We start from the raw sequence: 144179 nt of genomic DNA, 5'->3' as shown, positions 1-144179 counted from the left end.
GCAAAGATAAGACATAAACACTATTTTCCATGTTCTACTGAAATACAGTAATTTATAGCTGGCTTGGTACATGGTGGTCACATGATAAAAACAAATCTAATAGAAAAAAAAGGTTCATTCTACTTTTCTGCCATTTATCACAACTTAGTAAGTGTACTAGTAAGTACTAGAAGACAGCTGCATAGGAAGATCAGAATCCTAGGGCTGTTAATACACATTATTGTATAGTAAGAATAATATAAAAATAAAACAGATACAGATATACAATTAACATGCAATTTAAGCTATTATTTTGAAGAAACAGGACAGAATTTAGTGAACTCATTGAAAAATGTGTTATTGATAATGTGTTGTTATAAGTAGCATATCATGGTATTTTACATGGCATGGAATTTCTTCCTCCTTATGTAATACTTGGCAAACTGAAACAGGGTAAGTCTACTTCTAGAGCAAATTTAAAATGATGAAGGAAAATGAGTGGATAATTCTATTAGATACTTTTCTAAGTATACTAAATAATTTTTAAAGTACCATAATTTCATGCCTACCTTACCATCTCCCAATTTAAAATAAAGTCACACTTTGTACCCTATGAGTCTGCACTGTCCAATATAGTAGCCCTTAGCCACATGCGGCTATTGGAGCACTTGAAATGTAGCTAGTCAGAACTGAGATGCACTCTTGAGTACAATGCTGAATAAAAAAAAAAAAAAGAGGTAAAATATCTCAATAATTTTGTATGTTGATTACATACTTACATAATAATATGTTTAATATACTGGATTAAATAAAAATATTATTAACATTAATTTCACCTTTTTAAAAAATTAAAAATTACATATGTGGCTCACATTCATTTCTATTGGACAGAGCTGATGTAGGCAATCTCTAATTATGACATTAGCCTTAGAACTTAGCATCATACTTTAAGCACTGTGGAGTACTGACTCCCAGAACACATGAGCACCCTCTGCACACACATTACTGCAGAATTTATTTTTATCCTTCTGCAAAGTATATAGTTCAAGTGTAAAAATAATCCTTAAAAGTGTCAATTATTATATGGTGAAAACTGAAGGAAATTCAATGACTTTTTTAGGGGGTGGAGAAGGACAGATTTTCTTAAACAGCAGTGCAATCAGAATAAAGACAATTATTATCTTCAGGAAAATAAATTAGCCAAACATTTAATGCCCAGGATCTGACCTTGCACCACAGATCCTATATGTAACTTGTCTATTTAACCATAACCTGTAAGAGAATCTTAACACAATATTGACTGCACCTTATTTAAATTACTCCATTTTTTGGGAAAATCTTCAAGTAATGTCAAATTAATACGCATGGTGAATTCTAATAGCAGAATATAGTATCTGAGAACTATCCCTTAAAGTCTCTCAGTGTTTAAGCAACTGCCTAGTGTCCAAGAGACTTGCACTTAAAAAAATTTAAAAGCTACCGAAAAAAAAAAATCATTGACCTTTCATCATTTTCTTCTCCTTTCTTTTTTCAGTTTTTATAATTGAGTGTATAAATATTTGGCATACTTATAATACCTCAACTTTTATTCTGTCCAACTTAAAAACAAGTTAATCTAGTGCACATTCCATTATTCTCCTAGGAACAACACACACCAAAACACAATACTGCCTGTGGTCACCCCAGTCAGAAGCCAGCCTCAAAGTCATGCATCAGGAACCTTTCGGGAGCCAATACCCAATTACAACTATGCTACACACTCTGCTCCTCACAGCGCAGGCTGGAATGTTTAATTGTTTAAATCTGTTTCTAATTCCCATTGGAATTACAGAGCATTCCAAAAATGCTCTGAAAGCCACAAATGAGCAGATTCTGAAACTACTATATCATTCATAAAAATGTCTCCCTTACTTTAAAGATTTTCTGAGAAAAGCAGCAAGAAATTATTTAATATTTTACCATTACCACTTTTAAGATACTGGAAAGCAACCAAGATTTAGGGAGAAATAAACAGAATCTAAACCAGGTAATACTGGATATACCAACATAGAAACTGATTGCAGACTACAGCAGTTCTCTCTCGAGTTTAGCAGCCTACGAAGACAGTTGCATTTATTACTGTGCCTTGCACAAAAAGCTACTTAAACTTTTCACATCCCCTATCTTCAGACCAATCTACATGAACAAGTTTCATTACGTTACTAACATCAACCTAAATAAGCCTGAAAATTCATACCCAATGATGTAATTTTTCAGTTTCAAACATATTACTCTAAAAATATACTCCTCAGTGAAAGATGACAACAGTCTCCTTTCTGAAAGCTGTTATTTTGACAGTAGATCAATAAATGACTATTTATTGAGCACCTACTATGACTGCACTGTTTACTCTCATTCTTTAACCAATAAGAAAAAAATACCTACTTCAAATGCCAGATGGTATTTGTGAGGGAAGATAATTTTTTATAGAATGCTGTATGAGTCAACATCTGGACATGTAAAATTGTTCATCCCTATGACATTAAGAAACCTCAAATTTATTATTGATTACTTTATAAAGACAAAAATAACCATCTGAAGTATGGTGCATAGTACTTTAAGGAAAGTGACTACTATACATAAAATTAAGGCTGATTCCCTAACGATATGGAAGAAAAGCCAGAAAATCATGGTTTGTGAGCAACCAAAGACTTAATAGCGGTTACGTTAATATCTGATTAACTCAGGCAAATGGGTACTTATGTTAGGGTCCCTACTTTGCTTGAGGGAGTTGGTCTAATAAAAAAAGCCTTTAAACAGGAGCACTGTAAGCAAATACGAAAATAAAAATCCTTAGATAAAATTCTTTGTAAAACCACGATATAAATTCAAGTTCCAAATCTGATTTAAATGTACATACATATATATGTATACACACATACACATATGCTTTAAAAGTACCTAAATTTCACTTACAATCTTTGCCTTGCATGTTTGAACTTGATTATGTATCTTATGCACTTTATTTCTCCTAAAACTAAGAATATGGACAATGGTGAGAAGACAGAGATAAGCTAGTTTCAATTTTCTGGCCTTTAACAATTCTGACCTGTTGTATTCCTACAAGGTACAGAGCACTAGGCAATGTATTGAACATGTACAGGGTCTGCACAAAAAAACACACACTCTTTTAGGGAACCTGAAGTTTTAAGAAGCAAAATAGTTGTCAGTTAGTTTGAAAACAGTAATCATTTTCTTCAGTAGGATTTCCAAAAACTGAAAATGTCCACTGAAACACCCCTATCTCTGTCAAACATGAAAAATAATTGTTTCCAGACAAGACACGTGGAGAACATTCATAATAGAGCCATAGGGACTGAAGCAGCACGATGAACAATGAGGCAGTCACGAAGCATCTATGTGCTACTGCACTGGTAGTGGTTCATAAAAAATACTATGTACACTACAATTTTAAGAACTAGTAATATATTTAGTATATTTTTGCCTTTTCTTATTTGCCACTGAATATAAAATTTTTACTAAATCTTCTACACCCTGAGGAATAATAACAGACTAATTTTAAAAATGCCAGGGTTAGTTTTGTGGAACATATTATTGCCCCAAAGCACAAACTATATATATAGCTAATATTCTTGGAAGCACAAGGTTTCATGAGCAGACGAAGCTGCTGCTTTCTCTCTCTCTTTTTTTCCTAGCAAAGAGTTTGGTTTTACAGCATTAACATGCCTGGAAAGTTGGGAGCTGAAGGCTTCCCCAACCCCAGATCCCAACAGATACAATGGTTTTCTGTCTCAACTATGAACATGACATATGTTATTCAACAGTCCTCTGAAAAGCACTTTGGAATCCTTAGCTAGCTATTTTTATAAAATTACAATTAAAAATTATTTGCTATTTTGAAATATGGAATTCCCATCCCTCCCCTTTACATACCCAAAGTACATAAAATGCCACATTTGAAATTTCATCTCAGTATTTGCTTCTTTTCCTCTAATATCTGAAAGGATAAAGTTCCCATTTATTTTCCTTCCAACTATCTTAACATAGGCCTGGATTTGGGAGGTAATTCTTGAAGTCCTTAAAGTGAGGCAAAAGATTCATTTAGGACAATCATACTGCATTTCTTTCAGCGGAGGGAGCCAGTTTCCCTTTGAACACAGGCTACGCGGGTTCCAGGCTGATGTTTCATTACACGCATGCAATACTTTAAATGTGATGCCTTCAACCCCACGGAAGAATGAATTCTTCTTGGTAGGGTGCTTAAACATAACTAATGAAATGCAAACCAAATCATCCCATCTGCTCATATCAGTATCTCATTAGATAAAATACTCCATGGGAACCATGCCTAGCAATGGAATGAGTCACAACCAACAGTTCGATAAAACTTCTGTCCTCTGTTTTCTACCTAAACATTAGACTTATCCCCACAAAAGTAAGAAAGGCACTCGAATTAACACAGTATGTATAGTTATTTTTTAAAAGACACTGTGTGATATTAAGCAGAATTCTCAGGGCTGATTTTTCCTGCTTACTGCCTGCATCACACTGAATTTGCCTAAGATCCCTGGGCCTCAATGTACTTCATTAAACAGGAGCACAGGGCAGAGTTCACCCAAGCACGGGAAGCAGCGGCACATCTGCAAAGTGATAGCATCTGCAGTGGTTCTATTTGAGAAATTTATTCAGAAGACAAAAAGTTCAGTTGTTACAATGCTATTCAAATTTTCTAGCATAATTTAAACATTTAAGTTTTAAAATAAAATTTTCTAGTAACAAAATAACTATAAGCTTACAAAAGCTTTATGGGGGAAAAGATTGTATGTTACTTCCTTTGTTAACTGAATCTTTAGCATCTTCTGTAATTCAGGGAACTGAGGTTGAGACAGATTATTGTACAAGTGGTAGTTGCACTCCCAAATTGTACTCAGCGCCTGTGTCAGATACCATCTGTGCTATATAAAATTACTAGACTGATAACTTGTTCTCAACAATATTAAAAGTTCTCTTTATTCTCTGTGTGTGTGTGTGTGTGTGTGTGTGTGTGTGTGTGTGTATGTGTGTGTGTGTCTCAATAAGCATGAGCTGACATGACCTGAATATATCTACTAAATGACACAAGGTCTACCCCCATATATGCTTTCCTACAAAATGCCACATACAAATCCAAGAACTTCTGTTTCCACATCTTGTTACATAAGCCCTTATCTGAAGATTTAAGTGGCTTTTAGTGACATTCTGTATACATTTAGTCCTATTAATCATGAAGCCTTTAACTTAAAATTAGAACCGTACCATAAGAATAAGAAATATGACTGAAAGTCTGTGTCCATAGTTTCCAAAAAGGTAATAAAATGCTAAAACCTAGAAAAGAAAAAGGGAACACAAAGTATCAAATCCTTAAATTTAAAAAATGACTTACAGAGGTTTAAGAAATATCTAAAAGGTCCACAGTTCAAGTTTGGGAGGGGAAAGGAGAAGTACAAAATGACTATCCATTCACTGGTACAGATCAACAAGTCTAAAATTAGAGAATTTCTTCAGATGCCCCTAAGTGACTCTAGCTATATTGGTAAGATTTTTCTGCAACATCGTAACAGAAAATAGTGTTCTTAATGCAAGCAGGCTTCATTAGTCCTGTGATTTTTTAGTATGTATTAAAGTACAATTAATTGGTAATTACAGAGCTATACTTCTTGGATGAGATTTAACAAGCTTAAACAAAGCAGCTGTATAAAATTAACTTATTCAATAAGCAATAGCTCCACTGAAGAATCATGAAGCTAGAATATATCATTCATTCACAGCCCATTGCTTTAATCCATTAATTTCTCAATCATAACTCACCCCGTCACTCATGATCAATCTCTCCCCTCTTCAGTTAGTCATTCATTAATTGAATACATATTTAACAAACCTTCACAATGTGCAAGTAGAATTTGGAAACACCGTATTATCAAAACAGGTGCACTAACGGGTGGGTTAGTGGTGGTGGTGAAGATATTGACAATCTTACTGCTTCTTGCATGTCAGTGGTATGCATGACCCACAGGGTGTACTATTCTTACAGTAAAAGTTTGATGAAATGTGTGTCAACCTAAACCATCTTTTAACAACGACGTATTTATAGAAAGTAAGTGAAGACTAACATCCCAAAAAATAGACACATCCTTTCCACTGAATGAGCTCATTCAGTCAGAGATATTATGCTACAGCTAGTGAGTTTAGGCGTCAATCATTTAGGAAAAAAAATACAACCATATAGGACAATACTAGGTTTTTCTGAGAATGAACACTTAAAAATAATATTTTTAGAAACAGCACAAAAAAGTCATACAAACAGTACCCTCTGAATATTTGTATTTTCACTCCTCCTTAAAACTTTATTAGGAAGACAAGAGACCAAGATATTAAAGGACTGCATGGCTTCAGAAAGGGGTGAGTTAAGAGACTTAACACAGATGAAGACAGTTAACAAGATGAGCAAGATAGTCTATGAAAGGTATAAAAAATGTGGCCCGGCCAGTGTGGCTCAGTGGTTGAATGCCAACCTTAGAACCAGGAGGTCATGGTTCAGTTCCCGGTCAGGGCACATGCCTAGGTTGCATTGCTCAATCCTTAGTAGGGGATCCTATGCAGGAGGCAGCCAATCAATGATTCTCTCTCACCATTGATGTTTCTATCTCTCTCTTCTCCCTTTCCTCTCTGAAATCAATAAAAAAAAATGTATTTTTTAATGTGGAGCATTATAAATTTTAGCTGATGTTTCACAGGTTTTTTGTCTATATTCATGTCCTGAACACTCTAACATTAAAGCATTAAGAAGCCCTACTAATTGGGCTACTTAAAATGATGCTTAGAAAAAAGGTAATACTGAGTGAAGCCAGAATTTGGCAACATGTATTAGTGGAATGGGCTGAATCTCCCATGTCATCTCTTTTGTAATTTCCCCTCAATCCCTGTAGATGCTGAAGATCACAAATTAATGGTTTTATCCTTGAGGTATTTGATTCAAAATATGCCTTGCACACAAAGGGCCATGGAATTATGTTCATAATGACAATTATTTTCTCACTAAAATACTGTAAAAGCTACAAAAGGATAATTTTGCCCTAAGAGGTAAGAGCACCTTCTGTCTACAGGAACCAGGCTGGACAATTTTTCTAGTGTTCGTAAGTCTCAACATTTTGCCACTCAACAAAATCATGATGCACAAGTAAAGAACTTATTCTTTTCCCTTACAGCAATATGTCTCATCGAATTCCAGAGTTTCCCTAACAGTGATAGGAGAGGTCTGCCTTTCCCTACATCATCTCTTTGCACTATGGGTGACCTAGCTAGTAAAAAAGGATAACAGACAAAACATGGTGGCCACAATTGTTTCTGCCACTATGACTCACATTCTTTGCATACACAGGGCAAGACAGCTTCCATCACCAGAGGAACTTTTAGAGGAGCAGCTCATATTCATATTTCATGTGTGCGTATGTTTAATGGAGTATGGAATTCATTGGAAATAGAGAATATCTTCAGAATATCTCCCTGAAATAACACAGATAAGGAAAAAGACAAAGATGAAAGTGACAAAAAATAAGGAACAGATTGAGAAAATAAAGAGAAAGGTATGTGGAAATAAGGAACAAAGACCTCTTATGAATGAGAAATATAATAACAGAAAATATAATAATGGAAAATAGAGATTACCCGGTACCCCCTAACACCCCCTCGGCCCAACCAACCTGAAAAAAAAAACAGCCCTTGTTATTGAAAAGGTAAGAGATAGCTATAAGGTGGATACTTTGGTACCTCATCCCTGATAAGTTTAGTATCAAAGTTTTTTAATTGTTTTATTTTTTAAAATAAAGATTAAAGAATTAACCTTCAAAATTATTCTGTCTCCCTGGCTTTTGCCAGTAAATTTTTAATAATCATTTCATAAAAATTTTGTAGTTTATCCAGTGTATCCTCAATAACTTAAATTTTTAAAAAGAAAGCTTTTTATGGATACATTTCTATGCATATTTCTCCCATTTTTTATGGGAAATTGGAAGGAAAATAAGTAGTAATAACTAAAAATGGCATTCCAGATTTTTTTTTTAAATTGATTTTTATAAGCATTGATCTAAATGTTTTTGGCATATACCAAATTTGAGGTTAAAAACAATCTATCAAAACTAGTAATAAAAATAATTTTCCAGTACTGCAATTACATAAACTATTAAAATTAATATTATTTTTAAAATAACCATTTTAAAAATGGATTACATTGGAAGCATGTTTTTCATATAAGTTCCAACACTCTGACTTTGGTTATCTTGGTCTATAACTTGTAGAACATGTTAGAGAAAGAAATGGTTTGTATATTCACATAACCATCCATCTGGCCATTTGATTCTCAAAACAACAATTAGATTGGGTAATTTTGCATTTGTATTGCTTCTAAGCTTAACTACAACATACATTTTTAATTTAAAAAAAAATTAGTCTCTCCAGCAATTGCACAGAGATGGGTGGAGGTGTTGAACTAGCTAGGAAAACCAAATAAGAAGCCTAGGAAGAGGCTTCTTTTAGAAATATACAAGTATAGAAATAGAAAGGACGAGAAGTTTCAAAGAAGAAAATTAAGACTCACTGTTTAGCAGGAAGGAAGTACACAATTATTTTGTCCCCAAAGGAATGCCAGTTCTTAACAAAATAAATAAAATGAAAGGTCTTTTTTGGATTTTTAACCTAAAGATGAAGAATATATGGTTAGCTAATAGCAGACAGTTCATGCAGCTATGTAAATAAGAAAGGAAAGCAATATTGCACTAAAAGGGGAACCTTGCAGGAATAGTCCACCTTTTTCATTGACTCAACGTACCCAGCCATTTCCTATATGCATTGGCAAACCTGGCCTGCTCTACATTCCGGCAAGTGGACAATACTTGATCGATGAACCTATGTTCCATTTCCAGGCCTACGGAATGTGGAGCTGGGGTCCGCTTCAAGCGTTTTGTTTCCTGGGAATAGCTTTGCTTGCTTGAGTCACTCAATCCATCCACTTCCATTGCCTGAGCTGTGCGAGGGCCTGTTGGGATGTGGTGCAAGTCACTTGAAGTCCCCACAAGGCTGTCTGCAGCTGACAATTGGGTCACACTGTGAGGAAAACTACCACTTAAGTGATGCTGAAGGTAGAAAACATGCCGCCTGTGAAAAGGGAGGGAGTGGGAGGGAATACGGGGAAAAAAGATCACATCGCAAGGTCAAGCTTTTCAAGGAAACAAAAAACTAAGTTGATAATTTCAAAACATATAGTACTCAGTCACTGCTCCATTCATAACCCAGAGTTATCTGGCAAAAGGAGGAATAATAGTTATGATGAAGTCTCTGGGTATTTTACTAGCCTTACAAGTCCAGATTACCGGTTTGTGAGAGTTTTTTAAATAGCATTAACTGAGATGATGACAATCACTTCAAGTTGTTATTCTTTGTAAACTGTAATACAAAACCAAAATTAGGTCTTAGCCCAATCTCCGCTGTAAATTAAAATACAAACCTTGTTGATATCCCAAAAGACAAGTGATTCCGAAACAAAGGGATAAAATAGCCCCTCTAGAGGCTTAGTCCATGGCCTCTATCCAATACTTTCTTTAATAAGAACAATCTGCTGCAGATTGGTCTTATTATGTAGAAACCATGTGAACTTCCCCTAAATACATCACTCAGTCTCATTAAAAATCCACATGCATTAGGGATGTGCTGGGCTCCAAGTGAAGTATGTTACAAGACACAGTTGCTATTCTTCCCCTAAGCAGAGCAGGTCTCCTGCCCTTAGAATCATGTGGGATTATTTGTTGAAAATGAAGATCCATGTGCCTAATCTCCAAAAATCTGACGCAGTGGGGTGCACATCTACTCTACACAATATGGTAAACTATATAGGTTCCAGGTCATTGTATCTCATCATCATATCAGCAACTCTAAGCCCTTAAAAAGATAATACTATCCATTTTCCCTGCATATCCAGGAGTAAACAGGGGAAATATACCCACCATATAGAGGACACAACTTAAAGGACAGATAAACTGCCTTGGGGCAACGAATCTATAGTAGAACACTGGCTTGTAGATAGATAGGCCATCCCAATTATCTCTTCTCCCCACGCCTACCCCAAACTCCAATTAATCTTTACATGAACAAAGACAGTTTCTGCTCTATTAATCTAGCTCTCTCTCAAACACAAATAGATTTTTAAAATTCTCTGGGCCTTGTTATTAATATGCCTAAATATAAAACAGAAAAAAAAATCTGTAACACCAAAATGACATATAAGTCAAGATCTGTCTTCTCTCTTGAAAATGTGAAATAAGAGTGTCTTGTTTTTAAGAGAAAAAAAAATTCTATATTTATATAAGTGCCAAAGAGGGGAGATTATCTTCCATCTTCTAAACTATATCTAGATGGGAAAAAGGAGACAAATCTCAATTAATTTAAAAAATATAAAAACATTTAAAATCCCTATTTCCTACCTAGTACAATAGTACAAGCAAGTCTTTTGTCTACAAACAGAATCCTATGACCTGAAGTAGAATTTGCATTTGTAAAGATGAAGTTGCCTCCAATTAGATGATCCAAAATAAATCAGGGGTTCCCATATCTGGACTTCATTCCAACATGAAGTTACTTTACTGTAAAATGTGCTCAGAACTCAAATTATGAAGTTCCTAACCCTCTCTCAGAAATTTCTAAAATTGTGTTACATACCCAAAGTATAGTTTATTTAAACACACACACGCACACACGCGCACCACACACACACACACACACACACACACACACACACACACGCACGCACCACGCACACAACGCAAAAGACAGAGTGTCAAAGAGATTATACTTAACTAGAGGCCCGATGCACTACATTTGTGCACTGGGGTGGGGTCCCTCAGCCCGGCCTGCGCCCTCTGGCAGTCTAGAACCCCTCACTCCTTATGCTCGGCTTGCTGCTCCTTAGCGCTGCTGCGAAGGCAGGAGAGGCTCCCGCCACTGCTGCTGTGCTCGCCAGCCGTGAGCCTGGCTTCTGGCTGAGCGGTGCTCCCCCTGTGGGAGTGCACTGACCACCAGGGGGCAGCTCCTGCATTGAGCACCTGCCCCCTGGTGCTCAGTGCGCATCATAGCGACCAGTCGTTCTGGTCGTCCGGCCGTAATGGTCGCTTAGGCATTTATTATATAGATAATGGTCTGAAGAACAATAAAGTTTAGCTAGTCTCAGTGACTAATGAATGGTCTAACTGTATATCCTATTTACCTGTTAGGATTTTTTATTTGTATTTAAAAAAAAAAACAAATGGCAGTGCTTCATTCCTGATATGCTAAATATCAGTACCTCCAAGGAAGGTGTGCAGAAACTTTTATTTTTAGTTTGGAAGTAACATATTATTCTGCTGTACAGTCAAGGGTGAATACCACCATGCTAAGCTGTAGGCAAATATCTACACGAGGAAAACGCTTATTGATGATGATCGTGAGGAGGAGGATATGGTTACACAAACTCCTCCAAATCACTGAGGCAAAGCTCCATAGCAGATCACATGTTCACCCACGCAGGCAGGCCTCAGATTCAAGACCTCTGTAGGTCTCATAAGGACACACAAGCTTCATGAAAGAAATGAATTTTCCCTTTTCTTACCTATGACACCAAAGGGTTTCATGTCCTGGGTAGGAATCAATAAGATCAGTGGTGAATTCAACTTCTTCCTCTAGAAGATGGGGAATATTTATCCTTGGTTCCTCTGTGGAAGCTGTTGCTGCTTCATCTTGTGGAAGAAGTAGGGCTGGCTCACTTCTTAAAGGGTTTTGCTCCAACACAGAACTGTCTTTCACAGTTTGGCTAGTCAAAGACTTTAGCAAAAACTGGCGGTAGTGAAATCCACTGTGGTCTGAAACGTGCATGGATGCCCAATGTTTAGTAGAAGATAGTTCATCCAGAAGAATCTTATAAGAAGAAGAAAGAAAGGTGAGACAAGAAACTTCTCAAATTTTTCTTTCTCCATTAATGCCTTGCTTTAATTATCCTTTGTGTGTGTTTTTTTGACAATGCCATTCCTACCAATATTTTGTATAGAGTGTATACACAGTGCTGTAAATATTTTGTACAGAGTGTATACACAGTGCTGTTGCTGAGTGGAAGCTCAGTAAATGCTAGTTTCGACATTCCCTTATAAAATAATCGGAGATTTTACACACACACACACTATTGAAGGGAAATATAAATTCAGAGGTTACTTTGATGTAAACTTTCTTTGATATTTAATGAACCTCTACTATATCTAACTTACCACAATAGACTCAATGTAATTATTTGTTCTTCACTATAAGTGCCATGAGGGCAAAGACCATGTCTGTTTTGCTCACTACTTAATTCTAAAGGCTTAGTACAAAAACATGACTCTTGAGTAACAGTAAATTTCAAGAGTTCATGACTATTACTATTACTTACTATTCATTTCAACTCACTTAATATCAACGATAGTTTTTTAAAGGTAAATGAGATTAAATTCAGCAGTGAATTGTTTAAATCTGTGTTATCAATCCTGCAAACTAAACAATTTGAAATGGAATGGGAAAAAAAAAGAAAAGTAGCATTTATGAAAAATTAAGTTATTTGGCAGTAACTTGAACAGGTAACAAATGCAAATGGGTACACTAATCTACCATGTTCCATCAGAGGATTTTTCCGACCAGCTAAGGAAAAAAGACATACTTGTCAACAGTGAACAATACAGACAACACAATGTCAAAAGGCTCCTTTACCTGTTTTTTAAAGGTTCCAAGCAAATGCCTTCTCCTGTACCAAGATCCCTCTCCACTTCTCACAGACTCTTTTCTTCCCTAGAAGAAATCTTTTCCTCTTCTGAACCTCCATACTTCTTGTGGGTTTCACCATATATATTATAGAATTTTCTGTGCAACTTTTTTATCCCACCAAACTCTACAAGTTCTTTAAGATACTTATCTGTCTCTATACCCACTGGCCTCAGAGTGGACATGTAAGTATTTTATGACTGACTGAATTAACAATTTAATGAATGAAGTGACTAGTACTGAGGGATAAGCTTATTCCCTGCTGGGATGGTCAAATTATATCAGTGAAATGTTTTAAACATCTCCTTTAAATCCTAAAAGAATTTATTCATAGCCACATAAATTTATTATAGAGGCTACCTCTGGTGAGTCATGAAGAAATAAAAAACAAGACTGTTTATTGGATTTAAAAGGTGAGCAAAATAGAACCAGATAAACTTCTAGTTGGAAAAACAAAACAAGACTAATCTTAAGGTTATTACGGTACATTATTGAAGAATTAAGCAGCAGGACATGAAGGCTATAGTACAACAGATTTTAAATGCCAAACTGTTTTCCACAGTGGGTACACCATTTAACATTTCTACCAACAAAGTATAAGGGTTTCAATTTCTCTACATCCTCGTCAACACCTGTTAATGTCTGTCTTTTAAATTCCATCCATCCTAGTTGGTGTGAAATGGTATCAAACTGTGGTTTTGATTTGCATTTCCTTAATGGCTCAGGATATTGAACATCTTTTCATGTCTTTATTGGACATCTACTTATCATTTTCGGAGCAATGACCTCTGCTCAACTGTCTTTCCTCCCCTCCCACGCTAAAAATGAGACTATTTTAAAATTTACCTAACTATATGTTCACTTAAACACACAAACATCACAGGGAACATGAAATAGAAAATTAAAACCTCTCATAACTCCACTCTATAGCACTGATGAACATTTTTTATTTTCTAACCATTTTTTGAACAGAAAACTAACAAATGCTTATTATAGAAAATACAGCCCTAGCTGGTTTGGCTCAATGGATAAAGCGTCGGCCTGCAGACTGAAGGGTCCCAGGTTCGATTCTGGCTAAGGGCACATGCCTGGGTTGCGGGCTCGGTCCCCAGTAGGGGGCATGGAGGAGGCAGCCAATCAATGATTCTCTCTCATCATTAATGTTTCTGTATCTCTCCCCCTCTCCCTTCCTCTCTAAAATCAATAAAATACATTTTTAAAAAAAAGAAAATACAGAAAACTAACAAATGCTTATTATAGAAAATACAAGAAAATATATCCATAACAGTACTTTGTCTTTGTGTGTGTGTGTGTGTATATATATATATATGTGTGTGTGTGTGTATATATATATATATATATATATATATATATATATATATATAGAACACTTACAATATGCCAGGAACTGTTCTAAACACTTTAAAATCACATTCAATGCTAATAATATATTAAGAAATTATATTAGATACATCTCATATTTAGTTTTATATCCTTAAACTATAATGAACATTTTTCTTATCTTCCAAAATACAATTTTACTAACAAAATATTATAACATGTGATAGATTGGAATGTAACTAAACTCTCATTATTGGTGGATTAGACTAGTTTTTCACAATTATATACAGTATTTTCATCTATCAAATGTCCATACTTAATATAATCAGTGTTTGTTGAATGCTTAGTACAAGCACTTGTGATAGCCACATGATGTGGATTCTCCCATTTAATTTATATCACTCGATACAGTAGGAATTTTCATCTTTCCCATTTTACAGATGAGGAAATTGAAGATTAGAGAGGCTAAGACACTTCCTCAAGGGCACACAGCAAATTGGTGGCAGTCAGGATTCAAATGAGGTCTGCATGACCACTGAGTGGAAACTTTTGCTGCTACACCATATTGCATCTCCCATTATTTCTTTAGCATGAATTCCTAGAGGCAGAACTGCTGGATTAGACATAACATACTTTTTGTCGGGGAATAGGAAGATATAGTCTGCTAAATACTGTCATGGTGACCTTCAGTAAGATTATAGAAATTTCTTCAATGCTTGTTTCCATAACCTCATCAATGCTAAGATACCAACACTTTAAGAAATCACTATGCATTTTCTAGTTTAAAAAAAAAAAAGGACCAGCTCATTTTATATGTATTTTTAAGCTGCTCTAGGCTACTGGTACTTTTATGATTACTTTCTCTGCTTACAAGAGCAGAAAGGGGGTTTTGCAATGTCAGCACTCTTTACTGAGAGTAAGAGACACCACAATGGCAGTGATGACAGGAAAAGCACAGTCTCCCCAAGGGCAAGGCAGGCTGACAGCACGTGAGCCTAGGATTGTGAGCCTAGCAGCTGAGTCAACACACTGTCTTTAACACCAGATGGTCTCAAGTAACCAAGAATTTCACCTTGGCCCCAAGTTCCTGATTTTGTGAGAATGTCACCATGAAAGGATCATATCTAGGCAGGAAAGCTTCCAAAGACTTCGCAGCTCACCTGGACTTGGCCTTCCTCTTTTTCCTTAACTCTCCTCAACCCCCACACATTACCAGGCTGTGGAGCTGAAGTGACTGGCTCTAAGCACTCAATATCCCCCTCAACCCACCAGATAACTTGCAATCATTCCTCCAGACTCCCAATGAGCCCAGCCTGGATGAGGAGTAATTTCTGTGCTCCCATTGAACCTGCAGCTTCCCTGGTTCCTGCAAATGTAACACTGCTTTGTAACTGTTGGTATCTGCTTCCTCAACTAGATTTTCAATTTGTTGAGAGCAAGCTCTGTCTTTACACCACAGTGTACTGGACAGCATGTGGGAATGACTGGGTTTCAGTACTATTTCATGAACAAATTACAGTGAGTTGACCTAGCAATCTGGTAGCCAGTTTCACCTACATTTTCTTTCTATGCGGAACAGAGAAAAGAACTAAAATTTAGTGCGCCTCTACTATTAGGTGCCCAGTACTTTACACACATTAACTTAAGTAATTTTCATAATAATCCACCGAGGCAGAAAGTAAAGCTCCCGTTTTAAGATGAAAACATTAAAGCCTTACTTTCCACAGACAGCTAGTAGGGCCAGAATCTGAGCCCAGATCAACGTAATTCTGTCTTAGCTCTTTCCTCTCCATTAGGCATCTCCCCTCCTGAAGAATAGAGCCATATCACCTAGAGGGGAAGGGCTACTCCTCTAAAATTGTTGGCCTAAAATCCCCCAGAAGTGAAAACTCTCTTGTTTCTCTTGGAGAAATCTCTAGCTTGGAAACAGAGAGGAGAGGGAACCTACGAAAGATGTATAAAGAAGTGAGTGGTGAGTAAAAATTAGAGAATAGTTTCTCCATTAATCTGAAAGCATTTTGACTTCTTTAAATTGTCTCAAGACTGGGAAGCTTTTAGACAAGTACCCTCGATGCTGATGGCACTGATATCATAAAAAGGGAAGAAGAAAATAGAGTAACTATAGTATGTAAGGAGCCCAAGGATACCTGGTTCTCACTCTGATGAATAATAAGTAATGCTGTGGCTAAGTCTAAGCCATTAAAATTCTCTGGTAACTTCCATCTCTTTATTTCTAAACTGAAAGAATTAGGTTGTGACAGTTTCCAACCTGGCTCTGCATCCAAATAACATCCTGAGCTTGTGAAACATACTGATCTCTAAATCCTACCCTCATTTCAATTTAGTAGGCCTGGGGTGGGACTTAGGAATCCTCCGGATTTTTATAGACTCAGCCAAGTTTCGGAATACCTGAGTGAAATCTTGTTTCCTTCCCAAGAGAGACTGAAAAGGCAGCCAGCTGATTCAGAAAGTCATATAATCAAAGGCTATCAAGAAAAAAACAATTTCAGTTTTGCAATGTTCCGCAATCCCTTCTGGTTTCAAAGCAAAATGAGTTATGCTCAGTCTTCCTTACTGCTTAAACCTACCTTTGTTCTGCCAATGCACTAGCCTTAAAAGTGCCAAAATATGCTGGTGAGGAACACAAACTTTTTTTAATTGCCAGGGACCCTTGGAGGTATTAGCTGTCGTGATCCTCTCTAAGCTGCTGGGCTGCTATAAGATCCTCTACTTTCCTCCTTTAAAGCCCCTGAGGAGGAACTACAACCAGGAGATTTAAAGGGCAGACATGGAGAGTGCTAGGGAGATGGAATAACACCCCTACCTTGACATCTAGCTTGGCCAGGTGTTGTAAAACCCAGATGCGATGGGACCAGGCATTATAGTTGCTTGGGTATCTCCCTGCCGCTTCACCACAGACCTCCATCTCTTCTCGTATTAGTCGCTGGGTCCTTTCCGCAGGAATTGTTCCCAAGTTTCCTTTGGTCACAAAGGAAGGCAAGGAGGTTTCCTGAAGTAGCTGCTGTAGCACCCATCGTCTGGTAAGGTAGCATGTGGGAAACAGAATGAGGAAAGAACATAAACCAGACAGAAAAACAATGTTTTCTTGTTCTTAATTTCCATTCACAGATAATGAAAATAATACCTGTCTATAATCCCAATGAGTTTGTGTGTGGGGGTGTGTTTTTAGGGGATGTAGAGGAACTGTTTTTGTTTTTAAAGACATATTTAACTTTAGCAGCATTTAAAAGGAGGAAGGACAAGGAGGAAGAAAAATCTTTCTAAAATGTTAAAATTTGTCAAAAAGAAAATGCCATCAGTTACAAAATGACAACCCTAAACTCCATTTGAAGATATGTAAAGTCAACTGGTGTATGAGTGCGCGTGTGTGTTGTAGTGGTAGTTGGTGGGAGAACAGATATAATTAATGGCTGGTAAATGCTAGAAGAGGAATCATGGTTCATATCTTTAATTACATACGAATGCCTCACCCTTTGTATATTTGTTTGCGAACTAGAAACTGCATTATTACAGCTTTCATTAAGCAAAATTTCCGTAGTACAGTATAAAATCTAGAGGAAACAAATACATTATAATTAGTGAGACCATCAAGGTCCTAAAATGTCTTTATGGATTTTCTCCTTGTCTATTTTTAAGATTTTCATTCGCATACGTTTAAATGAAATTCAATAAGGTGTCTCAACCACTTAATGTTTTAGATTTTAACAAATATTTTCTCATAAGAAAGTATTATTTTAGATTAAAAACTTCTAGCATAAAAGTACAAGAAATTGAGTACGAAAATTTTTTTCATTTTCAAATAACAGTTTTAGTACTTAACAACAAAACCTTGCTTTATAAAATACTAGAGGCCCAGTGCACAAATTCGTGCACCAGTGGGGTCCCTCAGCCTGGCCTGCGGGATCGGGCCCAAACTGGCTCTCCAACATCCCCCGAGGAGTCCCAGACTGTGAGAGGCGCAGGCCAGGCCAAGGGACCCCACCAGTGCACAGGCGGGGCCAGGGAGGGATGTGGGAGGTTGGCCAGCCAGGGAGGGACTGCAGGAGGGCTCCAGGGCATGTCTGGCCCCTCTTGCTGTCCTGATAGGCTGGACCCCAGCAGCAAGCTAACCTACCAGTTGGAGCATCTGACCCCTGGTGGTCAGTGCACGTCACAGTGAGCAGTTGAGCGCCCTTAGCATATAATTAGCATCCTTAGCATATTATGCTTTGATTGGTTTAACAGATGACTGGACAACCGGGCACTTAGCATATTAGGCTTTTATTATATAGGATTAGTCAAGCCAAGAGATTGACTGAGGCATCCTATATAATAAGAGGCTAATATGCAAATCGACTAAATAGCAGAACGACCAGTCGCTATGACACGCACTGACCACCAGGGGGCAGATGCTCAATGCAGGAGCTATCCCCTGGTGGTCAGTATGCTCCCATGGGGGAGCGCCACTCAGCCAGTAGCTGGGCTCATGACTGGCTAGCGCAGCAGCGGTGGTGGGAGCCTCTCCCGCCTCCGCGGCAGCACTAAGGATGTCCGACTGATGGCTTAGGCCTGCTCCCCGTAGGAGCCATCAGTCAGACATTCCCTGAGGGCTCTCAGACTGTGAGAGGGTGCAGTCCGGGCTGAGGGACCCTCCTCTGAGTGCACGAATTTCGTGCACCAGGCCTCTAGTATTTAATAATTCCATTCCCCTGCCACCATCTCTTTCCAGACCTCTACACACACAATCATATACCTCTGAAGTCTGCTATCACAATTTCCACTAAGAAAGAAAATACAACTGGTTAGATGGTTTGTAGGTAGCTGATTGGCAATGCTAGCCAAAGGCAAGATTATAGCTAAGATATTTTCAACTAACTATAAGATCATGAAAAATGCTCAAAATTTAAGTAAAGTTTTAAATGGCTTAATAAACCGAGAACAGATTTCTTCAGAGAATTTTTCCACTGACCCAACCAGCAAGCTCACACCTATCATTTTAGTCATTACAGTGGTTACATGGAGTTCAAAAGAAAGATGCTTCCAGACAGTCAGGATAGTAAAAAGAGTTCTTATCTGCACTTTGGATATCTGCCTCAGGCCTTTAACCTAAAAATATTCTTTGCTTTTATGGTCTTAGCAACCTGTGCTTACCCATATACCATTCATTTCAGCTGCACTTATTTTCCTTATTTGGTTATTTTTAATAATCACAACCATCACCACCACCATTTTTACCAAGAACACAATTAAATTAATTATAAAACTTAAGTTGCTCGTTATATTTGAATATCAAAATGCAATTTCCATGACTCCATAAGAATGTTAATAATAATGGTTAAAATTTATTGAGTATTTAATATGCGCCAGGCACTGTGGTAGTATTTACATGTATTACTCATATAAACTCAGCTATTAACTCTGAAATAGGTGTAATTATTATTTCCATTTTACAAAAGAGAAAACTGAGGCTTGAAGAGGTTAAATAATTTCCAAAAATCACACAGGTAGCAAGTGCTGGCATCAAGATTTAAACATAACTTGACTTTAAAATTCACCCTCTGAACCAGTATGTGACCTGGTTTCACACACTGTGTTTTCTCCAGCCATTCTGAATCCTAAGGTATAAATTAACCACACCTGTGAATCCATGTTTCTGGACTCTTTGGAAACTTAGTTAAGGCCAGTTTTCCCAGATGTAAATCCTTAATTGGATTTAAAGTGCCAGAGAGGATCAGCTCTTTTCTGTAAAAGAAAAATAAAAAGAACCATTACTTTATCTTTCTATCCAAACATATTGTATGGGTATTAATATAATCTCATTGAGAAGTGAATTTCCAAGAATTTTTGAAAAAAGAAAGAAAACAAAACTCATACACGTCACACAGTAATCAAGAATGCATTCTCATAATCTTAAAATAACAAAAGCTTTAAATCAGTGGTGGACCTTTTAGTTATCTGTTTGGAAGAAGGCCAAGGAGTTTGCAAAACCTTACAAGGCCTGACATCAGTATCTGTAGGGCAGCTCCAAAATGAGGCAAGAATTGCTCTAGCTTCCTAAGTAGGACGTGATATGGCCTGGTTAATTACCAAAAAAATACACATACAACTAACACAGTATGATTGAGATGGAATCTCAATTAGTATTTTTATTTTTGAATTTTCCCTCTACCTTTCCTCATATGCATCTACCTTTCATATATATAATTTTAAAAATTGATTTCAGAGAGGAAGGAAGAGGGAGAGAGAAACATCAATGATGAAAGAGAACCATTGATCAGCTGCCTCCTACATGTGCTCTGACCGGAAATCCAACCGTGACCTCCTGGTTCACAGGTTGACACTCAACCACTGAGCCATGCAGGCCAGGCTGCATCTACCTTTTAACATATAATTTTATATTCTGATATTACATGTTTGGTCCTATATGAACATTTTATTTATTTAATCCTCACCCGAGGATACTTTTTAATGTTTTGTTTTTAATATGTTTTTATTGATTTTAGAGAGAGGAAGGGAGAGGGAAAGAGAGATAGAAACACCCATGAGAGAGAAACATCTATGGGCTTTTTCCTGCACGCCCCTACTGGAGATGGAGCCTGCAACCAGGCATGTGCCCTAACTACCTGGAATTGAACCAGTAACCTTCTGGTACATGAGCAAACTGAGCCATACCAGCCAGACGAGGATATGTTTTTATTGATTTACTTACTTACTTACTTACTTACTTACTTACTTACTTATTTATTTTAGAGAATGGAAGAGAGGGGGAGAGATAGGGAGAGAGAAACATCGATGTAAAAGAGACATCGATTGGTTGCCTCCCATACGCAACCTGACCAGGGATCAAACCCACAACCCCTTGGTGTGCTGGCCGACGCTCCCAACCAACTGAACCATATGAACATTTAAGTGGTCAAATAGTATTCATTCAGTAGCTATGCTGTTTAATTATGGTCTTCCCTATGGTTAGACATTTAGGTTGCGTCTAAGTTTTTGCTATTCTAAAATAATTCTGAAACAAAGAGCTTTGTGCTTATGAATTCTTTTGTTGTACTATCATTTAGGGTTAAGTTTCCAAAAGGTGTATTACCAGGTAAAATACCTACCTGCATGGGTCTTATTACACTAGACAACTTTTGAAATATAAACAGAAGAGCTATGTGAAATTTTTATTTTTAAAAAGTGTTCCAAGCTTCAATGTAGTATAAAGAATGTCATGCAAAAGTGCTCCCCATACTTCTCAGGTAAAAACGATTTAGGTTTAGGTTTAATTTCTCAGATAAGTTTTTATAAGTTCTGATATTAATTTTTAATGTATTATTATTTTATAATGAAACTAGGTCATTTGCTAATATTTAATCTTGAAACATCCTTTCTGTGGTAGGGATGATTACATATATTTTAGGGAAGTGTAATCCCAACAAAACCAAAGCCCAGCATATATACCTCACCTACTTAGGTGGATTAGTTCCTAAATACCACAAAACCTTTTCTTTCCAACAGCAACGTCCTATTTCTAACCTTTTATTTGAAAAGAAAAAAACTTCCTTTTTAATGAAAATACTAAATAAGTATAGTACTTGCATTTTACAATAATTTCACTCTATAAAATAATTTGAAGGTATATATGGCTGCTTTAATAGATGAAATTATTGACTATTTTTCTTCCAATGTACAGGAAACCTGTATCATCTTAAAATAATATTTAATGCAAAAGCCAATTACTTTTGCAGTCCTAGATCCTTTTTCTTCTGAAATCGGTAAATGTTTTGTTCATACAATACGTCAGATTACTTATATAAAAGAAGGCACAATACTGCTCTATGTAATTTTAAGTACTTTGTAGAACAGATTCTCAAATTAGGGTCCCTGACTACATCATCATTTGAAACTGTTGAGAAATAAAATCTCAGGCCTCATCCTAGACCCAATGAATCAAAAACTCCAGTGGGCAAAGCAATGTGTTTTAGCAAGCCCTTGGGTGGTGCACAGTAAAGATTAAAAACCATTTTCATAGATAACTTATTGTATTAAGTATAATTTCCATTTACTAATTTTGAAACCTCTCCTGATTTGCAATTGCTCAACTATATTCCCTTGGATGTCTATAAACAAAGGGAAATTTTCTTCAGTAAATAGGAAGTTACCTTACAACTAAATCTTTACAAAGTTTCTTAAATTAGGGGTTGTCTCTCAATTTCTTTATTTGAACAACAAAGTAGTATTTGGGAAGACAGCTTAAAACAACCTCAATCAATGGTATATATATATGGATGCTTAAAAAGATCACCTAATAGAATCATAAAAAAGGGAGCAAAATTTTAATATCAATTTAATAAACATTCCTGGGGACAGGACTGAAAAAACATTTTAGGTGTTGGATATTGTCATAAACTAGTTTTTAAAGATTACCTGAAAATGGAATACGGAAAGTAGTTAAGTTATGGCTACCATATAACCTAGAGATACAATAAAAAATCAACTGCTCTTTAAGTAGGAATCTAACTTGAGATAAAATTTCCAGTCACACATGAATTGTAAGCAAAGTTTTAAATAAAACGTAAGTTGCTAATTATATTTGAATATCTAAATATTCAATATAATTAATATTGAATTATTATTATATTTATAATATTTATTATTTATAATCATTATAATTATTATCATTAATTTACCACAGAGGTAAATTATGCTCCACTCCTTGGATTCAAAAAGTGCTGTATCTCAAACAACTTAGATATAAGTACACTGCTAGATAACTCAAAAAAATTAGTGATCACAAAAAAATTAGTGATGACCAAGTTACTGATGTCAGTAGCCATCAGTTTGAATTAAATTGTTTAATGAAATGTGAGTAGGAAATTAAATTTATATGTTAAAATATTTCACGTTATTTTCTAGGTATATAACTAAATTGAAAAATTAAATATCATAAGACATTTACTTATTATTTCATGCACATATTGGTATTAGCCTAAAACAATCTTTTTTGGACTTTTTAATAAATTGAGGAAATGGAGTACTGCCTTAATTGAGGTGGCTTTATTTTCAGGCATACTGAATAAGCTGTGCTTCTCTATCTATCCTACAAGCATTGGGTGGTAAGCTGCTAACACGGGAAGAAGGAATAAAGTGAGGGTCATTAAATAAATGTGAAGGGAACTAACTAGGAAAGCAAAAGGCACCTGTGCTGTTACGGGTGGTAAGGAACAGTGCCATGCTACATGGGCAAACATGTTGTGGGATAAAATTATGTGAGGATTTTTTTTTAACAAGGTGGGAGAATGGAATAAACTAAGGAATTTTAAGAAACAATACAAGGTAGAATTATACGTAAAAGGAATGAAGTTATTCACACAGATTTTTCAAGCAATAAAAGTTACTCCTTTAAAATTTTGGCTGCATATTTTACTTACCGATTAAAGAGAATATGGAAAAATCTCATCACTTTTCCATGAAAACTGTAATTTTTTTGTGATCGCTAATTGTTACGAAGACTAGCTAGTGTTGAAGCATCCAGGGTTTACTAAGGTGAGTGGTATGCTTTATTCCTCTATATGTTACTGTATTTTTATACTTCTGCAAAGTTTATCTTAAAATTTTTTACATTTTTCTCTCTATTGCAAACTATTAGTTACTGCTTCTCTCTGCTGTCATTCTAGTCAAGATTTGTAGGAGACCAGGGGCCTTGTCTATGACTAACCTCCACTGGTTAACTCAGTAATTGGCACATAGTAGATACTGAATATACAAATGCTACCTTTCCCCTCAATCTTCAGTTATTCTGTCTGAAATGACAGTAAATGATAATAAAAGTCATCCTCATAAAAATTACCATTTATTGAACTTCTCCTGAGTCAGGCACTATGTTAAGTGATTTGCATATATTATTTAATTTAATTCTCACAACAATCCTATAAGTATTATGTTGAAACATGTGAAATTGCCAATATTCAACTGTTTTCTGAAATAAACTTTTTATTTTAGAATTCTTTTAAATTGACAAAATTTGTAAGAATAGTATGGAGAATTCCTGCATGCCATTTACCGAGTTTCTTTTATTATTAACATACTAGTGGCCCGGTGCACAAAATTTGTGCATGGAAGGGGGGTTCCCTCAGCCCAGCCTGCACCATCTCTAATCAGACATCCCTCTTGCAATATGGGACCGCTGGCTCCTAACCGCTCACCTGCCTGATCACCCCTACTGCCTCTGCTTGCCTGCCTGATTGCCCCTAACCCCTCTGCCTGCCTGCCTGATCGCCCCTAACCTCTCTGGCTGCCTGCCTGATTGCCCATAACTGCCCTCCCCAGCCAACCTGATCTCGCCCCCAACTGCCCTCCCCTGCCAGCCTGATCTTGCCCCCAACTGCCCTCCCCTGCCAGCCAATTTGGTTCTGATTGGTCGGTTTCTATGCCAGTCAGCATCTCTGGGCCTATCTCCGGGCCTGATCAGAGAGGCAGGGCTGATCAGCAGCCCCTGCGGAGGCCTGGAGAGAAACAGAGGCTCGGCTGCTGGTGAAGCCCAGAGAGAAAGAGAGAGACAACGGCTGATCAACAGCTGCCATGGAGGCTGCGGATCAGACACTGCCTCTCTCTCCAGGCCTGGTCCACAGCCCCCTTGGCAGTCAGTGCTGGGTCACCACGGCAACTCAGCACTGACTGCAGGACTGACTTCTGGTGTTCAGTCGACCCTTCGGTTGGTCATTACAGGCCCTGGGTTTTTATATATTAGGATTATGGTACATTTGTAATAACTGATGAACCCATTATTATAGGTAACTATTGGAACCATGCTTTTTTTCAGAATTCCTTAGCTTTTACCAAATGCCCTTTTTTGATTTCAGGGTCCTATCCAGGATAGCATATTACATTTGACTATTATGTCTCCTTAGGCTCCTCTTGATCTCTCAAGTATACTCAGGTATACCTTATTTTTAATGGCCTTGACAGAGTACTGATGAGGTATTTTGTATGTTTTTCTCATGGTAATACTAGGATTATTGAGTTTTGAAGAGGAAGAGACCACAGAGGTAAAGTGCCATTTTCATCACATCGTATCAGGGGCACATAATAGCATGGCTTGTCATTGTTGATGTTGACCTGGATTACTTGGCTGAGGTAGTGTATACCAGGTTTTCTTCAATGTACTTTTTGGAAGTCACACTTGAGTAGGGACTTATGCTCCACTCCTTGAGGGGGATTATCTAGACAAATTATTCGGAAATCTTCTATATAGCAGATTTGTCTATTGTGTTCTATTTATTTACTTGTTTATTTATTCCATCATTTATTGACGTCAGTATGAACTTACAGGTATCCATTTTATACTCTGGGGTATAAGCCAATAGTATTTTATTATTCAAGTTATTCCAGCTTTGGCTCATATTATTTTTGAGCACTTCCTGACTACTTCCTTACTTCCTGGCCCTGTAAAATATTCCAGGCTCATCTTGTATGTTCCCTGCCCTGGTCTTAAAATCAGCCATTTCTCCAAGAAGCCCAGTTCTTTCTATTAGAGAATGGTGTTAGAAACCAGGATCTGAATGCTTGGACTTCATCATCTTTGATCTACAAAAACAACAATTTCATATGGTGCAATCTAATATGAACTCAATTTTACAGATGGGGAAACTGAATTAGGGAGAGATTCAATAACATGATCAAGGTCTCCAAGCTCAAAGTGTCAGAACCAAAAATTAGATCCATAAAGTTACCAATTTAAATCAATAGGCCACAAGTAAAGGACCCGAATCACTGGAGCTTGTTGTCAGCTACTCAGCTACTCTAGTGTCTCAAAGATGTTCTGCTTACTCTATGTGCAGAGACTGTTGGAAAAATAGGACATTGTTATAAAGTCAACCTCTTTCATCAAGTAATTCACCAATTTTCAAAGAAAACAAAAAAGGAGAAAAAAAGAGAAGCATTTGTCACTTTTTTCTATAACCAGATGGATTTTTGAACTACATGCATCACTCACTCTAATCTCAGGATATAGGTTCAAAACTTATTCTTGCCTGTATTTTTTTCCCTAAGACTGAAACACCTATAAATTGAAGTACCAATGTGTTATACCAGCTTTTAGCAGTTTATAAAATGCAGTCAAAATCACTCAATTCTTCTCAGAGTTCCTGCAGAAGAAATACACCAACAATTAAACATAAAACGTTAAGTCTTTGGTTTGCAAAAGAACTTACAGGGTTAGATCAGTTTACTTCCAAAGCTGGTTGTTTTTTCTTCACTATGTATTCATGATTCCATGTCTTCATATGTCAACCAACCTTACTAATACAAATTAAAATTTACTACAACAGCCCGAACTGGTTGGGCTCAGTGGATAGAGCGTTGGCCCGTGGACTGAAGGGTCCCGAGTTCAATTCTAGTCAAGGGCATGTACCTTGGTTGAGGGCTCGATCCCCAGTGGGGGGCATGCAGGAGGCAGCTGATCGATGTTTCTCTATCATCGATGTTTCTAACTCTCTATCCCTCTCCCTTCCTCTCTGTAAAATCAATAAAATATATATTTTTTAAAATTTACCAGAACACTTATCTACAATGTTTTTTAAAAAAGTCAAAATTTCCTTTCTACTTATCTAGCAAAAAACTTTCCCAATAATCTTCCTAGAATAAGTTCAAGATTAACTGCTATTAACATCACTGAAATTATTTCATAGAACAATTTCACTTCATAAGTCCCAACCACATATAATAAAAAAACATCCATTTCAAAAGAATCATAAAAATAATCACCTAATTCAAATCTTTTATTCATAGGTATGGGAACTAAATCTCTTGAGAAGTTAATAGGTTTTGTCCAAAGTCGTCTGCTAGTTAATTAATGAAATAAGACTAAGGTTCATATATCTTTTTTTTTAAAAAAATATATTTTATTGATTTTTTACAGAGAGGAAGAGAGAGGGATAGAGTTAGAAACATCAATGAGAGCGAAACATCGATCAGCTGCCTCTTGCACACCCCCTACTGGGGATGTGCACGCAACCAAGGTACATGCCCTTGACAGGAATCGAACCTGGGACCCTTGAGTCCGCAGGCCGACGCTCTATCCACTGAGCCAAACCGGTTTCGGCAGGTTCATATATCTTAAGACTAGGTTCTTTCTCCTCCACTGAATTATATATATGTGTGTATGTATATGTATGTATATACATTATGCTAGTAGGAATTTTTTTTTTGTTTGAGGATTTTCAATTTCTGTCTAATGAGGAATATGAGAACATGAATAAAAATGGTACTCCCACTTCTCTATTAACTTCCTTTCTTTTTCACTGCATTTAATTATTTTCAGTGCCCTGACTACCAACAGTATTTTGTGCCAGGCACTAGAGTGTTAGATACTAGGAAAACAAAGGAAAAAAAAAAAAAGACAAGATGTAGACATCGCCTGGGAAGGCACATGGGCATTTCTTTAATTATTGTCAGCTGAACCCAAGGCGACAGGCAAGGCCACACCCTGGGAACATGCTTTGCCAAAAAGGCAAGAGTGTTATCAGCACTGACTCTTACCTTTGCCCAGGTGTCAGGTAGTGTGACTTTGATATGTAAATCCAGTCAAGCACCAGGAATGCTCGGGCCTACTCAAGAATGCAAATAATCTCCTTTGATCCTAACTTTTGGTGAAACTTCCTGGTATTTGGGGGTATAAAATAAACTTGCTGTATTGGCTCAGGGTCCCTGTCCCTCCATCAGAGAGGATGGTGGTCCCACCCGGCTCCCAGCTTTTTTTCCTTCTGTTTTGTGTCTCGTCTCTTTCTTTTTTTTTATTTCTCCATACCCAGCTCCTCTACTCAGGAACTGGACCCGCTCTCTTTCCGTGTTGGACGCAGAAAGAGAGAAACACCTACAACAAGATATCGGTCCCTATCCTTATGAAAACTCTTAGTTATAAGTTTATAGTACCTTCCTAAAAGTCTTTTGGTGATTCTTCCTCATCTTGTAAACACTAGAACAGCACTGCCCAATAGAAATATGTGAGTCACAAGCATGAACTATATATATAATTTTAGATGTTCTAAGTTACATTAATAACAAGTATGAAGTAATATATTTTACTTAATTCAGTACCTCCAAAATATTATAATTTCAACACACAATCAATATAAAAATAGTAATAAGACAGTTTACGTTAGGGGCACTAATTCTTTAGAATCTGCTGTAGTTTACACTTATAGCACATTTCAACTGAGAACTAGTCACATTTCAAGGGCTCAATAGCCACATGTGGCTAGTGGCTACGATATTGGCTGTGCAACTCTAGAAAACTGTAGTGTAGCAGTGCTCAGTCTTTGGACTGGGTCTCTTTTCTATCTGTACCCACTTCTTTGGCTATCTCAAAAGATCTCATGGCTTTAAATACTATTTTCCAGTGATTCCCAAATTAACATCTGGCCTAGAACTCTAATCTGAATTTTAGATTCATATACAACAAGCTAGACACAAACCTAACATCCCCAAATGACTTGCCCACCAGCAGCCCCACCTAAATCTGCTCCTCCTCTAGATGTCCCCTTTTCAGTAAATGGCAACTCCGTCCTTTTAGTTGCTCAGGCCCAGAACCAGAGTCAAACTTCACCCTCTTGATTCTCTCACATCCAATTCATCATCTGTGTCTTCAAACCAGATTATTAAATACAGAATAAGCTTATACAGTTTATAAAATACGGTGAGAATCTTATGACTTATGACTTCCCTGCCGAGCTTGTCTTCAAGTCACCAGTATCTCTTACCTAAATTATATTTTCCCTCTTTCATACTACTCCAGTTACACTGGACTCCTTGCTGTCCCAGAATACCCAGGGACAATTTAGAGATGACTGGGGGCTTTTTCACTTGCTGTTCCATCCACTTGGAATGCTCCTACCCCAGAATCCACAAATACTGATCCCTGATTTCATGCCAGTCTTTGCTCTAATGTCTCCTATTTAGCACTGCAATACCACTCTTTCTTTTCTCTTTCTGGCCTTCCCTATTCTTTTCCCAGCTTCTCCCCATAGGATTTGCCAACACATGATCTATTATATATTTTAATTGTGAACGTCATTGCTTTTCTTCTTCTATTAGAATAAAAATTTCACAAGGACAGGGATTTTTGTTTCTTTTATTCTTGGTTTTATTCCCAGTGCCTAGAACCTAGCACACAATAGTTATCAATAAATATTTGATGAATAAAAAAATGTTGCCAAGAATTGTGTGGATTAAATAAAATAATGTATAAAGTTGCAGTATGGTCCTTGGAATATAGTAGCCACTCATAAATATAAGTCTATTCCCTACTGCTGTGGTGCTTTCCAGAAAGAAAATGAGAATTATAAAATTACATATATTTTGAAGCCATATAACTCACTCTTTATATCTGATCATTAATTATTCAAAAGACAATTTTAAAAAGACATATTATAGAAGTTACCTAAAATTTCAAAAATCAGTTAAATACAAAATTCAGTAGGTATTAAAAAATACTAACTCATTAGAATGTAACATTGCTTAAAATTCACAGAAAATTAAATGAAGACGCTGGCCGGTTTGGCTCAATGGGTAGAGCATCAGCCTTCGGACCAAAGGGTCCCAGGTTCGATTCTGGTCAAGGACACATACCTCGGTTGCAGGCTCCTCCCCAGCCTGGGCCTTGTGCAAGAGGCAACCAATCGATGTGTTTTGCTCACATCGATGTTTCTCTCTGTCTTTCCCTCTCTCTTCCACTCTCCCTAAAAAAAAAAAAAAATCAATGGAAGAATATCCTTGGGTGAGGATTAACAAAAAAAATAAAAATCCTATCCTATATAATAAAAGGCTAATATGCAAACTGACTGAACAGCTTAACGACCAGTTGCTATGATGTGCACTGACCACCATGGGACGCACCGCTCAGCCAGAAGCTGGACTCACAGCTGGCAAGTGCTAAGGATGTCCAACTGATGGCCATCAGCCGGACATCTCCCAAGGGCTCCCAGACTGCGAGAGGGCACAGGCCAGGCTGAAGGAACCCCCAAGTGCACAAATTTCATGCACTGGGCCTCTAGTAAATAAATTAAATGAAGTATTATTTAAGTTTCCTTTAAAGATAAAAAGTTGTAATCCATGGCTTTTCTCTATAGAAAAATTAAAATGTATTCACAATGTTCACTGAAACTTCACTTTTATTTATCTACTAGAGGCCCAATACAAGAAATTCGTGCAAGGGGCTTGGCCCCCGCCCGCCATGGCGGCCGCCTCTGCCTTGGCCCTCACAGCCCCAGCTTCATCCAGAAGGTCGTCTGGAAGGACGTCCAGTCTAATTAGCATACTATGCTTTTATTATATAGGATAATTTGTATCCTGCCTTCCTCTTAAGAGAATTTGTGTTAGTCTAAGGAACCACCAGTTTTTAAACACCATATATATATATTGAAAAACATGAACCTGGTCTGAGAATTGTAATAGTTCGATAAAGTATTTTTGTGTTTAAAGCTACAATAATTAGAATTAAAGATATCAATAAAATATGACCTCTCTCTAAAACATTGAGTGCCAGAGTCTGCAGTGATTTGCCCACAGATGTCCCAATGTTAGTGACTCAACTGAGATTACAAGATTGTGGCCTTGAATGCTCACCCCACACACTATAATGCTTCTCAAATATACTAAGCAGGGTCTTACTCGTCAACCAATTATGCTGATTACCCCTACCTCTATTAAACGAAAGGAAAATAAAAGCAGGCATCAAATGGTATACCATGATTCAACATGATGATTTATATTTCAGGAAAGTAGTTTACAGAGAACAGACATAAATATGCAAAAAGGGGCAAAGTGTTCATGGGCCTATTATAAAGAATGAGTAGAAGATGCCATGGACATATGGTTTATATCTCATGTTTCAAAAAGCTAACAACTCATGGGGCTTGTATGTCTTCAGAAATTTGGACAATTTCATTTTATCACTGATGAAAATGACGTACCTCACGTTCCATGCCGTGGTAAAGTCTGGGTTTAGAAGCAGCAGGGTGCGTGTGACATCTATCAATTCTAAAATAAAGAGAAGTCATATTAAAAACAAATAGTCCTATCCTTTAAAGCTCAGCTTCTCTTTAAGGTCTTTATTTCATTTTATATAGATATATAGGCTCACATTATAGTGACATATAGATCTCATGTCACAGTAATTTTAATGATAGCTATACCTTGTTCGAAGCCAATGGTTCTCAACCTTTCTAATGCCGCTACCCTTTAATACAGTTCCTCATGTTGTGGTGACCCCCAACCATAAAATTATTTTCGTTGCTACTTCATAACTATAATTTTGCTACTGTTACGAATCATAACATAAATATCTGTGTTTTCCCATGGTCTTGGGCTCTTGACCCACAGGTTGAGAACTGCTGCTGTAGAGCCTAAGACCATCAGAAAACACAGATATTTACATTACGATTCATAACAGTAGCAAAATTACAGTTATGAAGTAGCAACGAAAATAATTTTATGGTTGGGGGTCACCACAACATGAGGAACTGTATTAAAGGGTCGCGGCATTAGAAAGGTTGAGAACCACTGTTCTAAGCAGTCAGGAGTAAGGAGATTATCCTCAAGATTTTCTTCTACTTATGATAAGTATAACTCTTCCTTAAAAGTTGACATTGAACTAACTTTATAATACAATATGCCTATAAAGAATAATCAAATCAACCTCTTCATCCTTATAGTAGTTTTTGGTAATAATTTAATATTTTCTAAAGAAAAGAAACACAATTTCTATATCACTATTCATTTAATTCCACAAATACTTTGAGAATTGACTGCAAATTTTTAAAAGGAAAAAAAGTCACTCATTATCAACTAATTTAACACAATTCATTCCCATTCCCCTTTGAAGACTATCCTTTCTTACACACATTTTTACATAATTATAGCAATGACAAATATACAGTTTTGTTATATATTTTTCATTCAACATTATTACATATGCATTCTCCTACCTTGCTACAGTATGCATTTTTAACGCTGTGAAAAATCCCATGGTTTAATATACTATTATTTATCTTATTCTTTAGGGTGTTTCCTGTTTGTTTTTACTGTTATAGATAATATTGTTACCAATATTTTAATACACATTTTTGTCTGATACATTATTTTCTGTGGATATTCTTCTAGGAGTAGAACTACTGTCAAACAATATAAATATCAGTAAGGCTCCTACTAAACATTATCAAATTGTCTTCCAATTACACTGTATCTATTTATATAACACTAGAGGCCTGGTGCACGAAATTCGTGCACGGGGGAGGAGGGTGTCCCTCAGCCTAGCCTGCACCCTCTCCAATCTGGGACCCCTCAAGGGATGTCCGACTGCCTGTTTAGACCCGATCCTGGTGGGATCGGGCCTAAACGGGCAGTCGGATATCCCTCTCACAATCCAGGACTGCTGGCTCCCAATTGATCACCTGCCTGCCTTCCTGATTGCCCCTAATCGCTTCTGCCTGCCAGCCTGATCACCCCCTAACCACTCCCATTCCAGCCTGATTGATGTCTAACTGCTCCCCTGCCAGCCTATTTGCCCCCAACTTCCCTCCTCTGCCGGCCTGGTCACCCCTAACTGCCCTCCCCTGCAGGGATGATCGCCCCCAACTGCCCTCCCTTGCAGGCCTGGTCCCTCCCAACTGCCCTCCCTTGTAGGCCTGGTCCCTCCCAACTGCCCTCCCCTGCTGGCCATCTTGTGGGTTGGAGTGATGGTCAATCTGCATATTACTCTTTTATTAGATAGGATAGAGGTCTGGTGCACAGGTGGGGGCCAGCTGGTTTGCCCTGAAGGGTGTCCTGGATCAGGGTGGGGGTTCCCTTGGGGCATGGGGCGGCCTGGGTGAGGGGCCTGTGGTGGTTTTCAGGCTGGCCATGCCCCCCAGCGACCCAAGTGGAGGCTCTGGTATCTGGAATTTATTTATCTTCTACAATTGAAACTTTGTAGCCTGGAGCGGAGCCAAACCTCCTGCTCACTCTGTGGCGGCAGCCATTTCTGTTGGAATTTATTTATCTTCTATAATTGAAACTTCGTAGCCTGGAGTGAAGGCCTGAGCCGGCCAGGGCTGCAGAAGCTAGGCTTCCTCCATCGCCCAGGGCAACCCTAGCTTCCTGCTCTTCCAGCTCAGTGGCTGCCGCCATTTCTGTTGAAATTTATTTTCCTTCTATAATTGAAACTTTGTACCCTTGAGTGGAGGCCTGGGCCCGCCAGGGTGTGTGGAAAGCTTGGCTTCCTCCATTGCCTGGGAAACCCAAGCCTCCCTCCTGCTCTCTGTGGCCGCAGCCATCTTGGTTGGGGTTAATTTGCATACTCGCTCTGATTGGCTGGTGGGCATGACTGGTGGGCGTGGCTTCTGGGTGTAGTGGAGTGGTTAATTTGCATATTACTCTTTTATTAGATAGGATGAATGTACTTAAGTCCCTGTAACTCCAATCTATATAATTATACTAAAAAAATGAATGTGGTAAATAAAAAATTACACTTTGATTCTGTTTTAATTTATATATTTAATTTCCAATAACTAATAAGAACTTTTTTCATTTTGTTTACTATTTTCATCTTATGAACAGCCTATTCATATTTATTAAATTTTTATCTATCATGGTCTTGACATAATTCCTATATATTCAAATAAGCTCCATAAGCCTATATTTAATAGAATGAAATTAATAATATTTAGATACATGTCTTCATTTTACTAAAACTGAAAGGAGAATTTTAGGATTAAGTTGATCAAGGTAGGGCATAATACTAAATTAATGAAACATATACCAAGCTCATATTAAGTAAGTAAAATAAGGAAACTGTTATAATTATTTAGCATTATTGTGTACCAGGCGTAAGTACTTTATTTACATTATTTCAAATTCTTACAATCACGATCCAAGATATTCTTGTTTCACTTTACAGACAGGAAAAGTGGTATTTAGAGAATTTAAACATTTTGCCTATAGTCTCTCAATTAATGTGTGGCAAGGTCAGCATCTAACAGCTTTAAATAACTCAATTATACTGCAATTGAAATATCTGTCTATAATAAATAATTGGGACATTCACAGTATTTAAGGAAAATAAATTTTTTAAATCTAAAAAACAAGCACACATATATGCATCCCTACAGTCATTTTAAAATATTCTAGCAAAAAACAATCATTCCATTCTCAACCACCTCAATAAAAGAGATTAACATTTATTGTGAGCTTATGATTTCATTACTAATTAATATAACACTTGATAAATGAGAAACAAAAGGTAGTACGGGCACACATTTATTTTCTACCATTATCTTTATTACAAGCATTACATGTATAAACACAATCCTATATAATAAAAGGCTAATATGCAAATCGACTGAACGGCAGAACAACTGGTTGCTATGATGTGCACTGACCACCAGGGGGCAGATGCTCAGCATAGGAGCTGTCTCCTGGTGGTCAGTGCGCTCCCACAGGGGGTGTGCTGCTCATCTGGCTCATGGCTGGCGAGCGCAGCGGCGGTAAGGAGCGAGAGGTTCCAGACTGTGAAAGGGATGTCTGACTGCCAGCTTAAGCCTGACTACATGGGAATCGGGCCTAAGCTGGCAGCAGACATCCCCCAAAGGGTCACGGAATGCGAGAGGGCATAGGCCAGGCTGAGGGACACCCCCTCCCCCAGTGCATGAATGTCATGCACTGGGCCTCTAGTATATCTATAAAGAATAATTTAACTAACCTCTTCCTTCTTTTACTTTTAGTAGTTTTTGGCACTAATTTAATATTTATCAGGGAAAATAAATATAAATTTCTACACTATTATTTATTTAATTCCACAAATATTCTAAGTATTAAGTATGTACAAAGATTAAACTGGGCCCTTAGAACTGAAAGAATGGATATAATGATAAATAAGACCTCATCTTGCTCTCTTGATTACCCTTTAGTTGGAGAGAAATGTAAACAATTACTAATATGTAAGGCAAAATGAAATAAAGGTGAACTAGAAATATATGCTATATTTTAGGGACCACCAAAGCAGCTGCAATTAATTCTTACTGGAGTACCCAGGGAAGCTATCAATGAATCAGATGAATACGGTAGTAAATGGCATTACAGACCATGGGGGAAATATGTTTGGCTTCAGTGAATAGAGCGTCAGCCTGCAGACTGAAGGGTCCTGGTTCAATTCTGGTCAAGGGCACATGCCCAGGTTGTGGGCTCGATCCCCAATGTGAGGTGTGCAGGAGGAGTCGATCAATGATTCTCTCTCATCACTGATGTTTCTCTCTCTCCCTCTATCTCTTCCTCTCTGAAATCAATAAAAATATATTTTTAAAAAATGTGAGCCAAGTTTGCAAAGAGGCATGAAACTCCACATACAGTGTACTCTCAAATGGTTATGGTACCAGAGCATGACTAGAGAGGGCATGGGGTGTTGAGAAAATGTAACAAGAATCTAGAACCTGGTCCCAATCTCCTTGTCAGCCTGGCCTTCTACTACTTGCCCCTCAAGAGCTACACTCCTCCTGGACCAAACCCCACCATTCACTAAACACCTCCTACCTGCCTACCTTCTCCTCTCTGGATATAACTCAGAGTTACCTACTTGCTATTCTGCCAGAAATGTCCTCCTACCTCTGAAAAAATATTTTTAAAAGCATCTTTCTTCCTAAAGACTTTCCTGACCTACCTGGCTAGAAGCAATCTTTCATCTCTATGTTCTGTGTGCATCTTACTTTGTTACTGATCTTGATAAATATTATCCTTTTAATGAGACTGTAAGTTTTTTGGAGGCAGGTCCCCTCTAATACATCTTCAAATTACTCATTTACTCAACATAAATGAGAAAAATATGGTCTCTGTCAGGGTTCAAATCTCAGTTTTTCCACTTACTGTCTACATAACACCTTTGAACATCAGTTTCCTTATCTGTAAAATGGTGATAACATCAACCTCAGTGTTGTGAACAATTAGATTCATTCCCTATCGCCACAGCTGTTTGACAGTGGGTACTCGATAAATGTTTGTTCATCTAAATACCATTACTCCTTATAAAAAAATGAAAATTTTCACCCTAGCTGGTTTAGGTCAGTGGATAGAGCATTGGCCAGCAGACCAAGGGATCCCAGTCAAGGGCACGTACCTTGGTTGCAAATTCCTCCCCAGCCCAGGCCCTGATCAGGGCTCATGCAGAAGGCAACCAATCAATGTATTTCTCTCACATTGATGTTTCTCTCTCTGTCATTCCCTCTCTCTTCCACTCTCCCTAAAAATCAATGGAAAAATATCCTCAGGTGAGGATTAACAACAAAAAAAGAAAATTTTCAACACTAATTTTTCAAAGAAGTAATCATGAGGCAGATGTTCCTATAGTGAAACTGTCTAAATTTCTAAACTTGTAAAATAAGCAACAAAAAACACACCTGGTTGTTAAGTAGCTATATAAAAACATTTGTATATGATGGGAAGTCCTCTAGTATTTCTTTTGAAGTCTATAATTTTTCAATCCATTATACTATCCATATAAACTGTTATTTTGTTTCTTGGACTTTCCCTTTCTGTATTAAAAAAAAGAAGTGTGACCCAGGATTGTGACTGTTTGTTTGTACTTCTAATGCAACTCTTCTACCCAACCCATAAATGAGGACAAGTTCATCCTCCATGAGAGACTCTGTACAGCAGTACAAGACAAACACACAGAAAAATACCTAAGTCCCCACTTTTCATTCTGTGGCTGTGTGAAGAGAGAGGAAGACTAATCAAAGTAACACTTCCTTTACTACAGGGTCTCCCCCTAGCAGGGCAACAGCAGCTGTTGGGTTCAGAGCCCAGCCAGCTCTACTACTTACTGGGAAGTTCTGGACATATCACTTTATCTTTCTGTGCTAGTGTCCTCCTCATGTAAAATAAAGCTAATAAAAGTACTACTCATGGGGATATTAAATGATTCAAACCCACGAAGCATTAGAACAGTACCTGACAGTAAGCACCCAATGGTAATTCCTGTTACAAAGCTTGTATTTTCTAGCCCAATTCCATAAACCCGTGGTCGGCAAACTGCGGCTCTTTGGCCCCTTGAGTGTGGCTCTTCCACAAAATATCACAGCCTGGGTGAGTCTATTTTGAAGAAGTGGCGTTAGAAGTTTAAGTTTAAAAAATTTGGCTCTCAAAAGAAATTTCAATCATTGTACTGTTGATATTTGGCTCTGTTGACTAATGAGTTTGCCGAACACTGCCATAAACCATACTGGGGCTGGGGCCCCCAGAGGGAGGAAAAGAATCTCCTGAACTATCTGAGCAGTGACTGCAGAGCAGAGGGGATACTTCTCAACTTCTAAGAATCTCCAGTTTTAGAGCATATCAACAGCCTCCATCAACCATCAGTGTAACATTCAGTCACAGGCCCTCTCCCCTCCTCTTTGACAAATCACTAACTCTTCCTGATTCGGCTCTCAAGTTCAGACGGGACTTCCTTCAGGAAGTATTCAGTCTGATCCAAGAGGTGGGGATGAAGTAGAATGTATTTTTCTGCTCCTCTTCCCCACTGGCTCTGGCTAAATGAGAGAAAGGAGACCAGTGTCTCTACATGCCAGGCACTGTACTGAGTGCTTTACATATACCACTTCCTGTGATCCTCACAACAACCCTCTGAGACCCACTAGTGTGAAAATAGGAAGAGGTTAAATAAAGTGACTTTAGTGTACTGATGAACTGATTCTAAATCCAGGTCTCTTTTCCTGCAAAGCAGATGCTATTTCCACCCCAGCCACACTGTCTACAATTACTCTGCCCTCTTCAAGTGAGACCTGAACCAAAGATCTAAAGATAAACCAAGGATCTCTAGATAAAGATTAATGTATCTTTATTTGTCTGCAATTATTTTACTCTCTCTACATTTCATCTATATACTATTTTCCTTTGCAGTTTTACTAAGATGTGAGCTACTGAAATCCCTACCATTTCTTGATATTAAACAAATCTCTCGCCAAATAACAGGATATATTCCAGCAAATAACTTCATTACACACACTTCAATATGTAACTAACTCATCATTCCATCACAAGGAGAAAATGAATCGGGATACATCATACACAAGAAAATAGCTAAATCCAGCTGTAACAAGGAGGGGATACAAGGATGCTGCAGAAAAGTCAGAGAAAAATCAATAAGCTTTCTTTGCCACCCAAGGCCGGCAGTTATGTGGCAATGGTCACTGGGTTTGATAACTGTCTGTGACAGATAGGTTTTCTTGCATTTAGAAATAAACCCAAGGTCAGCTTGGATTGGTTAATCTCTTCTTCCAAAATACATTTAGGTTAATATGAGAGGCTTGAGGTAAAGCTATATGGTAAACACCAAAAGGTCACTTATTATAGAACAGAATCACTGAACCGATAGCCAGACTAAGCTAAAGTCTTTTGCTTACCAAACTCTTGTTATTTTTTTGATAAATGTCTGTTGAACACATAAGGTGCTGGGTAAAGAAAGACAAGACATAATCCCCTTTTCTAACAAACTCACAATCAAGCTGGGGAAAATGTTATTTAAATAATTAACTACAAAAAACGATAGTAGGTGTTACTGTGCAAGCATTCTGAATAAAGGACTCCCACAGGCCTGCAGAGAAGTAATTACTTTCTCCTGGAGCAGTCAAAGAGGCTTTATGAGTGTGTGGGTGTGTTTATGCTGGCAACCATAACAATAGTGACAACGTAAGACATATTATAAAAGCCTAACATGCTAAGTGCCCAGTCGTCCATTCAACCAATCAAAGCGTAATATGCTAATGATATGCTAAGGCTGCTCAACCGCTTGCTATGACGTGCACTTACCACCAGGGGGCAGACACTCAACCGGTAGGTTAGCTTGCTACTGGGGTCCAGCCGATCAGGACTGAGTGAGAGGGACTAGAAACGCCCTGGAGCCCTCCCACGGTCCCTCCCCGACTGGTCAACCAACCTCCCATGTCCATCTCCGGCCCGATTGTGCACCAATGGGATCCCTTGGCCTGGCCTGAGCCCTCTTGCAATTCGGGACCCCTCAGGGGATGTTGGAGAGCCCGTTTTGGCCTGATACAACAGGCCAGGCTGAGGGACCCCACTGGTGCACGAATCCGTGCACTGGGCCTCTAGTAAGACATAAACCTGGCCTCAGAAAAAACAGAAATAAGGCAGTAGTACACAGCAAAGTACAAGAATGGAACAGTGTATGATGTAGCTGAAATGTATATCAAAGAACTGCAAAACTCAAATGCTTTCAAGGTTCAAATGATTGTCGAAGTGTATGAAAGCAAACCTACCAAGTAGCAACTGACACTCTCCCTCAGTGTCTGAAGAACATGAGGAGGTTGTAGTAAAGCTTGGAACAAGCTTCCCTAGTCAAGAAAAGCAGAGGCTGTGAGCCCCAGCCAATTGGCACCATGGAGAAATGTATTCACCGAAGGCTTCTGATTTTCCAAGTAAAGATAGAAATGCAGATTTCCATGCTAATTTTAAAAGTTCATCCTGATTTTAAATGTTTACCTAATTTAAAATAACTTTAAAAAGCCCTAGCCAGTTTGGCTCAGTGGATAGAACATCGGTCTACGGACAGAAGAGTCCCAGGTTCAATTGTGGTCAAGGGCACATGCCCAGGTTGCAGGCTCAATCCCCAGTACAGGGCGTGCAGGAGGCAGCCAATCAATGATTCTCTCTCTCCCTCTCCCTTCCTCTATGAAATCAATAAAAATGTATATTAACCTTTTGCACTCAGATGTCGAGTGCAAATTACTCTTTGAATGTATCAATAATTTGAAATATAAAAAAATCCAAATAAATAAGTTTGTATGAAAAGAAACTCCAGCTTTTTATTCTACTGCCGTGCTTTGTAAAATCTGGGGTATTTAAAAAATTAAATCCCAAGTAGAATAAAGGAATCGAGAAAAAAGCAAGCGAGTGCAAAGGGTTAAAAAATAATTTTAAAAGCATTATACAAACCAAAACAAAATATATCTGTGGGCTGGCTTTAGTTCGAGGGCTGAGAATCTACAACCTCTGACACTGAATTTGAAGTAGAAGAAAAGCTATAAAAAAGTCTGACGTTTGCTCAAAAAATTTAAAAAGAAACTGCTATTTGACTCAGTGATCCCATATTTAGGAATATGCCCTAATAAGCCAGAAATACCAATCACCAAGAATATATGCACCCCTATCTTCACAGCAGCGTTATTTACAATACCTAAGATTTGGAAACAGCCCAAGTGCCCATTAATAGACAAATAGATTAAAAAATTATGGTACATTTACATAATGGAATACTATGCAGCTGTGAAAAAGAAGGATCTCTTACCCTTGGAGACAGCATGGAGAGACCTGGACTGTATTAAGCTAAGCGAAATAAGCCAGTCAGATAAAGACATGTATCACATAATCTCACTTATATGCGGAATCTAATGAACAAAAAAAACTGATGAACAAAAATAGATCCAGTGACATTGAAGCATGCAACAGGCTGATGTACTTCAGAGAGAAAGAGGGTGGGGGCAGGAAGAGATTAACCAATGAACTTATATGCATATATGCACAGCTCATGAACAGACAATAATACGGGGAAGACCTGGAGAGGGGATGGGAGCACTGTGAAGGGGGTCAATGGGAGGGAAAAAGGGGGATATATGTAATACTTTCAACAATAAAGATATATATATTGGGAGAGAGAAAGAGAGATAGAAACATCATTTTCTTAGAGGAAAGGTTGGTAATATAGGCTGGGGACAGATTGTGAAGGCCCTTGAATACCAAGCCAACTCAATTGACAATGTAGATAGCATGAACATGAAATGAGATAGATGTTTGAGACGACTGGCTAATGGTATGGACATGGATTACAAAATAGAGATTGAAAATGGGGTAGACCAGCTATGAGGTAATAACGTTTGTCCAGATGAGGAGTAAGAATTGAAGAAATAGCACAATAATGGAGCAGAGATGATGAGAAAGAGGGGAGAGCAAAAGCTGATGATGGAATGGCACACATGGAGATGGTCAAAGAGTGGGGCAGAGTTCTGCTCAGTCAAGACTCCAATGCTGTGGACTTCCCTTTTGCTTTTTGTTTTTGTCATGGATTTCTCAAAAATTAGAATTACAGTATCATTTCTCTCCCAAACCAAATATGGCTATTACTGCATCAGATTTAAAAAAAAAAAAAAATCAGTCTCCAAGCAATTTCACAGAAATGCTGTGATGGTTATTTTAGCTAAACCATGGTTAAACTTGCCAGGCTACGGGTGCCCAGATTAAATGTTACTTCTAAGTGTGTCTGTGAGGGTGTTCCCAGAAAAGATTAGCATTGGTAGATCCAGTAGATTGCCCTCCACAATTTAGGTAAGCATTATCCCATCTGTTGAAGGCCCAACTAGGACATGAGAAAAAAAGAGGAGGAATTCATCCCTGTTTTTTGCTTCCTGTCTGCCTGCTTGAGTTAGGACTTCTCATCTTTTCCGGCCTCTGGACTGGGACTGAAACACTGGCACACTGGTTCTCAGGCCTTCAGACTCAAACTAAGTTACATCGCCAGCTTTCCTGGGTCCCCACCTTGCAGAAAGTAGATGGTGGGACTTCTTAGCCTCCATAAGCATGCAAGCCAATTTGTCATAATAAATCTCCTTGTATACATATAATTTTCAGCTGGTTGTTTCTCTGGAGAACCCTAAAACAGATACTAGATGCTTTCCAACGATCTAAGGAATTCAGCACATTAATGAGAGCATGAATTCAGTTTGATTAAAAAGAAGAAAAAAAAGGTATCCCAAGAATAAAGGTAACCTTCATTTACAGAACACATTCTTAGGGGATGCCTACCTAGGGTTTTGGCATGATCAATCACATAGACACTGACATTTCTGAAATGGTTCTGAAATTGTCAGGTTTCTTTACTTTGCTCTTCTTATTTGTATATTTTCTAAAAAAGCAGCTTTCACAGCATTTTCATGAAATAACTTTTTCCAAACATTTTTTGCTTTCTTACTTAACAAGATTTACCTCTGTATTCTAATTGTTTCAGTTCATAAGTATGGCAAAAGACTCTTATGTTAGTCAGGATTTTCACATATTTTTTTCTGCCAAATCAGAAATTCGCTTCCATATTTTTACTGATAATATCACACAACCTGAGTTGTATGTACCACGACACTAAATTATGCTGTCGCTACACACCAAAACAGTGAAACTGAGAACTGCTTCCATGAGGATGCAGGTTAGATGGAATCAAGCTCTATAAACATGTGAAGCGGCATCAGCACTCAGAGCGTAGATGCCAGCTATTCTTGTGAGTGCATTTAACCACATCATCTTTTGCCCGGGTCCTCCTGGGCCTAGCAAGACTAAAAGTACATGATGAAGAGATTTAGCAAAGCCAATTGTGCAGTGTCCATAAAAACAAGAAACAGAGACAGGAAAGGACTTGGAAGGGCTACAAGGAGAAGGCAGGTTGGGCTAGCACACATGAATAGGCAAAAAACAATGATCTGAAACAAAAATAGCCTTTGACATTTTAAAATGTACAGTGTCTTTTCTACAAGAGTATCATTCTGCCACCCCGCCCCAAGTTAGTTATGTATTGATTTAATTATGCATTTCTGTGCCAGAAAACACATACAGCTCTGTTTGGCAAAAAAATAACTTAATGGATTCATAGGTTGTTACTCTGTACCTTAATGATATTAAAACCTACTAAAGAGTGATGAAATGGAGAAGGAAAGAGGATCTAACAATACAAAAATCCTTACCTTTAAGTTTATGCCTAAACTTATACTTTTAAGTTGATGCCACAAACATAAGCTATGCCATAAACTTAGGCATAGCCTTTTAATTAAGATTTTTATATACATATATTCTATACTAGAGGCCCATTACACGAAGATTCGTGCAATAGGCCTCCCTTCACCTGGCTGCAGACACACCGGTTTTCCTCTGGCACCCGGGACCCAGGCCTTCACTCTGGCCACTGCCTTCTGCCTACGCTCCGGCCAGAGTCTTTGCTGACTCCGGCCGGAGTCTACAGGCTTTTTGCTGACTCCAGCCAGCGTCTGCAGTCTTAGCTTCGCTCTGGCCAGAGGGCTGCTCCTGTAGCTCCCTCCACCCCCTTTCCCCCACATACCAGGTGTCCTGCCCCTCCCAGCCGCTCCACCATCTTTGTCCTACTAATTTGCATATTCCGATTGGCTGGTGGGCGTCACAGAGGTATGGTCAATTTACATATTTCTCTTCTATTAGTGTAGATAATAAAAGCCTAATATGCTAAGTGTCCGGTGGTCCGTTCAACCAATCAAAGCGTAATATGCTAATGATATGCTAAGGCGGTTCAACCACTTGCTATGATGTGCATTGACCTCCAGGAGGCAGACATTTGACCGGTCGACCAGTTGCTATGACGTGCCCTGACCACCACAGAGCAGACTGGTAGTTTAGCTTGCTGCTGGGGTATGGTCAATCGGGACTAAGCGAGACAGGCCAGACATGCCCTGGAGCCCTACCACGGTCTCTCCCCGACCCCGATCCATCGTGCATCAGTGGGGTCCCTCAGCTTGGCCTGTGCCCTCTAGCCATCCGGGACCCCTTGAGGGATGTTGGAGAGCTGGTTTCGGCCTGATCCTGCAGGCCAAATTTATGCACCGGGCCTCTAGTATATATATACAAATAAATAAATATATATATATAAATAAAATAAGAGGACTAAAGTGAAACACACAAAATAGAACTATTTCACACATTAAATAATCTTCAAATCAAACTCCTTTTCTATTGGTCTAAACAGAGAAAAGTGCTATTAATCTCTTATGACAGTATGTTAAGGACAATGCTGAAAGGAATATAAGTAAATTGCTGTCATATCTTTGGTAATACTCCACGAAGAGATTGTTTTTCACTCACTGTAAGCTTCTTGAGTAAAAGAGAACATATATTATTCATCTTTTTGTCTCCTACAGTACTTAGAACAGCTTCTGCTATGAGTAGGCCCTTGGTAATGGCTACCAAGCTGATAATGAAAATTCTCTATGAGACAAAGTTCTTATTCAGTATTAGCCACCAGGCATATTGAGTACTTTTAAAGGTACTGCTATAATGTGGGAAGGGGCAGGAGCTTTACATAAACAGTCTTGGTTTAGTACTCTCCAAAAAAGGTAGGCCTTTGGTCTTACTTTTACTGAAAAGTAAACAGAATTTGTGTACATGGAGGCTTAATATCACCTATAGCGGGAAACTAAGAAAATAAACCAGGTGGAATGAATAGGGATTGTCTGATGCAGCAAAGGGGAGCAGAAGAAGTGAATGCTGGTATGGTTTGTGTTTTTTTGCTTCTATCAGCATAGGAACAGGACACAGAGGGCTTGAGCTCAACTGGGTTTCACAGTGTGACAAATCACAATACAACTACCACCATCATGTCTCCATTATCTCATTTGGATTGCTACTAAAATGAGTTCTATTGTTTATATAGCACTAAAGTATTAGAAACCAGAGAATCTGAGCTTGTAACAACCGCAGTCCTCTTAAGTAATTTTTAAACTTTTTTTTTGGTCACAAGCTATCTTCTTCAAATACAATTTAATAAATGACCCCTCTATATTAAAAAAGATAAATCAGAATTGCTCGATTTACTGCTCGGTTTTCAGTAGGTGGCCTGGCACCCTGCTTGAGGCACCTCCCATAGAATCACTATGGATGTAAAATTTGAAAACTGATGAGTTCAAACTCCTCTCTTGTCCCGAGGTTACACACCTGCCCAGGCAATGAATGAAAGAGCTAGAACTAGAATCCAGCAATGCCAGCACCCAGAGAGGGTTCTTCCCACTATATTCCATGCTGCTTCCAAAAAACAAAGGAAGACGACAGAGTTGATACTTACCATCTTTGTTCAGCCATTGCTTTCTTGTTCTGTACAAAATGAGCTTGTTGTGGACATACGGTAAAAGGAACTTGACACACCAGCTCTCCACACCAAGTTTGTTTTCAACCAGGACTATGGGGCTCCGGTTATACCTAGCTTCAGGACATGGGATCAGGCCAATTTCATCTCTTAATATGTAAAACATAAAAAAACAATTAAAAATAAGAATACTAACTTTTCAATCCTGCAGAGTATTTTTAAAAATCCACTAATTTCTATTTCTTAAAAATATTATTTAGCTCACCTACTGAATTGGTAGAAAATTTTAAAAACCACCAGTTTTTTAATACTGGCGACAGTACAGGAAAATTAGTATGCTGTACTCCCTGTTGATGGAAGTAAAAATAAGTCTAATCTTTGAATGGAAATCTGAAAATCTTTCAAAATTTTAAGTACACATACTCTTTGACCCATGATTCCACTGCTCAGAAATTATACTGTACCAAATTTTTTAAACAGGATGTTGACTGCAACAACACTGGAAATAATCTAAATGTGTCTGAATATAAGACTAGTAAAATATATATGGTTTATCCATGTAGCAAGAGGTGTAAAAAAATGAGATAGATATGCATATATTGGTATGAAAAAGGTGCCAAGATCTATGAAAAAGCAAAATGACAAATATAGTGTATCCCACAAAGCCTTTTGTGTAATTAAAAAAAAAAAAAAAAAGCTATATATGCATTAAAATTTGTCTTGGAAATATACCAAGAAACTTTTGGGATGATAAAGGATTTTATTTTTGTACAATTTAAATTTTCTAATCACTTGTACATATTATTTCTATCTTTTTAAAAATGTGAACAAATGTATCTATGCTTACCTGCTAACAAATGTATGTGGAATGGAAACAAATTATCAGTAAAAGTTATTTTGTCAATTGAAATTGTGGGCCATATTTTATTTTCTTCTTTATAATCCTTTAAACTTAAAAAAAAACCACACACTAGTAACTGTTAAAACACAAAATACATTTCAGAATTTGATCATTTTCATCAAAGGCATCTATATTCCTCAATCCACTTCAACTCAAGTTGAAAATCTATGTTACAGGCTAAGATTTAGTAAACAATAGTAAGGCAGTTGATTTACACAGTAAAGGAACCAGCAGTGTTTTTGCAAAGCTTGTACACATGCTTTTCAAATATAAGGAAATTACATTCTTGCTTACATGAAACATTCCTTCTCAAAGAGAATGTCCTTCCCTTAATTAATGAATAGCTAGTAAAAAATTTTTAATAAAAGCAGCTAACAAATAACATTTTTAGACTGTCTAAATAGACTTTTAAGATGTTCTTTAAAAACAAAATAACTGGTTTTCAGAGCTTGTGTATGACATTATCTATTCTGTCCCTGGGGTTCTCCTGCCAAGAAGACAGTAGTTTCATAGATGAAAGAGGAGGAAACATGTCCAATTAAAGGTTATAAGAAAAGCCCTTTTTTTTTTGTTAGGCCATCAACACAAATTGGTGAGAGGCTGTGGAACTTAAAATCCCTCCTAGAAACTCTAAACAGGATAGTTCAAAGGTGGCCTGCTTTCTACTGATCACTTCATTAGTGACACAGGAATCTACACTAATAATCTACCATACCTTCGTGACGCCCACCAGCCAATCAGGAGTTACTATGCAAATTAACCCAACAAAGAGGGTGGGTTAATTTGCGTACTCAGGCGCCGAGTGGCCGGGGGTGGGACGGGAAGCTTGCGTCGTCATCTTGGCAACGACGCAGGCGTGCCACACCACCCCCGCCGCTCCAGGCCTCTGGGCAGTGTGGGAAATTGGAAAGGCAGCTCCGGGCCAGAGCGGAAAGGCAGTGCCGGCAGCCAGGGGAAGGCCCATTCTTGCATGAATCTTCATGCATCAGGCTTCTAGTATGTATTATTAAACAAGGGTACTCTAAGAGTTGCAAGTCTCTAACCATTCTTTCAAGCTAACTTAATTTGTAAGTAGATTTTAAGACCTAAGGCTTTTGTTCTGACAACTGGCTCTGTTAATTCAGAGGTGTTCAATACACCATGTCAATACTATCTAAACATTTTATGAGTACTACTCTAATGTACTGGCTACTGTGCTAGATTCTGAAAAATGCAAAAATGAACAAGGTGGTCCCAGGTTTCAGAGAGCTGATGGTTGTGATGGGGAGTTGTGTCAGTATCTATAATAAAATGTTACCACTTTGGCCCTAACTGGTTTGGCTCAGTGGATAGACCGTTGGCCTGCGGACTGAAAGGTCCCAGGTTTGATTCCGGTCAAAGGCATGTACCTTGGTTGCGGGCACACGCCCAGTGGGAGGTGTGCAGGAGGCAGCTGATTGATGTTTCTCTCCCATCGATGTTTCTAACTCTCTGTCCCGCTCCCTTCCTCTGTAAAAAATCAATAAAATGTGTGTGTTTTTAAATGTTACCACTTTGTCATTCTAGTAATATAAATAAAATTCTGTAGGAAGAATTTACCAATGCTGAGAGAGCATCCGAGGGAGGTTAATGTCCAGTACCTTGTTTTTGCATTTGTATTTGGTGACAGGACAACCAGCCACATCTAATCTACACCTGATTAATATATATCTGAATTTCTGGTATTTTCTGGTGTTCAGGTTTTACTATATAAAGTAGATCATTTAATAACTAGAATAATAGTAAAAAACAAAAACAACCTCAGTTCAATTATTTCAAGAAAGTTTGTTCTCAGAGGTCTAATAACCACTTACAATACTGCAAAGAATTGCAAAAGTCAACAATATGAATGTTGGAGTAACAAGAATAAAAGAATCCCAGTTTCTGGGTACAGTCTGGTGGAGTTGTTGTTTTTTTTTTGGGGGGGGGGAGGGAAATAGATTTTTATAACTTAAATTCACAATATAAAAACCCTGCATTGCTCACTATTTATACCCAAAATAAAATGCCCAACTTCATGTACCTAAATGACAGAACAGAGCCATCTGCACACACACACACAAAAATCTGCACATTGTTTTAGTTGGTTACTGCACTTCCAAGCAATAATTAAAAAACTAAAAATACCTTGGATACAGTAGGTACTCAATAACTGCTACTGAAAGGTTGATTATCCTTGCACTTTGTTGATAATATTCAAAATAAATAAAGTTCAAAGAGCATCACTTCTCGATTCTGCAAAAAAACCTAACCCCTAATTTTCTTCTAATGCAGTGGGTCCAAGTCTTGGCTCTGTCAATGTGATATATAGAGCATGTCACTTGGTCTCTATAGATCTCATTTTCCTCACTTTTAAAATGTGGAATTACATTATATGTCTACATAAAGGCAATGGGCTGCTCTGTCTCCTCTTATCCAACTTTCAAATTTTAAGACTGAGAAACCTGGCAGCTTTTCTCATCCTATCTAATAAAAGAGTAATATGCAAATTGACTGTCACTTCAACACAAGATGGCCACCCCCATGTGGACACAAGATGGCTGCCACAAGATGGCCAGCAGGGGAGGGCAGTTGTGGGCGATCAGGCCAGCAGGGGAGGGCACTTAGGGGTGACCGGGACAGCAGGGGAGGGCAGTTAGGGGAGACCAGGCCTGTAAGGGAGGGCAGTTGGGAGGCACCAGGCCTACAAGGGAGGGCAGTTAGGGGTGACCAGGCTAGCAGGGTAAGGCAGTTAGGGGCGACCAGGCCTGCAAGGGAGGGCAGTTGTGGGTGATCAGGCCAGCAGGGGAGGGCAGTTGGGAGGGACCAGGCCTGCAAGGGAGGGCTTTTGGGGGGGACCAGGCCTGCAGGGGAGGGTAGTTGGAGGGGGCCAGGCCTGCAGGGGAGGGCAGTTGGGGGCGACCAGGCCTGCAGGGGAGGACAGTTAGGGGCGACCAGGCTTGCAGGGGAGGGCAGTTGGGGGCTACCAGGCTGGCAAGGGAGGGCAGTTAGGGGTTACCGGGCTGGCAGGGGAGGGCAGTTGGGGGCGACCAGGCCTGCAGGGGAGGGAAGTTAAGGGCAACCAGGCCTGCAGGGGAGGGCAGTTAGGGGCAATCGGGTCAGCAGGGGAGCAGTTAGGTGTTGATCAGGCTGGCAGGGGAGTGGTTAGGGGGTGATCAGGCTGGCAAGCAGAAGTGATTAGGGGCAATCAGGCAGGCAGGCGAGCAGTTGGGAGCCACCAGTCCTGGATTGTGAGAGGGATGTCTGACTGCCCGTTTAGGCCCGATCCTACCAGGGGTACAGACATCCCTCGAGGGGTCCCAGATTGGAAAGGATGCAGGCTGGGCTGAGGGACACACTCCTACCACCACCCACCCCCCGTGCACGAATTTCATGCATCAGGCTTCTAGTGTAAGAATGAAAACTGTCATATCAGGAAATGTAAAGCACTAGAAAATTTAAAAAATCAAATTAAAAGAGGGGCAGTAAGATATAGAGACAAAAGCACTTGATCTTCTGAGGTCCAGATCTCCGTTCGACCACTGACAGTCAATGTGAATTGGGTAAGTCACTTGGCCATCAGTATCCTCATCTGAAATACAGGAATGATAATACTTTCCCTGCCTATTATGAAGAGCAGATAATACATTGTAAAGAAATGTGGTTGCCCTAGCTGGTTTGGCAAAGTGGATAGACTGTTGGCCTGCAGACTGAAGGGTTCTGAGTTCAATTTTGGTCAAGGGCACATGCCTGGGGTTGTGGGCTTGATCCCCAGTAGGATCTGCAGGAGGCAGTCGATCAATGATTCTCATCATTGGTGTTTCTATCTCTCTCCCTCTCCCTTCCTCTCTGAAATAAAAAATATGTATTTTTAAAAATGTGGTAACCTATAAAGTGTTCAGTCCTCACATCTATGTTTCTCTCTGTCTCTCCCCCTCCTTTCCACTCTCTCTAAAAATCAATGGAAAAATATCATCAGGTGAGGATTAAAAAAAAAAAAAAAAAGAGCCTGAGTTCAAACTGGAAAGTTCCTTGCTTAACAGATACTGATAAAGTGAGGAAAAGAATGTTAAGCTTTCACCAAGTTATTTGTCCCTAAAATACAGTGCTTTGCTCCTTCCTACAAATATAACAAGTGCTTTAGACAGATAGGTAGGTCAGTAAGCTTCCAAATAACAGTGTGCTTGACTTCAGACTTCTATGTCTAGTCCCTTAGGTCATAGTCCACTTTTTCCCCCCCAGACAATTTGGGATTCCAGAATCATTTTAAAATGGGAAGGGACCTCATTTCTCTAGTCTCTCATTTTATCAGATGAGAAAACTGAGGTCCTCTAAGGTCAATAGGATTTACCCAAGGTCATTTTGGCCAGTGGCTAAATTAAAAATTGGGACTTCCTTTTCAGAAAGAAGGCAAGGGAGGTGGGTAGGTAGATGGGAAGAAAACTTGTAATGCATATATGCATAACACATCAACACAGACAATAGGATGGTGAGGCCTGGGACAGGGATGGGGGTCGGGCTGGAAGGGGGCCAATGGGAGAAAAAGGGGGACATATATAATACTTTCAACAATAAAGATTTTAAAAAATAATTAGGACTTCCTAATACTTAGCTCTAAATCCTAGTAGCCACAGTGAAGTGAAAGCAAGCAGGATTTATATTAATTCCTTCTAGATTTCTGGTATTTAAATTCTAATTTTCCACTCAAGAAAAGTTGGAAAACTCAGGGGAAAAAAGCAAACTAAAAGTCATCTGCTATCCCTCTACCACTGTTAATTTGGGCATGTGACCTTTTTTTCTAAATATTTTATAAAGTGGGATTATATTGGACATACTCCTCTATAATCCTTTTAAAAAATTTAATTCACATTAATCATTTTCCTATTAATTTATATTTAATGGTTGCATTGAATGTGCTATAAAACACATCTCCAGTTATTTCCTTATGAAATAGTCTCACAAATTTCTGAGTTTTACACTGCCAGCAAATTTCATTCCTTTACATTTATAGGTTTTTGGAAATTGAGATTCCTGGTATTTAACAAGGATACCTGCATTACCAAGGTAATAGGATTTTTAAAGTTGTTAATATTTAGGATAATAATCAAGTTCTAATCTTTTGAAAGAGATACCAAATGCTCACTTTTCAGGTTACCTTCGAAGGCTGTTCCAAAGGAACAGCAACAGTAAATGTCCCACCACATTTACTTAAAAAGATCATACACAGTGTAGTACATCTCTCTGAGTGCTTCACTTCACAAATCTTGTAAATCTAACATTTTATTTTTCTCTTCAAATTGGAATTTTTTAAGAATGACCAAAGGGAAAGTTAGCAAATCTTGTAAATGAACTGACTTTGTGTATCACTGAAATTATATTACTGACCTTATGTAGAAAACATCAACACAAATTATAACTGTTCATTGAATGTTTATTATATGCAATATTTTGTCAGGTTTTACATACAATAATATTTCATTTATTCTGCACAATAATTTTATAAAGTAAGAATTTTAACCCATTTTAAAAATGAGGAAAGAATCTTGTCTAAGTCTACCCAGCTAGTAAATGCCAAGCCAAAATTCAAACCCAGGACTGTCAAGACTCCAAATCCAAACATTTTACAACTAACTATACAATTATTTAAATAAACAGATAAAAATCATGTGTAAGAAGGCAAGACTCTCTGGTTTGATTCTTCAGTTCAATTTGCAGACAATCTAAAACTGCCTTCATTACTACTCCCTTCATTGGGCCCTACCCACTACCTAGGAAGGGTGTCTTTTCCCTAAGCCAACTCTTATCCGTCCCTCACGGCTCTATCTAATTATTTTCTCAGAAAGAACTATTTTGACCATTTAACCTAATTTAGGCTTCTATCCATGCTTCTTATCCTTTGGGGCTCTTTTCATAATCTCTGTGTTGCTTTGTTTAAAGTTCCATTAGGGCAGGGACCATGTGTGGTGTGTTCATCAATCTACGCCCTGCTCCTAGACCTGCAGACCCAGGATTAGCATTGCAAAAAGAAGTGCTCTTTTGCTGAATGCATGCATGGTATGAAAAAAATTAAACCACAGTTAGGACTTCCATAATCTGGTCCTATTGTATCTTTCCAATTATATTTGCTATTTGGGATTATTTTACTGTTCCCTGTGGAGGTCTTTGGCTCCCTCTCTGAGATAAATCTTACCTAGTTTTCAAAGTTCAGCTCAAAACCCATCATTGGCCAAGACATTCCATACCCAGCCTCCCTTCTAAGATTCACATAACACTTGCTCACCAGACTGCTTAGTCCAGCCTTTATCATAAACCACTTTGCAGGGTTAATTTATTGTTCTTGCAGGTAGGTCTTAGGTCCCCATCTAGACCTGTACTGTATAATACAGTAGTCACTAGGCATATGTGACCATTATGCATAAATCAATTAAGATTCAATAAAATTTAAAATTCAGTTCCTCATTTGCATTAGCCACATTTTAAGCACTCAATAGTGCTATGTGGCTCATAGCTATCATATTAGACAGAACAGATATAGAACATTTCTATCATCATAGATATTTTTGTGAGTGTCTTGAGTATAACTGTGTTTTATACTCCTTCCTATTCTACACTGTGAAGATGGTACCTACAGCACCTCATAAACAGTGGGAGTTCAATAAATATTTAAGAGTAATAAAAAATAACCTGCTGGAGATCTTTGACATGACCCTAATTCCATTGTAAACAGTTGTCTTCCACTTTAGCATAGGCTCTATACATTAATTTAATATCAGTCCCTGGGTCAAGCCTTCAGTTGTTTTTCCGTTAGTCCATTAGTAGTCTCTAAGAGTCAACCACAAAAACAACATTCCTATGGTATTTTTCAGTTCATGAAGTGTTTCATATTCACCATTCATATATATATTTTTAAGGAACACAGGAATTCAGGTTAAGCCTAATATTTACCCAGTGGCAACTAAGTGCCAGATATTGTGTAAGGTAATTTTCCCATGTTCTCATCAGCCTCACTAGATCAAGAGGAAACTGAGGCTCAAAGAAGGTAACCTATCCACACCTATCACTAACAAAATCCACTTATCAACCACTGTAGCTTTGACTCCTCCTGGCTAGAGATCTCTACAAAGTCAATGGAGTTGACTAATAAAATTGCAATCTATCTTGTGTTTGGAGAAAAAGAAAACAAAAAGTAAAGAATGAAAACCTTTATTTTTTAATACTGGAAACTGTAATTAGGTACTAACTTTTAAGGTAAACAATGCCCCCCTCCCCCCTTTAACTAAAAATATAGCCTATTTTGGGGGGGAGGGGCTAGGTTGGGGAAGAAGTATGGACAATTTTGAAAAGTCCAGATTATAAGACATTTTAAAGGATGTATAGTAATATCATTGAAGATATATTTATTGCAGGAAATATGTACTAAAATATAGCTGAAGACTATTATTGAACAATGAGTTAAGCTATTTAATTTTTCAGCCCTATATTATATATCATTATTTCAAACGCCCATCTTATTTCATACTTTTAAATCTTGAATGGCCCAAATGCTTAAGCATAAATTATGCATTGACTGAGTACATTCATGAGATTTCACCATGAGAATATGATTAAAGATATTAAAATCCTTTATAAGTTTCAATAAATGTGATCCAGAAGAATTGGGATGTGTTCCAAACAGCACTGTGTCAACCTGCCAAGCCAATGAACACTCAATCTGTTTCTTCAAGTATAAAATGCTGATGCTTTTCTAATCTACCTCAAAGGCAAGAAACTAAGATGATTACTGTACTTATTAGATTAGACTTCTTTCTAACCTTTGTTATAATTTCTTCAAGAAAAATAACACCAATGATGAGAAAACAAGCCCTTCATTTGTCTGGCTTTTTTTTTTTTTGGATGATGTCTCTCATTTGCACTAAAGCTCCATTTCTGAAAAAGGGACAGAAAGACTGATATTACAAAGCATCAAAGCATTCTTTACAAGGCCCAGTACCCACTATGGTTACTGCCAAGAAATCATTCCAAACACTCATTCTGAAAGTGTGGGCAGTCACAAGGGGAAAGGAAGTGGGCATTGTCAGAGGTGGCCAGTGTTTTGAGGCCAGCAGTGTTTTGTCTTTAATGAGGCACAGTTGCAGGTCTCCAACAGTGTGCCACAAGAGAGCAAGGCATCTGAGGGCTTCTCAATTCTTTCAGAAGCATCACCTTGAAGGAAGAGAACACTTCATGTTGATGTGAGGTTTGGCACCTCTTTTAGGCAAAAAAAGCTTAAGGGCTTAGACCACTTAAAAAGAGTAACTCATGTGTTCTAGTTTAAAGAATAAAATACTAAACATAAGAGATAAAGTGAAAGTAACACAAAACTGGATTCTATGTTTCTTCTGTGGATGAGAGATGGGGAAAGAGCTCCACTCCTGCTTCTCCCTCTTTTGTAAAATGTAGCTCTCTCTCTCTCAACAGCTTCCTTTTCGCTCGCCACATAGAAGCAGAAGTGCTATCGTTTCTCCTGGCATCTTCCCAGAGTACTGTACTCCCAGGTAACACGGGAAGGAAGCAGCGAAGATTCAGTGTGGTGTTCTACTTAAATAGGGCACCAGGGTCTGGATTAAAAAATAAATAAATTGGCTCCTGTGCTTGCTCCCTGTTACTATATGGTTCAGCTACTGCTAAAAAGTGTCGAGGTTTCATCTGCTTTACATTAGACTCATCCTGTGCCTACAGAAGCTCAACTCTTGAGAATGCCCAGTTCACCTTCAAAACAAACTGTTTCGTCAGAGTCCCTGCACAACCTTGGGACGAGGGAGGCGAAAGTCAAAAGCAGCCTCAAACTTCCTTTGGTTAGTAAATGGAGAGGGGTCTGGGCCCATTGAGGATCAGAGGATCGGTAACCCCCCTCTTACCAGCGACCGGGATGAACCTCAAAAGAGTTGTGTTTACGAAGCATATGGACAGACTCACATCGTGTGTGTGCCCGTGTACCCTTCCTGAACAGATGGAGGATGCGGTCGCCGGGATGAAGTCTTTCCAGTTTCCTGAACTCCTGGGAAAGGACGGGGGGGACGGCGGGAGCAGGAGAGCGAAACAAACTCGCTCCCTAGGATTTTCCGAGGTCACTTCCAGGGACTCTCCCGACAGCGGTGCCGGTGGCGGAGAGCGGGCCCCGCAGCGGCCGGCAGCGATCCGGCCGCGACCTAGCTCCGTCCCCTCCCCCGAGCGGCGCGCCAGGCCCCGCCGCCCTCGAGCCGCCGCCCGAGGTCGGCTCCGGGCTCGGCCCCGCCCCCCTCCGTCCCCGACGACCCCCGGAGACGGCGGCCACGCCGGCGCGCGACTCACATGTGCGGGTTCCTCCGGAAGGCGTTGGTGATGTCCTTCACCACCCGCTGCACCAGCACCGCCACCTCCTCGCTCGTCTCGGCCATGTTGGCGGCCGGGCGGCTCGGGAGCGCCTCCGGGACAGCGCAGCGCGACCGGCGGGGTTCCGCGGGGAGCGCGCGTGTGCGCCCGTTTGGCGGAGCTCCCGCCTCCGCCCCTGCCGCCGCCGCCGCGGCCGCCGAGAACTTCCGGGTCATCCGCCGGTGGCCGGGGCGTGGCGCCCGCTAGGACTGGAGCGGCCTGGTGGGTAGGGCCCCGACTTCCTCTCGTTGTCCCCAACAGTATGTCAGCGTCCCAGAAGATGCTGCAGATTCAATTGCAGGTCTCTGTTGTACACTTTTTTTTTTTTTTTTAATTTCTATCCAGTCGGGGCTGAGGAGTAAGTGGTCCTTAAGTCATCCCCCCTGTCCCCTCAACTTCCATTCTTAAGGAGTTGCCAGGTCCCGGGAGTCCCCGGAGGGAAGTTTCCTTGCAAATGCAAGTCCTCTTGAGCAGTTAGTACTGTTAGAGTGGAAATTTTTGAGCATGCTTCCCCCTAGATAATTTGGCCATTAAATCCCCAGCTACAACTAACAAAATGGCCTTGCAGGATAGATAATTGTTAGTTGTTGTTTTTTTAAATATATTTTATTGATTTTTTTTTTTTTTTAAAGAGAGGAAGGGAAAGGGATAGAGAGCTAGAAACATCGATGAGAGAGAAACATCCACCAGCTGCCTCCTGCACACCCCCCACCGGGGATGTGCCCACAACCAAGGTACCTGCCCTTGACCGGAATCGAACCTGGGACCTTTCAGTCCGCAGACCGAGGTTCTATCACTGAGCCAAACCGGTTTCGGCAATTGTTAGTTTTCTTGAGAACAGGATATCAGTAAGCCTTATAAGGTAGAACTTTCCTGATAACGGGATGCAGTTACTTACTCCACCAGGCGCCAGGACCCTGAAAATGACATGTTGACTTTGCCTAAGAAATATTACTTTGCTTTAAATTGTTTCAAATTGTTTGCTCTGTAAAACAAAACAAAACAGGAGGTAGTGAATGGGTATAAATATGGTTGGAAACAAAGGGTCGGGGCTGCCCTTGGGGCTGGGTGAAGAGAGCAGACAGCTGGCCAGTTAAATTAAAAAAGGTTCCCTAAATTTTAATTTGGCCTGGACTCCAGTGGTCATTTACTCACGTTCGCTCCACAACAAGTACCTTGGGGAGCTTGTTTGCTTTATTTTCCCAGCTGTAGGGAGGAGGCCTTCAGAGACGCTCCAGGCAGAATGAGTCCCAATTGGACCTCGTTGGGGACTTCCTTTTCCTGCGTGTCAATTTCGGCCTCTGAGCAGCCGTTCTCAACCATTAATTTTAAAAAAAATAATAACGAATGCATTAAAGGAAGGAATAGGAAAGAAAAGGAAAAGTTCTTTGCCGCCTGGATATAAGAAGTAGGAGTTCAGTACTGAAGTATTTTTTAGATTTTCTACGGAGTGTATGGTGGGCCCTGCCTACCTGCCACAGAGTCAACCAACTTTGGATAGAAAAGATGTGGGAAGAAAAAATTAGGTTGTTGCCGAGGGTACTGTGTCATTAAGCCCAGGATGGTTGGTTCTATATTGAACATCTTGTTTTTTTCTTGTCATTACTCCCTGAACAATACAGTGTAACAACCATTTATATAGCATTTACATTGTATTAGGTAATAGAAGTAACCTAGAGATGATTTAAAGTATATGGGAGATGTGCATTATATTCAAATACGACTCCACTTTTACAAGAGACTTGAGCACCTGTGGATTTTGGTATCCGTGGGGATCATGGAATCAATCTCCCGCCCATACCAAGAGACAACTGTACTTCATTTTCCGCAAGATTTGGAGTCCTCTGAACACTGCGTTAGTTTTGGAGTGAGAATATCAAGGCCTTGATAGAGTTTGCTTTTGTAACTATTTATCTTGCTACAAATCATTTTTGTAGGAAAAAGAGGATTTCTAGTTAATTTGGATTTTGAAGTGCCACAATTCAAACATTATACATCAGATTTTCCTTCATCCTTCTATAATAGAAAAAAATCTGACTGCCTTCAGTTCAGTTATTTTTACTTAATCCTTGAAATCTGTATTTTTTAAAACTTTTTTTTAAAGAAAAGCAAGCTTATTGTCTGTTTAGTGTAAAGATATGTGGAGCATTTGAAATAGGGTTGATTGTCAAAGGTCAAAGCTCAACCACTGAGCCATGCCAGCCGGGTTATTGTATTATCCTAATAAAAGAGAATTATGCAATTGACCATCACCCCAACACACAAGATGGCTGCCCCCATGTGGACACAAGATGGCCGCCTCAAGATGGCCGCAGGGGAGGACAGTTGGGAGGGACCAGGCCTGCAAGGGAGGGCAGTTGGAGGCTATCAATCCTGCAGGGGAGGTCAGTTAGGGTTGACCGGGCCTGCAGGGAAGGGCAGTTGGGGGGGACCAAGGCTTGCAGGTGCAAGTAGTTGGGGGGGACCAGGCCTGCAGAAGAGGGCAGTTGGGGGAGACCAGGCCTGCAGGGGAGGGCAGTTGGGGGGACCAGGCCTGCAGGGGAGGGCAGTTGTGGGGGGGGACCAGACCAGCAGGGGAGAGCAGTTAGGGGCAATGAGGCTGGCAGGGGAGAGCAGTTAGGGGTGACCAGGTCGGCAGGGGAAGGCAGTTTGGGGGGACCAGGCCTACAGGGGAGGGCAGTTGGGGGGACCAGGCTGGCATGGGAGGGCAGTTAGGCATCAATCAGGCTGTTAGGGGAGTGGTTAGGGGTTGATCAGGCTGGCAGGCAGAAGCGGTTAGGGGCAATCAGGAAGGCAGGCAGGCGAGCAGTTGGGAGCCAGCAGTCCTGGATTGTGAGAGGGATGTCCGACTGCCCGTTTAAACACGATCCTACTGGGACACCCCCCCCCCCCCCCGACCGTGCATGAATTTCATGCACCAGGTCTCTAGTTTTCATATAAATAACAGTAAACCTATGTTTGCCCCACCCTGTATTATGTAAGAGAGACTTTAAGTAATACTAAACACGTGCTTACTGTATACTATTATTGCAAAAACACCAAGCTTATTTTCCCATTAAAAAGATTAAGTGCTCAATTTTCAGTGCTTCATTATTATATTGATGTTGTGATTAGCTATATACTTATAGAATGCCAAGCCTCAAACGGATAACTTTCCTAAAATTTAAAATAAAAAAACTTACTAACAAAGAAATAGGAGAAGGGCCATATAATACTAGTCAAGAAGCCACAATATCAATGTTTTTTAAAATGAAATCTTAAGAAAAGTCAACAGAAGCAATGTCACATTTAAAGTTTTTATTAAAGACCATCTCAGGAAAAGGAATAGAAATTAATATATGATTTTCAAATGATGACATTAAATTCATGAGAGTTTTGGTGTGTGTTTATTTTTCCAAATACAAAACTTCATATATAATCAAGAACTAATTTTTAAAAAGTCACTAAATCACCCTGAATGCAAATGTTATCTTTATTATTATACTTAGTTGATGTCTCTAGCACTTTATTATTCTAAATGTTGAGATAAAAATAGGAAAATGCCTGTGAAGGCATGTTTAAACTATGAAGCACTATTCAATTATTACTGATTTCTGTGAATAAAGAAAGCATATGAGTATAATATTAAAAGAATAGTAACTAAGACTAAACTAAATACTAATTTTCAGTATGAAACTATTTTCTAGTATTTCTAAAGAAAATTACTGTACTGCAATTACAATTAATCGCCTAGTTAAAACAAACTTTTTTTTAACCCAACAAAGTTGGTAAATGTTACCAAGATGCTGATCATGAAGATGACATTAAATGACCACTTAATGGTGATATTAGAATCCATGGGGATACTGTAGTGAAAATACTAGGTTTTTTTGTTACATAATAAGTATTTTTTTATTGCTGAATAAATTATTTTTCTTAACAGTTATTAGTTCCAAAATGTCATTCTTTTCCTTTGCCCTCTTCTTCCTTCCTACCGCAGAGGCCCAGGAGACCCATGATGTAATCTTCAGAGAATAGGAGAAAATGCCTGGAAAAACAAAGTGCCAATCCAGTACCTGCATATGGAAACAGCTAGGGAGATGGGTATGTCTCTGTGATGCAATGAATGTTCCTCATATACTGAAGATGTCAAATAGTTGCAGGGATTTTCTTAGTAATATGGCTTTTAATGGATAACTAAATGAAAGAAGTATCCAAGTATTAGTACATTCTTAAGAGTTTTGTTATTCTATGATTTGCATGTTCTTCAGTATAAATATGACTATAATGAAAACCATACACTTTTTAAATTTATATAGGTTTCAAGTGTACAATTCTATAATACATATTCTGTAAATTGCATTGTGTACCACCACCCCAAGTCAAATCATCTTCTATTGCCATATATTTGGACCCCTATAGCATATACTTAGGTTAAAAAATCATAACTGAAAAAACTTGAAAGGTATTTAAAGCTTAATTTGACATCTTCAGTAACTTCCTAAGAGTAAGGCAGGGCTACATTTCCCCTTCTTCCATCTCACTTCTTAACTTAATTTTTCAACTCAAAAATTTTATAATAAAAATATTCCTTATTTCTCCGTTTTTTCCTCTTTCCATGTTTTAAGCCACTTCTGCCACTCATCAAAATTAACAACAGGCCAAAATCACCCATAGAAAATGATTAATTTTCTTTGTTAATTGTTAAATTATGCTCAAACCTGCCTTACAGTATTTATAGAGACCGATAGTTTGAATTGTAGGAAGGAATACCAAAGAGTAACTCCCCAAGCAGTGTCTTTCTACTTTAGACACTTTAATTTCTATGGTAAGTCTTTCACATCACCATCAGTGTGCAAAAACAAACAAACAAACAAACAAACAGTGTAAAAAATGGTGTATTTAGTTTATAGGAGGAGAAGGCTAAATACCACCTCTGAGTGGGTGAGAGTCCAAGTAATTGTACTTATTTATTCCACATATTTTAAAAAGTGTTATCCTATCTAATAAAGAGGGAATATGCTAATTGACCCTCACACCATCACAAAGATGGCAGCACACACAGCCAATAAGGAGGGAATATGCTAATTGATTGCCCCACCCTCAAAGATGGTGGCACCCACAGCCAATAAGAAGGGAATATGCTAATTGACTGTCCTGCCCTCAAAGATGGCGGCACCCACAGCCAATAAGGAGGGAATATGCTAATTGACTGCCCCACCCTCAAATATGGCAGTGCCCACAGCCACAAGATGGTGGTGCAGGCAAGCCTTGGATGGCAGCTGCCCAGCTGCCCAGGGCCAGCCCAAGGTGCAGGCAAGCCTCGGATGGTGGCTGCCCAGCTGCCCAGGGCCGCTCTAGGCTCAGGTAACCAGAGCTGGCTGAGGCCTGTGCTTCCGGCAGTGGTAGCAGCAGAGGTGTGATAGGGCATCACCTTCCCCTGATCGCTGGGTCACCTCCAACCCCTGAGGGCTTCTGGACTGTGAGAGGAGGCAGGCTGGGCTGAGGGACCACCTCCTCCAGTGCATGAATTTTCATGCACCAGGCCTCTAGTTATATATAAGACGTGTTAACTGCTGAGTATACAATTGAGAGAAAACAGATATTATTCTTGCCTTCTTATGGGACCTACAGGCTGATGGAAGAAATATTCAAATGAACATATTAATATACTAAAAAAAAATTGTAATTCCTGACACAAAAGGAAAAAGCAAGATATCAGGACAGATAATAACAGTGTGGGGTAAGGGTGTATCTTCAGACAGTGTGCTCAGGGAAGCCTGTTCCTGGTGGTGATATTTAAGCTGAGATCTGAAAGGTTAGGAGGAACCACCCCTGTGAAAAGCAGGGTAAAAGCCTTGCCAGTAATGGAAATAGCATGTGTGAAGGCCTCAAGGAGAATAGAGCTTGCATAGCATGTTTCAGGAATTTAAAGAAGGCCAAACTAATAATTATTTTATACTTTGTAGATGTGTACATAAATGAGCACACACATTGAATTTTGGAATATTTTCATTACCCCTACTGAATCTGGTTCTGATGCTAAATTTGTCACCTCAGATCCTGTTTCTCTTTTTCTTTCCTTTTAGCATGTTACAAATTGCTGAAAATTGGACATGATATATGGGATAATAGAAACTGAGGTTAACTAGGCCTTTAGTGAAAGGTTTTATGTCAATCTGGTTAGGATTATGTTTGCTATAACTGAAGGTGTCACAGGATTCAGTTTCCTCAGGTGTATTTTTTCTTTCCTGTTTTCATAAATTGTCCTAAGAATTCCTTCTCAAATAGAACTGTACCTTGTTACTTTCTTAGTTGTAATTCACTGTTATAAAACTAGAGCCTTGTTGATGTAATAGTAAGGTGCTGTTGGAGAGGAATTGTTTTATAATTTTACTAGAGGCCCAGTGCACAAATTCATGCAAAGGTGGGGTCCATCCGACAGCCCTGCTACCTGCTGGAACTCCCAAACTTCCGGTCAAGGGGACAATTTGCATATTAGCCTCTTATTATATAGGATAATGAACTCTGAGTCTTTTATGGGCATGAGTGTTTGGGATGTGACCTTGAGAAATGCTTTTTGACTCTTCTTCTCCTCTTAGGTGAGATAAGGAGGATAGATAAGGTGGCTGGAGTTGTCTTATTGCCCTTCCCTTTGTCATGGAAGATTCTGGTAACATCATTTCATCTGGAACATTGGCCCTTATTGCAGAAAATGGATTTGGTATATATCAAAATGGTTACTTAATCCACCCTATGACTAAAGTGGGAGGGTATATTTTTGGGGTCATCACTGTGAGAACCTGATGGGGTTCCTTGAGGTAAATTCCATAAAAAAGTGTTTGGGTTTCCCTAAGATTGGGCCACAAGGACTTTCTCAATCATAAGCTAGTCCACACTCAGCCTCGAAGAATTTGTCAAGATGATCACTTCAGTGTTCAAAGCAGTTGAAGGCTCCAACATTTTTTGCTCCAGATAAGCTGATCTTAGCTGTGATTCTCTGTATTTGCCCATTTCTCAGATTTCTGGGTTAGAGGTTGCTCTGTGATCTTCATTCTCTGATGAGCCTAAGAAAAGTGTTTTGTTTTAGTTTATCTTTTGTCTTGTAATGATGGGACTGAAGAATTTCAAGCTCTTTCCATGTTGTCACTAAAACACACAAGCAGATGATAGCAATGGTGATAATATTTGGAGCAATAGTTATATGCTATGCTTTGTACAGCACTGAGCTTAACACAGATATTATGTACCCTTTTAAAATTAACTTCTATTTTCCTCCCATCACTTCAAGAAGAACTCAAATAGTGATCAGTAATCTATAGCACTTAGCTGGATTGGTTTCAAATAACATGGCTTAACTATGGCTGTCTGTAAAATAGGGTTTTAGGTACCACAGGTGTCCACACTGAGCAACCACAGGCCACAGAAAAGTCCTTAATAGTTGTGTGTAATCAAATTTATGAAAACTCACCTAGAAAAGCACCTCACTATTTACAAACTAGAGAAATCTCTTAATTTGTCTACTTTTAAATTTGAATTTTTGTGTATATGTGGTCTTCATAAAATAAGACATTTATGAAATTTCTGAAAGCCCAGGTAAGTCTAAAATAATCAAACATAATATTCATTCACTCATTCAACACTGTGAAATGAGGCCATGTACCTAAAGCACTGTGCCAGGTAAGAGGGATGGCCCTGATTTAGTTCCTTAATGCCCTTAAAGTCTTCAACTGAGGTTGGGGAAGAGAATTCTGATGTGTTAAAGGGTCCCCCTTTAAACTCCGCCCAGCCACTCGGAGATTAGGCTGCTAGGCGTGCGAAACTACAAGTCCCAAGATTCAGAGCCTTCTTCTTCTATGAAGCCCGGACACCCCCTCGTTCCAGTCTGGGAAATGTAGTTTCCTTTAACTCAGAAGCAACGCTGTCTAGGAAACCTGCACTATTACGTTTGAGAGTGCCCTCCCTCCATCGACCCCGCCCCAGGTTGCTTAGGAGTTGCTAGACGCCGAATCTTGGTTGTCGTCGGCTCCGGGGCCGGGCCGAAGCAGCGCAGAGGGACATCTTACGAGGTCTGCACTGCGAAGGCGGTCATGGAGAACTTTGGCAGCTCCCGCCAGGACTTGTGCAGCACTAGGGGATACCAGTTTGAGATCGGACCCACCGACGTGCTGGAGCGCAAGGGCTCCCTGACCCTCCGCTCCCATCACAAAAAATACTCGAATCCGGTGTTGGTGTATTCCTGGTGAGCGAGCTCTCCGAAGTTCCCCTTTCTCTGGTTCTGGGAGAGCGAGAGGAGCGGAAGAGATGGGGAGGAAAGGAAGGAGAGCAATAGAGCGAGGACAGGGGTGGAGAGGATAGAATAAACAGAAGAGAATGAGAACAGAGGAAGGGAACAACAGAGAAAGAAGGGAAAAGAATGGAGAGGTGAGAAAGAAAAGGATGAGACAGACAGAACCGGGAGAGGAGAGAAGAGAAAAGAAAGGGAAGCATCTTCAAAGGAGAAATGGAGAGGGTAGGAATGCAAATTGGGAACCCAGGAGAAGATAGGAGAGGAGCGCTCTGGAAGAGTAGCTCCCCGGCACACACCAAGACCTGCTGCAGGCGTGCCCTGCCACCAGAGGTCATAGATCACCCAGGTGCAGGATGGACCGGAGGGTGTTTGCAGAGGCCTGGAACTCTGGTCTCTGAGTCAAGTACGTGCTCACAATGGCAGGGCCCATTAGGAGGAGGCCAGGGGACAGGAGAGAGATGTTTGTCAGAACATGGCTTCCAGGACTGTCATTTGGGGGCCAATAAGGCACACTGAATGACTTGAAAGACATCCCTAAATATCACCTAGGCTCCTAGGATTCTTCAGACCAGAGACTCCAAACTGGTATTTCCCACTAAAGGCCAACAGTTTGTTTGGCGTGCCCTGTGTTTTCATTTTTAAATAATTGCCCACATTTAAAACCAGGAGGTCACACATAAAAATGCAGGATTATGTCTTTTCTTGAAAAGTTGAAAGGATTTTATTCTTCCTGGCAACTATGAAGGTACGGGCTACCAAAGATGAGAGTTCTCTTGTTAATTGCACTCATAGAAGTTCTTGCCTGGTCCCAGAAGGCATTTGCTTTACTTCCTTTGCCTTAGCCCTTGGGCTTTGAATTCACTTAGAGATTATCTTGTTTTATTAACTATTGCAGTAACCAATAGCAAAACCGTAACATATAACTGGGAGAAAAATGGGTACTTTTAGGGCAATTAGGATTCTGTCCATTGGGTCAATTTTACTGTCTATCCTGCTGACAATAATTACTTTTAGTAATTGGAATTCTCTGGGGGAGAGCAGAAAGAGAGAATTGAAGTCTCAAAGCTTATCTTCTTTATACTTTTGCCATTTAAAGATGAATGGTTTTGACTTAGCCCTAAAGCTAAGCCTTCCTTGATCCCATTCATTCATGAAATGTATGTGAGCCCTGCAGCTTCTGTCTTGCAAATTTTTCACAGCCTATTTCTTACTTTTCCAAAGCCTTATTTTTTCTTCTCATCTCCAAAACCTGCCTGTTTTGAATTCAGTGTGAAAGTTTATATAGATTTGAAATCCAAAGCTACATTGGGAAACAAAAAATCCTCTTTTAGCCTCATACAGGGCTTACCTCATGCAAAAACACTTAGCTCTTCCATGATTCTGTTACTCCATAAGGATTTAAGTTATGATATAAATCACTACTAGAAATGATTGTTACAGAGAAAGATCTTTTCAAGTGGATAGTGCTTTGCACTTTTCTCCATTGCTCTGAGGAGTTGCCTTGTGAGCATCGTAGACATCAATAGCAAAACTACAGAAGAACAGAAATGAGAAGGGGGTGAGGAACTTGGTGCGGAGAAGGGTGGTATAACCCTGAAAGTCATTCTGGCCATTTCTGGAAACATAGAGAGATTTCTCATGCTGTTGATTTTAGAAAGAAGGTTTGGGAGCAGGAAGAAATAAATTCAGTCCATTTAAACAGCTACATATTGGAGATGCAGAGATGAATAAGGAGATTCAATGAGATAATTTGTATAAAGCATTTAGCACCATGCCTGGCACATAGTAAGCAATCAATAATATGTGGTAGCTAGTAATACTATTTATTTAGGATAACATAATGGTTAAAAGCTTGGGCTCTAGGTTGAACACCAACTTTGCAGCTTGTGATACGGCAAGTGATGTGACTACTCTGGGCCTCTGTTTCTGCAACTGTGAAAAGGGAATGATGGGATTCTAGTAAGATTAAACAAGGTGTTGTATGTGAATCCCCTTTTAACATATAGCCTGCCACATAGTAAGCACTGTAACTGGTATATACATACATAGGATATGTTCATTGACCTCAAGGAAGTTCATAGGCCAGTAAAGGAAAATGTCAATAATCTTATTTGTGCAAAATAGAGATGAATATAAGAGGCAAAGGGAACAGGAAGGGAAAGTTAGTGTGTGGGGGGGGGTGGGGAGTGGGGGTAGGGGGGGTGCTTTCCTGAGCAGGATTTAGAAAGAATAGGAGCTTCATAGGTACATAGAAGAAAACAGGCAAATGCAGTGGTATAGCGAGCAGCAGCATAGGGAAATAGAAGTAGTTCTCTATAGTTGGCAAATACAGTCGATCCTCATTATTTGTAGGTTTTGTATTTGCAAATTTGTCTACTCACTAAAATATATTTGTAACCCCAAATCAATGGTCAAGGTGCTTTCATGGTCATTTATGGACATGTGCAGAGAGGCAAACATTTGAGTTACTGTCTACACACATTCCCAGTTGAGGTCAGACAAAGTGACATTCTGCCTTCTTTCACTCATATGGGAACAGGTATTCTTTTTGCAGTTTATTTAGTGACACTTTTTTTTTTTGCATATTTGTGCTTTTTGAAGGTGATTTCATTATTAAAACAGTCCTGAAGTATAGTGTTCAAGTGTTATCTAGTGTTCCTAAGTGCAAGAAGTGTGTGACGTGGAGAAAATCCACGTGTTACATAAACTTCATTCAGGCATGAGTTATAGTGCTGTTGGCTGTGTTAATGAGTCAACAATATATATTGAATAAGGTGTCTTTATGTAGAAACACACATAATACCAGGCTATATTTTGATTGGTTTATGAAAATGGCTCACAGGAAACAAACCCTGTATTTCTGAGCTGGATGTACTGCTGGCACTCTTTTTTTCCTCCATATCCAACCAGTTACCAAGATCTGTCCTAAAAACAAAACAAAACAAAACAAAACAGAAAAACGGCATGAAGTTCAAATTTTATAAATTTCCAAACAAATGATGTCATTGACCATTTTGTTTTTATGCATTCTGGTTATATTTGTTTGGTTTCTACTGACTTATTTTAGTACATATGAAAACTTTTATTGATTTTTAATCTTTTATTAAAGGTTAGCACTTACTATTTATAAAACACCATTTGGGTGGTCTTTCAACTGAGTAGTTGATTAAATGACTATACCCATGGGTTTGCAAAATAGAATTGGTGTTTGGAAGACATTTTGACTTACCTAGTTTAAACTTTTGGGCGATTCCCATTTTCTGTTTATGTGGCATGTAATACAAGTCTGCTTGACTTCACTACACATATTTAAGATGGTTGTGTATAATGGATGTGATAAAGTGATGTACCGGAATGGTTGTTAGAGGTATTACTGGGATGAGACATTGCCTAGGAGCCATCTTTTCCTTGCAGCTGGAGTGATAGAGAGCCATATCACCTGCATCTCACCTTGATGCTTCTGGGTGAGAGAAGCCTTTTCTAGAGATTACCCTTCTCTACTCATTTCTGTAGCATTTATGGAGCTATATCATCAGATGATTTTTTTAGAAATTCTGAATTGAGGGAAAATTTTCTCTTGGGATATCTTTCCACTCACTGGAATAATGCAATACAAAGAACCAGAATAACTATACTTGTCCTTAATAAATTCTCTGGTGTGAGGCTAGTTCTTATGAATGAATGAATGAATGAATTAATTAATTAATTAATTTTTAATCTTCCCTTCCTTGGCCAAATCAACATTCAGTAATAAGTGATGATCATTTAAAGCAAAAAAACACACACACAATAATTTGAGTTCCCTGGGAGATAGTTCATGTTCTGGTCTCCATGGTGACAGAGTTTTAAGAGTTCAGGTAATTTTATGTATTTGTTATTTCAATTACTTTTCTCTCCTGCCTAAGATTAAGAGCCAAACCCCACCCTGTAATAGGAAGAAAACAGAAAAAGGAAAAAGAGGAAGAAAAATAAAATGTGGTGATAACTGTGGGATAGGTATAGCATGAATCCATAATAAAACCAAAGTTGATTTTCACAGCCATAATCCTGATGCAACAAGATAACATCAAAACATGTTTGGGCACCTCTGCATAAGCGAGCGTAAAGAGGTATAATGCATTAGCCTTCTGATTAGAATGGTAAAGAATTTAAAATGGGAGCTAAGCTGTGCTTTTCCTAGTTTAGTGCATGACTTAGCAGGGACTAACAGGTAATAAGGACATTTTGAGTTAATATAGGTTCAAATTTTAAGATCACTCTATCTGTCCTATGTTTTGGAGCTTCTGAGTCTTTTTGTTGATAGAAACCTAAGAAATTTGAGCCTTTTATTTCTCAACAATGCCCAACTTTCAAGAAAAATATCTCCCTCAGCACTCAAAATTTCCATCTAGTTAGAAGTTAACACCAACACTTTTTTTCTTCATATTCTTGGCACATCAGTCTTAAATGTTCCCAAGGCAAAATGTAGATGCCACTGATTTATTAGAGCAAATGTTATCTTAAAGAGTTAAGCAAAGAAAAGTACAAAGATTAATATTTCAAAATACAATATTACTATAAGTGAGCAAAAAAAGGCAGTACATATTGGATTCTTTTGTTAAAAGATGTGTCTATATGGCATTGAAAGGAGACTGAAAGGCTATTCACCATGTAACACAAAATATTTACAGCTAAATTGTGGATTATGGATTATTTGTCCTTTTTTTTCTCTTTGCCACTCTACATTTTCCATAAGGAACTTGTATTATTTTCATAAAAATTAAAATTACTTTAAAATTTTTCATATCATTGTCTGTATTTTCCCATGGAGCAAACATTTTTCTAAATGATCAGAATTTAAACAGAATACTTCATCTCTTTCAGAGTCTGAGTCATTCTTCATAGTTTATTATGAGTCTTTTTAAAATATCTTTTTAAGTTGGATAAAGAGGATGATGCTATTCACATTCATTTGGTTTAACCACCCTTTCATTCTGTGCTCTATAATGGTAGATCCTATGCCATGGTTATTTTTAATCTAGTCCTACATTCTTTTTTTAAATTTTTTAATTAAATCTTTATTGTTCAGATTATTACAGTTGTTCCTCTTTTTTCCCCCCATAGCTCCCCTCCACCCGGTTCCCACCCCACTCCATGCCCTTACCCCCGCCCCTACTGTCCTCATCCATAGGTGTATGATTTTTGTCCAGTCTCTTCCCGCACCCCTCACACCTCTTTCCCCCTGAGGATTGTCAGTCCACTCTTTCTATGCCCCTGATTCTATTATATTCACCAGATTATTCTGTTCATCGGATTTTTTTATTCACTTGATTTTTAGATTCACTTGTTGAAAGATATGTATTTGTTGTTCATAATTTTTATCTTTACCTTTTTCTTCTTCTTCCTCTTCTTAAAGAATACCTTTCAGCATTTCATATAATACTGATTTGGTGGTGATGAACTCCTTTAGCTTTTTCTTATCTGTGAAGCTCTTTATCTGACCTTCAATTCTGAATTCCTTTGCTGGGTAGAATAATCTTGGTTGTAGGTTCTTGTTATTCATCACTTTGAATATTTCTTGCCACTCCCATCTGGCCTGCATAGTTTCTGTTGAAAAATCAGCTGACAATCGTATGGGTGTTCCCTTGTAGGTAACTAACTGTTTTTCTCTTGCTGCTTTTAATATTCTCTCTTTGTGGGATCTCAATACCAGATTTCAAGCTGTATTACAAAGCCACTGTTCTCAAAACAGCCTGGTACTGGCACAAGAACAGACATATAGATCAATGGAACAGAATAGAGAATCCAGATATTGACCCAAACCACTATGCTCAATTAATATTTGACAAAGGAGGCATGAACATACAATGGAATAAAGACAGTCTCTTCAATAAATGGTGTTGGGAAAATTGGTCAGATACATGCAAAAAAATGAAGCTTGATCACCAACTTACGCCATACACAAAAATAAACTCAAAATGGATACAGGACTTAAACATAAGACAGGAAACCATAAAAATACTAGAGCAATCCACAGGCAGCAAAATGTCAGACATATGCCAAAAGAAATTCTTCACTGACACTGCCCCTAGGGCAATGGAAGCTAAAGAGAAAATTAACAAATGGGACTACATAAAAATAAAAAGCTTTTTCACAGCAAAAGAAACCATCAACAAAACAACAAGAAGGCCCACTGCATGGGAGAACATATTTGCAAATGGCATCACTGATAAAGGTTTAATCTCCAACATCTACAGGCAGCTTATACAACTTAATAAAAGGAAGATAAATGATCCAATAAAAAAATGGGCAACAGACCTAAATAGAATCTTTTCAAAAGAAGACAGAAGGAAGGCCAAGAGACACATGAAAACATGCTCAACGTCACTAATTATCCGAGAGATGCAAATCAAAACAACAATGTGGTACCATCTCACACCTGTCAGAATGGCTATCATCAACAAATCAACAAATGACAAGTGTTGGCGAGGTTGCGGAGAAAAAGGAACCCTCGTGCACTGCTGGTGGGAATGCAGACTGGTGCAGCCACTGTGGAGAACAGTATGGAGTTTCCTCAAAAAACTGAAAATGGAACTCCATTTGACCCAGTAATCCCACTCCTGGGAATATATCCGAAGAAACTAGAAACACCAATTAGAAAGGATATATGCACCCCTATGTTCATAGCAGCACAATTCACCATAGCTAAGATTTGGAAACAGCCTAGGTGCCCGTCAGCAGATGACTGGATCAGAAAACTGTGGTACATCTACACAATGGAATACTATGCTGCCATAAAAAAGAAGGAATTCTCATCATTTGCAGCAACCTGGGAGGAATTGGAGAACATTATGTTAAGTGAAATAAGTCAGTCAATGAAAGAAAAATACCACATGATCTCACTCATTTATGGATAATAAAGAACATTATAAACTTGAACAAAAAGATAGATACAGAGACAGTAAAGCATCAAACAGACTGTCAAATTACAAGGGGAAGGTTAGGGAGAGGTGGGGGAGACAAGAGATCAATCAAAGGACTTGCATGCATGCATATAAGCATAACCAATGGATGCAAAACTCTGGGGGGTGGGGGCATATATGGGAGTGGGGTGCGGGGGGGGGGGGCAATGGTAAGATATGTACACATATAATACCTTAATAAAAAACTTGGAAAAAAAATATTCTCTCTTTGTCTTTTGCTCTTGGCATTTTAATTAAGATGTGTCTTGGTGTGGTCCTCTTTGGATTCCTTTTGTTTGGGGTTCTCTGTGCTTCCTGGACTTGTAAGTCTATTTCTTTCACCAGGTGGGGGAAGTTTTCAGTCATTATTTCTTCAAATAGGTTTTCAGTATCTTGCTCTCTCTCTTCTTCTGGCACCCCCATAATTCGGATGTTGGTATGCTTGAAGTTGTCCCAGATGCTCCTTACACTATCTTCATATTTTTGGATTCTTTTTTCTTTTCCAGATGGGTGTTTTTTGCTTCTTCGTATTTCAAATCTTTGACTTGATTCTTGTGGCCCTCTAGTCTGCTGTTGGATCTCTGTATATTATTCTTTATTTCAGTCAGTGTATACTTAATTTCTAGTTGGTCCTTTTTCATATCCTCGAGGGTCTCACTAAATTTTTTGGCCTTTTCTAGAAAATTCTTGAAAAACCTTATACCCGTGGTTTTGAATTCTATATCTAGTAGTTTGCTTTTCTCCATTTCTGTCATTTGTGACCTGCCTCTTTGTCTCTGCATTTTGGCTGCTTCCCTGAGTTGATAGAGTGACTTTGTGTGCTAGGTGTCCTATAGGGCCCAGTGGGTCGGCCTCCCCTATTACCTGAGGTGGACACTCTTGGTGCACCCTTTTGTGGGCTTTGTGCACAGTCTTGTTGTAGTTAAGCCTTGATTATTGATGGTATCACTGGGAGGAATTGACCTCCAGGCCAATTGGCTGTGAGGATCAGCTGTGTCTACCATGGGAGAACTTCTGTGGTGGAGACACCCTTATGAGGGAAGACTTTCTTCAGTGGGGCTTTGGTGCTCACTGAGTCTGCCCCCTGAGTGCACTGGCTCTTGGATCTGAGGAGTTGTAATATGGATGGTCCTACTCTGACCCCTGGGTACACTGGCTCTTGGATCTCCAAGGAGGTGCTATTTTAGCCTCTGCCTGAGGCCACCCAGCAGGAGCTACGGAGAGATCTGCAGATTCCTCTTCTTTGTTTGGGTTTTGGAGGTGCCCAGATGGGGCCCAGCTGTGAAGCAATGCAAGCTGCTGTGGGGCCTTGTGCCTTCTTTTGGAAGTTCTGGTTCTCCCTGACTCAGCTGCAGTTTGTTAGGTAATTTTAGATTTCAAAGGACCAGGCCATGCATATGCAAAAGCTTCTGCGCACAGCTGGGTGGGGTGGAGTCTCAGGGCGGAGCAAACAGCAATGGCTTCCCATCAGCCCTTCCCTAAGAGGCCCCCAGGTCTCAGTGTCCCTCGGTAATCACTGCAAGCACCTTTGAGAGAAAGCCGCCCTCGAGTTCCATCTGCTGACAGACAGTCCAATTTCTCCTCGTGTGAGTCTGGGTCCCCAGAGTCTCGCCCGGAACTGGAGTTCAGACCAGTTGGGAGCTTGTGTCTCCCTGCAGATTGAAAAAGACAGCCGCATACTCCGTTGCCAGCCCTCTCTGCATGCGTGCCTCTGTACCTCTATACTTCACTTCCGCAGCTCTTCTGGGTCTCAGTGTGCTTTTCTCTTCCCTTCTAGTTGTAGAATTTCCACTCAGCCAGCCTTCCTGTGGTTCTGGCCAGAGGATATTATGGACTTCTTACCCAGAAGTCAAAAGATAAGTACGTGTATTATATGCATTAGAAAAATTTAGTCTAGATAGATTGCATGTTTTTATTGGACTTCTTTGTATGTTAAACAATCCAATGGTAAATATAAATAATTTGAAAAGGATCCCTCTGGCTGGTTTATAGTTATGTTATAGTGAGTGAAATGTGACCCACTATAGGTCTTCTTGACCTCACTAGGCCTATGTACTTCTGATGAGTGAGAAGGTCAAGGCATGTCAAATGTCCTGCTAGACATTCAGGCACAAATAAGACATTTCCTCCAATAAAATCAGCTAGCCCTAATACTGTTTTGGGTGGTAACTCTTTTTTCTTTGACAACTTTCTCTATTACTTCTTTGGAAATTATCAGTTTAGACTTTTGTATCTATTGAGGACAATTTTGGTAAATTATTTTTCTTAGAAAGTTTTATGTTATCTAGCTTTTCAAATATATTTGCATAGAATAATGGAAAGTAGTCTTTAATGATTTAATTTCTTTATTCTATTTTGATGGTTATATCCTATTTTTAAAACTTTATTAAGATACTAGAGGCCCCGTGTAAAAAATTTGTGCATGGGTAGGGTCCCTAGGCTTGGCCGGTGATCAGGGCCAATTGGTGCCTACCAGCTGCTGGGCCGGAGCCTTCCTTTGTTCCACACTGCCCCCTGTTGGTCAGTGCACATCATAGCGAGCGATCGAACTCCTGAGGGGACACTTTGCATATTAGCCTTTTATATATATAGATAATTCAGATACCATACAAATCACCCTTTTAAAGTATATAATTCAGTTGCTTTTTGTTTAGTCATAGAGTTGTATACCCATCAACACTATCAATTTTAAGACATTTTTATTAACCCTAAAAGAAATGCTGTTGCCCCTAAATTTCCTCTGGCCAACCACTATTCTACTTTCTGTCTCTACAGATTTGCCTATAATGGACATTTCATATGAATGGAATCATATAATGGTCCTACTTGTGTCTTTTATTGCCATGGTGTTTTCAAGGTTCACTCATGTTGTAGCATGTATGAGTACCTCGTTTATTTTAGTTGCCTAATAATAGTCCATTGTACAGATATTGCATCCCTCAGTATTTTTTGTACCTACCCTGTCTTTATTCTTAATTTTTCAGGCAGGAGTTTGTCTATTTTGTTTACTTACTCATTTATTTTGTTTTCTAACTCATTTTATGCTGCTTTTATCTTGAATTATTCTATCATTCTGATTTCTTTTGGCTTGCTTGTTCTTTTTCTGTTTTTGAATTAAGTGATTCACTTACTTATTTTTAATGTTTCCTTTTTATTGATATAAACACTTAAACTTTTATTTTTTTCTGTAGGTTGTGCTTTAAATATATCCTATTGATTCTTATGTGGCATTTCTATTGGAATTTTTGATAAATGCAGCAATTTAAGTTTGTATTGATTTAAGAGGTTTTTTTAAATAAAGTGTTTATTTCCAGATTGAAGATAGATCTCTTAAAATGTGTCATGGATTTCTAGTTTTATTGCATCATTTATCTTTTAAACAAATAGAAATATTTTTCTTAATTTTTATGAAATTTTCATGTGCCTCTGAAATTGTATTTTTTAAGCAGGTTACCAGTTATTGGTCTTACTCTTGCCACATGCAGACTATATTCACCCATTTACCCAAGGATAATGACCCATATTCCATCTAGTCACATGTCAAAATCTAAGATCTCTACATGTTATGCTATATATATCTCTCTACTGAGTCTAGATGTGGCTCTACTTGGTTCAGAAATCTATAAAGCAACAAAAATTATCTGCCCCCTGCCCATCTACGTAATATACACTGGTGGTACAGGGACACGCTAACTGCAATAAGTACTCCTCAGAAAGAGGAAGGATAGAAGTGACAGAATTGTCATTGATCTACATTCTTTTTTTAAAAAATATTTTTATTTATTTCAGAGAGGAAGGGAGAGGAAGAGAGATATAGAAACATCAATGATGAGAGAAAATCATTGATTGGCTGCCTTCTGCATGCTCCCTACTGGGGATTGAGCCCGCAACCCGGGTTTGTGCCCTTGACTGAAATCGAACCTGGGACCCTTAAGTCCACAGGCTCATGCTCTATCCACTGAGCCAAGCCAGCTAGGGCGATTCACATTCTTTTTTTTTTTTTTTTAAATGTTTTAATTGATCTTTAAAAAGAGAGGGAGAGGGATAGAGAGATAGAAACATCGATGAGAGAGAAACATCATCAATTGGCTGCCTCCTGCACACCCTTACTGGGGATCAAGCCCACAACCCGGGCATGTGTCCTAACTGAGAATCAAATGGTGATTTCTTGGTTCATGGGTGAATGCTCAACCACTGAGCCACACCGGCCAGGCTATCCACGTTCTTAAATACTGCCAGGCACAAATTGTTAGGGAGCTCTGCATTGGTGTCAGGAATGTTCTTTGGTTAGACCCTGATTCTGCTTTCTGGCAGCAGCTTCCCTTTCCTATTTCTCTTTGTTGTCCTTGGCTCTGCCCCTATATGACTTTTTCTGTTATTCTCCTTGACCACACCTGCAATGGTTGTCATAGAATATATCTTCCTGTGGGTTTTCATCTTTCTCAGTTCATTTCCCTTCCAAGAAGTTTGGAGGCCAAAAGATATTTTAAATATTGAACAGCTAAAGGATTTAAAAATGCAATTCCTGGCTTGTTTGGAAGTACAGTTATTAAAAACTTCGTAAGTTTCTTCTTTATTTGACTACGGTTAGCTCAAACTGCTAGTAACCTCTCTCTCAATTCTTTCTAGACAAAGTTCTCAGACTTGTATTTCTTTAGTTTTTTTTCCGCATAACATTTTGAGTGTCAATTTGAGATGGTTGTTAATTTCAGATATCAGAAACCCTGGGAACTTCTGTTTGTCTAGCTCCCTATGCTGATATTTGCTCTAATGCAACTTCATTCACTGGGAGGATCTAGCAATTGGATGAACTTTTCTGCAAGCCTGAGATTTACTAGTAATGGAACCTTGTCTCAGAAAAGTCTTTCTCAGTTTTCCCTCTTACTGTTTGAGATCTAAACATTGTTGGCTCTGCTACTATTTCAAGGATCCACATTTCTAGAATCTCTTATTTCCCTTTTGCTTCTGGTAAACCAACCAATTTCTTGAATTTATCTCTCTCTCTCCCTTTTTAAAAGTAACTTGGTAAAACAGTTGTCAATTAGCAATTCACACACAGAACTAACTGTTTTCCAATCTCTTTCCCAGTCTCTCTAGGTAACTATTTGACTCTTCACCCGCTGTGGCTATCAGATGTTTGGCCTTTCCAGCCTCTGATGTCAGTCAGTTTCCTACTGTCTTCTGCTTGGCCTTTAGCCAGTGCCATGTTTATTACATGTTATCACAATAGCACCCACCCCACTTCTTGTACTAATTTCAGTGTTAGAATAACTAAACTTAATCTATGATAACAAACAGCCGCCCCCAAATCACAGAGGCTTACCACCTAAAGGTTTATTTCCTATGCACACAAAGTATGGTAGGTAGGTAGTAAGGTGGGGTTGGGCATATTCCACATAGATACTCTGGGACTCAGGCTGATTGAGGCTCCATCATCTGGAATGTCATTGATTGCTCTGGTAGGGAAAGATAGAGTTGAGGGTTGTCCAAAGACTGTAACTGTCTTGGCACAGAAATGGCACATAATTTCTGCTCATATTTATTTTATTGGCCAGAACTAGTCAAAAGGCCCCATTAAGGGAGCTGGGAATTTTAACCTGTATTTCTAGGAAAGAAGGAGAAATTGTCTTGGGGAGTACAGTATCTATCACATATAGAAGACTTTCTTGTGAAACTTCCCTCCTAGGGGGGCTCTAAGACTAGACTTTTGTCCTTCTAGCTGTGAAGCCATTGCCCTGTACAATGTTGGCAAGCACCCGGAGGATGTCAGCAGAGTTGGTGTTTTGAAGTTATATGGTTACAGGCTTTCATCCAAATGTTGTCCTGTAAACTTTCACTGAATTTTCAGCTCCTATATACTTTTAGTATGTTGTGCTTTATATATAGATATATATGCAAGGTAGGTCATATTTGTAATACAATAGTTAATAAATAATATAAGAATAAACTTTCTCATACTTATAAGTGTAAACCTACGTTTGCCCACCCGTGTGTGTGTGTGTGTGTGTGTGTGTGTGTGTGTGTGATATTGCATTTTCCATTGTGTTAAGTTTCTCTGCATAACCATGGAAATGTAATTTGGTTGGCATTGTGAGAGTTCCCGTCTCTGGGAATCTCATTACTAACCTTTCTTGCTACTGCCTCTTATCACCATGTCTTCCATTTGTCTTTGACTGGCTCTTGGCTGCTTATGGTAGCCCTTGCACATGATGTAATCTGAAGATTATAACTTCTGATTTTGCCAACAATTTGGTTTTCTTATAATTTTTCCATTTTCAATTTTTCTTTGCTTCTTTTGAGTGATTTCTAGGAAGGAAAGGGAAAATACTTATTTGTGTAGCTATGTCCATAGTAGAAGACTGTTTTAACTCTACATGCTATTCATGAAGAGAGGCCTGTTCATTTGTTTTTATGTGAATGAAATTAATTACTTTGAAACCAAAGAAGCTTATATTATCTACTTAATATGCAACTACTCATGCATTCACAGAAGTGTGCATTAAAATGGGCCTTAAGCTCATATAATAGAATCTTTTGATGTTATTCTAGTGTAATTAATTCAAATTCCTTAAGCCAGTAATATTAACACTTTAGGAATAGGAGTTTACACAGGTAATCAGCTGTTTGCTTTTGTTTTGAAATGGGGCAACTTGGTCTTTATGCCATTCATGCCAGATATACTGTCAAGATATTCTTTGGACTAGAGTAATTATTAATATACTAGAGGCCCGGTGCACGAAATTTGTGCACTGGGGGGGAGGTGTCCCTCAGCCCAACCTGCACCCTCTCCAATCTGGGACCCCTCGAGGGATGTCCCACTGCTCATTTAGGGCAGTCGGATATCCCTCTCACAATCCAGGACTGCTGGCTCCCAACTGCTCACCTGCCTGCCTTCCTGATCGCCTCTAACCACTTCTGCCTACCAGCCTGATCACCCCCTAACCACTGCCCTGCCAGCCTGATTGATGTCTAACTGCTCCCCTGCCAGCCTGTTTGCCCCCAACTTCCCTCCTCTGCCAACCTGGTCACCCCTAACTGCCCTCCCCTGCAGGCTTGATTGCCCCCAAGTGCCCTCTCTTGAAGGCCTGGTCCTTCCCAACTGCCCTCCCCTGCTGGCCATCTCGTGGCAGCTATCTTGTGTCCACATGGGGGCAGGATCTTTGACCACATGGGGGCAGCTATCTTGATTTTGTGTGTTGGAGTGATGGTCAATCTGCATATTACTCTTTTATTCGATCGGATAGAGGCCTGGTGCACGGGCGGGGGCCGGCTAGTTTGCCCTGAAGGGTGTCCTGGATCAGGGTGGGGGTTCCCTTGGGGCATGGGGCAGCCTGGGTGAGGGGCTTGTGGTGGTTTGCAGGCCGGCCATGCCCCCTGGCGACCCAAGTGGAGGCCCTGGTATCTGGGATATATTTATCTTTACAATTGAAACTTTGTAGCCTGGAGGGAAGCCAAGCCTTCTGCCCACTCAGTGGCAGCAGCCATTTCTGTTGTTGTTTATTCACCTTATATAATTGAAACTTTGTAGCCTGGAGTGGAGGCCTAGGCCGGCCAGGGCAGGTTGAAAGCTTGGCTTCCTCGGTCACTGGGGGCAATCCTAGCCTGCTCTCTCCAGCTCCGTAGCTGCCGCCATTTTTCTTGGGATTTACCTTCTATAATTGAAACTTTGTATCCTTGAGTAGAGGCCTGGGCTGGCCAGGGTATGTGGAAAGCTTGGTTGCCTCTATTGCTGGGGAAACCCAAACCTCCCTCCTGCTCTCTGTGGTGGCAGCCATCTTGGTTGGGGTTAATTTGCATACTCACACTGATTGGCTGGTGGGTGTGGCTTGTGGGTGTCGCGGAGTGGTTAACTTGCATATTACTCTTTTATTACGTAGGATAATATACTTTAAAAACCTTAACTCTCGCTTGGGGTGGTGAATACACAATATGCTGGGCAGATGATGTATTGTGGAATTGTGCATGTGAAACCTGTATAATTTTGTTAACCATTGTCACCCCAATAAATTCAATAAACAGGAATAAAATAAAAATAAAACCCCTGAATCTCTTTAGCCTTACTTTTTTACCATTCAGAGTATCTTTGGCTAGTCAGTATAAGCTGTTTTTGGAGGGGAGGATCAAAGAAACCCTAAGAAGTATTCTAGGATTTGAAGATAATTGAGATCCAGTTGTCTGAAGATAGGGTGAGAATGTCCTGATCCTGGTTGGAGCAGGACAGTCCTGGTTTTCACCACTACTAGTGTACTTAGTACCTCATTTCCCTCTTCAAATGTCCCAGGTGGGATAATCAATTATTGTGTCACCTTACTTAATACATGTCCCTTCAAATGTTTTCACAGTCATGTGTTTGTCAGTTAATCAGACTGACAACATTTATTTAATGTTTACACTATTAAGATCGGCAAAGGCTCCAATGGCTATATTCCTTTTGTTCCCTCCCAATATTCTCCATGAGGCTCCCTATTCTTGAAGATTTTTTGTGAAGACAATTCATAATAATAATGGGTCATATTTACATGTCACTCAATGTATGTTGAGTGAAGAAAATTACTCCATTAAGTGGTTTTTATTTTAGGCTTCAAATTCTGTGGTTTTATGGTTATAGGTATACAAATCACATAACAGCATGAGACACATTGAAAAACAAAGTCTCTCTTCATAACTTGGAAATGTCACAGTATCTCCCAAGGACTTAAGATTTCACTTAAGATTCTGCAAGGGAATCTAAAAGTCTTCATTTGTCAGTTGGTACATTCATACACCAAATAACACTACCTTAGCATGTAAATCATTTGTCCATGAAATCTTTAAAGAGGATTGTCAAACATTTCTTTGCAGTCTTTGATTTTATTGGTTTTGTGCTTCTAATGTGTCAGAAAATATAGCTGACACTTGAGGGCAATTTTCTTTTAAAGTTTTAGGTAGCAGATGATTATAAAACCTAATTTGGGTTAGATTTACATCAGAAAGTACAGTGGCTGAAAGAGTACTTGTGAACTACATTAATAATTCTAAAATTTAAAATTAATGTATTCTGCCATCTGGAGTCTTAACTAAACATTTTTAATGTCTTTGAAATCTGCAAAGAAAATATGTCTCTTGTCAAATAACCAGAAGCTAGTGTTCAGATAGAATTTTCGTTGTTCTCATGTCACATATTGCTCAGTTTCAAACCTCCTTTGCAATCAATGTTATGCATATGTATGTTGACAGTTTTCCCATTCAGCAAGTAGATTTATAATTCCTCCTGAGACACGTTTTTGCTGCAAAGAACTAGCATCTCTATATGCATAATCACTCCCACTTTATGTGTGCTTTTACAGAGTGAGCTGGGATACTCTTTATTTTTATGGACACATTTGAAAGCCACTGCTCTCAGCATTTATATTAAGATTACAATAACAATATGTAAGCACAATCAATCATTTAAGATGTAATAATCATTTACAATGTGTTAGACTATGTTAGGCACTGAGATCACAAAGATGAATATAAAATAAACCCTGTGTCTAAGAAGCTCTTAATGTAATGAGAAGGAAGATTCATTAATGAATAATTTATAAAGCAATGTGAAAGGCATAGCAGTGATAAAGATATTGATTTCTTTGAAACCCCTCCCCACATCACCCCCACCACATAGACATGGGAGTATGGAAACCCTAGAGTGTAATTTGGTTCCCTCTCCTTTGAGGAGTATCCTGTGAGCTAATCCAACCCTGTCTGCCCTCCACTGACTGTTGGGGCAGCCTTAGGGAAGCTGCAGGTCCCTCCCTGAGTATTCTCTGGACTTGATTTGTTCAGCCCTGAAACTCACTTGAGGATTTGAATGTGTTTATTCAAAGGGGGCTTACAGATCCAATTTGGTGTGAAATCATCCAGCTCTTACGGTAGGAAATTCAAGCTCCCAAAAGACCCCAAAAACACAATTAGAAGGTTCTCCTGACAAGACATGACTTGGGACGACTATGTTAGGCCCTAGGAGATAGGAAGAACAGGATCTCGGGGGTTCAGGTGATTGTAAAGCGGGTGGTGGAAAGTTGTATATCAACTGGAGAAGTTGGGCATTTGTTCAGAATGGGACCTGCTCAAGCTGTCTTTGCCCTTCTAGGTTCTATTTAATTTGACCCTCTTCACATCAGTCTAAGTGGCATTTTTGGCAACAGGGTCATGGTTCCAAGCTCTTTTTTATACAGTTGGCAGCTCTGATTCTGTCCTGTCAGCCCTTTCCTTATTCCTAATTCTACTCATATTCATACTCTCTCCCACAGTAGACTAGAGAAAGTAAGTTTCATCTCTTGTAATTAAGGATGTCTTTCATAAAGATTTCTTATATAAAGAAGTAGCCAAAGCATTGAGCTCCTGGCTTGATAGAACAAGGTCCTCAGCAGAAGCAAGGCTGCTTGTCAAGGAATATTCTGGCTTCTGGCAGGAAGCCATTCTCCTTCCAGCAAGAATGTCAGCCTGTACCTGAACACCGGCATCAAAGACACAGCTCTTCATTCAGTCAGCAGCATGGAATGTCAGGCTGCTTTGGCCTTGAACTGACTGCTGACCAGCTGCTGCCAAATACACGTCTGGGCAAATTAACATCTGCAGAAGCGAGGCTATAGACTAGAACAGTGCTGGTCAACAATGACCTTTTTACTAATCCAAGGTGATGTATAGGCTGTAAAGTTATAAAACAAGGTTTTTGTATAAAATGCATTCCATTTAAAGGACTCATATAATTTTTACCTATCTTTGGTGATAGAGGTCTTTTTATTAAGGGTGATAGATGGTTATTTTATTTTTAATGTTTTTGTCAAGACAAAGGTGGGCAATTTTATGTTGGTTCTACAAATTTTGAGGGAAAGTTTTGCTGCTCCATGAGACACTCAGGTTTGGAAACCACTGATCTGAGCCTGGTATACAACTATTCGCTAGAGCTTTCTTAACTTCAGCACTTTTGACATTTTAGGCCAGCTACTTCTTTGAGGAGGGCTTGTCCTGTGCATTGTAGGATGTTTAGCAGCACTACTAGATACCATTAGCATCCCTCCCCACCCAGGTGCAACAATCAAAAATGTCTCCAAGTATTGGCAAATGTCTCAGGGTGGCTTGGAGTAAGGTAGGCAGGGGCTGTGGTCAAAAACTTTTAAAGTTACTGTTCCAGAGACATTGTACATTTTATCATATTCATTTTTTCCTCATAAATTTTATATTTCATTAAATGACAAGTCATGGAAAATTGCATGGTGGCCATAAATAAATGCAGGTAGCAAGGAGAACAAGGCTATATAAAGGTTATATTTATTATACCTTGATTATTTTTTGTCTCACAAAGTTGCTGTAAGGCTTAATTAGTATTGACAAAGTATTTTAAAATACCCAACTAAAACTTTTGTAAATAGATACAATATTATTACACATAATAATGTTTTGCCTTTATATGTCACTAGCGTTCCCGTTGCAGGAAAAATCCTGCAATAGGGTTTCCTGCTGCACTCTACCCCACCCTGCCTGCTCTCCTCCCTTGTCCCCCACCCCGCGTTCTTCGCCAGCCCCCCTGCTTTTCTAACTTCTCCGCCAGCCCGCTCTCCTTCCTTCTTCCCTGGCCCCGCCTCCGCTCCTCCCTTCTCCCCCGGCCCACCTTCTCTGCCAGCCCGCCTGCTTTTCCCTTCTCCCACGGCCCCGCCTCCGCTCCTCCCTTCTCCCCCGCCCCGCCTTCTCCGCCAGCCCGCTCTCCTTCCTTCTCCCCCGGCCCTGCCTCCGCTCCTCCCTTCTCCTCCGCCCCCCCCCCCCCCCCCGCTTGCTTGCTTCTCTGCATCTTTGCTCCCTTCTGCAGCTCTTGGCTTCTTTCTACGCTGTCTCGATATGCAAATTAGCCGCCATCTTTGTTGGGATAATTTGCATATTCACCCTGATTGGCTGGTGGGCGTGGCTTGGCTGGTGGGCGTGGCTTGGGCGTAGCGAAGGTGCGGTCAATTTGCATATTTGTCTATTATTAGATTAGATTATTGTTCACTTGAGATTCTCAATGCATTGATTCATTTGTTTCCTCAGTATATGATTTTCAGTTTATCTCAGGGAAATTGATAATACAAACTAGTGTCCACCTGACAGGGAATAAAGTCAGGGAATTAATTTAATCTGCCATTTCCTTTATAATACCCTGATTATTATTATTACTGTATCTTTATATAGAATACATATATATTTAGTATATAGTACATATATTATATTTAAAATATAAAATTTTTGAAATATGTTTAGAATATTTAATAAAACTTTTGATGTTTTCTATTATATATTACTCTATGTTATATATTTTATAATTTTTAAGCACATACATTTCTCTTTGCTAGGCTGGCAGCCTCGTAGAAATAGGAGGAGGTCTAAGCCTTCAGTTGTGTGTCTCTCGGAAGCTACAGGCTGTGGGCACATTATTCATTAGGGAATGCTAATTGCATTAGTTCAGTCCTCCAAAGAAACACTTTCATTATAGATTTATCTTTCCAATGCTGGGCTTTTGGCTGTTATTGAGATTGCTATAAGAAAAGAAACATATCTGTATTTTTTGTAATAATCCAGTTATAATACAATTTAAAATATATGGTGGGATAATCAGAACTGCATTCTGACTGTCATGAGTACTGTCTTTGCCTTCATGGGTCCCTTCCTTTATAAAAAAAAAACACGTTAAAAATTATAGTTTATGACTGCATTGGTATAAATATGGATATAATTCCAGCTGGGTTACATTCTTCTTTTTCTTATTTAAAAAGAATTGAAACACTCTGGGGGCCCCTAAAAAGCATGACAAGTTCTGGCACTGTGCCTAAGGTACCCAATAAAGACATGGGCTCTGGGAATAATACATTGAAGTGTTAGTTAGTGCTTTCCCCCTTAATTCCTATGCTCTTAAGGAGGTATTCTAGTTTTATTGCTTCAGGTAAGAATGATCCAGCAGGCAACACAGCCAAATTCTTGAATTTGGGGTTCAAAAGCTTAGACCTTAGGATGACAACCTAGATTTGGAAGAATAAATGAAAAGGTGGGCTATGCTGTCTCAGAGTAGATGAAGAGTTTATGGACTGAAGACAGAGGAGGTGGAGAAGTTGAGAACGTGTGAATTTGTTCAGGATCCCAAATTTGAATTAAGACTTTGGAAGTCCTAGAGCAGGTGGGACTTATCACTGCCTCGGCCTCTATCTCCAGGGTAATGTCTGCAGAGCTGTCTGAAGGACAGGGCTCCTATGTGTCTGCCATGGTCAGGATGGTAGGGACATGAAGCACCTACCTGCTTGGTGGGACAGCATCTGAGTTTCTAGAAACCCTGGGTGGAGGGGGACACAAGAAAGCTTTTGGTAGGCTACTGAGTGGCACCCTTGAGTCTCAGTGCCAGTCTATAAAAACATCTGTGTGGCAGGACCAGGAAGGCATAGCAGAGATCTGCATGGATCCATAACAGAAAACCACAGGGGAATGTTTCCACAAATGTTACCAAGAAGAGAGGATGACAACAAAGATGGATTCTTGGCATGGGGGAATCACATGGACCCTTTAGATCGGAAAGGACTCCTGAACTGACCAAGACTAATGTTTTCCAACTGGAAAATGAGAGCTTTGTTAAATTATGGAAATTAAGTTTAATTCAATTTGTTAAATTATGGAAATTAAGTTTAATCATTGTTGTGATTCTTATATACCAGAATTTTTGAAGCCTGATTAGTATTCACTATACATAGATGTTTATAGAGCTTTACAGTATTTGAAGGACCTTTTGTATTTTTTTTTTCATTTTAATTCTAATAAAATCTAAAAATGTACTGGTATTTGTCTATGTTCTCATTTTACATATGAAGCACAGAGGGTTAAATAACTTGCCTAAGGTCACACAGCTAGGACCTGGCTTAGCAAAGACTCAAACTCATGGCCTTATTACATCTACCACCCCTGCCTCTTGATGTTGTTCAATATCCCCACTAAGGACTTTCATGAGAACTTTCTGTCAGTCTCAATGCTGGTATTGTACCAATATGCTTTTAGTGTTTTTAAAATTAATGCTCAGTTGTGAGGAAGGCAAGAGAGCTGGAGCTCTGCCACTTCAATCTGGGCTTCTTTGCTGTTGTATTCTATGCCTAACTCTGCTCCCAATTCTCAGAGGTCGGGAGGTAAGGTGTAATTTGAATGCAGTACAAAGGCCAAGATGCGGGTTGGTTCCTAAAGGACCTCCTAACTTGGACACTGAGTGCCCCATCTAGGTGAATGGATACTGTTCTGTTTCCACAGCCCTGTGACCACACGCAGCATGTTGTAGATTTTTCTTAATTGTCTATTGTTCTTGCCACATTGTGAGCAAGTGAAGGCAGGGACTACATCAGGCTTGCTTTCCATTGCATCCCCTGTACCTAGCAAAATGCCTTGCATGTAGTAGGTACTTAAAAGTACATGCTGAATGAAGGGACAATTGAAGGGACAGATGGATAGAGAAATTTTTGGATACTTCAGTGTCCATTATACAATTCTAACCCTGTATCCCTTAATTGCAAGTTCGCTTCTGAGGGGTGCTTGGGTTCAGCTTCCTTTATCTTACCCAAGAAAGCTTTATAAAAATAGCTACTTCTCTTGCATGCTACTTCATCTCTTCTTTCTTCTCTATCCCCAAATTTCTCCCTTATTATTATTTCTAACCAGTCTTTTAGACAAGATGTTTGGAATATTTTTTCTTGTTCCATTTACATGTTTTAAGAACTGTTTTTTTTTCTACCTTATGTTTAATGGTCAGTTTCTTTTAGACCCTCTTTAGAAACAGGAGCACATGTTATAAATTCATATGAGCAACTACTGTCTGTTCTCTCTCATTTTGAAAAAAATTATAATTAAAATTCATGGTGGGAAAAATTTCTAAAGTGGCAAGTTGCCTTTCTAAGATATTACCATGTCTTATTTTAGAATTTACTTTCCATAACTAATCTACATTATTAAATAAGATTCACTTCATTGGAGTCACTGAATAATTGCTGCTTGCTAAGTATTGTTTTGTGATATTAGTTTTACCACATATGCCAAGTTGTTTTTAGGAAGTAGCCTCAGTATTATTCAAAAAGAGATGGAAAATATAGGTCATAAATCTAGTAAATTTGTAATTAAAATAATTTCAAAAACATAGTCAATTTTTATTGAATATATTTTTTTAAAGTTTAAATGCAGTACATGATAAATAAGCTTTATCTCTTAACAGATTCTTACTTTTTTCTTAAGGCACCGCAACAGAGAAGCTTACCCCAAAGATTATGATATCGAGGGTCCTGAGAAAATTAAAAAACTGTGTAATTCAACATATCGGAGACTTGGAACTGATGAATCCCAAGTGAGTAGTGGCTGATAATATCTTTAAGACTGGAATCTTCCCCCTTGTGAAAAATGAAAAAATAAAGGGAGGAGCACTTTGCTAGTGCCATCCTCTTAGCCATGTGAGTGACTTAGGCATGCGGTTTAGTCACTGTGTGCTTCAGTGACCTCACCTTAAACATGTGTATACTTCAAAAGGTTATTGGGAAAATAAAATGAGAGAAAAAAAGTAAAGTGCTTAATTCAGCCTGGCACAGACCAAGTGCTCAAGAAATGATTACTGTTGTTATACTTTGGCTGCACCTGCGGCATCTTGCTAGGTGTCTGCTTTGACCTTCACAATAACCATGTGAAGTAGGAATTATCTTGATTTTATAGATGGGTAGGATCTCCTAGAGGTTAAGCAACTTTCTCAAAGTCACACAGTTAGGGAGTGGAAGACTTAGATTTCAGTTCTTTTTGTACTTACGGTGACGGAGTTGTGAGTAATTAAAACATGCTAATATCCTTATAATATTTGTATACCCAGTTACAAAAAGAATATTCATTGCATTGCATCAGTAATTTGTATTTGAACTGCTTTTGTGAGTTACTGCTTGGCTATTTAGACTTCTACCCAATCAGTATGAGGCAGGAATTCAACTTCACAAAGACCCCTAAATTGTGTCCTACAATGATAAGAGCTTTGGGCGAGTTGAAGACCCAATTCAACCTTAATAGGATGGTCTTGGGGCCTGAAGAGCTGGTAATTTGACATGGGCGGATGTGAATGTGTTGAAAAAACTAGGTTTATATCACATTCTGCCCTCAAAGGCTGGCCTAGTTTGAAATAGGGCAGGTCCAGGAAGGAAGATCCACACTTATAATTGGAAATGGTTCTAGAAGATTCTCAGTTCTCCAGTATGATGGAAATAAATTAGCTTTGCAGGGCCCAGACTGTTACCTCCCTTCCTTGTATAGTTCAATTGACAGAGTAATAAGGATAGTCTGAAAAATGGGGACTTATTATAAAGATACAATTGCCTGGATATGGAACAAAAATTTTAAAAGAACCAAGACAGAAAGACAGTCTCTTTCATTCTCTCTATCTCTCTCTTTCTCTCACACAAGCACACAGAGAGTCTCTCTTGGCATCTCTGTTTCTCTCTGCTCAGTTGTGCTCTTTCCTCACAGCTCAGTTCTCAGGGGAATTCTGATGGTTTCTTCAGTTTCCACTCTACCCTCTTGCCTTTGCACCAGGCTGTCTCTCTGGTCATTAGCTCACACATGGATAGAGCTCTTGAGTCTGGTACCTTACTCTATCAATAGTCACCCTCTCCCACTTTCCCAAATCCAGTTTAACCTTGCTTTCTTGAGCACAGGGCTATAGTCAGGACAAGAGCAAGTGGAAAAAGCAGGCATTGCCTGGCGTGCACTTAGAGTTGTATTTTTTTGTTTTTTGTTTGTTTGTTTGTTTGTTTTTTACCTTGAAAAACATTTATTTTTTATTTCTAAATGAAAATGTTTTTGGTCTCTGGATTGTTGGAGGAAGCAAGATGAAGTGAAGTATGAGGTGTAAGAACCACAACATTCATTCCTTATATTCCATGCATTATAGTAGTCAATCCTCAGGTTTAATATATGATGCATAAATAAGATATTAACCTTCTCTTTGACGCTTGCAAAGTCATTGAAAACTTGTCCTTCCTTTACCAGATTTGCAGTATGTATTATATAGGAAGAAAAATAGACCAAGGAGTCACTATTTCTGATGAAACTGCTATTTTCATGTCTTAATAGTAGGTTACATTTTTCTCTATAGATTTTTTTTATATATAAAGCACTTGCTCATTCAACTTGTTTCTTGCTATTCTCAAACAAAGTTATAAAGTTGACAAGAAATACATTATTTCAGTTCTCAACCTAGATTCACTTATTTCAAATGGCTCACCCAAGGTCCCAGGTGCATAAAAGAAGGAGGGGATACAGAGTCTCCATACCTTCATGTGTCAGGTGGGATGCTAGATGTGGCAGGAGGATGGATGAGTGTCCCTTCCTCTTGTCACAGATTTTGATGGAGGTCTAAATACTAGAACACTCTTGATATTTGGTAGGAGCCATATGTCCTAAAGCAAGATACCTAAGTAGGAGCTGTAAAAGATTATAAACTAGGTGAGGCCAGTATGAATGGTTATGTCTTTGAAGACTAGAGCCCAAGAGTTGAAAGAGGATTTATTTAGTTGTGGGTTGTATGTCCCTCCTTCCACAGCTGAGAGGTGTTTCAAGGGGACCACTCAGAGAGATTAGTAGGTGTGTCCTGTAATTTAGAGGACATAGAGTCCAGGTATATGACATATGCCTGAGAACCTAAAGCTGAGAGGCCATGCTTGGTCTGGCAGAGCAGGTGGTGGGGGTGTTTGGGGGGAAGCAGTCCTTGAAGTGGGTTGTTGGTCAAGGATATATGAGTGTGTGAATTTACCCATGGGCTCATTGGAGAGAATTGGCCAGAGCACATTTGAAAAGGCTGCTTAGAGTAGGAGCAGGGCATGAAGAGACCGAGCACAACAGACCCATCAGAAACTCAAGGCTTGGGAAGAGGAGTTACAATCAACCGGGAGGAGCTTTGTCTGCTTCCAGCAAGCTACAGTTGGAGGGCCTTGTAAGAGAGTCCCTGGAAACAATTACAATTGTGCCACATGAGAGGAGTCAATTTTGAATGTCCTATAAGCCCAGGACCACCAGCACAGGTCAAGAGAGTAAGAGCCATTTAACACTATGCCTCATCTCTTCCCATCAGCCAGACATGGGAGGGGCCTGGGAGTTGGGGGAATAGAAGAGAGCAGCCTGGAAAGGAAAGGAAACAGCAGTGGAACAAGGCCCCACCCACTGCAGGCTTCCATGCCTAAAGCAGCCCTGAGCTGGGGAGGTGGGAACCTCAAATCTAATCAGTTAGAAGTGATTACTTCACTGGACTGGAAAATTTATAGCTACAATGAGATCCTTCTTGAGATTGAGGGGCCCAAAAAAGCTGTGGGACTTGCTTAAAATTTCCAACAAGCCAAAGGAAAGAACTAGCTATCCATGTAGGATTTAAGGGCAGCTTGATTAAAGTCAAATTGCTTAATGATCGCATTCTATTGATGGAATAGAATCAATTCAATAAGATGGTTACATGAACAGTGCCTCATTTCATCTTTGGAAAAACTCCCCAGGCAGGTACCACACGTGGCCCACATTGTGTAGATGAGGATACTGAGGCCAAGTGAAGCTTTATCACTTATTCAAAGTCAAACAGCTGGCAAGTTTATTAAAAATTAAAATCCATTTATTTCCCTACTGGTTCCAAAGTCTAAGATCATAAATACTTTCCCAAACTCCCTTTTAAAATGCCATGTTGCTCCACTCTTATGCCTTTTAAACATCCGACAGTACATACTCCTTGCAGAAAATGAGCCTGGTTACTTTTTTGCTCTGGCTTGGGTATTGTATACATCTTACTGCATATGTTGTGGGCTTTGATTTCTTACATCTTAGCTATAACCTCTGTCCTGTTTCCCAAATTATGTCTACATATGTGCTGGCCAGCCCTATTCCCATCTGCTTCTCCTCCTGAATGCCTTCGTAGCATTTTTTCCCCCCAGCATTGTTGCTGAGTGGTTGCTTCTTATGTGCACCAGCATTTCTGTTTAGCTGATTGAAGCTTTCCTTGTCCTCAACTGCTACTGCTGGGGCGAATGTGCACATTGGCTTTTTGTAAAGATATTTAAGATGAGACTCTCTTTGTCTACATTATGGCCAAGACTCCAAAAGGCCAAGAACAAAACCACAGTCTCATGTACCAAAGTGGAATATTAGGCCACTGAGGTGAAACCCTCAAAGAAGATGGTGCCCTTAGGCCACCACACATATGCAGAATATAAGAGGATTGAAATTCAGGAAACCAAAAGAGGAGTTGTGAGTAGAGAACAGGGTTTTGGAAAAGGTGTGCTGTAAGTCTTATCTGGAAACATACCCCTCTGGTTTCAGTGGTGGCATAATGGATTTCCTACCCCAATACCCTCAGGCTTCAGGAGGCTGCGTGGGACCATGGGAGACGGAGATTCACAGGGGAGCAGTAATTCAAGCCACTGGAGTTTCTCTGGTTGTCTTATTATTCTAAGTGACTATAGAAAAGAGCATTTTAAACTACAGTATTTTGTTTTGGTATTTTATTTGGATTTTGTTCAGGTGCTACTGGGCTATAACAGAGTGAGCCCCATGCACACTAAACTGATCATTGCTTGTTCATTTGTAAAGTCTCACCCAAGGATCCTCACAACACTACCGAAGGCGCTGTCACAATCACAGTCTCAAGACTGCTTCTGAGGAAGTGGTGCATGGCCTGTAAACTCAGAAGGTTTTATTTATGATATATTTTTATTGATTTCAGAAGGGAAGGCAGAGGGAGAGAGAGATGGAAATATCAATGATGAGAGAAAAATCATTGATCAGCTGTCTCCTGCATGCCCCCTACTGGGGATTGAGCCCGCAACTCTGGCATGTGCTCTGAGAATGGATCCATGATCTGTTGGTTCATGGGTCGAAGCTCAACTATTGAGCCACCCCAGCCGGGCTCAGAAGGATTTTAAGTACAAGCACATCTGATGCTGTCAAAGAAAAGCAAATAATTGTATTAAACAAATTTTCTTATACAGGTAATGAATTAATGCCAAGGCTTTTTTTGGAACTAACAGGACCACATTGATGAGCACTTTAGGTTACTATTAGTATTAGCAGTATTACAGTCATTTTAGACTTTAAAATAGCAAATAATTGAATAGTACAGAAGTATGCTAATATTCATTTTATGAATAAAGAGTAGCTAAGTGGGTCTCAAATTTGGCATTTAAAAATTAATGACCCTAAAAAGAATATAAAGGGATATAATTACACTGGATCTGAGAAATTCAATTATCATTTATTTAATTGACTCAGGTATGTTTTTCTTTGTTTGACACAGTAGAATGGTGTTTTGACCACATAGTCTTAGAGATGCTTGTATTCAGATCTAAGTATCTGAAAGAGGCATATAGATGAAATTCTTGTAAATGGAATAATTTTAAATGTCACTGTGAAAGAACAACTTAAATCAGGAGAAAGGAAGTTGTTTGGGGGTAGTGGATTGTTGAGTCCTGTCATGCTTCCTGTCTCCATTATCTCTGAGCTTGGAATTGATGCCATTGGTTCCAGCCTTATTAACCTGGAAGTACTTTGGATTGTCTTCTCCAGTATTGATTGGCACAATTGAATCTACATTTACTGTTTCAGGAATTCTGTATCAATTTTTGCCCGCTATGTGTACCTTCCTTGTTGTCTGCTGCAGCTATGGGTTTATTCTAGCAAATATCTTTTCTGCCATCCTAGGGGTTTGGGACAAGAATGAAAGTAGGTGTCCACCATTTTTATCCCATCACTCTCCTTCATAACTCTTCTTCTGTATCAAAAATCAGGCCCAAATTTAACTTTAGAGAAACTTGAATTTAATTTTTCATGTATATTAATTTGCTTAAGCAAGAACAAATGGAGCTAAAAATGTGCAAACACACACACACAAACACACACACACATACACACACACACATACACACACCTACTGTCTATTTATCCTACTTTGTGAAGTTAGGTTTTTCTCAATCCCTGGATAAAATATGTGCAGTTTCCATCATTTTTTGGTCCATTTTTATGTCTATTGGTCACATTTCAATAATTAAAATATATAATCAAAATTATGAATTTTATTTAAATTTAAATCTTTTCCCTTCCACCATTTAGAGTCTGCTGCAGGCCAGAGGTCTGCAGAGGGAAGTATGTGGGCAGGGCAGGGTTAATTGGTTTTCTGTTTCTTCATTTCTCTGCTCCTCCTTCCTTCTCTTAGACAACTAGACAGCTAAAAAGCTCTCATGGGGTAACTTTACTAATATTAATTACTTAACTGAGACCACTGTTGTGACAAGACTGTTTTGTTATCTGAGAGTGATCAGAATATGGCACTTGTCCAAGATTTATTTCTTTTCAGAACAGGGAATGAACCATCCCAAACAGGCTAGCATAAACAGGCAGTGGAAAAAGCAAAACACAATGAATTTTTTTTTTCTGATTGTACCCTATGAGTCCCAGTTATTCAAAATAGTAATGGGGTTGGGTCCTCTCTGCTCCTCTGGGATCCTTTAAGTAGTCTGTGTATGGCACTACTGAATTCACCCAGACATGAAGACAGCCAGCATTTCTAAGGGCAAAACTGCTGCTGAGAAATAAGAGCAGCCTTTTGGGTGCTTTTTAAAGATAAAGATTTGACAAAGTCTCATTGCTTACTTGTTGATGATAATGACATTTTTGGTCGTGGTGCAGAAAAGGTACAGTTGGTAGGGGAGTGCTGTTTAACAGGGTAAAATAAGACTTCCTCATTTGTGATTAAAGATCTAAGATAATGAATGCCAACTCCTTCATTACAAAGTGAGGTGCTGAATCACTCATGTAGAATAGGCAAAGCATTTGGGAGCAACTGATTTTTAGCCCCCTGGCCTCTCATCCACCTTGAAGATTAAAAAAAAAAAAAGATTGATAAAAGGCCGAGAGTATTTGGAATTTGGAGGAATCATTTGAAGATAGTGTGCATGCTGAGTCTCATACCTGTTGTCCCCAAGGGGTAGGGGTAATAAGTATGTCCCATTCATTTCAAAGCCTTTGAGTAAGGCCTCAAGGATACTAGACAGGGGACTTGATCAGTGTTTCCTGACGTTGGAGGACTTGGTGGACTGAAATCTGACTCATTCTCGATGCAGCCTGTGGCATCAGAGAGGAAAACTGATTTGGGAACTACCTGCACTTCCTTCTCTATGGGTCAGAGGGGTATGCTTTCTGGGGATCCTGTAAGAAGCCCAAATGCCAATCATCTAAAACAGTGGTTCTCAACCTTTCTAATGCCGCGACCCTTTAATACAGTTCCTCATGTTGTGGTGACCCCCAACCATAAAATTATTTTCGTTGCTACTTCATAACTGTAATTTTGCTACTGTTATGAATCGTAATGTAAATATCTGTGTTTTCCGATGGTTTTAGGCTCTACAGCAGCGGTTCTCAACCTGTGGGTTCTCAACCACTAGCAGGGTCGCCTAAGACCATCGGAAAACACAGATATTTATATTACGATTCGTAACAGTAGCAAAATTACAGTTATGAAGTAGCAATGAAAATAATTTTATGGTTGGGGGTCACCACAACATGAGGAACTGTATTAAAGGGTCGCGGCATTGGAAAGGTTGAGAACCACTGATCTAAAACAATTATTATAAGAGAGATTCTGCCAGGTAGTAAGTCATCCTCAGCAGGAAGAAGCTGGTTACCCTTGAATGTGGAATTTGAGTGTAAGTTCTAAGTGACCTGCGTGTTTCCCATATCAGCCACCCGGTTATGTCTACTGGGTTTTCTTAAATGCAGCACGTATGGGAAGAGTTTATCTTAGAAGATTAGAAGTGAGGACTAAAAAAAATTGTTACTCAAGAAAACAAAGAATAAGCATGATATTATAAAGTGAACTTCCTGCATACACATTAGATATTTTTTATATTACCATTTGACTCAAGTGAGACTTTACTATGCAAATTAAATGGAAATTTTAGTGATTATCTTGTGGGTTTGTGCTGTGTTAATTTAGCTGTCTCACATACCAAATTGCCAATCTCCAGTTTGTGATATATATATAAAACCCAAAAGTCTTTTAAACATATGGAAGTGCTTTTATAAATTACCCACCCTTATGTCAGGTTATGAACATTTCTAGGCCAAAGTGATCTTTCACATTAAGATGGTATAGGATTAGTTTTGCCTACATGCAACACAAACCACAAATTAACAGTGGCTGTTCACATATTGTTTTATTCTTCCATGTAAAAAGTCTGGAGGATAGCAGGCCAGGACTGGTATGGAATTTCGACAGATTAGCAGAGACCTACTTCTTCCAGCTTTCTGCTCTGCCAGCTTTTGGGTAGGGCCCAAGACAGCTGCTAGAAACCTGTCATTAGGTCTGCATTCCATGTAGCAGAAAGGGGGGAAAAAAAAGAAAAAAAAAACAAAAACAAAAACAGAAAAGGAACCTTTCTCAGAGGTTGTATAAATTACTTTCACTTATTCATAAGGGAGACTAGAAAAATATAGTCTGAAACACCAAGGTCCCAGCTAAAATTTTGGGATTCTGTTACTGATGAAGACGGGAAGTCTAATACTGGAGGATAACATTTGCCTATGACAGTGGTCGGCAAACCGCGGCTCACGAGCCACATGCGGCTCTTTGGCCCCTTGAGTGTGGCTCTTCCACAAAATACCACGTGTGCGCACGCACATACAGTGCGATTGAAACTTCGTGGCCTGTGCGCAGAAGTCGGTTTTTGGCCTGGGCAAGTCTATTTTGAAGAAGTGGCGTTAGAACACTCAAGGGGCCAAAGAGCCGCATGTGGCTCGCGAGCCGTGGTTTGCCGACCACTGGCCTATGATATAGAAAGGACAGAGGTTGAGAGTGGGCTCTGGAGTCAGATGGCTTCTCTTTGCTTCTTGGATCCACTGCTTCTTAGGTTGTAACTTTGATCAAGAGTCTAAAACTTTCATGTCTTTATTCTGGGTGGCTTTGAGCATTTAATGAAATAATAATGCATACAAAGTGCTTAATGTGTCTGACACAGAATAAGCACTCAATAAACTTAAGCTCCACTAATGTGACTATCATCTGCTTTCTTTTACTTCTCATTTCAATATTTTTGTTTCATAAAATTTTCAAAGATATTGATTGCTTTGTTGAAGTAATCATTGCCAAGAATGATCAGAGCATAACTAAGGCAAATTTTTGGGTCAAACTTAAACCTTAAAACAAAATGGTGTCTAGTCATCCTCCCCCACCGCCAAAGATATGTTTTATTTTTTGTTAAAGCATAAACTATAAAGCATAAACTATAATGTGTCCTATACCATTGACTTGTGAACTTGGGGATCTAAGAAGAGGAGTACCGTATTTTCCGGCATATAAGACAACTTTTTAACCCAGGAAAATCTTCTATACACCCAGTCGTCTTATACGCCGGAAAATATGGTAGTTGAGCTGAGGGTATTGGAATGAGAACTTGGAAATTGGGCTAGGAGGCTGGTGATTCAGGAGGTTGTGGTCTTAGAACAGGGTGAGAGAAGCCAAGGATCTGTAGAGCCATGGAATAGACTAGGGAAATAGGACCAGAGACTGTAGTTAAAATTGCTTTGAGTTGGGGTGATTCCTAGTTATTGCAAAGCCTTATTATACTAACCCAAAGTGGACCAAAGGCATATGACTATAGCTATGATAGCAGTTGAAGTCTTCAAATTTCTAATCAGTGGTTTCTCTTTTTTTATAAACAAAATCTAATGGGATTGATGTGATCTGGGACTTCATTGAATGTGTTGGGGAACCTAGTTTTTAGGATCAGGAACAATAATGGGTTCTGGTGGTGATGGTGAGTTCTGGTTCTCTGCTGTGAACTTCTACATTTGTGATATTCTAGAGTTTTGTGTGAAAATATTCAATGATGATAGCAATGATAATGGCGATGATGAGGATTATATCTGAAGTCCTATTCAATTTATAAAGTGATTGCTAGAAATAATTCCTTACTTAAGGAAATAAAATATATTAACCTTGAGAAGGAAATAGAAAGCAGATATAATTAATATTTAGTTGAATGCAGAACTTTTAATTTCATAGAAAAAACTAATTTGATTTTTATTTTCCAACAACATAGAGTAAGAAATGGCCATTTTTACATCTTTATGATGAAATAGCTGCTATAAGATATCACTTACTTTTAAATGTCAATTGAGTCAACAATGATAATCAGAGTCTACTTCAACAAAAAAATATTTTAGTAACTGATTATTTTTACAATTAATACATTTTTCTTACATTTGGCTTTTATTTTTTTTCCAGATTTGGATCTCAGAAACACATGAACAAATGGCACGAGTTTTTTTAAACACAGAATTGGCTCAAATAAAAAGCAGAGCTTTATTGAATGAGGAAACAGTATGCTCTGGGATTACTGAAAGGTATTCTTACTATTTTTCTTTGCTTACGGAATAGGGCATGCAGGAAAGGATTATGTAAGGACTGAAGAGGTCTACACACTACAAGAACACTTAAAGCACAGAAGCACATTTCATGCCTCCATGCTGTCTGCCTATGCCATTCCTTCTGTTTGGAATTCCCTTTCCTCAGTTTGCCAATCAGCACTACTCATTCTGGGTCTAGCTAAAACGTAATGTTTACATGTTTTTTTTTCTGGTCAAGGATCTGATTAGTTTTGAACCCCAGCTCCACAGTTTACTTGTGAAAGTTATTTGGTGTCTGTAACCCTCAGTTTGTTCACTATAAAATGGGAATCATAAAAGTATCTACTTCATAGAGTTTTTCTGAAGTTTAGATGAAATAAAGTATGAAGTGTGCATAGAATTATTGCCTAAGTTACATTAAGAATTAGCTAAACTGTTATTAAATAGAATTAATTGCTTTTACCTCCTTGCCCTTTTGAGCATTTTTTTGTGTGTTTTATAAACCAGTTGGACTTACATTCTAATTATTTATATGTAGGTATGTTTCCCTGAGATAGACAGTCTTTTGAGGGTAGGAACTGTTTTTTAGTCATATCTGTAGTCCTGCAACCTGACAGAGTACCTTCTCATGGAAGTGTGTGATATAGACTTTCTCTTATATTGTAACTAGTGGCCCAGTGCACGAAATTCGTGCATGGTGGTAGGGGTTTCCCTCAGACCAGCCTGCACCCTCTCCAATCAGACATCCCTCTCGAAATCTGGGACTGCTGGCTCCTAACCGCTCACCTTCCTGCCTGCCTGATCGCCCCTAACTGCCTCTGCCTGCCTGCCTGATTGCCCCTAACCCCTCTGCCTGCCTGCCTGCCTGCCTGCCTGCCTGATCGCCTCTAATTGCCCTCCCCTGCCGGCCTGATCTCGCCCCTAACTGCTCTCCCCTGCTGGCCTGATCTTGCCCCCAACAGCCCTCCCCTGTTGGCCTGATCTCGCCCCCAACAGCCCTCCCCTGCTGGCCTAATCTAGCTCCCAACTTCCCTCCCCTGCCAGCTTGATTGCTCCTAACTGCATCTGCCTCAGCCCCCACCACCATGGCTTTGTCCAGAAGGAAGTCGGACATCCGGAAGATGGCCGGTCGACCCGGTCTAATTTGCATAGTACCCTTTTATTAGTATAGATTATTGGAAAATGCAGTCAAAGTAATGACGGAATACTGACATTTTCATTTACACATTGGGACATTTTATTTTGCAAAGTACATAAAGTTGTAAACATGAATATCCTTTAAAAATAATTATCATAAAAATTTAGCTCCAAGTTAATTTTCTATGGCTTTGATAGTTTATAAATGTCAGTCTGACATGCTTCTAAAATTGTTATTTTGTTTCCAGGGACACTGGATTGCCTATGACAGGCTTTGGAGCTCTCTTTACTAGACACCCACCAGATCGGCGCAAAATGTAAGTAGTCCTTAAACTGCTGCAGATTGCACAAAATGTTTCTTAGTGATTAAGGAGGTTTGTTTGCAGGGGTGAAGGTGTGAGGGGCGAACCAAAGTCAACAAAAGGCCCTTTATATGGCAGCTTTCAGACTTCTTTCCTTTAACAAAAGGTTATTTTTTATCAATGTGCATAATGTTAATAAATAATAGTCAACCCATCTTATTTATGGATTTCATATTTGCAAATTCTCTTACTAAAAAATTATTTATAACCCCCAAATCAATGCTTGGGGTGTTGTTGCAGTCATTAGTGAACATATATAGTGTGGTGAAAAATTTGAGCCACCTGATGCATACATTCCCAGTTTAAGTTGCACAGGTGAGGCTCTGCCTCTTGTTTCAGCTCTAGCACTGTATGCAAGTGTCCTTTTCAAGGTCTACAGAGTGACTGTTTTCTTTTTAATTGATGAATTTGCTGTTTGAAATGGTCCCAAGTACTGTATGGTGTTAAAGTGCTATCTGATATATCTAAGCACAAGAGGCTGTGATGTGGAAAAAATAAGTGTGCTAAATTAAGCTTCCTTCAGGCATGAGTTATAATGCTGTTGCCTGTAAGTCCAATGTTAATGAATCAACAATATATATTAAATAAGGTGTCTTTAAACCAGTTACATATTGGTTGGTTGATGAAAATATTATAAGCAGAGACTCCTAAGTATCTAACCCCATATTTCTCTAATGGTTCAGCATTTGCTAATTCAGTGTTTGTAGTGACTTTATAGAACATTACTGTGAATAATGAGAATTTACAATAGAGCAAGAGACTAGTAACTTTGCCAATAAAAGAAATAAAATTTATGTTGGGGGTGGCACGACTTGTTACTACAGAAAAGAGATTCCTTTCCACTCATCTGTTTAGAGAATACAAACTTTTATAATTTCTGTATGATATAGAGATAAATGATGTAGAAATACAGGTACTTCCAAGCATGACAAAATTCTAAGTATTGAATTGTGCATTATGAAGATATGAGTGTGTGTCATTGTCACCAGCAATTTAAATGTGCTTGCTTGCTTTGAAAACTGTCTGGCATTAGAACTAAGCTAATTTGCTGAGTCTGCCTGAGGTTGGGAGAGTTGGGGAGTCTCACCTCATTTCACAGTCACCTGTAGTAATTCTGGGCAGGTATTCTAACCCTGTGGGTTCTAACTCCGATTGCTCCAGCAAGGCTGGCTGGCCTGCATTCCTCACAGCATGCAGCACCTCTATGTGAGCTGGAAGGTCAACAAGGAGTATCCCCAGTATGATCCTTGAGGAGAATGGGCTTTGGGCTTCCATCAAGGCAATGGGCTAAAAGCATCCTGCTGGTTCCCTCCTCTACATTGAAGTCTGGGATTTCCAGCAAAGACATGGGAAGGCATAGTGAATCCAGAGGCAGACTTTAACAATTGTATCAAAACTCTGAGAAACTCACAAGAAAATAAAGGGCTAGAGCAGGAGAAGGCTAGGGGATGGGAGGAGCAGAAAGGGGAGAAGGCAAAAGATGAAGTCTCTAACTGGAGTCTTGGTCCAGTCCAGGGTGGGAGCCGTGATCTCACTGGGTCAGGCTTAGACTGGATCTGAAAGACTCTTAACTGTTGTGTTTGCAAACTTGGATCATATGCTCAAAGTTGGATTTTTGCATGGACTTTGACTGCTGTTTTTAGTCCACGGCAGAAATTGAGACAGCCAAGGTTCTACATAATAAAGAATTTGATGTCAAACAACCTCCCTCCCTAAAGCTCTGATATCAGCATTGAGATCTATAATGCCAGCCACAGATAGCCAGTGGGACCCTGGGTTGTCTTCCCCAATGCTAGTTAGAGAAAGCAGTCTCAGATACAGAAGAACTGGGCTGTGCATCTTAAGAAGAAAGAAATGGCGGGGAAAAGAAGTGTAGTTAAGCCAGCAAACTGCAGTAGAGGCACTCAACCCATATTTCCCTCACTCACAGTGAAGACACCAATTTAGCCTCTTATTTTAAAATATATTATTGTTGATTTCAGAGAGGAAGGGAAAGGTAGAGAGAGAGAGAAATATCAATGATGAGAGAGAATCATTGATTGGCTGCCTCCTGCATGCCCTACACCAGAGATCAAGCCCGCAACCCGGACATGTACCCCGACCAGCAATCGAGCCATGACCTCCTGGTTCATAGGTCGATGCTTAACCACTGAGCACACCGGCTGGGCTAGCCTCCCTTTTCAATGGACTACCTATGTAGCCATCAAAAGCAGAGGCAACTGATAGTTTTAGGAGTAACACAGATGAAGTCTCAATTGAAAAACTCATAACACATCTAAAGAACAAAAGCATCATGAAGAATGAGATACAGGCAACCGACACGAGAGGAAGCAGACCTGATGGAGCAAATGGCACAGGAATTTAAAACCAATGGAACAAAAAGTTAAAGCTTTATTATTTATGGAAATAAAGGAAACAGCATAAAATGTAGACAAAATAATAAAAATCAAGTTGACATTAATATCCCAACAGCAATACTGGATATAAGAGCATAACATTAAAGTATTGAAGGAAAATAATTTCGATCCCATAATTATTTAAATGTGAGGGTCAAATAAAAATGTGGGTATAAAAGGGCTGGTTGCAGACTTACTATCCTGCCATGAACAATTGCAGAAGGGGACAAATATATTAGGTGACTGTTGTCAAGTGTTGGACAACAACCAGTGAGGCTCTGTGCCTGACTCACCGAGAAGTTTTTCTGGCTGTGGTATAGACAGGTGAACCCAAGTGTAGAGCAGTGTTCTTGTTGAGCCTGGAGATGGGAATAGGAATTTAGAGTTTCTGATAGCACTGGAATTTGTAGGACAGGATATTGAAGAGAAGGAAACCTGCATGGGGTTCACCTCAGATGATTGATCAGAGCCTGGGCTCTGGATGCACTATCAAATTAGTACCCCTAGCTTTAAAAAATCAGCTAGAGCTGTCTTTGGTATACTCTGAAATTTCACAATGGTGCTCTCTCCTGTGTATTGTGTAGTGGGCTCTGGGCATACATTACCTGCCTTCAAATCCTGGGCCTTCCACTTAAAGATCTTGGGCACATTTTGTACATCAGTTTCTTTATCTGTAAAATGGGAGTAATAATTATAAAGGCACCCATTTTATAGGGTTATTGTGATGATTAAGTAAGTTAATTATGTAAAACAATTAGAAGGGTAACTGATGCACGTATGGTAAGTGCTGTGCAAGTCAGCTGGGCCAGATACTTGGTGAACCATTTCAGTCTAGAAACTCCTACCCATCAGTTCAGGACAATGTCCTTGATTTATTTCAGTGATGATTTATACCTTCCATTTTCTCTGTTCTCTCTTTTTGGAAAGTCTTTATTTGGATATTGGATTGCTTGCCCTGGTCCTTTAATTGTCTTATCTTTTCTATTTTATTTTTGTCTTTACTATCTACTTTGTTCTCTGTTTCTTCAACCCTACTATTGAGTTCAATTTTTGTTTTCTAAATCCTTCTGTTTTTATAGGATCCACTATTTGATTTTATGACTGCAATATCTTCTTTTACCTATCTGGAGATGTTACACTGATAGTTTGTTTTTCTTTATTTTTTTCTTCCACACATACAGTCTCTTATTTTGTCCAAGAATGCTCTCTTGTTTCTGTTTGTATTTTTTATTTGTAGTTATGTATCTTCCATGCTAGGGGTTTCCATCAAGTGCTCGGAAATTAATCCTTGGTATTCTCCTCATGATTAAGAGATGAGGCTTTTTGGACCTGTGAGTAAGACTTATTGACTTGGAATTTCACTGGAGGGGTCTAGGTGGGTCTTTTTCTTCTTCTTTTTTTTTTTTTTTTTGCAGAAGCCCTTGTGTCAGTATTTTAGTCTTTCTGTGTGGGTTGGTCAGATTCCCCAGAGAAATCTCTCACCCATCTGAAAAATGAAGGGCTGGGGCCGTGTTCCTGTAGCCAGCAGAGCAATTTGCTTGGACATCAATATTAATACTTCATTGTGTATGGTCACTGAACCGTGTTGTTGATCAAGGACTTTCTCTTTTACCCTTTCCAGTGAATACATTTCTAGCTTTCTGCTGGCAATAACCCAGCAGTGTGGAGTGCACTTGGGGCCTGGAGTTCTAACTGCTTCTCAAACAGCTCTCCCCCAGGCCTCCCTTGCTGCTTTAGGACTCAGCTTTCTGCTAAGTCAGAACCACTTGTCCATTTTCTTTTGAGCTTTCAAAATTTGTTTCTCTTATCTCTTTTTTTGTTTTCCCTGTTCTTGTGGATTTATTATTTTTAAAAGTATCTTTAATGTGGTTTTAGTAGATCTTTTTGAGGAAGCAAGATGCAAGGTATACATTCATTCTTTTTAAAAAATTTTTTCTTTATTGATTAAGGTATTACATATGTTTCCTTATCCCCTCATGATCCCCCTCCCCTCCCTGCTCATGCCTCACCCCCGTGGTGTCTGTGTCCATTGGTTATGCTTATATGCATGTATACAAGTCCTTTGGTTGATCTCTCCCCCTTACCCCCACCCTCCCCTACCTTTCCTCTGAGGTTTGACAGTCTGATCGATGCTTCTCTGTCTCTGGGTCTGTTTTTGTTCATCAGTTTATAGTGTTCACTATATTCCACAAATGAGTGAGATCATGTGATATTTATCTCTCTCTAACTGACTTATTTCGCTTAGCATAATGCTCTCCAAGTCCATCCATGCTGTTGCAAATGGTAGGAGTTCCGCTGAAACTGGTTTGGCTCAGTGGATAGAGCGTCGGTCTGCGGACTGAAAGGTCCCAGGTTCGATTCCGGTCAAGGGCATGCACATTGGTTGCAGGCACATCCCCGGTGGAGGGTGTGCAGGAGGCAGCTGGTCGATGTTTCTCTCTCATCGATGTTTCTAGCTCTCTATCCCTCTTCCTTCCTCTCTGTAAAAAATCAATAAAATATATTTTTAAAAAATGGTGGGAGTTCCTTCCTTTTTACAGCAGGGTAGTATTCCATTGTGTAGATGTACCACAGTTTTTTAATCCACTCATCTGCTGATGGGCACTTAGGCTGTTTCCAAATCTTAGCTATTGTAAATTGTGCTGCTATGAACATAGGGGTGCATATATCCTTTCTGATTGGTGTTTCTAGTTTCTTGGGATATATTCCTAGAAGTGGGATTACTGGGTCAAATGAGAGTTCCATTTTTAGTTTTTTGAGCAAACTCCATACTGTTCTCCACAGTGGCTGCACCAGTCTGCATTCCCACCAGCAGTGCACGAGGGTTCCTTTTTCTCCGCATCCTCACCAGCACTTGTCATTTGTTGATTTGTTGAGGATAGCCATTCTGACAGGTGTGAGATGGTACCTCATTGTCATTTTGATTTGTATCTCTGGGATGATTAGTGACTTTGAGCATGTTTTCATATGTACATTCATTCTTAACTCTGAAGTCATCAAGTCTCATCTGAAATGTCACCGCCTCCAGAGGAGCTTCCCTTCCTACTGCTACCCTCAGCCCCCATGGCAGGTCCCTTGTGGGTCTGTCTAGCACTGTGTGCTGCTTTTATCACAACGTTATCCACCTTGGTTGCAGTTGATTACATTCTTGTTTGTCCTTCATGCTCTAAAGTCAGTGCTCTGAAGGGCAAGACTGTCTCAGCTCTATCCCTAGTGCCTAACAGAGAGCCTGACCTATAACACAAGCACAGTAATTATTTCTTGGCTGAATAAATGATTTCTGATGATGAACATTAAATTGTAATGGGAAAGGGTGTGGTTAATTCCTATCTTATTTGGTTTAGGGCGTCAAGGCCTGTATAACCAAAAGTTGATCTCAGTTCTATGCTAGTAAATTCATTAGAAGACAAGGTCTTTTCAAAAATCATCTCTTATTGGTTTGAATTGCTAGAATTACTTGTTTGTTTTATTTGATTAATGAGAATTAACAAAGAAATAAAATATATGAGTACCTTCAACCGTTCTCTGCTAATTTCATATGCAATTCTTTCTTTCGGTTAATGTACATTAATTACAGGGCATTCCATACAATAGAATGCTGTGGTATTTTAGAATATGCTCTCTTGAATATTAAATATTCTTTTGCTTCTTGCCAACTGTACAGCTGTGGAAGTTAAATGTCAACTTTAAAAGGCAATGAATAAGAATGAGTTTGCTCAATGGACCAAAATAATGTGCTTCAACTTATAAAAGAAAAGCTGTAATCATAATGTAAATTTAAACCTCAGGTTACCTCTTAACAACAACAAAAAATCAGAAAACAGGTATAGCTTTGTTATTAAGGAGACATCAGTCAGATGCATTTATATTAATTTTTAATATAATATCTGTTATGCTGTGATGGCATTGGACAGTTTGTTTCTTTTCTCACAACTTAACCAAGAGCCTACCTACTTAGTTTAAAACCAATGTGAAGAAGATACACCACCTTTCCTCCTTAAACTGGCAGCAAACATCTCAGTGAAACATACTAAAAATCAGAATAACTAGGATGTTGGACACCACTGGACTTGTCACTCCTGACCTTAAATAGAGAAAAGGACTCTATGGATAAATTCCTTTCACATAAGTCACAGACAGAGAAAAAATTAAATTATAATATAGGAGTAGTCATATTGAGACTAAAAGTGGTATCAATGACTTAAATTTTAAAAATGAGATTTATATAGTTTGAGGCTAATTGAGCTCATCTAGAACCAGAACTATTGTTCCTCTTGAGAGTTGGTTGCATTTCCATCAATGAGTTTCCAAGGAATTGGCATTGGCCAGTGATGGAAGGGGTGACAGGCAAGGAGGCTCAATGGCCTCTTAGACATCAACAGTGCTCTCTCTCTCCATAATACATGGAGAGAGAGAGAGAGAGAGAACCATAGATCGGCAGCCTCCTGCACACCTCACACTGGGGATTGAACCTGCAACCCAGGCATAAGCCTGGACCAGGAATTGAACCTCGACCTCCTGTTTCACAGGTGAAGCTCAACTACTGAGCCACGCTGGCCGGGCCAACAGTGCTCTTATAGTCTCAAATTGGTACAGTTACATGTTAAGGGCTCTCCAGCGTACCTTGCTTTTACTACATGGATAGAGATATGAAAGGTGTAGAAAAGTAATGAGAGGCACATTTTCTTTAAGGCACATAGGAAAAGTGATGGGAATATGAATATAAGTAGGAAGCTAACTTACAAGTCATTTTTGCCCTCCTGTCTTGCTCTCAAAAATCCTCAAGGAACTTTCACTTAATTTGGAGGTACTCTTTATGAGACATGGAAAAATAACTCACTAATTATCAGAAGGCCCCTGGATATATGATTATCTAATATAAAATCATTTTACAATTTGTCCATAGAACAAGACTATTGTAGCCGATTCCTTCTAAGTAAGGTTTTCTGTGTATAATAACTGGACTACAGCTGTGACCATTAACAAACAACCAGAAACCAAAACAATGAATGGGACAACACACAATGACAACAAAAACCACATCAAGTAGATCCAAGTATAAATATAATTTTAAGAGCTTATTTCTCAGAAGTGCTTATTTAAATATGCATATATAACTGTGTGTGTTCCTGGGATAATGGTTTACACGAGAAGTTAGTTTTTTTACAGGGAAAATCCCGTTGTGGCATAGAGTATTTTCTGGGTGAGAAGTAGGTCCATGGAAGCCTGGGTCAGTTTGAGGGCAGCCCAGGAGTACTGACGACCTACTGGAGGATGGAAAGATATAAAAGGTAGACCTCTTAGAAGGTCAGCCCAAACCAATGTGTCTTGTTATTTTTACCCAATTTCATTGCCTCCTGATTGTAGTGACTAGTGTATGTTGACATTTTAGGACAAATGTGTCATTTCCAGAATTCATCCAAATACTTATTGTGATCCACGTGACTGGAGAAGAAAGATTAACAGTGTTTGGGATCATTGTGTAGCTTTTTGGACACGGTGTGGTTTTCCAGAAAGGGCATGTTATGGGAAAATAGGAGATGTGACTTCTACTTCTGGACCTGCACTAAACTTGCTATGTGACCTTGTGCTGGCTAATAACCCTCTCTGGGCTTCAGTGGTTTCCATCTGGAAAATGAGGGGATTGAACCAAATGATCTGTAAAATCCTTTCCTGCTCTAAACTTTTATGATTCTAAGGAGAAAGGCATCTGAAGTCACATAAGTGGACAAGTTAAATGAGGTCAAAAAGTAGTTCAGGCAGTTAAGTTTTCATTGTTGGCATAAAGCACTTATCCATATGTGTGTGGAGTGATTACTTCACACTAGTAGTAGCAAGCTTAGGCCACAGTTTAAAACCTTCAATTTATTTCTCTCACGGGTACATTTAGCATCTGTAAAACCTTTGGCACTCTTCAGAGGAACAGGACTGCATGTGAATAATAAGAGAGGTGTTTTTTTTTTCTTCTTCTTCTTTTCTCAAAGTAAAGCGCAAGGCATTTACTTTTTTCCTGTTCAGTCACTTGTGTGGTGGGTAAACTCTTGGTAAAATACCACCCAGGTGTTGAACATTTTTCCAGAAGAAAAAGTTTTAAAAATTGCCTGCCATGACAGTGATGAGGGTAACAACAAAGGAAATGTGAAGAGAGAGTGGTGTGGTAAAAAGACTGTAGAATGGGAGCGAGACAGACTGGAATTTAATTCTTGATTCCCCATCTTACTCATTGTAGGACCTTTTGTTTTTGTGTGTACAGCTTTCTCTTTTTGGATAGCATCCTCTCCCCCAATCAGTTAGATCATATAATGGATGGGCTGGTTTTTCTCCCCCACAAACCGAAGTGTTGGTTACATGACCCAGGCTGGGCCAATCAAAAAACACTCTAGGATAATAATTGGAGTTTAGGGCAAGATGCTCTCTCATGCTTCGGGTGGCAGATTACAGAGGGCATCTTGCTGCTGTGGGGAGCATCTGCCTATAAATGAAGCTAAGCAGAGGTGTGGAAAAAGAATTCTGAAGACATTCTTTTTGTATGTGCTGATATATTCCTTTTTTGTTTTTGTTTTTTTCTTAATTAAGTTTAAGTTGGGTTTCTGTAACTTAAAACTTAAAGACTAATACTAAAAATAGCATATGCCTACATGGTGCTTATTATGTGCCAGACACTATTCTAAGGGTTTTACATATGCTAACTCATTTACTCTGACAAAAACTCTGTGACTTGGTTCCATCATTATCTACTTTCTATGGAGGGAAAAATTAAAGGCACAGAGAAATCAAATAACATGTGCAAACTCACATAGCTAGTAAGTGATAATGAGCCAGGATTTGAACTGAGCATCTAATGCCAAATTTCATGGTCTTAGCCATTTTTTTTTATGCTGCTTTCTGAATGATAGACTAACCAGGAGAGCTTTGAACATCACTTTCCTCTGTAAACATGGAGATGATCATTGCTACATTTGGCATGCCAGGCCTTGAGTGCCAAGCTCATAAAGGAAGTACTGGGAAAAGGTTCTTTATCTCTTTTGAAATTTTGGAATCAATTTTTCAAACATACTGGGTTAATGGTTCCTAATATATACCTTGGTTTTGGCTTGACACTGTCCCTCAGGAATCTTGCCTGAGGTCATATCACCAACTGGGGCTCCCAGGAATAGGTGGCTTAGCTAGTGCTGAGTAACTGATTGCTTTTCTAGTTGGCCAAATGTGCTGAAATGACTTCAGAGTCAGCCTACCTGCTATTGCTCTTTGCATTACTCCTTCCTATAAGATGTCCTTCCTTAGCTGGTGTACATTGAAGCCAAATGACTAAGTGGAACACTTATCCTTTCATTAATATTTGGGGCTGTGACTTAGATCCTGACTTGAGTTGTGCGCCTTGGCACAGGAGTGTTTTAATGGTGGGTAACAATAACCTATTTCATTGCTATCCTTGTAGGGTAATTCAAGTAATTTGATAAGACAATTTTTGTGAAAGCACATGATATAGAACCTGTTAGACCTAAAGTTAGGGCATCATAATATGCTAACTCAGAATATTCTTACAAGCCTTTATTGTATCTAACTTCCTTAGACTAGCTAATCAAGTTGCACCCACCAAGTTGAAGGTCAGGTTTCTTTGTGTATTCAGGTGTGCTCACTAAGGCCCTCCACATGAAATATGAAGATAGGCGTATTTGATTTACATATTGTGGTTGCTAATCTCCTGAGGTGGCCTCCAACAATTCCTCCCACTCTGTACAAGCATGCCACAGCTCCTATCAAGGGGCAAAGGTTATCTGCCTGCCTTCTTAATCTGGGTTGATCTTGTGACTGGCTTTGATCAATAAATTGTGGCAGAAGTGATGTTCTGGGACATCTGAATGTAGACACACTTAAGGAGACTGGTAGATGCTACTTCCTGATTCTTGGACTGTAGCTGACATGCTGTGAGAAGCCGAAGACACATGAAGAGGGCATATGGAGAACCAAGACACTGTATTTGACAGCTCCAACTGAGCTCCCAGACAACAGGCAAAACCAGTTGCCAACCATGGGCTTGAGCTATCTTAGATAAGTCAACTACCTGGATGCCTGTAGCTGTGATGTCCCATAGAGCAGAAAAGCCACCCAGCTAAACCCAGTCATCCCACAGAATAATCAAAGATAATAAAATGATTGCTATTTTAAGCCACTAACTTTTAAACCACAGAAATAAATCATTGAAACAACCTTTATGCCTCTAACTACCATGATTATATGGCTACTTCTACCATTATTTGACCTATAAATAGGCTATTTATAATATTTATAATGACCTATTTGTCATTGTTAATCTATTAGGGATGCAAGCAGTTCAAACTTTTGGGACTAATGAGCTAACAAAACAAGTGAGTGGTAAATATTTTCAAAATGTCTTGGCTGTGGAATTTATATTTAATTTCTACACTCCTTTTATCCCATGTGTGTTAGAATTTCCCAGAGTGGATATAAGTTCCCCCTTTCCTCCTACCACACAGAGTCAGGTAGACCCCTTGGACCCCTGGCTAAATAAGTAATCTGACTATTAACATTAGTTAATATTGCTGGCACTTCTCTTTATGTGAAAATTTATGTGGTTGTCATAAAATACCATTATTTATAATTACTTTGGTGGTGGTGTGGAGGGAGAGAAGGGTTCAGATTTTAGATATATTGAAAGGGATAGACATTTACTTGATGACTGATTAATTATGAGGGTAAAGAAGACTCAATCTTGATTCCCAAGCTTCTGGCTTTGGCAATTGGGGGTCATTGGGGCTATTCTCGTTGAGGCAGTCAAGATGGGAGGAAGAGCATGTCAGAAAATGGGTTGATATTTGAGACTGGAACAGGAGAGAGGTCACTGACTCGACCAATTGCTAATTTAAGTATCCTAACTAGTTCCTCAGCCTCCCCTGCAATCCATTCTCCACTATGCAGCTTGAATAATCCAATTAAAATGCAAAGAGAACCATGTCCTTCCACTATTTGATTAGTATCCTTACAGTTATGTTTTTTTCTTCTAGTGTTATTGAGCACATGCTGTGTCTGAGTTAAGGCCTTTATGTGCCTTATTTCATTTACTTCTCATTCTCTGAGAATGGATGCTGCAACTATCCCCATTGAAAAGGGCTCAGAGAGGTAAAGTCACTTTCTAAAAGCACCAGAGCTGGGTTTCAAACTCCTGTCTTATCTGTCTGACTGCAGTGTCTGTGTCCTTAACCACTATAGGACATTGTTCTTCATGCTTAAATCTATGTAATACTCCATATCCTTCAAAGTACTTCCACATGCATTATCCATTATTCCTTTCCTCCATTTGGTAGGTATTTTCTTAATTGTATAGAGGAGGAAATCAAAGCGGAGAGAATTAAGGAATCCAAATTCCTCATTAATTAATTAATCCACCCATCTGTTCTATAAATATTTATGGAGAAGATACTAATGGGGAATTAAGATGCAGAGGGTTTAAGTGACTTGCTCAAGGCCCCATGACTGCTTAGTGTTAAACAAAGACTAGAATCTTTGGGTCCACAGTTTGTGTTCTTGATGGGAGGGGAGAGCTGCTTCCAAACTGCTAAGGTACTTAGCAAGGGCTTGGCTTGGATCAGGAGTAAAAGCAGATTCAGTTTGTCCTCCATTATATCTTCCTTCTCTATCTCCTGGACATTAGCTCCTTAGAAGTTGATTTCTAAAACATAGGCCTGGCATTCAGCAGCTGTGGAACACTGATCAGATTTGTCTTGTGTGGCTTCATTCAGCAGGTCAAAGGGGGAGGAAATAACAGGGATATTCATTTCAGCACAATATATTTTATTTTTAAATGATTAATGCTGTTAAGAATGAGACAGAATTTCCCAGAGTGGATGTAAGTTCCCCCTTTCCTCCTACCACACAGAGTCAGGTAGACCCCTTGGACCCTTGGCTAAATAAGTAATCTGACTAAATAATGGCCCTCATCTTAAATAATAAATGTAGCATTGGCTGCTGCCAGCGATGGGATTAATTCCAAGTTAATGCTCTGCTTCTTTGAGTCACATACTCAGATTCAAACCCGGAGGTGGGACCATCTTGTTTGCTGAGTAGAGGTCATATGCCCTTGTTTTGGCTGCTGGGAAGCTGGGAGAGGAATTACCTTCCTTTCCTCCAGACAAAACTGAAAGGAAGCAATTGAGCTTTAAAGTTCTTCCAGGTTTGAGAACTGCGATTCTGTGGGTTTTAGTGCATCGTCTCATCATAGATTTACACAAGTTAACACTGGTGTTAGGGCAGGTGTGGGTATTTTAACAAGTGCCATGGCTTTAATGATAACTTGAGTATCAGACTTCTCTTCCTCTATCATCTTACAAAAGCATCTCTAGTTGTTCTCTGCCTTACATCCATTAAAGGTTAATGGGGGCACATGTGGCAAATTGTGGGTAGCGCCAGGTGAAAGTAGTTGTCCAACTTCCAAGTGTCCTCACAGCATGGATTATCCTGGTGAGTTTATCAGAATCTTGTATTCAGTTTTACATTTCCTTCCCTTTTATCCATGCTTCAGAATTTGACTGACCCATGAAGATTGATGTGCTCCTGAAACTCACAAAGAAATCCAGAATTCTAATAGTTAATTTATAATGAGAAATAAAACATTCAAGCACACCAGTCATGTCAGCCTAATCAAAGCATTCTCTAGTGATTTAAATAAAAACATATAGGAAGCCAAACTATAATCAGAATGTTATTCAGAGTGTTTGGCCTCAGGGCAAGGGGCGTTAATTATATGATCACAATAATCAATGGCCCCAGACTCATTGCCTGGTTGTAATAGCCAGGATTCTTTCAGTTGTAGGTGACAGACACAATTAAAATTATCTTGGGCAAAAGAAGAGTTTGTTTAAAAATTACTGAATACCACTGGGAACTTCCATGGAAGAGTTGGTTTCCAAAGACTGCTGGAATCGGGACTAGAAAACCTCCAGGGTTCTCTTCCTATTGTCTTCATTCACTCCCTCTGCATGTAGGGATGTTACAGCCCAGGGTTCTCATCTCAGGAGAGTGACTGGCCCTTTTCCATTGGTATCTCTGAAGAAATCCCACTGGAGAGCCCTGGCTGCCTGTGGGCTGGAGGCTGATATTTAGACCTACACGCTATAGGTAGGGATGGAGTAGTAAGCAGCACCATGAGGCACAGGCTTGCTCCTGGTGGCTCCAGACAATGAATGAAAGTCATCGTTGGCTGCCATTTGTTGGTTTGGAGCACTGATGTTGATGTAATCCATCTCTGCTCCCAGAACCAGAGCAGTCTGTTTATGAGCCAGGACAGCTCTTCCCCAGGAAGATGCCTCCCTCATTTTTCTCACCTCTTGCTTTCCTGAGTTTCTCTGAAGGCCATTTCTCTTCTAATGGACTTGTTCTTTTCTTATATTCTCTATTCAGGTACTGCTTTAAGCTGATATCTAAGAGGAAAATTTATGTTGATTTTTAAATATTTTCATTCTTAAAAGACCATCTTATTTCAAATTTGATGAAACATATCACTTAAAGATTGTTGCTCTGTTATGCAGATTTAAAAGGGGGGAGGGTGCTAATCATAAAGAGTTTATAAGTAACTGACTGAAAGCCATTCAGTATTTAAATTGTTGGAGCATCATCTTGTACCGAAAAGTTGTGGGGTCAATTCCCAGTCCGGCCTGTCAGAGCACATACCTAGGCTTGGGGCTCATTCCCCAGGTGGGTCATGTACGAAAGGCAACCAATCAATGTCACTCTCTCTCCATTCCTCTTTCTCTAAAATTATTAAAACATATCCTTGGGTGAGGATTAAAAAAGAAATAACTGAATATTTTAATTTCCACTTCTATTTACTTTTTTCTCAATATAAATATATATCTCTTTATATCTAATTTTTATTGCTTTATTCATTCAATATTTTTCAGTGCCTATCTTGTATCAGGCTCTGTGCTGGGAGGTGATAATAAGATAGGGAGAAGGGCCTGAACATGGATGGAATGGGTTTCTGCCTACTTTAAGTGAGTAGAGAGATGCCCAGTACTGCCTTGCAAGGTTGGCCTGCTCAAAGCAAAACTGAGATATTTGACTGATAATCATATCATTTGAGTCATAACTTTGGAAAAGAAAAGATAGGCAAATAAGTTAATTGTCATCTATTAATACTTAAACATCTTAAGATTATGGAATATGTTCTTTATATTTCCATGTTAAGATTATTGAATATTTACATATAAATACTATTCAAACTCCCATTTATCTACTCATTACCTAATTATAAATGTAAGTTAACATCTTTACCGGATTTGCTTTATATTTTTTAGAGAAATTATTTATAATGACTTATATAGCCATCAATATATTCACTCTATTGTTGGACATTATCTTCCAGATTTTCACCATTACACATGAGGTTGCATTGACTATCCTTATACATGTCTCCTCGAGTAAATATGCAAGGATTTCTTTATACTTAGAAACAGAATTTCTGGGTATTAAGATATATGCACCTTCAATTTAGCAAGGTACTGCCATCAGTAGTGTATAAATGTACACATTCTTTCATATCTTTAAAAATATTTTTAATTTTTACCAATCTTATGGGTATGAAGTGGTACCTCATTGTTGTTTTACTTGGCATTTCACTAATCACTGAATTTATCTTAAAATATTTACTAGCCATCTGGTTTCTTTTACTGTGAATTGACTGTTTAAAGGCTTTGTCCATTTTTCTATGGGATTCCGTATTTAATTGACATGTAAGAATGTTTTATTCTGGGTACTAATCTTGTTTTGATTAATTTTATGACATCTTCTATTCTATAGCTTCTCTTCTAACTGTTCATGCTGTCTTTTGATTAATAGAAGTTTTAAATTATAATTTAATCAAAATCTATATATATGTCAGACTGTAAACATTTTAGAAATTACATATATATGTATATATACATATATACACATATGTAACATATATTGATTGAGTCATAAACAAGGGAGTTATTTTATGTCCTTCAATAAATTTTGTATTTTTCCATAAATATCTTATAAATCTTGTTACATGTATTTCTATAGGAATTTTAGAAATTTTATTGCAATTATAAATGGGATTTTTCCACTTAGTCATGTTTTCTAATTTCTTATTGCTGATATATGAGTATACTATTTTTGTGTATTAATCTTATATCCAACAACCATCCTGAAACTTGCCTAATGTTATGATTCAAAGATTCTCTTAGATTTTTAGATGTAGACAATTTTATTATCTGTGGACAATGAAAATGTTGTTTCTTCCATTTCAATTATTATACTTATGCTTCTTTTTCTTGTTTTACTGCCTTCGTTAGAATGTCTAGTGTATCGTTGAATAGAAAAGCTGATAGAGGACTTCTCTGACCAGGAATGTTTCTGGGGAGGAGTTTCATCAGCTCAGTTTTTATTCTTATTTACTGTTTTCTTCTCATAGTAATGTTGCCTTTTTTTTTTTTACATTTTAAGTATGTTTAATTTTCCTGGCCTAGCAGCAATCAGGTAAATTCTATGGAGGGGGGAAATGAGAAGTTTGGACCATTTCCTCAATATTTTAGTTCAAGAGTGCCCTCTTCTGTTAGAACAGTGAAGTGAACTTTATTTCATTAATGGCTTTTATTTTATTTTATTTTATTTTATTTTATTTTATATTTTATTTTTTGGAGGAGTGGTGGTTCTAGGACCCTTAATTTCTGGGCTTGATTTCCTATTTTTCTTTATTTTGCTAGTTGTCCCCACCCCCGCTTCCTTGGAATCATTGCATACCAAGGCTGCCCTTATGGTCTTGCATACTTTCCAAGCCTCCTTCTTGAAAGCCAATGTTCAAATCCTCTAGTCTCAGACTTGGTCTCAGTTTTTTTCCCATCAGAGAAGGATGCTGTATTTCTGGGTCCATGTTCTCTGTGTTCCATCCCCACTGGGGAGTTGCCACTCTCTCCTCTCTTCCATGCAATCCCTGCCCGATTTTGCTCCAGCTTGGGCTCGGATCTAATTCTACCAATTCTGGATTGTTCTCCTCACTACATGTAAACTGAAGTTTGTAGTCTTTTCTGGCCTCTGTTATGCTGCATGCATGGAAAATTGTGTGATTTTATTTGCTTTGCTGGTGATATGTATAGTTTTGGAGGATGTCTGTAGGAATTTGGATTTAAGGAACTGAAGGATCTAGGAATGTTTTACATCCTCCTCTATGCCTGTGGAATTGTCATTTTATCTTTGTGATTCTGTCATTTTTTGCTTTAAATATTTAATGTGTTGTTGAGTATGTCATATATTCTTGGTGACTTATTCCTTTAATCAGTAGGTAATAATTAGTGAATCTTTATAATTAATAGTTTTTGGTTAATATTTGTATGATATATCTTTTTATTTTCTTTTGCTTTCAAACTTCATTTGAAAATAATTCTAGGTATAAAAGCATAGAATCAGACTGCATAACACAATTTGGTGTTCAATTTAAGTCTGAGAAAATACTATCCCTGATGGGTTTAACCCCTTTACTTTCATTGTGATTGCAAAGATATTTAATTTTATTATTTTAATTTGTCTGTTAAGCAGAAATTGACTTTCCTTTCTGTTATTCACATTTATTGTTTTGTATTAGGTTGGTCTCTTTTGGAAAAAAAAAAAGTCCTATTTGCTGGTTTGAAAGTTACACTTCTAATTTTTGTTCTCTTAGTTTCCAGTACTCAAACTTTAATGTGCATCAATATCACCTAGAGGCCTGTTAAAGCACAGATTGCTGGGCCCACCCTCAGACTTTCTAATTCAGTAGATCTCAAGCGGGACTGAAGTACAGTCACACACTGCTTCACAATAAAGACACACTCTGAGAAATGCATCATTAGGCGATTTCATTGTTGTGCAAAGATGGTGGAGTGTACTTACTTAAACCTAGATGGTGTGGCCCACTACACACCTAGGTTAGATGGTATAGCCTATTATTCCTCCTGGGCTACAAACCTAGAATGCAAGCCTGTTCCTGTACAAAATGACATGAGATTAAATCAAGCACAAAAGAAAATGATGCAGTCACGAGGTGTATGAGTCTGCCGACCAAGTTAACACGGCATATTGCTTTACAGAAAACTTTTTATTCTAGCAGAAAGAATACACTTGAAAATAGCGATAAAAAGTATAGCATAGTAAATACACAAACAAGTAACATGGTCATTTATTATCATTCTCAAATATTATGTACTATACATAATTGTATGTGCTATATATACTTCTATACACCAGCAGTTCAGTAGGTTTGTTCACACCAGCATCACCACACACACGAGTAATGTGTTGCACTACAATGTTATGATGACTACAACACCACAAGGCAATAGGAGTTTTTCAGCTCCATTTTAATGTTATGGAACCTCTGTTATATATTTGGTCCATCATTGACTGAAATGCCATTATGCGGCACATGACATTATTTGGATTTTTTAACAAGCTACTACTCTGGAAACCACTTCTTGTCAGGAATTGGTGATTATCACCAGATAAAATTGGTGCTATATCCATTAACTGTTCTGAGTTAGACTTTCTTGTTGTTTTGGAATTCTTATTTATTTATTTACTAGAGGCCTGATGCACGAAATTTGTGCAAGAGTGGGCCTTCCTTCCCCCAGATGCCGGCACCGGCTTCCCTCTGGCACCTGGGACCCAGGCTTCCCTTTGCAGCCCCAGCTTCATCTGGAAGGTCGTCCGGAAGGACATCTGGTCTAATTAGCATATTATGCTTTTATTATTATAGATTCCTCACCTGAGGATGTTTTTCCACTGTTTTTTAGAGAGAGAGGAAGGGAGGGGGAGAGACAGAGAAAGAGAAACATTGATGTGAGAGAAACACATTGATTGATTGCCTCCTGCAAGTGCCCTGACCAGGGTTAGTGATCCAGCCTGCATTTGAAGTACATGCCTTTGACTGAAATCGAACCTGGGACACTTCCATTTGCGGGCTGATGCTCTATCCACTGAGCCAACCCAGCCAAGTCTGGAATTCTTTATTTGTTGAACTATCTAACTTTCCCACCAGCTCAGCCATGCATTGAAATGTTTCAATTTCCCTGTATCCACTATTTTTAGATGTGCAATTACCAGTGGAGTTTCTTTGACCATCTCATTTCATAATATTATCAGAAAAGAAAATTAGGGCTTTAATTTCTCATTGGAAAATAATTTCCCCCCAACCCGCACCCTCAGTTTCAAACAGAAAGAAACTTTCTGGCAAGTTTCCCTGGACTGGTTACTGTAGTTTTTTGGTCTCTATTATATGGAGGTACCGCCTTTACAGACTCCTGGCTGTGAATAAGAGTTTAGCAATTTGCCTTCTGTGAAACCCCCAAGACCATGTCTTCTGCTCTTTCACATGCAGTTCAAACTCCAGCCCTTTCCTTGGGACATCAGCTTATGGCTTCCCATTCTAATGAGTATGTTCTTTATTTCCAACATTTCAAGTTTTCCCTTTTGAGCCTGGCTGTACTTATACACTTGGGGAGGGGGGGTGTATTTCATCTGCATTTCTGTGTGTTTAATGGGGGGAAGTTGGAGAAGCTATGTTATCTCAGTCCTCGTGGTTGTCTTCTATTATCTTTTCAGTTGTCTTCTAGCAGAGAACATAGGGCATAGGATCAAAAAGGGTTGAGGGGCAGAAAATGGGTGGTAAAGAGAGTCCCAAAGTCCAGAATGCACCCGATCTCAGGTAATAATTTAAAATCCTTGGGATCGGTAGCATATCATTAGCACAGGAGAGTAGTGAGTGGATGGTGCTGAATTGGAAGTAATGGAGGAAGGGCCTCCTGCTGGTGGTAGGTAACACTATAAACAAGGCTGAGACAGTTGTGGGTTTTAAAAATTTTATTGGGGCCAATCCTTCTTGAAATGGTTTTATTTTATGTAAAGTATACACCACTAAAACATCTAAATGTGTTTGTTTTTGAAGTATTTCTTTTCTCAGATATTGACTTATCCCTCTTAGGTCTGCATTGACGACATATGCTGAAAACTACCCTCCACCATATGATTATCAGCCACTTGTGAGTATAAGAGGGCTGTGAAGCCACATGCTAATACTTGTTTATATACATAAAATGGTTCTGTACATCGAGTGCAAATAGTCAAGCTTGGGAAGAGAGGACAATTGCTGAGATTTGTGATGTTTTATATTTATTTAAAGATATTTTCTGAGGGAGTCAACAGAATGTTTTATTGTTATGATTTATTTTTAGATGTTTATAGATTTCAGGGAGAAAATATTGTAGTGTCCAAAATATATTAGTTACTTTCTTCCTCATCTTGTTTTATTGTCCCTGTCCTTGAATTTAATTTATCTGGAATAAGAACCTGCCTTTCTATTCATTTGTATTGCATCGACACATAAAAGTAAATGGCTTAATTTAGCTCTGGGAAATGTGTATGTTGATAATATATGTCCAGTTTATAACTTTAATATACTTGTACTTAAAAATTATACAACAGAAACAGAACAAGGCTGCATCTTATTAGGCTTGTCTGGAAGACTTAACCAGTGTAATAGATAAGGTATTTGATTATTGAAAAAGAGGAGAAAAATTTTATCTTTATTTTAAGATGGTATGATTATCTTCTTAGGAAAACCAAGATACTAGGGAATTAAAATAAATAAGAATGAATAATAAATATTATTCATTATTAATTAAAATAATTATTAAATAAAATAAATAATAAATTAAAATAAATAAGACCATTTAGTAGGTGAGTAAATACAAAATAAGCACATGAAAAACAGTATCTTTCCTTCACATCAGCACTAACTGGTTAGTAAACTCTAAAAGAGAAAGCATACACATTACTATAGCAACACAAATTTATAATACTTTCATCAGGAAACGTTTAGATTAGCAAAGATCAATAAAGATGTGGTAGATTGTCTCTAAAGATGGCTGGCCTTCTGTTTGCGCTGGCCACTTTCCCAGCAAGAGGTGAATGTCTCTTTGCCTTTTGAATCTGGACTATCGGGCTTTTGATTTGATCAATAGAACCTGGCGAAAGTGACTCTGTGCCAGATGTAGGCCTAGCTTCTAAAAAGACTGCTTCCAGGTCTCTTGGAGCCCTGAGCTACCTCATGAGAAATCCAGGCTCCTGGGCTAGAGGGCGAGGCCATGAGGAGAAACACTACTGAGCTTGACTTAGGAATGAAGAAGCCATCTTAAACATTCAGCCGACCTGAGCCTGGACTCCCACTCCAGCTGCCATCCGACTGCAACCCATGAGAGATTCCAGCCATTAATTTTTAAAAATATACACTCAGAGATAAACAGAAATCTTAAATAAAAGGGAATAACTACCATTTTAGAGGACTGGAAAACTAAATTAATTAAAATTAAATTTATACATTTAATACACAGTGGGGTGAAGATGGGGTGAGATTTTTTTTTTAATCCTCACCTAAGGATATTTTTTTAATGGATTTTAGAGAAAGAGGGAGGGGGAGAGGAACTGATTGATAAACTGCCTCGAGTATGCACCCCAACCAGGGATCAAACCCGCAACCTGGATATGTGCCCTGACTGGGAATCAAACCCACAATCTTTTTGGTATATGGGATGATGCTCTGACCAACTGAGCCACCCTGCCAGGACAAGATGGGTTATTTTATCTGTTGCCAGGCAAATTGTAAATTATTTTAATCTTTCTGGAAAGGAATTTGGCAGTATGTATCAAGATACTATTTGATCTAATAATTTTCCTTCTAAGAAATTTCCCCAAAGGAAAATAATTTAAAATGCAGAGATACTAATCACTGGATTACTTATAATGACTAAACTTGGAAAATACATAATGTTTTAGTATTAGAAATAGTACTAATTGAATATGCTATAATCATATGATCAGGTTATTATAGCCTTTATAACATGCATAGATAGCTCTTAGTGTCTTGATAAGTATTCATTTAAGGTTAAGAAAAACATTAAGATGCAAAATGGAACATATATTTTATCTAAACTATGTAAAACATAGAGGAAAACATGAAGAAACTGTCAAAATGCTACTAAAGTTGGTCATTTTCTTCATCTGTACACTTTTTATCCTGATTTTTATAATCAGAAAACACACAAGGAAACAAATATGTCACTTAAAAATGCAATTCAGGAGAAACTAAGATGGCGGTATAGGTAAACACCTGAACTTGCTGCCTCGCACAACCACTTCAAAATTACAACTAAAAGACAAAAGGGACATCATCTAGAACCACAGGAAGGCTGGCTGAGTGGAAATTCTACAACTAGAAGGAAAGAGAAAAGCACACTGAGACTCAGAGGAGGTGTGGGAGTAAAGTGCAGAAGTACAGAGGCGTGCGCTCGTGGAAAGGGCTGGTAACTGAGGACGCGGTTGTCTTTTTTCAATCAGGAGGGAGACACAAGCTCCTGACTGCTCTGAACTCCAGTTCTGGGCGAAACTCTGGGGACCCAGACTCATACGGGGAGAAACTGGACTATCTGGCAGCGGGCGGAACTCGAGGGCGGCTTTCTCTCAGAGGTGCTTGCAGTGATTACCGAGGGACACTGAGACCCAGGGGCCTCTTAGGGCAGGGCTGAAGATCAGCCATAGCTGTTTGCTTTGCCCTGTTGATTCCCTGAGACCCCGCCCCACCCAAGTTGTGCGCAGAGGCTTTTGCATATGAATGGCCTGGCCCTTTGCAATCTAAAATTACCTAACAAACTGCAGCTGGGTCAGAGAGCCCAGAACTTCCAAAATAAGGCCCAAGGCTCCACAGCAGCCTGCATTGCTTCACAGCTGGGTCTCATCTGGGCACCTCCAAACCCCAAACAAAGAGGAGGAATCTGCAGATCTCTCTGTAGCTCCTGCTGGGTGGCCTCAGGCAGAGCTAAATTTGCACCTCCTTGGAGATCCAAGAGCCAGTGTACCCAGAGGTCAGAGTGGGACCATCCACATTACAACTCCTCAGATCCATGAGGGACACACTCAGGGGGCAGACTCAGTGAGGACCAAAGCCCTACTGAAGCAAGTCTTGCCCCATAAGGGTGTCTCCAGCACAGAAGTTCTCCCATCGTAGACACAGCTGATCCTCACAGCCAATTGGCCTGGAGGTCAATTCCTCCCAGTGATACCAACAACAAACAAGGATTAACTACAACAAGACTGTGCACACAGCCCACAAAGGGGTGCACCAAGAGTGTCCACCTCAGTTAATAGGGGAGGCTAAGCCACTGGGCCCTATAGGACACCTAGCACACAAAACCACCTAGCACACAAAATCAACACAGGAAGCAGCCAAATTGCGGAGACAAAGAAACATGTCACAAATGACAGAAATGGAGGAAAGCAAACTACTGGATCTAGAGTTCAAAACCATGGTTATAAGGTTTTTCAAGAATCTTCTAGAAAAGGCCAATAAATTTAGTGAGACCCTTGAGGATATGAAAAAGGACCAACTAGAAATTAAGTATACACTGACTGAAATAAAGAATAATATACAGAGATCCAACAGCAGACTAGAGGGCCACAAGAATCAAGTCAAAGATTTGAAATACAAAGAAGCAAAAAACACCCAACCAAAAGCAAAAAGAATCCAAAAATATGAAGATAGTGTAAGGAGCCTCTGGGACAACTTCAAGTGTACCAACATCCGAATTATGGGAGTGCCAGAAGAAGAGAGAGAGCAAGATATTGAAAACCTATTTGAAGAAATAATGACAGAAAACTTCCCCTACCTGGTGAAAGAAATAGACTTACAAGTCCAGGAAGTGCACAGAACCCTAAACAAAAGGAATCCAAAGAGGACCACACCAAGACACATCATAATTAAAATGCCAAGAGAAAAAGACAAAGAGAGAATATTAAAAGCAGCAAGAGAAAAACAGTTAGTTACCTACAAGGGAGTACCCATATGAATGTCAGCTGATTTTTCAACAGAAACTATGCAGGTCAGAAAGGAGTGGCAAGAAATATTCAAAGTGATGAATAGCAAGAACCTACAACCAAGATTATTCTACCCAGCAAAGCTATCATTCAAAATTGAAGGTCAGATAAAGAGCTTCACAGATAAGAAAAAGCTAAAGGAGTTCATCACTGTCAAACCAGTATTATATGAAATGCTGAAAAGTATTCTGTAAGAAGAGGAAGAAGGAGAAAAGGGTAAAGATAAAAATTATGAACAATAAATACATATCTATCAATAAGTGAATCTAAAAATCAAGTGAATTAAAAATCTGATGAACAGAATGAATATAATAGAATCAGGGGCATAGAAAGGGAGTGGACTGACAATTCTCGGGGGGAAAAGGGTGTGGGGGGTGTGGGAAGAGACTGGACTAAAATCGTACACCTATGGATGAGGACAGTGGAGGGGGGCGGTAAGGGCATGGGGTGGGGTGGGAACTGGGTGGAGGAGAGCTATTGGGGGGGAAAAAGAGGAACAATTGTAATAATCTGAACAATAAAGATTTGTTAAAAAATAAAAAATAAAAATGCAATTCAGGCCTGTTTCCTTATATACATGGAATTTGGTTTCATCTCTAAACAAAATGAAGTTGAAGACATAATTACAAACTCACAAAGCTTAACAGATGAATTTTCCATAGGCAGAAATATAGGAGTGTATTCTCTGAGTGCATACATCTTTAGCCATTGTGCTACATACTTATGTTTTTAATTTTTTCAGCATTATTTTTAATATTTCTTCATTGCTTATTTCCACATTAATAGCACAACATGCCATGGCAGTTGTTTGGCTTTAGTTAGAGTTTTGTTCTTTCACTTCCAAGCCAAAGTAATTGATTTTGAGACATGTTTTTAGCACTGCTTTTTAGCACCCCTATTTAATGAATGTTTGCATTACATTCTTATAGGATACAAAAATATTTTAAATTATAAGTGGATGGCTAAATAACAGCATAATAGTGACTGAGGTTATCTTGCATATAAACAAGTATCTATATATATAAAAGCCTAAGTGATTGGCTATCTGAATGGCTGGTAGCTATGACACACACTGACCACCAGAGGGTAGACGCTTAACACAGGAGTGGAAACCACAGGCATGGAAACATGGAACAGACTGATGAATCTCAGAGGGAAGGAGGGAGGGGGGAGGGCGGGAAGAGATTAACCAAAGATCTTATATACATACTAGAGGCCTGTTGTACGGATTCGTGCACCAGTGCGGTCCCTCAGCCTGGCCTCTCTGACATCCTTCGAGGAGTCCTGGATTGTGAGAGGGTACAGACCAAGCCAAGGGACTCCACCAGTGCATGAATTCGTGCACCGGGCCTCTAGTATACTTCATAAAATACTAACTTTTTTTACATGCTAGGTAATTTTTTACATGCTAGGAATTTTACCATATGGCCTTAGCATAAATAGTTCACCACTCACTCAGGCTACCACTTTTGCAATTATACAATCTTAAAATATCTGGATTCATACTACTTCAAACTTTGTGCATGAATTGAGACTTTTATCAATTTTTATATGATGGGCTCTTACATTTGCTTAAATGCATATTTGCATGAAGTGGGACAGCATTGTGGGAAGCTTAAAGAAAATGCAACTTATCATACCATAGCTCTAGACATAAGTAAGGAAATACAGAGTATGAGAAAGTTATGGAATTATTTCCAAGGAGAGAAACGAATGAGAATTGCCAGCTACATCTTCAGAACTCCACTTTTTGCACTGGGTACTTATTATGGCTCACCCAATTTCAATGAAAGATATTGTCTTTTAAAAGCTTCCCCATCCTTTTCCCAAAGAACCAAAAGAGAGGAAAAGATTCAGAGAAGGTAGGTTGGAGGACTGGTCCATGGCTGGCTGTGAGCCTTTAGGACAGGGGACAAGTCTTTGGCTCCACCCTTCCTTCCTGCTGTCTGGTAGTTTGATTTCCAACACCCATATTTAGAAGCTAGCCCACCCTGTTATTGTTAATATTAGAGGCCCGGTGCACAAAATCCGTGCACGGGGAGGGGGGGGCGTGGTCCCTCAGCCCAGCCTGCACCCTCTCCAATCTGGGACCCCAGGCAGGCAAGCAGTTGGGAGCCAGCAGTCCTGGATTGTGAGAGGGATGTCCCAGATTGGAGAGGGTGCAGGCTAGGCTGAGGGACAACACACCCCCATTCATGAATTTTGTGTACTGGGCCTCTAGTATCAAATAAAAAAGTTTGATTAATGTTTCTTAAATATGTAACAAAAATATATATAATTAGTTATATATTTAATATTGCTGTATTTGCCAATTACTCTTATGTTTGTAATTAAATCATAAGGAGAAAAAAATGCCCAATAGAAATGACATCATTTTATAAGTAGTGAAGGAGATGAATGAAGGGATCTGTCTGAGATGCCTATGCCCTGTGATCCCAGGGTTGATAAAGTAGATTTAGCTCTAAGGGAATTTTCTTTTCCTCCCACATCCCTCTGCATGTGTGCTTAGAAGACAACCTTATTAGGGGAAGACAGGTCTTTAGTCAAATGCATATAAGTGCTAAAGAATTTTATACATGATGTATACTGAAAATAATGAAACGAAATATCACTGCAGTCTACTATTATGTCTACTTTCATTCCATCCAATGTGACATTCACATTAATAAGTTTGCTGCCTAAAATGTCTTTCAAGAGTAACTGGAGAACCCTAAATGAGCACACTTATAGGCTTGCTAGGGTAGAATGGTCTTTGTTGCATAAATGCCAGGTGGCTAATAGCTGTTTGTAATGGTGGACACAAGGTTAGTTCACAGTGACTGATTTGGCCAGGAAACATAACCCATTATGCATTTTTATGGATGATCTGGATGGAGGAATTGAGCTATGCTTTTAAAGTATCTTATAATAGTAAATTAGAGTTACTGATATTCAGAAGGCAGGTCTAAAATGGAAAATGACCTTGAAAATAAAACTATCAAAAATAAAAGGCCCTAAAGAAAAAGCATGAAATCAAATAAGAATAACCAGAGAACAGTCCCTTGGAAGATTGGGAAAAACTGGGTGAGTACTGGGTATCTTTTGACTAAAAAATAGCAATATAATTTTATTCTGGAAAAAAAGAAGGTTTGGGAAATAATGGTGCCTTGTGTAAGAATATAACACTCAAGGAGTGATGGGGATGGGGTGAGGAGGGATTGGGTATCTAACAGTACAATAGATACCTATAACTTAAAGATACATGGATACATTTTACTGATATAAATGGTATAACCATATTCTATTTGTCCTTCATAATGAAGGAAAGTCAATTGGGGGCACTATTGACCAAGAGGACCCTCCTGTAACATCCTAACCCGCCTTTCTATGATATGTTAAAAAGAAGAAAAGGAAGAAGAACATGTTCTTAATTTTAAGACAGAATTTTTTCTATAGTGATTCTCTTGTTGCACCTTAGTGGTTTCTGATTCTGCAGGGTCTGTTGCCCTCAGTGCTCAGTGTTCCTTTATCTGATGCTCTTTATTTTTCCATCTTTTATCAGAACATTTCATTCAACTTACTTTCTTTTTTAAAATATATTTTTATTGATTTAAGAGAGGAAGGGAAAGGGAGAGAGAGATAGAAACATCAGTGATGAGAGAGAATCATCTGCTTCCTGCACACCCCCTACTGGGGATCGAGCCCACAACCCAGGCATGTGCCCTGACCAGGAATCAAACCAGTGACCTCCTGGTTCATGGATCAATGCTCAACCACTGAACCATGCAGGACAGGCCATTCAACGGTCTAGACCCTCCCTAAAACAGTACCCTTAGAGATGATGAGAGATTGATCCTTACTGTTGGTTATTTTTTATCAGGTCTTGCTCTCTATGAAGTTTCTTTAGAAGTGAGCATTTTTGGGCTACTACTGCATTCTTCAACCTCCCTCTCCCTTCAGAATCTATGACATTGCAACACACTCCATATCTCTCCTTCTGTGTCCCCAAGATTTGGATACCAGCACCCTGCTTCTCTCATTTTCTACAATCTCAGAGAATTCATCTACTCCATGGCTCCCTGACCATCACTTTTTTGGGGAAACATATTTTTATCTAATTTCAAATTTACAGGAAAGTTGCAAAAATAGCACAGGGAGCTCCCATATAATCTTGACTCAGAGTCACCAATTGTTTACCATTAGGCTGGAGACATTGTGGTACTTTATCTCTAAATAATTCATGCTTTTCCTAAGAACAGGATTTTATAGCCATGGTAAAGTGTTCAACCTCAGGAAAGTTGATGCAGTATAATTATGTCATCCACAGTCTGTATTCAAATATAATTCATGATCCCGATAATGTTCTTTATAGCTATTTTTCCCAGTCAATGATCACTGCTGTGCATAGGGCACAGACCTCCCTCCAGGCCATCTGTTCCACAGCACTGCCTTCCAAATAAAGATTTTGTGCTGATGTCATCTCTAATTAAAAATGTCTAAAATCTGACTCATCTCCTCCTCCTGAAACAAGTTCTCCCCATCTCCATGTCTGTCTTATTCTTTTTAATAGTGTTACCTCTCCCATAGGTTTGAGGCTATGGAACATCTCTGATTCTTTACACACTTAGCCAGGGAAGTCCTCTACCTTTTTCCTCTGAAATGTCTCCTCCAGTTTGGCTCTGCCCAGCTCAGATACCTGTTCCCAGTTACCCTCATCTCCCTGAAGGGCTCAGGAAAGCTTGCAGTGGTGGTTCTATCATAAATGAACTTTGTCAGAACTCAGGGTCTCTGAAGCACGAGAATAATGGACCAGCCAACAACATGTGGTACTTCAAAAATCTGTTTCTGTACACAATTTCTAAACACTTCTTCGCACTCCCACTAAATTGACGTTGAGTAAACATTTCATTATTAGGTTAGGGTGTTGAAAATACAGCAACTGTCTGCAACTCACATATGCATAGGAAAGAAATGTGCCTGATCACTGGCCTTCTTCCCAAGCCCACCACCAGAGGGAAAACACACACTCTTCAATCCATTTAAAGAGTAGCCTGATTCCATAATATAAAAAGTTCCTATAAGAAGTGTTTAATCTCCCTTGAAAAACTCTTAGAGATCCTTTCCCATCCCCTCTTTGTAGTAAAGGACTAACATAGCAGAACTGAGACTGCTACCTGTTAAAAAAAACCTGCTTATAAGGTTGGCCTTTGGTTGGCATCTAGAAACTTGACTTTGCAGATAAGATTCCCTAATAAAAATGGTTCACTGTGCCTAAACTGTGCCAACAAATGGTTTATGCTGAACACCTGCTTTCCTTCTGCAAGACTGGGATTTCGGTATGTTCAAGGCAGAGGGTGCCTATGTGACCAGCCTCTCACAAAAATTTGGTCCACTACGTTTCTAATGAGCTTCCCCAGTAGAGAGCATTTCACAAACTCATTGCTGGGGTAATTAGGTGCATCCTGTGTGACTCACTGAGAAAGGACTCTTGGAAGTTTGCACCTGGTTTCCTCTGGACTTCAGTTTGCATGCCTTTTCCCTTTGCTCATTTTGCTTTGTATCCATTTGCTGAATAAATCATAGCCCCTAGTACCACTATATGTTGAGTCTTGTGAGTCCTCCTAGCAAGTCATTGAATCTAAGGGTAGCCTTGGGAACCTTAACACTCCCTATTTTTCTCCCTGTGGCAGATTGTTATTGTCCCAAAATGGCTGCAACATACCTGCCACCTCACATGCTCTTGTAGTGTGATTTTAATGGAGAGGCAGAATCTGTATTACCTCCCCTGCAATTGGGTGAACTGGGACTATGGTGGGAGTGATGCTTGTGACGTCTGAGGTCAGGTGATAAAAGCTCCTGGTTCTCTTTGTGCCACCCTCACTCTCAGACCCAGTTATCATGCCATGAAGAAGCCTAAGCATGTACGTGAGGGAACCTGTGAGGTTGTTCCAAGTCAACGGCCCTAGCTGGGGTCCCAGCAGACAGCCAACATCAACTACCAATTGGAATGAGAGAGGTTTCCAGCCCCGGCCCTAAGTTACCTCCCCCCACCCCCATTCAGGACTTCCTAGCTGAGACCCCAGACACTGTGGAGCAGAGATGCTGTCTTTGATGTACCTTTTCCAAATTCCTGACCCAAAGAATCTGAAAATGGCCATTGTTTCTCATGCTACGTGTAGGTTGGCCTGTTACACAGCAATAATAACTGCAATTCTCCCAAGGGTGGTGTCCAGGTATATGGAGAGAGGGATACCATTTAGTATCCTGATGCCAGGGGGGAAGAATAGGGTATTTTTGAGTGGCATTTTTTGTGCCTGTTCTGGTCTCTGTGATGATATGCCTAGTCCACCTGGTTGCTCTTTTCTTTGCTGGCATTAGTGGCTCTGGTCTGTGGGCTTTGTTAACTGTCATTCTTTTCTATTTCTCTTGCTTTCTCTCTGGACTTTGTTGTAACCCTCATGGCATGTTTGGGATTATTCAGCGTTATTTCCACTCCCACAGATACTGTTGGTCCCACAGAAACCTTCTCTGATTCCTAATCATTCCCAGATCTAATTCTGAAACTGAGAGCTGAACCCCCTCTGCAGACTTGCAGTTATTCAGGGTCTTGTTTATGCCACAAGATACCAAAAGTGGCTCAGGATTGATGACTCTCGGAGCCTCCGTCTGCCTGACCATGCTGCTCTACCAGCTTGGGTATATGCCCCAGGCAAATGAAAGGGCAGCCTGAGATGTGTTTTGTTTCAAGAGTTCTCATAAGAGGTGGGAGCCAGGAGAAGACCCCACATGCCTTTCTGCCATTTTTCTCATTTATTTAATACTAGAGGCCTGGTGCATGGATTCTTGTACCACTGGGGTCCCTCGGCCTGGCCTGCGGGGATCGGGCTGAAACCGGCTCTCCGGCATTCCCTGAGGGGTCCTGGATTGCGAGAGGGGGGTTCTTGGGTGACGCACCCCGGAATCGGGCTCCCTCCTCCCTGGTTCCGGGTGTGTCATCTGAGAACCGCCACCGCCAAGTGACTGCAGCTCGGCATCTCCTGAGTTGAGTGTCTGCCCCCTGGTGGTCTGTGTGCATCATAGGTACTGGCTGGTTGCTTAAGCTTATATATATATAGACTAGAGGCCCGATGCATGAAATTCATGCAAGAGTAGGCCTGACTTCTCCCAGCTGCCAGCACCAGCTTCCCTTTGGCACCTGGGACCCGGACTTCCCTCACAGCCCCGGCTTTGTCCGGAAGGTTGTCCAGAAGGACGTCTGGTCTAATTAGCATATTATGCTTTTATTATTATAGATTATTATAGATACTTCTGTGTGTTCAAGTCAAAGAGACTCTGCCTGATTAAAGTCTAGATAGGGATGGGTACATTAGGAAACTGTTTCTGCTATCCTTTTCCCTTATTTTCTTCTTCCTACATTCTCCAGACAGACTCTTCCTTATATTCCTGATCTTTTTTCCAGCTCTTGTTGAAGCCTTATAGGCAAAGCATATTTTTCTTCACATTTGAAGAACTCTATGAGCTGATTTTTCCAGGTTTGGTCATTGATATTCTGAAGTCTGTAAGTCTGTGAGTTAAATGACAAGGTGTGTGTGTGTGTGTGTGTGTGTGTGTGTGTGTGTGTGTGTGTGTGTATCTGGGTACCCATGATCCAGTGAAGTTGACACAGAAAATTAGCCATCACATCCATTAATAGTCACTCTTCATTCTTCCCCATCTCCTGAAAAACTACTTTTTTCCTCTGTGTACTTGCCTATTTTGTACATTTTATATAAGAAATCATATACTGCGTGGTATTTTGGTTTAGCTTTTATCACTTGGCATAATGTTTTCTATGTTATAGCACCTATCAATTATTCCTTGTATTGCCAAGTAATATTTCATTGTGTGAATAGACCACATTTTGTTTATTTATCCATCAGTTGATATTGTAAATAGTTGAGATCCAATTCTAATTGCACTTCCTAAATCCAGTTTTTTCTACCTTCCATCTTTAGTAGCTTCTGATACCAGAATCCTTTTCCTAAAACATCACATTTAATCTTGTCATTCACATTATCAAAATGAATCATCGTCTTTGCATAAGAGGTGCTAAAGGAACACATTGACCTTTCATTTGACACTCTCTTCAGTTTGATGGCAGCTGGGGTAGGAATAGCAGATCCTGCCTCCCTCTGAGAAGGCAGTTTTGGCCAGTGATGCTTAAAATCTATTTTAAAGGGCCTCTACCTGATCAAAAGCAAATAAACAAATGAGCCCCCCCCAGAATAGACCCCAACAACAAAAAGCAAAAGCCCAAACTATGTAGAAAGGAACATGGATAAGATGTAGGTTTAGGATTTTATTGTTTATATTTCTTTTCATCTCTTAATTATTAAGAATTTCATGAGGATCCTGGAGGGATAATGGATCTTATAGTTAGTTGGTTAGTTTGAAGTCCTGGCTGAGTCACTTAATATTGGCATTCTTTAAATTCCCCCCTAATGAGATTTTGAGCAAATTATCTTTTCTTATATGTAAAATGAGAGCAGTAGTTTGTACTTCAGAGCCCTGTTATGAATTAAAAGATATAAACACTCATCTACTATGCCCATGGCACTCGGTAAATAAATAGACACTATAATGATTGTTATGGTTGAACATTTGGTTAAAGTTTTAAATTGTTTTCAATAAAACCAATCTAAGATTTGAACTATGTTTAGATGTTCTTTCATTGTTTTATAGATTTTGATGATTTAATTTCAATATTGTTCTAGTACTTTAAAATTTGTACCAATTAAAGGAAGAAATTATATAATCAGTTCAAGGGCTTTATGTTCGTTATCTGTCATTACCCTTGATGTAATCTAAAAGAATCATTGTTTCCTTTGGGAAATGGTCAATAATAATGTCTTATTTTATTACTAGAGGCCCGGTGCACGAATTCATGCACAGGTGGGGTTCAGCTGGCCCACCCTGATGGGGCCCCATTGGGCTGGGACAGTGGGGAGGAGGGGCTGCAGGTGGTTGGCTGGCTGGCCCTGCCCCCAATTGGGGTGTTGGGGGCCGATTGTGGGCAGGGCTGGATGAGAGTGGGGCCGTCAGGGCCCAGATCAGGCTGGTTGGCTGCTGCAGTGTGCGTCATAGCTACTGGTTGTTCTGGTCATTCTGGTCGCTGGATATATATATATATATATATATATATATATATATATATATATTAGAAGCTTTTATGAAGTGCTCTAAGGGTAAATACCTTAAACATTATACTGGATTATGCTGAGGTAAATTTCTCATAGGAATAAATCTTTGAACTTGGCATTTACTGACAAGTGTGAATTGATAGCAGTTATTAAAGATCTAGCCCAAGATATTATTCTTTGGAATAATTATAACACATTAATTTTAAAAAGGTGTTGAATGGTAGATAAATTGTAATTGCTTGGGGCTTACGTAGATGATCATAGAATTTTATCTGTAAATTTATGGGTTAGAACAATTTTAAATGTATAACAATTTATTTTTAGTTTCATAAAACAATCATGAACTAGTTTCTTCTTTCAGAATTATAAGTACTTATAAATGCAATAGCCTTTTTTCTCATTGAGGTATTTGTAATTTGAGAGGTTAAATTAATCAATTGTTTGAAAATTAACCTTTGTTCATAGTAAGACTAACATACTAAAGATCGGCTTTTAAACATCACTCCTTTTTACATATTTCAGTTATTCAGTATCACTTCTCTTTTCCCCCTCCTATAGGATTACCCTTGTCAAGATGATTACTCAATAGTCCACAGAAAATGCCGTTCTCAGTTCACAGATCTAAATGGTTCCAAAAGATTTGGCATCAACACTTGGCATGACGAGAGTGGGATTTACGCTAATGCAGATGTCAAAAAAGAACTCTATCCATCAACCGGTGGTCCTATTCTCCCATTTTCATAATAATTTATGAAATCAGATTCTCTAACTAATGAAAGCATAATTGATTTAGCAGTTGATGATTTTTTATCCTAATAAATGCAATGGAAATAATACTTTAGTAGTTTTCTTTAAAATCAAAACCTTATATTCTAGACCAGTGTGTATAATCTTCTTTTCATAAGCTACTCTGGCATTTTTCACAGTTTAATATGCATACCACTGAAGGTATACAACACAATTCTAGATAGTTGGTGGAATTTTATTTTATTTATGGACTGTATTTATTTGAATTTTATTAGAAAAAATGCATAAAAGTTAGGACAATCATGCTTATGATTAGGGTGTGGCTAATTTTTAAAAAGTGAGCTAACAAATTCCACTGTTAAGTGAATGAAAATAAAGGTGACATTCAGATTTGACATGAAACTCCAATGGTGGAAATTTGGATAACACTGGCACTACAATAATGTTGAGTGTGTGTGTGTGTGTGTGTGTGTGTGTGTGTGTGTGTGTGTGTGTGTGTTGGAGAAGTGTCTGTGGACTTTGATTTCTTATGATGGCTAGCTGCACTGTGGATGGTTTATTCAGCACAGTATTTTTCCTTATTCAAGATAACACCTTTTTAGTGTATGTAATAGCAGAGATGTAGACAGAATCTTGGTGAAACTTTAGGGGTTTGATGGGAAAGTCCAATCATCTAGTGTTGTATTTAGAAGAAATTCTGGAAGTTGTTTTGACTCACCCTCCAATTTTATAGGTGAGCAAACAGAGACCAACAGACGTTTAAGTAATTTGCCCAGGGTTACATAAATAAATTCTAGTTGATCTTTGAGGTGCATTTGGACTCTAATTTCTTCTGTGGATGGGTTTAATTATTTGGTCAGCTGAGGCTAAATTTATTCTCATTATGTCTTTTAAAAATAAATCCATTTCATAATAAGTGCAATTTAGCACTGCCTCCAACTCTTGATTAGCAAATATGAGAAAACCTATAAGCCTTGTGAATGGAGAAATGATAATTAGTAAAGAAAATGCAGCCCTGGCTGGTGTTTCTAAGTGGTTAGAGCCTCAGCCCCGCTGCACCGAGGGGTCTCAGGTTTGATTCCCAGTCAAGGACATGTACATGGGTGGCAGGTTCCATCCCCAGCCTGGTTGGGGTGCATGCGGGAAGCAACCAATTGATGTGTCTCTCCCACATCAATGTTTCTCTCTCTCTCTCTCTCTCTCTCTCTCTCTCTCTCTCTCTCTCTCTCTCTCCAGCCCCCACTTTTCTCCTTTCCCTTCCACTTTTTATAAAAAACAATGGAAAAAAATCCTCTGGTGGAGGATTAACAAAAATGCAGATATGCCAGGTCGGTATTTACCAGCAAAGTTTTACTAGAATTTCTTGCTACTTTAAACTGTGTCTGTATATAGGGTGTCCCAACAAAATGTATACACACACTTTGAATAATTATAAGGGCAGTGTTTATTAAAACATATTTAATTTTCAAAATTGAGCTATCAGCTGTTAAAGTGTGTATACATTTTTGGGGACACCCTGTGTACATAAGTGTGTGTATTATGTGTGTGTGGATATATATATGTACTGCTGGCATCACCCCAATCTCTGTCTTCATCTTGACATGGCATTCTCTCTGTGTGCATATGTGTCCAAATTTTCCTTCTTATAGGGACAATAGTCATATTGGAGTAGGGTTCCAGCCTAGTTTAGTATTATCTCATTTTAACTAATTATATCAGCAATGACCCTATTTCTGAATAGGGTCATATTGTAAGGTACCAGGGGTTAGAATTTCAACATATGAGATTGGGGGGCGAGGGGGATTCAGTTCAAACCAGAACACTTCTCAAGAGAGTAGTACTCATTCTTTCAAAGTATGTAAACTTTCCTGCACAAGGGAATGAAGGCTATAGTCTACAAGCTGTTTTCTCTTTCATGGTCAAACCAAAATACTGTTGTTTACAACTTTTCAGCCAAGAATATACAATGGGGAAAGGATAGTCTCTTTTAAAAATGTGCTGGGAAAACTGGACAGCACCCATGCAAAAAAAAAAAAAAAAAAAAGAAAAAGAAAAAGAAACTGGAACCATATCTTACCCATACCCAACAATCAACTAAAATGGATTAAAGCCTTGAATGTAAGACCTGATGTCCTAAAACCCCTAGAAGAAAACATCGGGGGCAAACTCCTTTACATTGATAATAATGATGATTTTTTTTTTGCTTTGACACCAAAATCAAAGGCAACAAAGCCAAAACTAAACAAGTGGGGCTACATAAAAAATGTTCCGTACATCAAAGGAAACCCTCAACAAAATAAAAAAAGGCAACCTGCAGAATGGGTGAAAGTATTTGCAAATGATATAACTTGTAGAGTTAATATTTAAAATATATGAAGACTGTATAAAACTCAATAAAAATTTTGTTTAAAAAATGGGCAGCGGAACTAAAGAGACATTTTCCCAAACACTACATGCCAGTGACCAACAGGTACATGAAAAGATATTCAACATTATTCATCATCAGGAAAATGCAAATCAAAACCACAACGGGAGATCACTTCACACCTGTTAGAATGGCTATCATCAAAAAAGACAATAGATAACAAGTGTTGGTGGGAATGTGGAGAAAAAGGAACCTTTGTGCTGTATTGATAGGAATGTAAATGGTGCAGTCACTATGGGGAATAATATGGAGGCTCTTCTAAAACTTAAAAATAGAACCATCATATGAACTAGCAATTCCTCTTCTGGGTATTTATTCAAAGGAAATAAAATTACTATCTTGAAAAGATATATGCTCACCCCCCCCCCATGTTCATTGCAGCATTGTTTACAATAGCCAAGACATGGAAACAACCTAAGTGTCCACAACAGATGAATGATAAAGAAAATGTGACATATACTACACAATGGAATATTATTCAGCCATAAAAAGAAAAATAAGGAACTCCTGCCGTTTGTAAAAACATAAATGGCCCTTGAGGGCATTATGCTAAGTGAAATAAATCAGACAGAGAAAGACAAATACTGTACAATCCTACTAGTATGAGAATTAAAAAAAAAAAGCAAATAAACAAACAGAACTCATAGATTCAGAAAACAGACTGGTGGTTGTCAGAGGGGGTGTGGATGAAATGAATGAATGTAGCCAAAAGGTATAAACTTCCGGTTGTAAAACAAACAAGTTCTTAGGAAGTAATGTACAGCATGGTGAGTATAGTTAGCAACACAATATTATATATTTGAAAGTTGCTAAAAGTGTAAATCTTAAAGTTCTCATCACAAGGAAAAATTATAATTATGTGTGGTGATGAATGTTAACTAAAATTATTGAGGCAATCATTTATCAATATAAACATATACCAAATCATGTTGTACAACTAAAACCAGTATAATTTTATATGTCAGTTATATCTCACTAAAAAAGAAAAAGACTTTTCTCTTTACTATAAATAAAAAAGTCCCCTCTAAAAAAAACAAACAAAACAATTACCATCCAACCAATGTAGCTCAATGGTTGAGTATCAACCCATGAACCAGGAGGTCACGGTTCGATTCCTGGTCAGGGCACATGCCTGGGTTGTGGGCCAGATCCCCAGTGGGGAGCATGCAGGAGGCCGCTGATTGATGATTCTCTCTCATCATTGATGTTTCTGTCTCTCCCTCTCCCTTCCTTTCTGAAATCAATAAAAACATATAAAACAATTATCTAGCTGTTGTGATACTTTTATAGTGTACATGTTTTAAAACTCGAACTCAGATACTAATAAGCTGAATAAATGCTTGTAAAAATCCTACCACTTCTGATGAAATTGATAGGATTAAAAAATATTTATTACTAGGAAAATTCTGGTCTTTTGGAGAATTAGTGGTGGCCTCTATGATACAATTTCTATTGTTTTATATATAAGACCTAGAAATGAGGATTCAGTATCAAAATACTGGTGTGTGTGTTTTTTTCTAGATTAGGCAAACATTTCTATGGAATAAATTATACTCTTGTTTAATGCTTAAAGTCTGGCTCCCTCTACTGGAAGATATAAAGGAAGGAGCTCCCTTCTTTTAACCCGAAGTCCAAGAAGCAGATACAGGATAGAAGTTCACAACTCATGTTTTCCTATCTTTATGCATACATGGAAATTGCCTCATTGACCAACGCATGGTTTGTAATGAGGAAAAACTTGTAAATCTCACTATTTGTAAATCAACCACCAACTGCCCTCCACTCCCTGTTAATGGAGGGGGCGTGCTTCGTCTCCCCTGTTGCTGCTGGGGGTGGGGTTCTTGGGGTACTGCTGTAATAAGCACCCCAGAGGTCCCCAGGGGAGGATGAGATGTAGTAGAAAGCCTTAGTTCCGTGGTACAATTCCCCTGGGTTTCCAGTCCCATTTCCCTTAGTCCAGTCATAGAAGAAGTGTAACTGGGGCTTCAGTAGAGCTAAAATCAGAGTCAGTGTCCAGAGGTTCCTTTCCATGTTGAATCCAGGTCCAGTCCAGCATCAGGCTAGCTTAGCTTGTGTTGCCCGCTGCAGTCCCTCAGTCCATTGCATTGGGGTCCACTTGGCTGTGGGCCATACCGGCAAATCCAAGTACCCAAGAGAGCACACTTCCCGAACAACAAGAGTCCCAAGAGCCCAAGAGTCCAAGAGAGCACAAGAGCTGGAGCTTCTTTGTTCGGGGGATTATGTATTCCAAATCTTCATGCGCTTGCAGTGGCCACGCCCATTCTGGCCAGCCATCTCTATCGCCAGGTGTGATTGGCAGGCCAGTATCTTCCCTATGCCATCTCAGCTTTACTGGGCATGCGTCTATCTTCCCTATGTGGTTCCCTCCTCCAGTGTTTTGCAGGGAACATGCCTATAATGCCTTCCCTTTGTTCCTTTTCTGTTATTAATAACTAAATAATTACAACGGTATCATCCCCACTTCGAACAGAGCTAATGTTTAATTCAGCTCCTAAAGCAAATAAGAATACGGTCCTGGCATTAATGTTCCCCTCACTGAGACATGGTCTGCTGGTCTGCATTTAGGATTTCAGATCTGGAAGGAACCCAGAGATCCTCCAATCTAACTTGTTATTTTCCTGGTGGGAAAGCACAGGTGCTGAGAGAGGAAGCGATTTCCTAAAACCATGCGAGAACTTCGAAGTGCATATGACAAATTATGTATGATGCACTTCTCTAACATTTTACAGTGATTAATGTATCAAATCAAGTTAATAAATATTTCCCGTGTTGCCTACTATGTGCCAGACACCAAGAGATGTACACAGATGTGCATGATATGATCTTTGCTCCTCAAAGAGCTTATGGTAAATTAAATTTTATGATTGATGATCCAGGTTAGACACAGCTGCCTGGTTTACAACTCCAAATGGCCAATTAAATGGCCTTTTCACATTAAGAAGCAATAATTCTTGACAGATGATTGATCATTTCTTTGCACAGCCAGTTAATATCATTGATTAGGTGTTGGCTCCTATACAGCAAGCTTTGGGGCATGACTGGTTTCTGAACTAGAAATTGTCCTTTGATGGGTGGGCAATATATGTGTTGGGGTGGGATTACAAAATTTTGTTTTTGTTGTAAGTGTAGAAAACGAGTTCTGACTCTCCTGGTAAATGATCTAAAGTTGCTTTTGAATGGAAATGTCAGCATCTCCAAGTGTAATTGGGAAGCACATCTGCTTACCCAGTTCTATTTATTGATCCAACAAACTCAGCCCTAAGCCAATCTTGCAATGCTAAGATGCCCATGCAAGTCTTTTGTAGTAAATTCAGTATATTATTTTTATCTGCCCACTCTTAACTGCCATATCAGCTGAGGTAGCACCATTCCTATGCATCTGTATGCGTTTATAAACCCTCACCTAAGAGTGAAGGAGTGAGCAGGCAGAGGATGGCGTGCTGAAGCCATCCTTTTTTTGTTTGGACCACTCCACTGCTCACTTACCCTGTCTCCCCAAGAAACAAAGTTATTAATTATGTAGAAACAGTACGTTGTAGTGATAGCCAGAGCTTCAACCCCAGATCTGCTGTTTGCCAGCTGTGTCACCTTAGGAAAGTTACTTCTTTGTGCCTCACATTCCAAATGAGGTTGCTGTAGTGATTAATGACTTAATATACATGAAGCCATTAGAAGAGATCCTGGTACATAGTGAGCATGTATATGCATCGGTTATGTTATTATTACTTGGTTTGTATGTGCAAGAAAAACTAATATGGTGTTTATAAATTCTTAAAAGGACTCAAAAGGTAATTTACAAAATGAGACCCAACTACATAATGCCATTTCCTGCTGGTTCTGGATACAGATATAGGGTAAGTTATTCTCTGGGGAGACTGAGCCTTTTCAGTAACCACAGGCACCAGGGTGAGAAAGCTCAGTTCTCACCTAATGAGCTAAATGCCAATCTCCTGCTGTTCTCATATCTTCTGCTTAGAAGGTATAAAAGTATAATCAAAATGATTTTGTTAAGTTCCTTGGGTGAGTGTGTGGGGAGAGTCAAAAGTCAAATAATCTGAATTTGAGCACACCACATCTCTCTTTCTTCTGAAACATTTTTAGGGAACATAGGTTGTTCTATTTCAAAGTCATTGGTGGCTCTTGGGTACTGGGTTTTAGAATCAAAGGAAGATACAACTGCAATAAAGGGACTCTGTGTTCTTAATATTCATCATGTAACATTAGGTGCTTCCCTCAGCCCTGCTCTGACTAGAACTTTTCCACGCATTTAGCTTTTAAAACTCAAATGAGACTTAATCAGCTGTTTCCTGTTTCATATCACTGACATCTTATTCTGTACAGCCCAGAAATCAAGCTGAGCTTGAATTAAGATCCCGTTTTCTAGGCTGTTTCTGAAAGATAAAAAGACTAGTTGGATTTTAGCATCTTCAAAGCCCATACAACAGGGTGAGTTTTAGAGGTTTAATCATTTGTGTTACTCTATAGTGTCTATTCAGGTACTGACAAAATCACACCTTTTATGTGATCTTACCAGGATAAAGTATGGTTCCACCATAAGCGTCTTATCACCATTAATTGGGGATCTCACACCATGTCACTAGTTGCTATAAACCCATTTGGCATTAATGAGTAGACAACATATATTTATTTCATGGCCATTCTGTTCTAAGTCAGCAATGAATAAACTCATTAAAATTAAGGGCTATTGGACTTCCTGCGTTGCAGTGTGAGGAGCTCTGCTGACTTGCTTCACAGAGAAAAAGATGAGAATAATTTTTTAAACATTAAAACCTCTAGAAATGGTCCTATGGGCAAACAGGAAATGAAAATACATCTAATATTTAAGAACATACACAAACATTTGGGACTACTGCTCTCCCCTACTGTCCCAGCTCAGTAAGACAGACACTTCATGTCAGACTGCTGCAGCCAGGTCCGCAGGGATCCCTCCCCCCCAGCTTTTGTCCCCTCCCCCAGATCCAGAGCCCTGGCTCAGAGGTTTGGCCTGTGGGAGAAGCAGGCCATAAAACAGATAGCTCTTAATCTTAAGGGAACTGACTTCATTTGTAACCGACTTTAGAGACGTTCAAGCCAAAGAAGTTCTCCTGAAGTGGAGCTATTTGTGAAATGCATTTGGGAGGCAAATTTGTGGATTTAATGACAGCCTAGATTATAGGTTGATGACTTTGCAGGAGGGGGCTGGAATAAGACAGTTGGGAGGAGTCCTTCGGGGTGAGAACAGATATCAAACAGTAATGTTAGAAACCATTCCTTTAGCCCAGCCTGGTGTGGCTCAGTTGTTGAGCATCCACCCATGAACCAGGAGGTCATGGTTCGATTCCCAGTCAGGGCACATGCCTGGGTTGCAGGCTTGATCGCCAGTAGGGGGCACACGGGAGGCAGCCGATCAATGATTCTCTATCATCATTGATGTTTCTATCTCTCTCTCCCTCTCCATTCCTCTCTGAAATAAAAACATATTAAAAAAAGAAAAGAAAGAAACCATTCTTTTAAAGGTGCCATAGTTTGCATGGTTTCATTTGTAGAGCTATTTATGACCCAGATTATTGTTTAAAACAATAAAGCAGTTAGCCGACATTTAGTGGAGCTAAAGAAAGCCCTACCTATACCACTGTCATTTTAGGATTACTGAGGTTATACCCAAAGGCATGCCTCCCTGAGGAGAGCATGAGGGGCTTCACACTATGGGATAAGAGGAAAATAGACTTCAGTAAAATAACCCAGCAAGTCAATAAGAAATATAAAAAGCAAATAGCAATAATAGTTCTGCGGAGTGAGTTAGAATTGCTACAATGTACTATCTAAAATATCTAGTTTCCAACAAAAAATTATGAGACATGCAAAGGAACAGGACAGTATGACCCATACACTGGGAAGAAAAAACAGGTAACACAAACACATGCTGACTATGAGAGTGACCAGATGTCAGATTTAACAGAAAAATACTTCAAAGTAGCCATTAAATATATGTTAACAGAACTAAAAGAAAGCATGATTAAAGAAGTAAAGGAAGGTATGATGACAATGTTGAATCAGATGAAGATTATCAATATATAGAAATTATTATTAAAAGAACCAGATGGAAATTCTAAAGTTGGTAAGTTCAATATCTGAAATAAACTTGGTACAAGTGCTAAGTAGATTTGAATTGTTAGAAGAAAGAATTTGCCAGCTTGATGACAGATAAAATAGAGATTAAGCAAGCCAAAGAATAGAAGAAACCATTTTATGAAGCCAGTATTACTCTGATATCAAAACCATACAAAGACATCACAATAAAAGAAAACTACAGACCAATTTCTTATGAATATAGGGGCAAAAAAATTCTCAACAAAATACTAGCAAACAGAATCCAGCAATATATATATATAAATTCTACGTCATGACCAAACAAGAATTATCCAGTAGTGCAAGGTTAGTTCTATTAATATGTAATAGATCATATTAATAGAGTTAAAAAAACAAAATTATGCAATTATCTCAACTGATGCAGAAAAATCATTTGGCAAAATCCAACACTCTTTCATGATAAAAACAAAACAGAAAAAACTGAACAAATGAGGACTATAAGGGATCTTCCTCATCCTGAAAAAGGGCATTTTACAAAAAATCTTACAGATAACATTATACTTAATGATGAAAGTGTAGATACATTCTAAGGATATCTACTCTCACCACGTCTATTGAACTTGTACTGGAGGTTCTAGCCAGGGAGAGGGAGGAGATTGAGATTGGAAAGTAAAAAGTAAAACTATATTTGCAGATAACATGATATTATATATAGAAAATCCTAAAGAACTTGCTAAAAACGATTAAACTAATAAACAAATTTGCAGGATACAAATCAATTGTATTTTTATATACTTTGCAATGAATAATCAAAAAATGAAATTTGGAAAGCAATTCCATTATTTTAGGGACCACATTCTTCTCAGGGTTCCAAAGTATTTGCACATCCTGCTTAAAAGTCACAATGTCTTTCTAAATCCAATAGTAGTTAAGAGTTATCTCTGCTGCATTTAAAGAAAAGAAACATAGGAAATTCATGACTTAACTGAGCATATATTCTAAAATATTATTTTATTTTAAAAACCTATATTACCCCCCACTAAAAACTAAACTCCATGATTTATTCATTCAACAAATATTTATTGAATCCTTGCAGTGTCCAAAGCACTGTTCTAGGGGTAGTTTTTTTCAGGGAATGTAACACAAAATTTTATGTGCTCATAAAAAATTTATTTACATTTCATTTATTTACATTCTGTTAAGGGGAGACAGACAATCCTATATAATAAAAGGCTAATATGCAAATAGACTGAACGACAGAACAACTGAACAACTGGTCGCTATGATGTGCGCTGACCACCGGGGGACATGCATGAAACATGGCGGGCTTTGACAGCAGGCGGCAGAGTGTGGAACATGGCGGGCATTGGCCGCAGCAGGATGATGGAGCAGGTGAGCGGGGGTGCCAGACCAAGGCAGGGCGCCGGTCGCTGTCATCGGGGCGAGCCTCTGGCAGTTACTGAAAATTCTTTGCTCCTGTATGCCACAGTCCAGCCCGGTGGTCACACCTGTTGCTGGCACTGGAGCCGCTGCTCGCACCTGCTGCCAGCACCCGGCACCGGCCCCAATCACTCAGCGCTGTCAGTGGGTGCAAGTGGTAGCTGCCATCCCTGATCGCCCCTCAGGGCTTCCCCACCTCCCCCTGCTCCTGAGGGGCGATTGGGGCCAACAGCTGCCTCTCACACCCGCTGCCCCCATTGCCGGAACCAGAGCTGCCGCTGGCACCCATTGCCACGCTGGCCCCACTCACACCCACAGCTGGTACTGGAGCTGCTGCTTGCACCTGCTGCTGGTGCCCGGCGCTGGTCCCGATTGCTTGGCACTGTCAGTGGGTGCAAGCAGTGGCTGCCGGTCCTGATTGCCTCTGAGGGCTTCTCTACCTTCCCCTGCTCCTGAGGGGCGATCAGGGCAGCAGATGCTGCTCGCAACCGCTGACGGGGCTGGCCCCACTTGCACCTGCTGCTGGCGCCAGCCCCAATTACTCCACACTGTCAGCAGGTGTGAGCGGGGCCAGCGCTATCAGCACGTGGAAACGGCAGCGGGGGAGCGGGGCTGTGGACAGACAGGGGACTGGGGGCTGCGGCTGGAGGGGCACAGAGGATGGGCCGAGACCCACCCCTGTGTCCACCGCAGCCTCGGGGCCCACAGTTTCTTTCAAGATGCACGAATTTGTGCACTGGGCCCCTAGTAATCAATAAGCTTAGTAAAGAAGTTAATCATGGGGTGTGTTTGAAGGTAGCCAATCCTATGGAGAAAATAGATCATGAGAGCAATGGTTTAATGTGTTTTCACATAAAACCCTGATGCCCAGTAGAACACCTGGCTCAGGGGGGAACAATGAGTATTTGTTGAATAAAAGAATAGATGTAGTTTGAACAGTATGTTTGGCATCTAAAGTTTTTCAGTTTACACTTTTGGACTGGTTTCCTTTTCTTTAGTTTTTCTTAAATCACCGTGTCCATAGAAAGAATTTCACCAGTCCTCCTTTCCTATCCTGCTTTTCTCTAAGAGGTGGCATGGCATATAGTGGCTAAGCACAAGAATCTCTGGAGCCAGACTTCATAGATTCAAATCCTACCTTACCACTAATTTCTGAAATCTTTAATTATATTTATAACAGTTCTCAAATTGCATTCATTTTATTAACTAAAACATGAGGCTTTGTGTTTTGAAGACTATCCTGTTACAGATAATTTTGATCTGTTTGTTAGCTTTCATCCTGGCCATTCCCTTGAGTTCCTATGTTCAGTCAACATTTATTTTGTGTCAGTTGTTTGCAAGAAACTATCCTGGGTCCCAGGAGTATTGCATAATGATGTGTCCATCATAAGTGGACATTAATTATCTTTTTCTGCTATTAATAGGAAATTTGATATATCTGGATTCTATGCAAGATGTGAACTTCTTATCATCTGGGACTGTCTCATTCATAGCTAACATCCTCAGAACCTTAGTCAGTGTCTGGTACATATAGACATGTAGCAAATGTTTAATGAATGAAAAGGTTATCTTTTAATAGCATTCAGTTCTATATGCAAAAGGCACACAATTGCCACTTGTTGGACATTCTGTTGAGAATATCTTTGGTCTCTCTGAGGTTGGCTCACCTGGGTCTGGTCTCCCTAGCAAACCTGCCTGGATGGAGGACCAGGTGACCTGTAACTTGGCAGAAGTCGAGAACATGCTTCTCTGCCTTGGACATCAGCCAATCTGGGGCCAAGTTCAGAAAGTAACTCCTTCTTTCCTTCCTTGGATGTGCTATTGTAACTCTCCTTGTAAGCTGATTTTTCATTTCTGTGTTTTGGTTACATTTTCTTATTTCTTTTTTGGGGTCCTGTTTCAAAGGTAAAATAATAGTAGGGCCCTAACCGGTTTGGCTCAGTGGATAGAGCGTCAGCCTGCGGACTCAGGGGTCCCGGGTTCGATTCCGGTCAAGGGCATGTACCTTGGTTGCAGGCACATTCCCAGTGGGGGGTGTACAGGAGGCAGCTGATTGATGTTTCTCTCTCATCAATGTTTCTAACTCTCTCTCCCTCTCCCTTCCTCTATGTAAATAATCAATAAAATATATTTAAAAAAAAAACAATATTAGGGTTTGTTAAGATGTCTGTCAAATAGTAATTTATTGGCTATCTATATATATAAAAGCCTAAGCGACCGTCCGACCATTCTACCGTTTGCCTGGTAGCTCATGACGCACAATGACAACCAGAGGGCAGACGCTCTGACCACTAGAGGAGGAAGCCCAATTCCTCATGGAATCAGCCATGGGTTAGGTTGCTCTTGGGGCACTGTCGGCCCTGAATCTGCTTCACCCACACCCCGGACCCATTGGGGGATGTCGGAGGTCCAGTGCATGGATTCATTCACCAGTGGGGTCCCTCGGCCTGGCCTGTGCCCTCTCACAATCTGGGACCCCTTGGGATATCAGAGAGCTGGTTTCAGCCCAATCCCCGCAGGCCAGGCTGAGGGACCCCATCGGTGCATGAATCTGTGCACCGGGTCTCTAGTGATATAATAATATCAGGAAATAGCAAGCTCTTTGGCTGTTTATTTCCTTGTTATGGATGGAAAGAGTAAATATAGAGATAACTCAGTTGCTAAGGATACCAAATCTTTGAGATAATAGAATCTTTTAAACATAATCCAATTCAGTTATTTAGGCTTTTCTCTTAATTATTATGTCTACCCAACATACTTTTTAAATACAGAAAATTATATCCCTTTCTATCAATATCATAAAGTGTATTTTAAAATTTTCTCTTGAAATATTTTTCCTATATCTCCTCTTTTCTGCATTAAGAAAGATGATATGGAGAAATAAACTATATTTCTGGCTTTTCTCCTATCTAAGCAGGAAAACTGATTTTGTTGGTTCCACATAATCACACAAATATCACAACATGATTGACTCAGTTGTGATGTTTAGATTTTTTTAAAAACTCAATCTTCAAAAAACAGGTTGATTATAAAAAGGAATATAACCATCTCTTCAGATTTTCATTGGTTCATTGAGTCAGAATTCTTTAAAATAGAATCTGTTTAGGGTGAATAGTTTTGAACACAGCATTAAGTTTCCTGATTGTTGTACAGAAAACCCACCAAACCTTCAAAATAAAACTCGAAAAGTGGCAATCAGAGTTCAGGAGTATGAAAAAAGTCTATTCCATGGATAAAAGTAGTCAGACACCTTGCTAAAAACATAAATTTTTAAAGGTTTAAAATGCCATTTAATCATGATTTATCTATTTTCAAAAGGAATTGTTAGAATGAATTTATCAAAACCCAATACTTTTTGAATTCCTATTTTGGTTCCTCGTTCTTCATTTTAACTTCTGTTTTTCTTTAGAGATGGGTTAGGTGCATTATATAAATTTTTAAATCTGTGCAATAAACATTTTTTTCTGGACCGTTTTGTGGGAGGCTGCCATGTTGGA

General features: G+C 39.1%; 2 protein-coding genes across 4 annotated transcripts; one reads left to right on the top strand and one right to left on the bottom strand.

Moving 5' to 3' along the window:
• Nucleotides 1-1533: 1533 nt before the first annotated feature.
• On the bottom strand, nucleotides 1534-55493 carry PTAR1 (protein prenyltransferase alpha subunit repeat containing 1). 3 transcript variants are annotated; one of them, XM_079791433.1, is made up of 7 exons: nucleotides 55284-55493; nucleotides 45035-45204; nucleotides 31122-31188; nucleotides 19804-19908; nucleotides 16991-17204; nucleotides 11651-11955; nucleotides 1534-9168 (listed from the first exon to the last, which is right to left on the bottom strand). In XM_079791433.1, exons 1-7 carry the CDS (start codon nucleotides 55367-55369, stop codon nucleotides 8826-8828), a joined length of 1290 nt encoding a protein of 429 aa, XP_079647559.1. In that variant the 5' UTR covers nucleotides 55370-55493; the 3' UTR covers nucleotides 1534-8825. The 3 variants fall into 3 exon arrangements, with proteins under 3 accessions (XP_079647559.1, XP_079647560.1, XP_079647561.1); XM_079791434.1 differs by lacking the exon at nucleotides 45035-45204 and adding an exon at nucleotides 29779-29888; XM_079791435.1 differs by lacking the exon at nucleotides 55284-55493 and adding an exon at nucleotides 29779-29888 and having other exon boundaries at nucleotides 45035-45173.
• A 7919-nt stretch (nucleotides 55494-63412) lies between these two features.
• On the top strand, nucleotides 63413-130703 carry CFAP95 (cilia and flagella associated protein 95; the record flags this gene model as incomplete). The annotated part of the gene is made up of 6 exons (XM_079790314.1): nucleotides 63413-63564; nucleotides 85800-85908; nucleotides 95851-95969; nucleotides 97358-97426; nucleotides 116858-116915; nucleotides 130518-130703. The coding sequence occupies 6 exons, from the start codon at nucleotides 63413-63415 to the stop codon at nucleotides 130701-130703; spliced, it is 693 nt and encodes a 230-aa protein (XP_079646440.1).
• Nucleotides 130704-144179: the final 13476 nt, after the last annotated feature.

The sequence above is a fragment of the Cnephaeus nilssonii genome (genome assembly GCF_951640355.1).
Source record: "Cnephaeus nilssonii genome assembly, chromosome: 14".
NCBI classification, from domain to species: Eukaryota; Metazoa; Chordata; class Mammalia; order Chiroptera; family Vespertilionidae; genus Cnephaeus; species Cnephaeus nilssonii.
This window is presented reverse-complemented; position numbering and strand designations above follow the sequence as displayed.

Bases quoted from the DNA above. Each gene is read 5' to 3' on its own strand.
- PTAR1 (XM_079791433.1), bottom strand. From the start codon at position 55,369: ATGGCCGAGACGAGCGAGGAGGTGGCGGTGCTGGTGCAGCGGGTGGTG. The intron at 17,205-19,803 runs GTGTGGTTAATT...CTACCTTACCAG, and splicing joins CCAGAAACATGGATTCACAG to ACGATGGGTGCTACAGCAGC. The intron at 9,169-11,650 runs GTAAGAAAAGGG...CCCTTTTCACAG, and splicing joins GAAACCCTTTGGTGTCATAG to GCGGCATGTTTTCTACCTTC.